The 125,196-nt window shown below is 37.1% G+C and overlaps 16 protein-coding genes and 1 non-coding gene across 32 annotated transcripts; 8 read left to right on the plus strand and 9 right to left on the minus strand.

Annotated features, from left to right (window-relative positions):
- Positions 1 to 6,066: 6,066 nt before the first annotated feature.
- On the minus strand, positions 6,067 to 10,402 carry LOC141901830 (serine/threonine-protein kinase pim-3-like). Its single transcript, XM_074789327.1, has 5 exons — positions 10,179 to 10,402; positions 9,911 to 10,017; positions 9,390 to 9,801; positions 8,466 to 8,642; positions 6,067 to 8,186 (listed from the first exon to the last, which is right to left on the minus strand). Exons 1-5 carry the CDS (start codon positions 10,258 to 10,260, stop codon positions 8,008 to 8,010), a joined length of 957 nt encoding a protein of 318 aa, XP_074645428.1. The 5' UTR covers positions 10,261 to 10,402; the 3' UTR covers positions 6,067 to 8,007.
- A 2,410-nt stretch (positions 10,403 to 12,812) lies between these two features.
- On the minus strand, positions 12,813 to 19,216 carry LOC141901406 (OTU domain-containing protein 5-like). Of its 2 annotated transcripts, XM_074788617.1 has the most exons (11): positions 18,648 to 19,216; positions 18,071 to 18,164; positions 17,914 to 17,978; positions 17,634 to 17,790; positions 17,399 to 17,547; positions 16,566 to 16,628; positions 16,238 to 16,369; positions 15,586 to 15,600; positions 15,408 to 15,531; positions 14,836 to 14,976; positions 12,813 to 14,536 (listed from the first exon to the last, which is right to left on the minus strand). In XM_074788617.1, the coding sequence occupies exons 1-11, from the start codon at positions 19,089 to 19,091 to the stop codon at positions 14,394 to 14,396; spliced, it is 1,527 nt and encodes a 508-aa protein (XP_074644718.1). In that variant the 5' UTR covers positions 19,092 to 19,216; the 3' UTR covers positions 12,813 to 14,393. The 2 variants fall into 2 exon arrangements, with proteins under 2 accessions (XP_074644718.1, XP_074644717.1); XM_074788616.1 differs by having other exon boundaries at positions 15,408 to 15,600.
- Positions 19,217 to 19,563: 347 nt separating this feature from the next.
- On the minus strand, positions 19,564 to 25,303 carry LOC141900962 (ras-related protein Rab-7a). Of its 3 annotated transcripts, XM_074787994.1 has the most exons (6): positions 25,286 to 25,303; positions 24,745 to 24,889; positions 23,686 to 23,762; positions 22,786 to 22,912; positions 22,474 to 22,692; positions 19,564 to 22,151 (listed from the first exon to the last, which is right to left on the minus strand). In XM_074787994.1, exons 3-6 carry the CDS (start codon positions 23,736 to 23,738, stop codon positions 21,933 to 21,935), a joined length of 618 nt encoding a protein of 205 aa, XP_074644095.1. In that variant the 5' UTR covers positions 23,739 to 23,762; positions 24,745 to 24,889; positions 25,286 to 25,303; the 3' UTR covers positions 19,564 to 21,932. The 3 variants fall into 3 exon arrangements, with proteins under 3 accessions (XP_074644095.1, XP_074644097.1, XP_074644098.1); XM_074787996.1 differs by lacking the exon at positions 25,286 to 25,303 and having other exon boundaries at positions 24,745 to 24,904; XM_074787997.1 differs by lacking the exons at positions 23,686 to 23,762; positions 24,745 to 24,889; positions 25,286 to 25,303 and adding an exon at positions 23,195 to 23,541.
- Positions 25,084 to 26,753, plus strand: LOC141901240 (EEF1A lysine methyltransferase 2-like). Its single transcript, XM_074788349.1, has 6 exons — positions 25,084 to 25,236; positions 25,783 to 25,848; positions 25,934 to 26,051; positions 26,142 to 26,246; positions 26,349 to 26,565; positions 26,644 to 26,753. Exons 1-6 carry the CDS (start codon positions 25,169 to 25,171, stop codon positions 26,751 to 26,753), a joined length of 684 nt encoding a protein of 227 aa, XP_074644450.1. The 5' UTR covers positions 25,084 to 25,168.
- An 829-nt stretch (positions 26,754 to 27,582) lies between these two features.
- LOC141901803 (uncharacterized) lies at positions 27,583 to 34,640 on the minus strand. 2 transcript variants are annotated; one of them, XM_074789287.1, is made up of 7 exons: positions 33,786 to 33,922; positions 33,477 to 33,626; positions 33,221 to 33,383; positions 31,048 to 31,372; positions 30,746 to 30,956; positions 30,456 to 30,540; positions 27,583 to 29,797 (listed from the first exon to the last, which is right to left on the minus strand). In XM_074789287.1, exons 4-7 carry the CDS (start codon positions 31,350 to 31,352, stop codon positions 29,061 to 29,063), a joined length of 1,338 nt encoding a protein of 445 aa, XP_074645388.1. In that variant the 5' UTR covers positions 31,353 to 31,372; positions 33,221 to 33,383; positions 33,477 to 33,626; positions 33,786 to 33,922; the 3' UTR covers positions 27,583 to 29,060. The 2 variants fall into 2 exon arrangements, with proteins under 2 accessions (XP_074645388.1, XP_074645387.1); XM_074789286.1 differs by lacking the exons at positions 33,477 to 33,626; positions 33,786 to 33,922 and adding an exon at positions 34,495 to 34,640.
- A 120-nt stretch (positions 34,641 to 34,760) lies between these two features.
- Positions 34,761 to 36,105, plus strand: LOC141902049 (small nuclear ribonucleoprotein-associated protein B'-like). The gene is made up of 4 exons (XM_074789689.1): positions 34,761 to 34,852; positions 35,242 to 35,502; positions 35,586 to 35,769; positions 35,868 to 36,105. Exons 1-4 carry the CDS (start codon positions 34,850 to 34,852, stop codon positions 36,005 to 36,007), a joined length of 588 nt encoding a protein of 195 aa, XP_074645790.1. The 5' UTR covers positions 34,761 to 34,849; the 3' UTR covers positions 36,008 to 36,105.
- Positions 36,106 to 37,053: 948 nt separating this feature from the next.
- Positions 37,054 to 45,305, minus strand: LOC141901156 (FACT complex subunit SPT16-like). The gene is made up of 25 exons (XM_074788260.1): positions 45,166 to 45,305; positions 44,909 to 45,007; positions 44,073 to 44,237; positions 43,838 to 43,990; positions 43,588 to 43,734; positions 43,347 to 43,498; positions 43,092 to 43,264; positions 42,775 to 42,939; positions 42,583 to 42,695; positions 42,425 to 42,490; positions 42,220 to 42,324; positions 42,017 to 42,132; positions 41,853 to 41,935; positions 41,700 to 41,770; positions 41,488 to 41,615; positions 41,160 to 41,295; positions 40,919 to 41,045; positions 40,707 to 40,825; positions 40,473 to 40,598; positions 40,191 to 40,379; positions 39,932 to 40,101; positions 39,720 to 39,849; positions 39,425 to 39,557; positions 39,215 to 39,283; positions 37,054 to 37,599 (listed from the first exon to the last, which is right to left on the minus strand). Exons 1-25 carry the CDS (start codon positions 45,232 to 45,234, stop codon positions 37,376 to 37,378), a joined length of 3,228 nt encoding a protein of 1,075 aa, XP_074644361.1. The 5' UTR covers positions 45,235 to 45,305; the 3' UTR covers positions 37,054 to 37,375.
- Positions 45,306 to 45,518: 213 nt separating this feature from the next.
- On the plus strand, positions 45,519 to 47,653 carry LOC141901583 (S-methyl-5'-thioadenosine phosphorylase-like). The gene is made up of 3 exons (XM_074788911.1): positions 45,519 to 45,558; positions 46,216 to 46,494; positions 46,612 to 47,653. The coding sequence occupies exons 1-3, from the start codon at positions 45,556 to 45,558 to the stop codon at positions 47,161 to 47,163; spliced, it is 834 nt and encodes a 277-aa protein (XP_074645012.1). The 5' UTR covers positions 45,519 to 45,555; the 3' UTR covers positions 47,164 to 47,653.
- Positions 47,654 to 50,180: 2,527 nt separating this feature from the next.
- Positions 50,181 to 53,925, plus strand: LOC141902746 (ATPase family gene 2 protein homolog A-like). The gene is made up of 12 exons (XM_074790613.1): positions 50,181 to 50,510; positions 50,604 to 51,485; positions 51,569 to 51,710; positions 51,789 to 51,845; positions 51,925 to 52,048; positions 52,143 to 52,392; positions 52,487 to 52,614; positions 52,689 to 52,898; positions 52,979 to 53,112; positions 53,191 to 53,317; positions 53,393 to 53,557; positions 53,722 to 53,925. Exons 1-12 carry the CDS (start codon positions 50,282 to 50,284, stop codon positions 53,896 to 53,898), a joined length of 2,625 nt encoding a protein of 874 aa, XP_074646714.1. The 5' UTR covers positions 50,181 to 50,281; the 3' UTR covers positions 53,899 to 53,925.
- A 1,215-nt stretch (positions 53,926 to 55,140) lies between these two features.
- LOC141902747 (protein NDRG3-like) lies at positions 55,141 to 76,484 on the minus strand. Of its 11 annotated transcripts, none has more exons than XM_074790614.1 (17): positions 76,420 to 76,484; positions 74,595 to 74,699; positions 74,159 to 74,185; positions 73,921 to 73,935; positions 73,166 to 73,265; positions 72,932 to 73,052; positions 70,208 to 70,267; positions 67,621 to 67,662; positions 64,011 to 64,073; positions 63,764 to 63,824; positions 59,677 to 59,763; positions 59,489 to 59,566; positions 59,057 to 59,157; positions 58,764 to 58,823; positions 58,007 to 58,106; positions 57,612 to 57,699; positions 55,141 to 55,577 (listed from the first exon to the last, which is right to left on the minus strand). In XM_074790614.1, exons 2-17 carry the CDS (start codon positions 74,688 to 74,690, stop codon positions 55,483 to 55,485), a joined length of 1,194 nt encoding a protein of 397 aa, XP_074646715.1. In that variant the 5' UTR covers positions 74,691 to 74,699; positions 76,420 to 76,484; the 3' UTR covers positions 55,141 to 55,482. The 11 variants fall into 11 exon arrangements, with proteins under 11 accessions (XP_074646715.1, XP_074646718.1, XP_074646720.1 ...); XM_074790617.1 differs by having other exon boundaries at positions 55,141 to 57,067; XM_074790619.1 differs by lacking the exon at positions 67,621 to 67,662 and adding an exon at positions 72,297 to 72,311.
- Positions 76,485 to 76,582: 98 nt separating this feature from the next.
- On the plus strand, positions 76,583 to 79,495 carry LOC141901949 (uncharacterized). Its single transcript, XM_074789553.1, has 4 exons — positions 76,583 to 76,745; positions 77,235 to 77,368; positions 77,473 to 77,657; positions 77,983 to 79,495. Exons 1-4 carry the CDS (start codon positions 76,681 to 76,683, stop codon positions 78,091 to 78,093), a joined length of 495 nt encoding a protein of 164 aa, XP_074645654.1. The 5' UTR covers positions 76,583 to 76,680; the 3' UTR covers positions 78,094 to 79,495.
- Positions 79,496 to 79,960: 465 nt separating this feature from the next.
- On the minus strand, positions 79,961 to 83,646 carry LOC141901823 (deaminated glutathione amidase-like). The gene is made up of 10 exons (XM_074789318.1): positions 83,160 to 83,646; positions 82,734 to 82,889; positions 82,447 to 82,653; positions 81,935 to 82,045; positions 81,758 to 81,859; positions 81,501 to 81,663; positions 81,295 to 81,414; positions 81,037 to 81,212; positions 80,869 to 80,937; positions 79,961 to 80,786 (listed from the first exon to the last, which is right to left on the minus strand). Exons 1-10 carry the CDS (start codon positions 83,340 to 83,342, stop codon positions 80,664 to 80,666), a joined length of 1,410 nt encoding a protein of 469 aa, XP_074645419.1. The 5' UTR covers positions 83,343 to 83,646; the 3' UTR covers positions 79,961 to 80,663.
- Positions 83,647 to 83,869: 223 nt separating this feature from the next.
- LOC141901825 (uncharacterized) lies at positions 83,870 to 84,587 on the plus strand. Its single transcript, XM_074789321.1, has 3 exons — positions 83,870 to 84,020; positions 84,191 to 84,285; positions 84,379 to 84,587. The coding sequence occupies exons 1-3, from the start codon at positions 83,880 to 83,882 to the stop codon at positions 84,479 to 84,481; spliced, it is 339 nt and encodes a 112-aa protein (XP_074645422.1). The 5' UTR covers positions 83,870 to 83,879; the 3' UTR covers positions 84,482 to 84,587.
- A 79-nt stretch (positions 84,588 to 84,666) lies between these two features.
- Positions 84,667 to 86,923, minus strand: LOC141901824 (putative RNA polymerase II nuclear localization protein SLC7A6OS). Of its 2 annotated transcripts, none has more exons than XM_074789320.1 (5): positions 86,756 to 86,923; positions 86,235 to 86,495; positions 85,726 to 86,050; positions 85,580 to 85,642; positions 84,667 to 85,334 (listed from the first exon to the last, which is right to left on the minus strand). In XM_074789320.1, exons 1-5 carry the CDS (start codon positions 86,921 to 86,923, stop codon positions 85,177 to 85,179), a joined length of 975 nt encoding a protein of 324 aa, XP_074645421.1. In that variant the 3' UTR covers positions 84,667 to 85,176. The 2 variants fall into 2 exon arrangements, with proteins under 2 accessions (XP_074645421.1, XP_074645420.1); XM_074789319.1 differs by having other exon boundaries at positions 85,580 to 85,645.
- Positions 86,924 to 87,376: 453 nt separating this feature from the next.
- Positions 87,377 to 89,038, plus strand: LOC141901975 (uncharacterized). The gene is made up of 4 exons (XM_074789585.1): positions 87,377 to 87,536; positions 87,878 to 88,048; positions 88,292 to 88,384; positions 88,538 to 89,038. Exons 1-4 carry the CDS (start codon positions 87,461 to 87,463, stop codon positions 88,858 to 88,860), a joined length of 663 nt encoding a protein of 220 aa, XP_074645686.1. The 5' UTR covers positions 87,377 to 87,460; the 3' UTR covers positions 88,861 to 89,038.
- A 21,928-nt stretch (positions 89,039 to 110,966) lies between these two features.
- Positions 110,967 to 112,595, minus strand: LOC141901241 (uncharacterized). Its single transcript, XM_074788351.1, has one exon. It carries the CDS (start codon positions 112,593 to 112,595, stop codon positions 110,967 to 110,969), a length of 1,629 nt encoding a protein of 542 aa, XP_074644452.1.
- A 4,965-nt stretch (positions 112,596 to 117,560) lies between these two features.
- Positions 117,561 to 117,634, plus strand: Trnaq-uug (transfer RNA glutamine (anticodon UUG)). The gene has a single exon. It is a non-coding gene; the product is annotated as a tRNA-Gln (tRNA).
- The last annotated feature ends 7,562 nt before the right edge of the window (positions 117,635 to 125,196 follow it).

Below are 125,196 nucleotides of genomic sequence, written 5' to 3' on the forward strand. Positions count from 1 at the left end.
CTGCTATTTTCATCCCATTATTTCCGTAAGTCATGCTTATGCTGCACAGGGGTGATTATACATGTGGTAGGTATAATTATCCCTGCAACACCGCGTTAAGATATGATTAATTAGGTGCTAGAACTGGGATACATACTTTTTCATTGGATTACATCACTCGATCGCATGGTTATCATAAACGATAAAAGTCAAAAACGGGAGTCCGAAAATCTCGCTCTTTTAAAATCTATCGAGTTAACTGCCCAAATATTTTCAATGTTTGAGCAAATATATGTATATTATATAACAGAGATTCGTGTTGATTGTGATAATGATATTCCCATAGTAACCTTTGTTCCGACAATAGCGGTTTATGCTAATCCCTGGGATAATAACGATAACAAAAAGACCAAATAATGCGTGTGGTTTTTACAATCTTTCAAATGGATTGCTTGAACTCGTTTTGAAGATAATATAAGATTATTTCAAGCTCACCTACTTATCGCCCTAGAATATTTGCTATTTTTTCCCAGGGCGTTTCTCTCATCCGAGGATATCGACCCGGATATATATATATATATATATATATATATATATATATATATATATATATATATATATATATATATATATATATATATATATATATATATATATATATATATATATATATATATATTGAGATATATATATATATATATATATATCTCAATTTAACCTTTAAATGACAGCAGGACGATACCCGTAATTTGGGAGAAAATACAATCAATATCCGTCCATTCTCATTGATGACCATAGCGACAGATTGGAGATTGTACACGATGACCACATGGCACCAGGTCAATACACTACAATTATGGGTCTACAATTATATGGCCAGACCACGCCCTGATTCTGTTTCGTGAATGACATCGTAGTAGTCCCCCAGAGTGTTCCATACAGCCGTATATACAATCACTGACCATATGACTCCACAGTAAAATGCCCAAGTCAAAATATCATAAATTGGTTGACCTATTATCGACCACCAACTATACGTCTAGTCAGTTTCGAGAACGCAATAGTTTATAGAACCCATTAGCTAATGGAAAAGTCTAGCCTAGCATGGACTGCGTGGGTACCCATGGCCCGCGTTTACGGCATCAATGAGTACAGCTAGTGCTAAAAATCCTCAACAATGCGCTGTTTTTGCGTGATGTTGCCATAAATGCGAATGGGCAAATTCTGCCTATTACAATTATTACACAAGATTTAATTCCCAGGAAGAGTGAATTTCTCGGTGAAGCAGAGTGGATGGTATAAAAAACCAGAAAGCTATGCCAGACAGAATGAACAGTAAGGAATTCGACTATGAATACGCTGTACGATTAAAAATCTCCCCCAGACTCTCTAGAACGAGGCACTTGAAATGGTGTATTGCTTGGAATAGCCATTTTGACATGCGATTTGGTTCAACCGTAGACAGACGATACAAAAGCCGCATGTACGTAAGCTGATGAAATCGTAATAATTCAGCAGGGGAAAAGCATTTCATCTCAAATGTGCGTAGATTTCTCTGTATGACCTATGGCTGGTTTAGTATGTCTATAGTATGTAGGTTGTCTGCAGCTTCTCGTTCAAATGATCACCACACAAACAATGATTCTCTATACCTGAACCAAAAAAGTACACAAAGGGCTCATTGACACATTTCTGACATAATGGTGGCATTTTCATTCACCAAAGGGTACCACAAACATCGTGATAATTGCAGTGGCACACTTTTCATGAAAAGCCAACACAGTTTCCCAAATGAAGGAGTGTTTGGTGTCTGGTTCTATGTATACTACAGACATAGGAATTTATTACTTGACTTTAAGTCCCAGACCATTTCCTAGAAAACTCTTAAATATTCGTCACAGACAAAATTACGTGGTCGTGGCCTTGAGAGGAAATATAATACGCATCATCTCGGCGAGTAGCATGGCGATAATTACATAGCTGGATTATTATCTCTCTCGTCACTTTTCTTGCTTTTGGTCATTTTCATTTTCTAGTCTCTTCATCTGAAATCAAAGATAGTCCACGAACCTGCGAAGTATTTGCAGCGTGAACCTGGTACTATACGTGTAAAAATGACGGTTTTAGCCTCGATTGGCTGATACGCTGCCGACTAGACTGTTATTAGCGTTATTGCGTATGCCAGAAACGTACTTTCCGTGGAGGCGGGAAAGTAAGTGAATCGATGAGGCAAGGTGAAGGCAACACTACAGACGGATGATTGTATGATTGTAGACACAGCAAAAATCTATTCACCGAAGAAATTGCTGATTTCGGGAAGTGAGCAAGCACCCTACTCACTGAACTTGAAGAGTCTCCTGGCACAGCCTTTTGGCGAGACGAAATATCAACTTGTTGCAATCGTTTTTTTTTTCTAAATTATTTTCGCACCTATCGCGCGATATGCTACGTACGTTGTTGCACTGTGTATTTAGATTACATCTATAACGCATCAATGAGCCCGTATCTAATTGTCAAAGATCATTCAAAATCATTGCAGACAAAACTTCCTAAATTTATGATGATAAATTTTCAATCCGGGTTATAGAGACACGAAAATATTACGTGGAAAATCGGCTCCATAATGTATAACCTTGTTGATATCTGTCTGGCGAACCACAATAGTGATGATAAACACAAGTATCAAACTTCATCGTTGCGAATCTAGATTTCAGACTGTATCATACACATGATTATTGTATACGTACGTGGTAATTGTGGTCTGATATCGGGTGTGAATAAAACTCTGATGATCTCAATTTATGTATGTTAATATATTTATGAATAATTTGAAAATGATTGCCTAACGTCATTTACACGATCGTTGTATAAGCTTAACCCCTATTGGAAATGTCAAATTAGCACCAAAAGCCGCCTCCTTTCGATAGCGATCTAACGTCAAATTGCCTGCCGAACCCAGACACGAACTCAAGGTCACAGCATTAAATGGGCCTTATGGTTCTCTAGACTCAGCGTCATGCATAATTCAACTGCGAAATATCTAACGCATCTCATCGGTCTGCTGTCAGCTGTCGTGGGACGCATATCAATTCTTGGTCATCGCTATCTAAGAGATACAACTTTCATGTCACTTGCAATTACTCTTAATTAAAAAAGCCAAGGACACACTTAGTGTATAACTATCGCCGCTTGATGCCATATCATCATCACGCACTCATTGGAGAAACGCTCTCTCTTTCTACTCAAATGTCTTGATATCAACTGATTCTGCTAATGTATTACAGTTATAACTCTGGCCTTATATGACTTATATGACTGACCTTCATTAAACTCCATTTAAATGGTCGAAAAGAAATTTTGCGTTAGAACAAAACATCATTGTTTGAAAGTCTAAAAGGGATCGTTGCGAGCATGGCGGAATCGGCATGATATATCAAAATTTACCATGTCGGGACTAAAACCACGGTCATTTATCGGTAAAGTCTCGAAACTAAATATAACATTCGAAATCCGAACCTAGACTGGTTCTGATGGCTGCTCTTGTGCAGGGCGATATAATTTTCATTATTGTATATTGATGTGGATAATGTTACGTCCGTTGACTCAGATTATGATGAAATGAATCATTTAGAAGAATCATTGTGTAGCGCAGGTGAGGGGGAGGCATTCTAATCAAATAGCGACCTTGAGATGACAGTAGACGAGGCCACCTTTGTGCGAAAAGTAATTGCTTGTTTTTTCACCTCGTCCGCTTCGATAACCAATCATCCAAAAATGTTGGTAATACGTGCCAAAAAGGTGCAACATTTCCAAACGTTTCACGGTTTTGTTGTGAGGATTCTTCATTTTCTTGCGACCAAGGGTTCCTCGTTTTACACTCAGTCCAGCGAGTTGTAACCACGTGTACGTACTCCGAGTAATAAATGTTAAATGGAATTTTTGCAATACAATCATTTTGTCCAAGTTCAGCGCCCGACTGGTCATTGCATTTCATGAAAAGGTACAATTTAGATTTAGCGGTAAAAGAATATATCTTCTTTGAATAATATGAAGCAACGCATTATCTCAATATTGGATTTTCGAAAAAAATGAGTTTTCGAAAAGCAGATGCACGATCACGATGATGATCTTGTTTGCCAATCCTCTCTGGAAAAGCCGAGTCGTTGCCTCTCTCATCGATTCTTTGTAATAATATAAATAGCTCTCGCTGCTCTCTCCGCAGATCCAGGGCCCAGTTTCTCATATGGGTCAAGGTCGTATTACCATGAGCAAAGCAGGTTTCTGAGTGCGCCTCCGTGGGGGAGGATAGAATGGACGAATTGTTTACGAGACGCGCCACTTTCCCAGGGGCCGACACACGTTTAGCGGAATCTTGATCTGATTTTTGCAAGATTAGAATGTTTTACTTTTTCAAATCAATTAAACTTCATGATAATTCGTATGTAAAAGGATTGAGAGAAGACACACACTGTTTCTGAGCGACATATTCGTAGGTAAAACTATTAATAGCATCTCAAAATCGATCGATGCAAATCTAAAATGACATGACAACAATGGGTAAAGCATTGCATTTCGTTCATATTTCATCTGTAGGCATATGTTATATCAGAAGAAAAACTCGCGATTCACTATTCGAGTTACTCATGTTCTATTAATGTAAATTTTATCTCGGTTATCTGATCGTTCACCCACTCATGAATAGTGACACAGAAAAAATTGCCGAGTATTATTGTTGTTTAGGATTGGTGAGTGGGAGTTTGAGCGGGAGTTTCCATGGATACCGATTTGATTTCAGCAGTAACCACGTGGGGCAGGGTTGTCTTGTGGTTCTGGAACGCGGGAAATGATTCAGGTTTATGTTGATGTCTATTCTGTAGATCGATAGCCAGGTGAATCACCAAACTGTCCACTTGTTGCGATGCATCACTTTTGACACAGCATTGGTCATCATCGTGTACAAGTTACTGAAACTATCATCTTAAACCGCCGAGCAGAATATTTCATGGTGGATTACGCTAAATGATCTCGACATAAGCAACTTTACCTCCATCATGCCAGTTAGGTTGGATGATTATGCTGCGACCTTTTTTCTGTCTGTCTGGTGCCTGGACAATATTGTTGTTGCCCGTCCACAATTTGAATGAAAACTACTTGTAGTTTGTAAAGCACAATAACCAACGGTCAATGTACCCTATGTTTGTCTATTGTCCATATCATCAACAGTTGTGGTATACATGTACATGTATATGATAAACACGTCGTACCACGTGTTTAAGCGAGCGAACACTTCTATGGTACGACACGAACGACTCCGTATATTTGAATAATACGTTTGTACATCTGCGGTCACTTTGTGCTATTTTGCCTAAATTTCAACTTTTAAAATTAATTAAAACTTCTACATATAAATTACATTTTGCCCAAGTTGGATAATAAAGAGAGAAACCCAGGATAATAACGAACAAATTAAGTCCGAAAATGTTTCCTCGAGCCTGTAGTAATTCAAACCAGGCAAGCTCTCCAATTAGTAGTTAATGCGATGTTTTTACTATAATAGTTATCTCCAGGAATACGAAAGAACAGAGACCGATCAAGTAATCGATACATATATAAACTAGGGGAAAAGATATGAAATTTAACTAACAAAAAAGAATACAAAAACCTGTGAATTCTAAGGGTTTTTGCTAGTAGATATAAATGTACACGAAGGAAAATCAGGTCTCTATTTCAAGATGAAGAAAGATTATCGAAACACTCCAGCGCTCGCAGATAGTAGCTAAGCCGCTAACGACATCTGGCGAGGAATTGCGTGCATTTAATTTTTGAATTAAATATTTGATGACGCGAAAGGCGTCTCTTACAACGCCTGGTGTCTCCATTCCTGGAATTCGGTCGCTTTGAAAAGCATGTTGAAAAGAATCACACAGGATAGGCTACGTCATGTTCGACAAGTCAATTGAGTGAATCTAAAATTCCTTGCGACCACTGAATAAATTCGTAATTCCTCGTGACCACTGCGCCAAAAGTAAAATAACCAACTCCCTCACCAAGGATAATCCACATTCAAAACTCGTGAAACTAAACGTATTAATTTACAAAAAAATCATTTTATTAGACAATCTTATAAAAATATGCTTTACCTTTTTAAGTTATATTTACAAAATATTCACACCACATCACACATCACATACATACACGTACAAGTCAATGGTGAAGCCATTCTCTTAATGAAGTGCCAGCTCTCAAGATGACCATGACTATTTTTTCATCGCTTTACAAAAAATGTCTACCGTTTTTAAATATAATTATTACTCTTAAACACAAATTATAGCGTCATATCTTGTTTGATCGTTTGATAGAAATTAAAATAATGATAAAAACATCAGTGACGGGGCGCGATTTTCTACACCTCTCAAACTTCAATGGCAGTGAACATGCTATATTTATAAATTGTACCAAATTTTTCAGTTTTAATCAATGGCACTTGAATGGTATCCTCACTCACCATTTGGCAGTTGGCTTCTGAGACCGACAGCGGCCGCGTCAAGCACTTATCTATCTATACAGCTATTTAATATCACAAAAATAAATTAATTCACACCCTATTTACATCAATTACATGCACGCGCGCGCACGGAGCCAACTGGAACTTTTTACATTCATTTCAAGTAGATCGAAATTTCATTAGTTCAATAAATTAGATCCTTTTTTAACGACTAGTAATGTAAAATTTTTCATCACGTGAGACAGACTAACACAAGTTTCAAGTGTCTAATCGATTTTGGATTGCATCCAAATCCTATTCAGAAATATTCTACTATTCACTCCGCGGTAGCTGAATTTTTCCAGTTGACTGCAGGCATTTAGCATTTAATGATACATCTAGGTCCGACTATCTAAAGACGACTGATCCCCAGCAAGATTCAAAATGGAATGCAAAGTTTGAAGATGGATGAAAGAAAATTACATTCATCCAAAGATTGGTCAAATGGTTTTGAATCGAACAAGCGATCGGCGCGCCTTATTGTCAAGACTCAATAAATTATACATAACTAACAGTCAAGATTATTCTGTACAACCTAATACTGTCCCAGTTGCCACTTAATTAAATTAAACTTGGGGAGGGGAAGTTTTGCACCAGAATATTCTCAAACTAAAACCCCATAGTTCCATCTATCGGCAAGTGCACCTTCGGTTTCATACGAAACCACAAGTGCGCACAACTGTCTCTTTTTCAAGTTATAAAACCCGTTCCCTAACTTCAACACAGAAATGTGGTGGCTACCAAAGCCAACACGAAAATTAAACTAGATTTGAACACGTTGCATTGTTGAACATTGCGTTCAGGCCTTCCAACTACTTGGTAAAACGCAAGTGTGGAAGGTCCTTAAGCTTTATAGCACCATACGATTGGGAGGATAACTACCCCGAGGAACTTGTGAGTGAGCCGTGTCATTCACTCATAAAATATCCAATCAAGAATAAAATTCAATAACACGAATTTAAACTTTCAAGTCAATTAAAACCCGTTCTGGTATTTCACACCGAATACCCGTTTTTCTTTTTAAGTCAAGAATTTCTTTCAAACCAGTCGACGATAAAAACTTTCCAAGAGTTCACGTTTTTGCAAGCAAAAAGCCACGAGCGCCGGATTATTCAATTCGAATATAATTTCTATAAGTCCAGCAACTGAAACCCAGCAGTAAAAGAAGACCGTCCAATAAACATCAAAGTTAGTTAATATCACTCAGCGCCGAGCGACACAACTATCAACAAATTTAACGTCCCGATTATTCCACTTTCACACTTGCTTAAATTCAGATTGGATAAGTCCAGAGTGCGTGACGAATGTTACAAGTCCCTTTTTTACACGGTAAAATCCTCTGAGGTCACGATTGTAGTTACGCGAGCTGACGACTCCAGTGGGACACGACGACGGCCCCGCCTGTCTGTCATCTTTATGCTCAAGTCTTTGGCATTTTTTAAGTTAAATAAGTCCAAGAAGAAATTATCCTAAGAATACCATCTTCATAAACTCTCCTGGCTGCTAGTACTGGATTGGTCTGATTTAGCATCAGATTGCCATAGATTTAATTTCTCCGATAGTATATTGTCTTGTTGAAGCCACGGATGAGCTAAGATTTCTTCTAATGATGGTCTATCACCTGGTCGAACTGACAAACATTTTCGAATGAGATCTTTCACTTCTGTAAAATATAAACACATGGATCCATGAGTTTAACATATAATCGTTAATAACAGAACTATGTATGATGATGTGGAACACAGTATAATTGCCGAGTCTGCATCTCTAAGCAGCTGCTAGTATATTTATAGCTACAGTCTCCACTGAAATTGAGCCAGATCAATAATTCTGCTGCAGCGGGAAAGCCGTGTTTGGCAAGCAGCCAGCACTCTGGAATCCCTACAGCGCCGAGTCGGGGAGATGAGGACATGAAGGTTACATGGAGAGGAGTAATACATACCTGCAGAAATAAGTCCTTTAAATGTAACACGGGCGCTGACGATTTGCTCATCTTGTTCAAACGGAATGTCTCCACACACCATATCATACAGTAATATACCGAGTGACCACACTGTAGCTGAGCGTCCGTGATATCTGTGATACTTGATCCATTCCGGTGGACTGTAAACCCGCGTACCTAAAATACACAAAGAACAAATTTCTAATGAAATTCAGACTATCATTCATTAACAAAAATCTTCGTTGGTTTAATTGAGTTCGACTAGAGGCTATCAGATTAAAATTTAATTAATTCTAACTCAACTAAAATTTTTTATTATTTATTAACCACCATCTAGATAAACATAGCCTAGTATCAAAATTTCTGGATGTTTGGATAGACATGGACATTAATTAATGTCGCTTAAAATCCTGTGTACTGAATGTGTGCCAGTTATTGATTGATAGGTGGGAGACTCTGGCAACTTGCCAGTACTGATATTGTATGTTGTTATCTACCAAGCTTTGCGCGAGCCCATAGAGATGTTAATGGAATATTTTCAAAACTATCACGTTACCATTCAATTTTAATTATATCAGTAGGTATTGAATTAATTTTGTTTCGTCCAAACAAACCAAGGTAGAGAATTTATTCCGGCCCACTCAAGTTATGAGTTTCATCTGTTGCCAAAATATACATTACATTTGCTTAAAGTTCCAGCAAACAAAAAAATTTTAATCTGACAGCTCTAGTCTACTTCACAAAGGACATCCAACCGAAACTATTCTAATACATGTAGGCAGGCCTAGGCTATATTATCCGGTAACATGTGTTACCATCATATTGAAACTAAAAGTAGGCTGAAAATTTGAATATTTTCAATCATTTCAGTTTTATTGCTGCTCATTGTATGTTTTATCCATGGTTGGTTTTTGAGACACTCACCATCAAAATCAACATAAACTGTATCTTTGAGGAAATCTCCAGAACCGAAGTCTATGATTTTGAGTTCATTCGTTTTTAAGTCCACTAGGATATTTTCATCTTTAATGTCTCTGTGAATAACTCCGGCACTGTGAATGTCAATAATCGCGTGTACGACTTGTCGGAAAAAGTCTTTGGCGGAATCTTCGTCGAGAACGCGATTTTCAGTGATGTAATCAAATAGATCCTTGCAGGATTCAGGTCGCTCCATAACAATGATAAAACAGTCCGGTCTGTCAAAATAATCCAACATCGTTATAACACCAGGAACGTGGTTGACTTCTTTCATCAAGCAAACCTCCAATGGAACTGACTGACCATTCATTTGGACCCACTCATTAACTCTGTTCTTTTTGATGTATTTGATGGCAACCTAAAAATAAAGTCAATTTCCTATTTACAATTGTCTCAAAATTTGGGAGTAACGTTTGTTCTTCAAGAAGTTACTCAATTTATGTTAAGGATTAAGTTAAGCTACTTACGGGTAGTCCATCTGTTCTCCTTCGACCAGCAATAACAGTACCAAAGCCTCCAGATCCAAGAGTTCGACCATGCTTGTACAATTTCTGTGGATCTTCTCGGTCTTTCACTGGAATTGGAAAATATAAACATTTAATCATTTGATAACTATCTCCAGTGAGAAACAATTTCTTTACTGAATATCTAAATCAAAAATTAAAAAACCAATCAGGCAATCTGTGAAGAGACGCTAACTCCGACTCTTAACTATCGAAACCGCCCAATATTTACCTGGTCTCTCTTTCTCTGCGTGGATATTCATGTTAAGTCCACCGTTAAGTACTCCTAATGTAGGAAATTTCTTAGCGAACATTATTTAAGAATCCCGATTAACTTATATATGAGTGTGATTAGAATCCTCACTGACTGACGAAGTAACGCACTCGGCTCAACACGTCTTTACGCTACGAGTCGAGCTAATGTTTTGATGCAAAATTTTGAATGCACTCGCTAGTAGTCTACTATAAACGTTCCGAATCGAAACACTATTAGTATCAATCCGCGTCTGGTGGAGAGCGCCTTGGAATCGTGCCAAGATTGAAGCGTTCTTTAAAGAAAATGTAAGAATATTTTCAAAAACTTGATAGGTTAAGCCTCAATCTTAAAATTGGTTCGGTAAATAATTTTGATACTAATTTTTTTAACTAATGATACAAGTTTTAATCAACAGACAGAGAACTATTTTCGCTACTAGTCACACAGTCTCGATCGACACGACTTACGCGGTTTGGCTGAGGGCCAGCGCGCTCACAATTGGGTCACACTGGAAAGTCTAGTAAAACGAACCAATCAACATCTACGTAGTGGCGCGAAAACCCCGTTCGCTCATTAGCATATGAATATTGGCTAGCCTCCGAGTAAACCAATAAGCAATAGTAGTTGGCGCGATCTGTGAATGATTATGGCGGGAACCCCGCCCATCACTACCAGATTCAAAGGAAAATAAACATTTAAACGTGGCTAGGGAATTTCCTAGTCAAAAAGAGACGGTTCTTGGTTTTTTCAATTCAGTTTTTGTATTTCTTTTCATCTAGAGAGAAACTAACGGGAAATTAATATGAACCCGAAATTCAAATGTGCCATGGGATTTCAAGTAGGGTATCAAAAGTCACACGCAGTACAGTGGGTCGATGATAAGCTTTTTGTTAAAAATGGTGGAAAATGGTTATTTCATTTAATCGCTGATTTTAGGGGCCCACATCGACTTCGAGGTGGTCTATTTTAAGCTGCACAGGTGTCGCCACTAACAACGGCAGAAATAGGAATGTAAACATAATCACATGCCTCGTGAACGTCATCATACTCGAGTCATGTGCTACGTCATGAAATATCAATGAGGTCGGCCAAGTTGTTTCCAGATAGAAATGACGCAGTTTAAATTCATTAATTAACCATTTTATGACTAAGAAAATCTTGTGACTCGTATTTACTATAGATGATTAATTATTAATTCTAAAAGTGTCTAACTTCTATAAGTATACTTTAGCCTTTAATCCCATGATTTTCATCGCTAAACTAGTCTCATTTTGAAGTTAGCAGATGGGATTCGCTAGGATTGACCGTCTATAGGATTCGAAGGGTAGAACTTTGAAGAAATAGAAACGTTGCTTTGAACGTAAAAAAACTATCCAACAAAACTTCCAACTTCCAACTTCCAATTTGTTGAAAACTATAGCGAAGCTTGAGTAATGATTTGACTACTCCAAGTTTTAAATACCGGGTATTAAGACATTGACTCAGTTTTGATAACGAATGACTACGAGTAAGTTCCATTTGTTTTGATTGTTCGGATAATGCATCCTCTTGGTTATCAACCTCGACATTTTCTTCCCGATTGTTAAAATATTATAGAATACGAAAACCCTATCGCCATCTACGGTATAATGATTAACTAAAAGACGGCGGACGCGGAGTAATTAACACATATCGTTCGCCATCTATCGTCAAATTTAAGAACTCGGCTTTAAAAATCGCGCGAATTTTATGGATTCGAACGCGTAGTGCAGGATTAAAGGCTTTAATGATTCCTCCTTTCTCCTTATCGGCCAGGTCATTTTTTAAACCGCAATGAAAACGTGTAATCAGTTTATTTTGATAGCTACCTGGTCTCATAAATAGCTATATGATGATTTGAAAAGAAAAATAATAGGCGGCTGACCGCCGGGTCAACGAAGCTAAACATAAAGGAGAAACAAGGGTATCCTTTTTTAGCCTTAAACAGTTCTTGTATTCGTGATTTCAAAGTTTAAAAACATGCATCATTTGCAAGACATATATTGTCTTATTCAGTGGACTTGTAGTGCGAAAATCACTAAAGGTCTTAATGACTTTGTATCCTAGAGATTTCTCGGACATAAAGCGTACTTCGACAAGGCTCTGAATTTCTAAATTAAACGACCGGTACTTACTCAAACAAGGCGAGGTCGCGAATTTCGACATGGTGGGCTAACAGCGATTTGTAGATACTGAGAAATGCTTTCTCGACGAACAGTTTCGCATGCGTTGATGTTGACTTCTGTCGCAGAACAGGTGTCACAGTGACCGTTAGGTGACAGATAATCTGAGAAGTTAGTCACAGTGTTTGTCTAGCGGTGAGTGAGTTTGTACTCGGTGGTCAAGGGCTCGACACGGATGGTTGTCACACCTTTCATTGAGAATAGTTCTGTCCGGGCCGACCGCAGGCGCGTACGTACCATTCACTCACCTGTGACACAGCTTTTATATGACTGAGCGGATTAAAATTCTCTCCGATCACGGCTGTTCTCTGAATCATAAAACGATCTTTAAAAAAAAAAACTGCTGAGTCGATCTAGAATCCACAGAACCAGAAATCAAATTAATCGACACCCTTGAGTTACACACTAGACAATTATTTATTGAAATTCATATTATTTATTGATATTTACATTTAGATGTATATGCTATTTGCTTTTTTAACAATTTATAAATACATAATCATCAGTCAACTCTTCCTATATTTAACCGATCTGTTATTTTCAATAGCTTTATACTAAATAGATTATTCTGTTTCATAAACTTGAACATGTATTTTGTCGCAGATATTGATAGTGAAAGTCAAGATAAAAAGAAGATCATTTTGTCAATCAAATGTTGAATAAGTGAAATCGCCGTGCTTAAAAAGTAATCATAGTAATTAAAGAATGGATCATTATTTAATCCATACATAAAAGGTTAAAATGTTCTTTTCTACATTGTATGTGTGTTTAACAGAAAGATTTTAGCACATTGGTTAAAATACACATTACTTAACTCATTATTTCTCATACAAATAAAAACTTTTAATTTCATGATAATATTCACCATCATTTCGATAGATTTATAATCAACATCCTTAACTTACTACGAGTGTAGTTTAATTGTAACACTTTTCATGATTCACAAACTCAAGAAAAAATTAAAGCACCACAACATTTCTCCGTTTAGGAGAAACTGTAGCCTATTCGCTCATTGATCATCAATAAAGAATTACACCAACTTGTGAATAAAAACTAAACTTGTAAGTGGGACGCCTGTCTGGACTTGAAACAATGAATTGCAGATGGAGAAGAAAAGAACTATGGTTGAACGTGCCATCCTAATTTATGGACATCCAATGAAAGCCATAAACAAGAATTAAATAGAAAAAAATATTTACAATTTTCAGGATGATCAGTTATATACAAACACCTACATATACAGTGTACTTCTATGCTTCATCTTGTTTATGACATTCACTACATCTCATGAGCACTGAACTTTCAATGCACAACTAAAATCCCCAATAATCAATTACTATGAATGTTCACAGCTAAACGAACCTTGACAAATAAGTTGTAAGATCGAAACAAATATTGTTTCTAAGTTGCTCACAATTAACCAAATATCAAAAAGAATATTGAATGATGACTAGAAGAGGTGATTATACATGTACTTACAATGAAGGGGGAGTGAGGAGAGAGAGGGTTATTTTATTTCATTCTGTGTAAAATACATTCATTGACACATATTACACTTAGAGATATAACACTTTTATATCTCAAGTGATGAAGGGAACATTTTAAGAAAATTGCTCATTCATAATCACTCCTCCCACAATGTGCTTTTCACACAGGGAGGTGGTGCTGAATGAAATACTCATGGATTACTCTTAAATTGGTTTTTGACGCCACCAATTACTGTGTCCACTTGTTACAATCCTATTATCTAGCTCCTTTGAAATCAAAGGTAACTATGGGACTCCAGCTAATTAAGATTAAACAATCCAACAACAGCTAGTGTTCTGTTCAAATAATCAAATAATAGGCGTATAAATATGAAGGGACCACAAAATATGGCACATCACGAATATATCAATAATATCACCTCATATTTCTCATTATTTACAAATTAACTTAATTTAATAGTTATTTATGCCATGTTTTCATTTTAACATAATAGTCATCGATGTTAGCTCAATGATTTTGTTTCATTGTCCTTATTATTTGTACCGCCAGAATTTGAGACATTTTTCTTCAATGTGTCCAAATACTCTTGCTGTGACTGAGCAATAACCTGCGCTATAATATCATCGTCATCCCATTCAGCCAAACCTGCAAAACAAGTAGATGAATGCCGCTGAAGATTTCTTCAATCTTATTTTCCTTCTTACACCATTCCTTCTTGTCTTAATCGACAAAATTGGTTCTAAGGTTGGTAGTAGAATGGTTTATTTGTTTACGATTATAACAGCAATCTGAGTGTATGAATTATTGTAAGAAAGCAGTCTACAAAACCTGGCACCGTCCACCCACAATTCAACATGTGTGCCGGTCACGAATGCGCTACTTTTTCTGGACGCAAGCCAATCATACGATTTTTTAAAAGAGATTTACTTAGAAAAAATACGTACCAAACATAGTGGGTGGTAATTGATTCATTAAAGAAGTTGTTTCACCGAAACCACTTCCTCCTATAGCTCCATCACTGGAGCAACATGCGCCTATGTCATGGTTCGACAAGCCAACTGCACTAGTGGAATGCATCGCTGACCCTACAAGTTGATCACAAGTTTTAGCTTTTAAAAGGCAAAATCAAATGAATGAGTCATCCGGGGCGAGATCATAGTGAAGTACGCTGATTATATTCACTAACCATCCACTTCACAGTAACCTTAAAATGGGCCAAGCATAATTCTATAAATTCTTCTTGGATACATAGGATTAGTATAGTGGGAGGATTAATCTGTCTGAATTTATTAGGACTCACATTCCTCCAAATTTAAGAGAATGGTAGATTGATCAGATCAATAGGACTATTAGGCCTATTGATCTGATCAAGGTTAAAGCTAGAGATGGTATTGGAAGAAAATATAGGGTACTTTTGAGAAATAATTGCACTTCATGTATCACAGTTTCCTAACATGGCTTGTATCTGCGCCTGGATTTAAGATGAATATATAAAGGGTGAAGGAATTAAGTTTACCTGGAGTAGAAGTAAGCAGTTCAGCTGGATTCGGGACTGGTAATGTGAAATCGTCAGTAGATGTCTGTAATTGATTGGGACTGTTCTGTTGACTGTTACGACTGCGCGGAGATCTTATAGTCATACGTGTATCTGGAGAACGAGTTGACGAGGAAGCAGTTGCCGTGCTACACGTCGCACTAGCTGTACGTGGCTGACAAATATAAACATAAAACACATTCTTATAAGTCAGAGAAAAAAGACGTGAAAATTGCTATCAGTAACAAAAATTTCTTTTCAGTGACATTTCGTTGAAATATGAAAGGAAATGTTCAAATCAATCAGTAATCAACGGTAAGACATTCCATAACATCTTTCATATTTCTAGATGCACCAAACAAATCAGTATTTCTTGTTATAGAATAATAACAAATACTGAAAGTCAGGAACAGTTGGCGGCTTTGATTATAACAAACAGAAACTCTGGGAATCAATCTTAGACTGAAACCAATTAGATACGGTACCTCATTTCTCATTTCTACCAAGCTAAAAAGTTGACCCGACCGGCTGCCAATATACCCAGTACATACCCGGTAATTTTCTTTTAAAAATATGATCGAGCTTAACATAACAAATGAACTGACTAAAAATCGTAGTGCAGTTTACAAAATGACCCAGTGGATAAAGAGAGACAAGGTTGCTTTTCTTTTTAGACCTATACTGCAGTTACGAACAGATTTTCTGGAAACTTCAGCATTTCATTGAAGGATACACTTCATACCAAGATGGCAATCAATCATAATTTTGCTCTAAGTATTGAGCAATGTTCAATCAACGTATCTATTACTTACAGATGAATGATGTTTTGCACGTTTTTCATTGTCTTTTAACCATTGCAGATAAGATTCACGTGCCACCTGCTCTTCAATGGTTTCCTGAGTCACCTCCCAATCAGTTTCTTTTAATTTGTCCGCTAACATTGTCTGAAAAAATTAACAAAACATTGAATAATACTGATATATTTCAAATTTTCAGTGATAAGCCCACAAAGAAGCAAGGATTACTATTTTTAAAGCCTGCTTTGTAGTGATTAATTCCAAGCCCCGAGCCAAGAGTTTAACTCAGTTCTTAATCAAATATTCAAATGAGTTCAGGTGAATAGTTTAACAGGAGCTTTACCTGTTCAATTTGTAATTCCTCAGATTGGCGTACTGCATCTCTCATTAAGTTTCTATCAGCGAGCTGAAAATAACAAATCACTAACATTATTGATTGTAGGATCAGCTGGATTTGTAGGAATGTAAACAGCAGAGGGTATCTAGGTGCTCGCATACAGTGCCATAGTTGAAATTTGAATAATTTTAATGAATGGAACTACTTTTAATAGATACAATCTTTAACAATGTTTACAGTTGATCAGGTCAACCAGTACAGTTTCATGCATCAGCCATAGCACAAAAGATACATTTTTACATGATTTGCCCTACATGTAGCCTGTCTTGAATATGGACCTATTTCAACTAGTGCGAGAAACTGCTCTGTATTTAACCTGTCATCAGGATCCGACTCCCTTTAAAATACTTAATTACCGATAAGCCAAGTGCCATAAGTTAAAGCACCTTTGAGCACGTCTTAGCCACCACCACACTGTTAAAGGTGGCTGTGAGGAAACTGTCATGTTATGATGTTCTGGTTGGTTTAGCCAGGATAAATCTGTTACTAAACAGTCTACCACCCAGACTCCTGTAGCAGCGCGTAGCTTCAATTGTATGTAACAATGCATAGGGAATCCCGTTAATGGGAATCTCCGTTGAAATGCCAAGTAGGTCATCGTAAAACTGAAGATTAGCAAAATGGACCATCAAAAATATTGTTTTTCGCAGTAATCTTGCACATGTCTGGTTGAACTGACGCACTCATAAAAATCAGCACCATTATTGGCATGAAATTCTTTGCCACAAAAAAGCGGAGACAGTCACTCAAAAGTGACGGCAGAGATAATTCATACATACCCCAGGTTGGAATCCTGGCAGGCCAAGTCCGACCCCAACACTTGGTTGATACGGATCGACAACTGAATTATAATGGGTATTTCTATGATAACTTATTCGAATTGGAACATCTTCCGTCTTATATGATCCATGGAACGTATTTATGGCCTCTGCAAATGGAAAACAATATTTTGATTTGTTAAGTCGAAATCAAATCAAGTCAATTTTTGTTGTTAAGATAAACTATAAAACTTACCAGAACCATACTGATAAACTTCAACAGGGCGATTGAAAAGCTCGGATATAGCCTGCATTTCAATGTGGTTGCCATGGCAATTATCCATTCTTTTACGATTTAGATATGTGTTGAAATCTTCTGTTATATATTGCGAAAAATGGTCCCGGTTTTTAGCCTGGAAATAAATTCAATAGTTAACTCTGTGTCCGTGTTGTAATGGCAGGGTGGCGCCACTTTGCGCCCATTTACAAATCTTTCAGGTTATCTGAAAGTGGACTCTAGGGTAATGAGAACTTACTATGTAATCTAAAGTGTGCTTTCGAACGATCCCATGCATTTCTTGGTCCCCATAAACTTGATCAGCTGAAAAGATAACAATATGATCATTCGATAGATTGAACAATTTCTGGTTCAATTGAAACACGCAGCGATGGGCCTTCGCGATAAGAACTTACCAACTGATCTAAACAGACAAGCTCCATCAGTGCCCATCTCCTTGATAATGAAACCTCGTTTTTCTTTTAAGACACGCGTAAACCATTGCTCAAGCTGGAGAAACAAATAAAAAACACTTTGAGTTCATACACAGACTTAAACCAGGGCAGAAATATCGAAATCTGGGACTGATAATGTTTTCCAAGGATACCCCAGGAAAAAACTTATCAGCAATAAATGTCCCAGCTGGGATCATTCTTGAAGTGGGAATACACAATTTGGGGCCTCTCATACACAGATTTCAAAATGTTGATGCACCTGGAGCAGCCACTAAAGGGATGCAGTGGAGCGCTGAATAAATTTGTTCCTATCAAATGCACAACATGAAATAGAGTGGTGATAATTTTGGAGAGCTCTGATGGCCCTCTCTCATGACGCCTATGTTTATTTATTCAACAAATGCTTTGTTTGGTATTCAAGTGTCGGTATCCCAGGATTATTATTTCTAAGCGCCCCAAAACATTTGACTAAATCAGGTTAGCGAAGGTAGGGGGTTGAGTGAGGCACTGTGTGATCATGAGGAGGCCCCCTACAAACCTCTGCATCATATTCTTGTGGTTCAGCAGGGACGACGACTGGCAGCGGTTTCTCAGTTTCATATTCATCTTCGCTGTTAACTGAATCCAAAACGACGGGTGAACTGTTTGGTCCTGCGGTGGAGGTCTGTTGCACTCGATCAGCTCGCGATGAACCATGGTTTCTGTGTTTTCGAGTATTCCGATGCGGAGACGTACGATGTCTACGCTTGTTGCCAGCACTTGTTTCGGGTGAGCCAACACCTCCTGGATCGTGTCCGGCAAATGTTTCATCTAGTTGACCTGTAGGCCACCGTGGCGGAGAATTTCTCGCTCTACTCACGTGAGACAGCGAATGACTGACCCGTGTATCAGATGGTATTGAGTTCAGATGGTGTTCACCGGAATGACTCGGTTCTTTCTCCGATTTCTCTTTGGAAACTTTCTTTTTCGGCAAAATGGTCATCCTGAACTACTTATCTGTCTATCGAACGTATGAAAAACGTTCCAGGAAGTCCACGGGCGTCTGTTATTGCGTCTATTTGTGGTGTTTTTCAACTAATTTACGAGCAAAAATCTTTCAACATGGCCGTCATTCACCAGTTACGTGCAGCGCCATCTGTAAACAAACCCACATGGCTTAACTGTCAAATTGGAGAGTAAGGCAACAGCTCATCACACATAGCCCACCTGGGCGGGAACAAATCCACAGGGACGATCCATCAAACCTGTATCCATTAAGGACATTTCTTGATCTATCTGTCAAACATAGGCTGGGGCCCGATACAACTTTGACTACCCCTGCCCCACAGCCACAGCAGTCCTGTAGTCGAACACTCGTGATTGACCTATCACTAGTTTTAGAAGAAAATTCCTATGCTGCTTTTTCTATAAAAATCCTGCAAAACGAAGAAATTAACAAGACGTATTTAAATTTCATCAGTTTTTATTGCATGAATTGAATCGATATTTGTACAGTATCAGACTGACAATTTGTACTTTGATATTCATGTATCATAAAAATACAATAAACCATGAAATCGTACATGTTCATGCTTAAAGTTATCAGATATATATATATGTATATATTACAGTGAAAGTTTCCTGTCTCAAAAGTTCATCATCATCATCAGCATCATCATCATTTCCACGAAGAGTGAGCAAAATACTTCACAATATATTGCCATATGGACTTGATTCGGATAAGGTGGGACAACGAAATAATTACTGGTACTTGAATATATTGAAATTCAAACTGCATTTGTTCTTATTTCATGGTAACCGAACTCTTTTAAATAAAGTGGCCAAGAAATTAAGCAATATATTTGTGCTGTTATTCATAGTGTTATTGTTCAAATGAAATACTTGGCTATGCCACTAGATTTAGAAGAGAATATCAGATGAAAAATCGAGCAGATAGCAAGCATCCTTCTGTACGTTTCATTAAAAACATTCAAATTTCTTTTGAGCAAACACATGAAATTTACATGGACAAATGAATAGGGCCCAATTTGACAGAAAGCATCGCCTTCGAACAGTTCAGTTTTAAAGTGAACATTCATATTTTGCGCGAAAACTGGCCCAGCCAACTAACTTGATAACCCAATACGTCCTTCAATTCTTTAGGTTACACATGCGTTTGCCTTTCCACATTTCAGGAAAGTCTAATCATGATATCTTTTTATATATATATATATAATACTATATATACTAATAAGTGGTTTATTCATACAATTTTACTAATATACAAAATTCGTTATCATGTAGGTATTTATTCAATCATTTTTGTAATGATACGGTTTGTAACTATTGCTTTCTTATCGTTCGATAGTTAGCAATCGTTAAACAGGGAGTTCTCATATATATACACAGCACATACGAATATATATATTTACAAAATATAATATTCATTCATCATCATTGTAATTACAAGTGGCATATTATCATATTCGAAACTTTTGTGTTACCCATTGCCGTTTATGTTCACTGAAGAAAGACAATCACGTTCCATAACAGAGTTAGTTAATTTAGCCCTCAATGGAAATTTTCAACACATTCTATAGTCCCAGTGAGTTGATGTAAATGTGTGATGAACTGTGAAATCTCAATAGTAACACGCTTTTCTTTAACAAGTTATTGAGAACTTTTTCCAGCATGGATGAAGCTGTAGGTTATCCGTAGCGCAGAAGATATTTTTTCAAAGAACACAGCAGGAGATTGACTTTCATTCGAGAAAAAGAAACTACATTTGGCATACTGTTAATAACATTTTCTTAGCATATTAAGTAAACAAAATCAAAGGCGAAAATTACACAATTACTAAGTTACCGATTTGTCAATCACGTCTTCGATTGACATTTCTCGCAACAATCAAATAAATATCACAATTCAATATCTCAGTATTCGAATAGAAGCAACATCAATTTGTCACTGTGAAACTTTATTGCAGAAAACAATACTCGTTTTTGGTTTAGTTACACCTTAGCCTTTCCAGTACCAGTTTACCAATATCCATGGGCCATTAGGGGAGTCTAATCTCATGAATTTTGCATACAAACAAAAGTAATGTCTGCTTGGTTATCGTTGCGGCAAAACCTCTAAAGAGTCATCAGAAATAATTAGTAGTTTAGAGGACCATGTAGCACCGGTAGGAGATTGGCTTTAGAACCAAGCATCATTTGATTTAAGTACGAACTAAATATAATAACATTTAAGAGCCAAGTAAAAGCGTAACTTCGTTGTATAATAAATATACCGTACTTCTCTCCCAACCTGTTACTCAAGCACATATACGTACGTTCATCAGCACCAATCAAAAATCGATATCGATAATAAGATTCTTTCGGACTAGATCTGATGTATCACTTACACTCATAGAATAATAATAGAATATTTATAATTCAGTTTAACAACAGCGAATACAATGCAAAGCTCATGAATTGAACATCGTGTCTCCTCTCTTTTAGTGCTATATGGCCCGTTATGAAAGAAAATATACTAAACTGGAAATAAGATCAACATCATCATCTTCATTTACGAATGACTCTTAATTTCAAGAAAAATGTGGCCCCATTTTTTTTCAAACAAAAAAAAATCAAAATTCGTTTCTACCGCAGCGTTTGATTTGACGCATCATTTCGTATTCATTACAACTAACGAATGACTGTCTGATAAAGTACAATGAAAATCGAGTTTTGAGTGTAACCGAATCACTTTAAGGTGAAGATCTTTTCTATCTCAGCGCACAACATTATTAGAAAACGATTGTTTTTTTTTCCATTAAATCATAATAGTCTGTGAATGTTTATTAACAACTGCAGCCTTCTTTTGCTTTATGTTGATCGTTTGACAGCTTTATCTGTTCGGGGAATTCATTATATAATTCGACTTCGGTTTCTTGCGCGAGCGCGTTCTTCGCGACGGTCTGGAAAGCCTGTTCGACATTGATAGCCTCCTTGGCGCTTGTTTCAAAGTAAGGGATATCACCTTTACTACTGCACCAACTTGTGGCGCGTTTCGTAGAAACCTGCAACGAAAAAAAGTTTGTTTCCATCATGTTTTTTCCACAAAATCGAGAAGGAACACAATATCCATGTAAAATGAATAGGAGAGAAATCCCATAATAATTCAACCAAAGATGCTAAGTTCTTGAGTAAAAGGTTTATACATGTAAGCAACTTTCAAGCTTAAGACTATTAGCTATCATCAGTAGTCTTTAGCCGAAACATAGCTCAAATATATAAACCTTTCACTCAAGAACTTAACATCTTTGGCTGAATTAATGTGGGATTTCTCATGTGTTTTCACGCATGAATCAGGAAGAAAAATGTTAGGTACCAAGTACATACCGCTCGATTTTCCAAGTCGATTTTGTTTCCTATGACAACGAAAGGGAAATTGTCAGGATCACGCGGACTCGCCTGGATGAGGAATTCGTCTCTCCAGCTGTCTAACGTTTTAAAGGAATTTGGCATGGTCACGTCAAATACTAATACACAACAGTCGGCACCTCTGTAAAACGCTACTCCCAAACTCTGAAAACGTTCTTGCCCGGCTGTATCCCAGATCTGAATGAGAATCGGTATTGATAAGTTAGTAAAACAAATACCATCAAAACAACCTTGGCATCTCGTTGGATAGATTCACGCGTGTATATATACCTGCATTGTGACTAGGCGATCATCGACCATCACTTCTTTGGTCAAGAAATCCGCGCCGATGGTCGCTTTGTACTGGTTACTGAACTTTTTATTTACATACTGATTCATCAGCGAAGTTTTACCAACACTGAAAAAGAATGACCAATTTATGAGCAGCGAAATGAGTAACCGAAATAAGGTGATTGTCAGGTTAAAAGCTTTTTATGCAGAAGTTTAGAAACAGCTTTTTAGTTTAGATGTTTTATAATTTTGCTATGAAATGAAAGCAATAGGACAAACACTGCTGTCTCAACCACTTGTCGCATAGTTAAAGACTTTGACACTTATTGGCAAGTTTTCAGTTATATCCTAATGCTAATCGAATTTTCCAATGACACAAAAACATAACTGATAGTGAAATCATGTGTACCGGTATGTCAATGAAATCAAACTGCGGCCAAACTATAACTTGTTACTTGTTCCAGGGCAGTAGACAATAGATAAAGAAAAGAAATCATTTTCGACGAAATGTACAGAAAAATTATCAAAATCTTTAGATGTGCATATAATCACGAACGGATAATATTTGTTTAGAACATTGTGAAAACCATGATGACCGAAATAAGATTAAATTCACAACCAACTAATGCGACGATAGCTGAAATTTTGCGAGCGTAACAATCTATCCTAATAGCGAAATCAACCCCACTAAGAAGAAACAAGGCGACTTCTGAGAAATACCCGACAGGCAACTATCCCCCGAAGCAGCTGTGCAAATACGAAAAAAAATTTTCTCCACCCCCCCCCCCCATTACTGACTTCACAGATTACGCCCAAAGGTAAGAGATGTCAGACATTCTACTAGGCTTATAACTACCATCTGTTAAACGTCTTATGTTACCATGGTAACCCCTGACTTACCCGCTATCACCGAGGATGATGACTTTCAATAGTACCTTCTTTCTTGAAGTCATGGCGATTTGTGTTAACTTAATTTACTGAAACGATTAATTACCGATTATTGCCAGCAACAGATAGGAGGACCACAGGGGAAACATCTTGTCTGGAGTAAGGAAGTTATGAGGAAACAAATTCTAATACGAGGATAAACAGCGATTTTAAGTAATTTCTACTGTAAATGTCACTAACAAGTAAGCCATGCCAATACTCAATGCATTAGGCCTATTTCACGTAATTGGCCATTGGCAGCCAGAGTCAAATAGGCTCTGCTTAATTCAAATATGAATCAGTCAGTGATGACACAAGAAAAACATAGTATACATTCAATTATTTGAAAGGTAAAATTTTGACCAGGTTTTAACTGATTCTAGAATAAAACAATCCATAAATAGAGAGCATTGTAATCGAGATTCCTATCGACTGTATTCCCGAATTACTTTTCTTACACACTAGAATGCTTTGGCTCAAAACCCGACCAAGAATGGAAGGGCAACATTTACGCAACTGCGTGTGAGCGTGCCCATTTCAAGAGTACAAGACTTGAGATCGTAAGACCAGAAGTTACGTATTCATTTTGACAAACTCCCTAAGACTATTGACACGTAATGATTGAAACGAGGCTAACATAATTCACTTATCAACTAAACTGGTTATATGATGAAGCCCTCCCCCATACTCTATTACAAAAAGTAAGTTTTACTACATTTACTATTAACCACACTCCCCCTCAGCATGTCTCAGCCTGCTCGTGTCCTGGATCCAGTTGCGTACCCTCAACTATGCTGAAAAAGAACATTTTCACAAATATGCTAAACAATATCCATGATTCTGGGATACGAGTTTGTGGGTGGAGATGGGTGTTTTTCCAAATGTAGTTTTTTAACATTTCTGGACGCACTCCACTCAGCTGTTTTTCACCTGAAGCTTTTATCATTCAAAGCATTACACGACCAACCTGTAAATCAATATCTGGATTAATAGATTCGGTAACCTTAGGTGTGTATAAATAATTAACCTTACCAGTCGTAATTAATTAGTTAATTAGTTAAATCGTAGTTTATTTCGACAGTCGAAGGAATCTTTAATCCACCTTCTCTCTCTCAATATGGCGTCTCGTGACCTGTGACGTCACACACTTCCGTGTTTCCTCGTTTTGAAAATACGCCTTCCAAAATTCAAATAATATATTACCAGCATTCTTTTAGAAATAATTTAATGATATCACGGAAATACTTAAATAAAAATATTTTATGCAGAAAAATGCGACAAATATTTAAATGGTTTGCTATTTAGGATAGTATTCATTCAGGTATTAAAGAAATAACGGGTGTATAATTTCGATGCGACAATTTGACCTAGATGTGTAGAATTACAGGAAAATTCAATTTACAGCTGATCAAAATCATCATTTCATCATCAAACAACGCGTGACAGTTACTAAACGATGTCTGATCCTGTGATCGAAACCTCGAATAATGAATTGCCACCATCTAAATTAGGAACAAAGGAATAGTATGGTTAATATTAACGGTCTAAGTCATTTAATCTTTGTCTGACCTACCCGTACCACTTGTTGACGTTGTGTGTGGCACTCTCCACTACGGTTATCACAGGACACCAGTCCAACAAACTGATTATAATCTACCAAGGCAGAAAATAGCCCCTTCTGCATTTTGGACTTGATTTTTTATGATAGGATATGTGTTGCTGGGGGATGAAATCCTTAAAATTTCATGACCAAGAAAATCCTAAAAACTATAATTTGCCAAAATATCTACAGAAATTCTGACAATTTAGAAATCCATAGAAAATTTTTTTGCCTGATATCTGCGAAATATGGACAAATTCATAGACCTGGCTATGCTACTCAAGTCCCGAATGAAGCCATATTTAGGTTTATTACACAATCACACATGGATTAAAAAGAATTATTCCTGATAGAACAAATAAAAGTCTGAATACCAGTCGTTGTTAACGGTTCCCTACAACGTTATTTGTAGAACAACGGCTAGGTACTAGACTAGAACAAATACTGATACTAAATATATTTCTTTGCAGTTGGGAAGATGCTTATGATAAAGAACTTGTCAATTACAATGACAGCGGAGATATTGGAGAAGTTTGGTATGTTCTCAGTAGTTATAGAAATAATGTGGTTTCTTGACAAAATATATGGCCTGTAACGCAGTTAGGGTGAATCATAATTCAGGTTTGGTTATGACAGCATGTCACGAGTTATACGTTGGATCGAGGAGAGTGAAGATATCAACACCGAAATGAGTGTTATCGATTTGGGTTGTGGCAATGGAGCGATGTTAGTCGAATTGGTGAGTCAATTTTTTTGCCAGCTGAAAGACATTTTGAGAAAAGCCAGTAATAAATCGTTGTAATGAATGTTTATCTGCTTCCATGTTTAGGCTGAATTAGGTTTCTCAAATTTAACTGGTGTGGATTATTCTGAAAATGCCGTGAAATTAGCAAAATCAGTTGCTGAGAAGGATAATTTAGACATTTCATATGAGGTAACCTTCTCTGACTATGATGATTATATGAAACATAAGGCGTTTTCAACTGGAGTAAGTTTTGAACACTCGAAAAATGTATCTTTTGTAATCCTTTTACAGGTCATGGATATATTAGAATGTTTGAATGAAGACATGAAGTATGATGTATGCATTGATAAAGGGACTTATGACGCAATCAGTTTAAATCCAGATGATGCTCATGGATGTAGATTGCGATATATAGAAAATGTTTTGAAAATGTTAAAAGATGACGGATACTTTATTATTACTTCATGTAACTGGACTTTGAATGAATTGTTATCTCAGTTTGATAAAGGTAAATTAAGTAGCCTTAGATCAGGTTTGGTGTTTGAAGTCAAGTGTCTTATTCTTCTATTATTTATGTTTTTTACAGATTTTCAACATATTCACACAGTTCCGACACCTAGTTTTCAATATGGTGGCAAACAAGGAAATTCTTTTACATCTGTTGTATTTAAGAGAGATGTTTTGAGTAGTCAATAAAATATTGTATACATTTTTCATAGAAATTGAGTTGTTCATTGATGAATGGTGAATATAGATGCAGTGTTATCCTAAGTCAAAATTTAACATGGGATATCTGGGAAAATCTGAAGGCATCCTGGTTTAACCAATATAATAATCCACATGAAAGAAAAACTTCTGATGGATTTAACAAAGTTGCCTGAATCCATGCTGCGCTTCTCTAAATTCAGTTCATTGAAGTTCAAGAATGACTACCAAGACATGGATCCTTTAACCCAAGAAGCAAATTCCTAAGTGCATGGAATGAAAAGAATGAATGCTAGTAATTTAGCCAAATATCTTGATTTATTTTACGATTTACCCAAGCACATAATTTCGGCAAATACTGATTTAACAATTAATTATATGTACCAAGTATGATGTATACTAGGGAAAAAGTGAAGAACATATCCATAATGCCTCGTTCCAGACAAAAAGTAACATTCACACATTTTTTTCTAAGTAAACACTTAAGTTCAGGGAATGATAGTTTATACATCCCCTCGGAACCCACTCTCTGATCTCGGAGATGATTATTCCTACATCCAACATAATCTTGAAGTTATTAAGATTTGTAGTTCAATAGAAGATACAAAACATTTACTCATGTAGAGAAATACAGTACACCTAATAGCTAGCTATTTAAGCAAACATAACTTTACCATCATTTTTCATTATTTCAACAATAAACGAACATCATGCAAATTTCTACGTAATTTAACAATTTGTTTTAGTAATAAATGGCATATAAAAATGGATTCATACTTGTTGACGATTGTCTCTGTTCTGTTTTCATATATATATATATATATATATATATATATTAATGATAATATAATGATAATAATACTATTAATCAATATTATAATTCTTTACATAACCTTTTAACATATATCTATGTACACAAGGGTGCAACTGTGGCAATTAAATCAAATCTTCGAGCACCAGGATAGACCGTCCTACTGCGACATTTGCAAAAGATAAAACAGCAAAGTTACAATAATTAGAACTACGTCGTAGGTCACATTGAAAGAGAAGTGGTGCTCAAAGAATTAATTTAACATCTACATAATGAATACCATGAATGATATACAAATATACGGTACGTGATAAAATGTGATAAGCAATTTGATCTGGACCATAGCCATCTTAGTTTATCATTTCAGTTCTTCAGAACTATGAAGAGTGTCGAATGCCTTTCCATCTCAATTGACTTAACAAAATCAGTTTGACCAAAGTATACAACTATCAAATCCATGTAGTATAATGTATATACATATTGCAAGTACAGTTATGATACAAATACTGGCTGTAGGTGTGACTATTAAATAATATATACATTCAAAGGCCTCTTCAAAGTTTATTCTTTACAAAAACAAAATAACGATCTACCGGCACTTGTATAATGAGGTGATCACGTACAAACCGAAACAAAACCGAAGGATTTTCATTCTTTTAAAAATGAAATCAGGTATCATTTGATGCTTGTATGTTGAAACATACTCGACAATCTGCTGGGTAAATATTTGATATTTCCATGACAACGTGTCCGCAAGTGCTGTATTAACCTAGCAACAAGACCTACATAGTGTTTAGTTGCTGCATGGTTTATTGGCCCCGACAATTAAATTAGCAATCTTGTATAATTTTACAGCCTTGTTTGATTACTAATTAATCTTATCTCAGTGACTAACTGCACTGAGACTAAGCGATTTGTACTATTACTCCAAGATTTATGGACAAAGTTTCTTTAAATAGCCATTTTGCAAGTACATAATCAATAAATTAATTCTATAATCTAAATCTTTCTGATATTTTCATGCATTATCATTTTATCATTTTGTATCATTTCTTACATCAAGCTCAAAATGGCAGTAAAAAAAAGTAACCTTAACTACCTAATTAATGCTTTCCACATCTTCATGTTTCATGGCACTTATAAAAATTCTAAGTTCCTTGAATTATTAAGAATAACCCATAAGACTATCATAGCAACTATATACTGTAACCAGGGGCGTCAGAATCAATACAAGTGGAACTATACACCATACATTGCACCATTGCCAACCCAAAGCAAACAAGCATTTCTGAATCCTTGATTGCTTGAATGTTCTTAGTCTTAATTCCTAAAAATCAAAGCAATTCAAATTCAAAGCAAAATATTAATGAAATTTTTTCGTAATTTGAGGAAAAACTAAAATAAAACATTTTGAACTAAAATGCGGAACTTATTAAAAATGGGAGTCGTCCGCGCCCCAGAAGCCCCTCTGGTGATGCGCATGGTAATTAAACATTATTAACACTGTTTCTCGCAGCAAGGAATGGGATGTTATTACCTTCTTGTTCAAAGGCTTTAAATGCATGAGTGAGCTTACGAAATTCATTAGACAAATTCGAAAATTCATCGTGAAGCTCTTTGAATTTTGCTTCGCGGTGTTTTACGTATGTGATAAGATTATTGATTATTTTCTGTGCTTCGAACATATCTTGAGGCACCGCAGACTGCATAGCTAGGTTCGCCAGTATCGGCGTACCCTGTTGGGCGATATTCGAAGACAGATTTTGCACCAAACCAGCCGGAGAGAGCTGAAACAACGCCGATGGCAAACAAGGAACAACTGAAAGTCCACCGGGAATGCTGGCCTGGGGTATGAGAGGGATATCTGTCGTTAAGTTGTTGGCATTAGGAGAGACTTGAACTAGTGGAGTTGTACGTGGTAAATATGAGGCTGAGGATAAGACCGTAGATGGCGGTCCAGCCATTAGAAGATGTGACTGTAATCCTTTTCTCGTATTTAACTGTTCATCTTCATCAGACAACGCATCCTCTGTAGCCTCGGAGTCAGTCTGTTGGTCTGTCTTCTCATAACTATCATCTACTGGTTCTGATTTAATGAGAAGTGATCCAGCTGGGTCGGTTTCAGAATTATGAGACTCATACCCTTGATCAACTGGCTCTTGTTTGATTTCAGATTCGTCCGAAGTCTGACTCAGCGGTTTATCGACTGCTGCGGATGACGTACCTGGAAATGAAAATTTTTATCATATAGCTATAAACGATGGGAAAAAGAGAAGAGCTCTTGACACAAATATTGGTGTTGGTTGAAAAGGCCCAACAGAATAATAGATTCAGATGAGTTAACTAGTGTTTTCCGTGTGCTGGAATTTTAAAGGGCTGCATTTATCGTTAAGTGTATGACATTGTGGCTGCTGAAGTAGCAAGGCTTTGATCCCCCAAAAATTACAGAAACTCAAGCTTTATTTTGGTGTCATCTAGTATTTCTGGTAGGGGCAGCAGCCTATCTGAACCTACTTTTGGCACTTCAACTTTTGGACAGTGAGCATTCTCCTGTCTAGCGCTTTGGAATAAATCAAATCTTTCTGATTTGTTTCATCTCAATCCGGATCAGTTTAACAGAAATCTCAAAACCACCTTGTTCTGTGACTATTATGATAAGATTTTCACAGAGGGCGCATTTGACTGCATCATAGGATCCTTGCCCCATTTAAGAACAATTTACTATTACTATTATCATTATTATCATACTTTAAAAGGGGTGGCTTATTTTCAGAGGGGTGGATGTAAAAAAGAAAGGGGTAGGCGCCTCTCTAAAACCAGTTGAGGAGAACTCTCCTTCAGAATGCATGAAGATCCTGGGATACAGAAACTAGTTACTGTACCTTCATTTGTAGAGTCTGAGACAGTTATATTAGCATCCAGTTTAATGGCATTATTCCAAAATCGTGTACGTCTGTATATAGCAGCCTGCAATGAAATTTCGAAAAAACTTTTGCATTGACAATATCACTTAATTAAAAGCCAATTCGTTATCTTTTGCTTTTTGTTTGAACAACAGAGTAATCTATCGAAAAAATTTGAATGATTGGTCTTCTAATTGATTTAGGTCATTATTCCCGTTCCAGACACATAGTGGATACGAATAATTTATCAATTTCCGCGACATGCTTACATCATTTGGTTTTTCCATGATACCCGTGAAGAAATGCCCGGCTCTCTCGCTGTCTGTGGTGATTTTTACGTATGGAAACGCTTGCTGTACGAGGAACACTAAAGCCTTCTGCGTCATCGGTCCAAACACACGACATGCCCGCATCAGTACAATGTGACTCGAAATTTTCAACGTTTTCGCTTTCGGGCAAAAAACATACGCCGATTGCAACCTTGGAAAACATCATTAAACAGCGATATTTATAATAAGGAATAAGTAAATACAGCAGTTACATACTACAGTTTTTGAGTAAACTCATTTACCATTTTTTGACTCTCTGTTGTTTTTCAGTCAGTCGGTTGCTTTTCCTGCTTTTAGAAACGGTCATCACACGGACACATTTTTTCTTCACCGGTGGACCACACTGCACGTTCCCAACGTAATCCGATTTTGACATACACATGCGGTATTGGGCACTGGTAGATTTTGGAGCCAAAACTGGCTTTATATTAGACGGCTTCGGTAGCAGTAACAACTGAGGAGACACTCCACCGTTCAGGTTGCTGTTGAGTACGTAGTTTGCCATGAAAGGTCCCAAATTAACTAAATCATCTTCATTGTTTGCCATCACGGCCACGGATAAAATATCTAGAAATAAAAAACAGCGTAGCATGGAAATATAGGTCTACTAGGAAATTATAAATGAAAATCTTTTCTCAAGACATCTCCTGTTAAATCGTCTTTTATAAAGAAAAATCACAGTTACATTTAAAGTTACATTTTGTTATATTTAAGGGGCCCTTAGCGTAAAACTTAAGAAGTCAGAACTTGTTTTCAGACACGGCCGCTTAGTCTGATATCCGGTTCTAATACCAATAGACGCCGCGGCATTAGTCTTATATCTCCGCGCCTAGTCGTCTTACCCTTAATTAATATCAGGTAATCCCTCCCTCTTTTGTCCAATCGATTAGTGGTAACAATCTTCATTGACAATATGAGATTTCTACACAAGTTTTTTGCATCACACAGGCAGTGATATATATATATATATATATATATACACATGGATTGTATTGTATGAAGAGGTGTGGTTAATACTCGTTGTTGCGAAGCTGCCATCAGTCCCTACGTAATAACGTAATCAATGTGGCTATTTCAAATTCTAGCTGGAACCATGGCAACCGAGCGCGGAATTACTAAATATCGCCAAAAAAGACGTAAAAACATACCGACGGACGCCGAAATGACGACAAGTTACGTCTGCTGCGTTAGATTAAACGCGCGCGCGATTTATGTCTCGAAATTGTTGCCATAGAAACGTTTTCCCATCTCTATTAATTCTGGCGTTCGAATTAAACATTTTTGTCATGATTTGATCATTATTGAGTCGCGTCGGTAGATGCAACATTGTGTCGTGGGGGAAACATTTTCATAACGAAAAAGAAATCCTCATAGTTACGCGAGTCCTGATTTATGGAATTTGTTGCCTAAATATAAATAGCGAGTCCATATGAAGAGACTAAAAACTGACTGCTTCAACGAAACTTATAATAATTGAAATTGCTCGGCATAGTTTTACATTTATATAAGTATATTGCTTATCCTGTTTTAAAGCATTTTTCTCAAATTAAAGGAGTTTCAAGCACCTTTAAGAGCATTTTCTATTTAGAAGGAGTTTTTAAGGGATTGAAGGAGTCGTAAGGACCCTGCTGTAAAGAGAATCTGGAGCTATATTATAAGAATGAAGATTATTATCATTATTATCATAAATACCGCGTCACGGGTATTTTTTAACAGTTTTACTCAACGACACTGATTGATACTCATTATTGAGATCAACGCGTTTAAATTATCATCAAATATAAGAGACAAGAGAATCAATATTTGAAGTGTGTTGCTGAATGGTTTCAGCGCTATGCATAGAATACTGAACGTTTTCCCATATTATTGAAATGATTACTTTTTTCTATCTTTCGCATATTTCTCATTGAATCATGAAAAAATAACAAATCAATCATTATATATGATATGTGAATGAATAATTCTCCCCTTTCTAAATTTCAAAAGTAGAATTTCCTATAGACCCATCTTTATAATGGGTCGATCATGACAGGAATAACATTTTTTGAAACTGAAATTAATGTAGCCTGAAATTCAACCACAGGTTATGATTTTCAATAATTCAATTCAACAATTGAATACCCAGTAAACACAAATCGTTCCATCTCCGATCCAGTTCCACAGGTGCTGATTTGAATTTTAGAATTAAAATAATGTTTTCCCAAATTAAGCAATACTTTATAGTAGATAACTCGTAAGACTGCGCAGAAATATTGAAAAGCAAAAATTGAAGAAATATCGTTACACGTTTAAATATTCATGAGGAGAAATGATACGTTAAAATCTCAAATCTATATGATATAGTGCCCTCAAGTGTCTTCAAACGTAAAAAAATTTAATAATCAGTTTTGCATTTGTTCCATTACTAATACATACCGCTGATGCCTGTGTATGAAGTTTAAGCTGTCAACTGACACCGGTTTACTTCAAGTAGGCCTAGACAAAATCATCAATTTGCAGACAACCCGTCTTTACACCATTCGCATTTCTTAATACTTCAGATCTAGGCAGCTCCCGTCGTCCGTAGTAAAGAATAAAACTGCAAAAATGAGGAATATAACTGGTCGGTTACCATGGCGATATGTCGTGGAAGATCAGTACGGCATATTAGCCACGAGATGTAACTGCCTACGTTGCGAGTATTTCAGAAACTGTGTTGCATAGCAACAGTCGGATGAAGTGCTCCTATTGGTATCCATGGAGTCGCAAGTTATATTCAGATAATACATTACATGCATACATATACCGGCGGTACAATCAAAACGTTCATCTCTGACCGAGACTAATCCAATCATGGAATAAATTCAAATAATCCTAGATTTTAACTGTTCAAATCAAAGCGAATGCAATTTTGAAATTGATTTTGATATTCATCTCCTACGGATTAGTTTAGCGAAAATTATTTTAACTAGAATAAATCAATTCAATGGTACATGCTTACTCTCTGCATTTGAAAATTTCTAAAACTGTCTTTGAACCCGATTTTGTTAATAGGTCTAAGCGATAATTGCCTCACCCCGAGAGTATGGAATTAGATTTTATAAGTCATGACTCATAGTTACCAAAAATAATCATGAATTGTTTAGGGTAATGAATGAGAAAGCGGCAGTTTCCAATCGACACTACCAATTACGTAGCCTAATCAAGGTATGACTGATTGGAAAAATTGACACTTTCATTTTAGAAATCAAAATTTCATGCTTGTTAAAAATTAGATTTTATTGAACTCTACATATAGATAGGCTATATAAACATGAAAAAGAAAAAAATTTTATTCAGAACATGTAGCCACTTCAGCGCAAAGCCTGACAACAGATTTTGCTGTTCCCACAATATTACACGGACGTCACAATGTCAATGACAAGCACTGAATGAAGCAGAAACGAAAATTGAATTCTTATAATTTCATCTAAATTAATGATCAGTGATCCCCAGCTTTAAATGTTAACACTTATTGCACAATGCACATGCATCTGCACACATCTATAAAAAAAAGCAGAACTTAAAGTAGACCTTACTCAAACTAACTACAAATAAAAACTTTAGACTGTTGTTACTGTATCATCAAACCCCTGGCGCCCCTCTTCTGGGTCGAATGGGCTGCATTTCAAATGCTTTCTGCTAGCTATTAAATGTTGATATTTACTTACCATGAGGTAAAAGTGAAGGCAAATCATAAAGTATCGAACCCAGACGAGCCACTCATTTCAGATTAATTGGCTCCAACGTCTCTATTTTGTTTTAAACACGGTGCGTTGTTTAGTAAATAGAGCTTCATTAGTTCCATTCAATTAGTTCAGCGTATGACCGCATAGCAATTGTGGCAGCACAATACGGTAACAAGTTAATTGTAAGCGCGCGGGTGGCCGGTAAAATACGACCGTATGGTGGCGCCATCAATGCGTCAAATCATTACACTAACCCGGAAATAGGATTTAGAGGGAACGAAGCCGGTTCGTTTTCCTATTAATATTTTTAAAATCCGTCGTCATCCTACTTGTGAAAATGGTAAGCAATGATTTTATTAAGTGCAAATTTACTTCACATAACGTTTAGACCTTTTACAATGCTTGGAAAGGTTCGCGAACTTAGATTTTATAATTTTTTCTCTACCGACGCCATATCTTTGTCTTCTTTTGAAGCTAAGAAAACAAACTGTTAACAAATCAATGGCAATGATCAAAGTTTCCATGCAGCGATTAAGATAAATTGCCAAATACTTCCACAAATTATATATCAATCCAGTGTACTTTTAGTCAGTAGTAGTTCATTGCTAATAAAAATATTCTGAATTCGATGACATATTCTTACATCTTCTTTTGTCAATCGGATAGCGAGGATAGAGTCGTTTTTATGTGTCAAGATTTCTACTCAAGTTCTGTGTCTAATAATTTCAGGCGGGTAAGAGTTCAAAGATGCTTCAGCATATAAACTATCGTATGCGTTGCACGTTACAAGATGGAAGAGTGTTCATCGGAACATTCAAAGCGTTCGATAAACACATGAATCTTATTCTCGGAGATTGTGACGAATTCAGAAAGATAAAACCGAAAAACACGAAACAGCCGGAACGTGAAGAGAAACGAGTTTTAGGTCTCGTATTGTTACGAGGAGAGAATCTTGTGTCGATGACAGTCGAAGGACCTCCTTCAGCTGAGGTACGTGACAATTAGCATCTATAAATGATTTAAACTGTCAGTAACTCTTTCATATTAATTGAACAATTATTTTGAAATTTCAGGAGGGAATTCCTCGAGTTCCACTGCCAGGCTCCGGTCCAGGACCTGGTATGGGACGAGCTGCCGGACGCGGTGTGGGGCAGGGACCACCGGGTGGTGCTGCTCCAGGTTTACAGGGTCCAGTTCGTGGCGTAGGTGGCCCTTCAGCTTCAGTAATGGCTCCTCAAGGGCGTGGAGCTGGATCAGGTAATTGTCTGAATTTTAGAAATTATTCCACTAATATAGAATCCCTGTTTACTTGGTAATCAAATCAGGCTGTAACTATTGATTTCCTTTGTTTGTAGCTGCTCCGCCGAGACCAACTGGACGTGGAATGCCACCGATGATGGGACCACCACCTGGAATGAGGGGACCGCCACCTCAGATGGGTCGAGGAGGACCTCCCGGTGTTATGAGAGGTGGAATGATGGGAGGACGTTATTAACGAACTATTAATTTAAACGCGAATCATGTGTCATTCATTCATTCTGTTCGAGCATTTGTAACATTTGTAAATAGAAAAACCGCATTCTGGTATTTTACATGTAATAAATTTTTTATATGAAAATTAGATGCATGTGTTGTTGTATGTGGTGGATTTTGCTGAGGGGAATTAAGCTAGCATGACAAAGTAGTTGAGTCTGTTACTTGTTGCCACTTATGGAAAAGGTTTCTCGGGCACAGACCACCATTTCTCTGTGAAATTCTTTTTGCGGCTGCTGTGACAAATTCTTGTCCAGTTTTTTATTGCCACATAAAAAAGTTCAGTTTTCTTTCAATTAATCCTGTGACATGTAAGTCATCCTTAGGAATTTAAAAGATAATAGTTTTTCAAAGCAGATAAAGTATTTTCGTCGATACAATTATTCAAATGAACTAGCTCGAAATGATGAATGAAATTTGACATCCTCGCATACCACAGTAAGATAATGAGACTGTTAGATCTCAGCCGTTCAGTGCTGCCCCTGTTGTTAACGATAGCGGATTTTCTGTAAACTAGCAAATATTTACCGCCAGAATACAAATTTCCTTATTACGTACAATATACGGACCTATGTGGCGCCCAATTCTAACAAACTATGAATCTGAATGATATTTCCATACTTTTTGAGGTATTCTATTCTTGGTAAAACTCTTATTACTTATCAATCAATTATCATTTATGTACATGTTTTCACTAACATCGTAGATTCATTTATCAAAAAATATGTAGAATACTCGCACAAAAAAATAGAAATACTCCGAAACATATTCACTCTTTCATACCTTTTTCTTTTACAAACTGCCATTCGAGTAGTTTCAACAATTAATAAACCTACTAAATCAAGTAGGTCATGATCATGGTCCATGAAGTCAGTTCTGGACGTCATTAACAACCAACCTTGTAGATTTAGACTGATCAATTTAAATCCAAAATGCATAGAATGGACAGTCGAATTAAAGTGAAAATGTATTGTAAATTATCAAATATTTTATTTACATCAAACTACTCATTTCATCTTCATTGTGCGACAATTATGCCATGAGCCTCACATTTCCATACACCGAATCTTTCATATTTCCATGTACACGAACAGCAATAGTCAAAATTAACAAAACAAAGAAGTATCTATTAATACAAGTTGTTTATATTGAACACATTTGAGTAGACAGACAAATGACAAAAGCATCATACGAATCTATCAGACTGACCAAAATATGACTTCCATTAATCTTATATTCAGTTTTAGAAAAATAATGCCATCGATCGGCATGACTGAAAATCATATTCACAGCGTATTAAGAAGGATAACAAAAAAATACGTAGTTAGATTTAGCGCTTTTTCTTTTTCGGTGATCTATGACTACTGCTGCCGCTATCCTGACGTGGTCGTTTCTTATTACTACTACCGCTGCTGTGTTTACTGCGATCGCCATGTTTACTACGATCGCCGTGTTTACTGCTGCTGTGTTTACTACTGTGATGTTTACTGCTGCTGCTGCTGCTGTGTTTGTGTTTTGATGATGAAACTCCCTCGCGTTCATCTTCAGCATCGGCTGCAAGAATATTTCATATTTATGATGATGTGCTATGGCAAGGTCCAGCATCAAGCAGACCGGACATATTGCAATCTTAGTCCCAAAGTTAATCAAATCCTTTTTAATCTCTTGATTACAGTACACCTAACTACCAACTACTCATTCCAACAAACTAGGCAAGGCTTACTAGTGCACTAACTTTAGCTAATTAGTGCAGCTCATTACTCTAGGACTGATTTAACATTTGATTTCAGACATTTGGATTACTCTGGTAAAAAATGTACACAACTAGGGGTCCAGGGACACCATGCCCACTTGGGAAGTGGTTCCAAATGCTCAACAATCTAACAATTTCAATATTCAACGCCCCCTGGTGACCATATACAGAATCCAATGACCTTGAAACTCACCACAATCATAGAACATGTCAGCAGCTACGATTTTGAAATTGATTGTGATAACAAAATATGCCTCGTTACCACTTAAATATGGAAATACTAAGTTATTCTACTATTCAACGCCCCCTGGTGACCATATTCAAAACCAAATGACCTTGAAACTCACCATAATCATAGAACATGTCACGAACTATAACTTTGTAATTGATCATGGTAACAAAATATGCCTAGGTACCAATATAATAAGGAAATACTAAGTTATTCTACTATTCAACGCCCCCTGGTGACCATATAGAATAACTAATGGCCTTAAAACTTGCCACAATCATAGATGATGTCATGAGCTACAACTTTGCAATTGATTGTGGTTACAAAATATGCATTGATACGAATATAATATAGAAATACTAAGATATTGCATTATTCAACGCCCCCTGGTGGCCATATACAAAAACCAATGACCTCGAAACTCACCACAATCATAGAACACGTTATGAGCTGCAACTTTCTAAATGATTGTGGTAACAAAATACGCTTAGGTATCAATATAATGTGGAAAAACTTTTTCCCACTTACGAATGAGTACTGCTGACACCAAGATGGCCGCCAATTGCGTCATAATTGGCTGATGAAAAATACCTGTCTCAGGTATAAAACATCCCTTTCCAAAGAATACCTATCACAAATTGCAATGAGAAATGATAAACCAGTAGGAAGCTACAGGACTCAGAATTTGGGCCAAAATTAACGTTTTTGGGCACTAAAAAGGTCATAGGACGGCCATCTTAAATCCGATCGACCCAATTTTTGTTATGCTGATGGGCCCTGGGGGGATTCACATATATCCGAAAGATCTAGGTAATTGATCAAAGCGTCTTCAAAATTTCCCTCAAAAAGTTCAAAAATGTGTAAAAAGTGCTGATTTTGGCGAACAACAATGGCTGCCAGTCGGCCATCTTGAATCTGACAGGGCCAGTTTTTGGGCTGAAGATGTGTCTAGGGTAGATACATGTGTAACCCAAATATCAAGACATTACCTTGAAGCGTCTTCAAAACTTCCCAAAATAACTGGATTCCGTCTACGGACGGACGGACGAAAAGTGAACGCAATAGCCCGCTGGGACTAAAGTCCCAAGTGGGCTAAAAACTAATTCCAATAAAAAAGGAAAGTTAACGAATAACAAACTTTTAAGTAAAGTTAAGTCGCATGAATCTGTTATCCTTAATATATCTACCTCTTCTAGCTTCTTCCTCCAATTCATCCCAATCTTTGCCGCTCTCCTCACTTGAACCAAGTTCTTCATCTGTTAATCAATGAGAAACATTAAAAATTCCATTATCAATATGAGCTAAAATATCTTAGGTTCTAAAAAATAAAATCAGGAAGCTTACACAATTAGTTCCACTTATCGTAAAAATTATACAAAATACAAATGGTTATTTACTTGGCGAAGACTCTTCCTCTTCTTCCCAGTTACTTTCCTCATCACTCTCATCTGATTCGTCGAATTCGCTACCGGATTCTGATGCTTCGTATGCTTCATCTTCACTGTCCTCGTCGTCATCTGCCTCTTCTACCTGAAATTGTAAAAATTAGAAAATTTTTCAATATATAGGCCTAACAAAAGCTTACCGATCAAACTTACAATGATATCATTGAGCAAGCAGTCTACAGTCTTGATCTTTGAGGGATCTCCTGTACTTAATGAATAGTTCCCTATTGATACATTATATACTTACATCAGATTCAGGTCTGAGGAAAGTCCATCCACCGCTGTCGAAAAATCCTTCCGGATCGTCGACAATTGTTTTCATAATCTTTGACCAATTCAAACTTTGCGTCCCTTCCGTGTACAATATATCACACGAGCTACAAATAAACGGCACCCAGAGATTGAAGAACAAGAACTCAAGACCCAGTTGAAAAGTTAAATGAATAAAACATTACTCACTTTAACCATTCTTTAACGTGGTCCAGCATTGTCATCGGAATAGAATTGATCATTGATACTTTCTTGTTATAGTCTTTAAATATGAGCACCATGTCAAAGTTTTTCAAATGGAATTGAACTCGCTCAAAATGCACCAATTCCAACTCGTCGAGTGTAATGATAAACGGTGGCTAAAGAGATAACATCATCAAGTTTAAATATTGATATTCCTATTCTGTGGAACCAAAAGGAGAACAGCCGAGAAATATTGAACACTTACCCATTCAGTCAGGTTGACCATACATGCACTTGTTGGCTGCAGTAAAACAGTACTACGGAATGGCACACCATGGAATGACAGATCTCTGAACGGCAAATCAAATTCAACCTCTTGTTTCGTAATTGTCTCCACTTTGTCGCAGAAACTTTTAAATGCAGATTTCAATTTCTGACGCAGTAATCTCTCAGCCTATGTTGATATAATTTCATATGAATATAACTTGCCAAGGGTATCAAATGAATCAAGCTGTACAAATACAGTGGTTAATTCCCCTAAATGTACCTGCTCAGCTCTCAGATCATCGTGATCATGCATGTGATGACTTTTGCCCAAATCAGTGGTGATCTCACCAACTTCTGTGTAAAACTGTACATCATTGTGTTTCTTCTTACCGAATAATATCGCGTGCTGGAAAGTCACAAAACCATAAACCATGACGTATAATATATGGCAGGTTCATTAGATTATTTCCATACCCTATACCAGACATAAAACATCAAGTGCGAAGAGACAAACCTTTAAATGGAAATGCAATGAGATGATCATTTCACCGTCACATGGCTGGAATATCGCGTGTTTGATATTGTTGTACAATATATCTACTTTATCACCTCGAACTGACGTAAATCGGAAACCTAAAATTCATAGAACAATTTATGAATCATAAAGTAAACTATATAATCTAACACATTAAAGCAAGCAAGCAAGCAAGCACAGATGGAGCATACCGTTTGTGTGAGCCTCCAGAGTCCCTGATATACGCTTAGAAACAATATTCGGACGAATGTACAAATCTTTCAACTTTGGGTTACCTCGATTAGCATTCACAACCAGTGAGTCTTGAACAACTATACCCTAAAATCACGAAGCAGGCTCAATTCAAAGTCCAGTTTTTGGTGAAAATCAGATATTGGTCTAATAGGGCTATTATTCTAGGTCAACATTCCAACAGATCATGCAAACTCTTACCTCTTTTTCCTTTTCTTCAGCTTCTCTGGTTTTGAACTTTTTCTGAACCTCTTTGATCAAACGAAATGCGGTGTTTAGATTTGATGAAGGCGCGGATATTTCCCCGGGTTCTTTAGTGTTTGAACTTCGATATGAACTGAAAATATCAATTTCAAAAATTTCACGATTTCATTTACTAACATTATACGAACCTAAAATCAATTTTTTAATAACCATAAATAACAGTAGCAATAATTCTGAGGTTATATTTATAATATCTATACTGAGATCAATTTTGAATAATTCTAAATATTCTTACTGATGAACTCAACGGTACACTAAAACTTACATTTCCTTTAAGAATGTGGCCTCTGGCTGCGGAAAGAGACCGCCTTCATTCCGTCCGAGGGAGGCACCAGGGTGGAAGAAATTAATCCTGAGATATGTGTAATCTCCTTCAACTGATTGACTTATATTCTATAATGGAATTAAATACAATGTAAAGCAGCAGGTTATGAATCTGTGTGATTTTGATGTTTTCAATTTTTATGAAATCAGTACCTTAATCGTTGAAATATGAAACGGAGTCGTGTTTCCAAATATTGGCAAAATCACTGTTTCGTATCGTTTATCTGAAATAATCAAATTCTGAAATCTATTCTTACTCTTTGCACAAGAATTCAAATGCCTGAAAACATTGAGCAAGAAACTTACCAACGAATAACTTCAATTCTTTTAATTCTGCTTCTTTGGGTAATTGAGCAATACTTTTGTATGATACATTTGACTTGCGTACTCTACAAAACATGAACTTAAGTATCATCATATAAACAACAATACATTTTTGATTAAAGCTATTACTGAGAAATGAACCTCACTTTTTCTCTTCAACATTGAGATTCATTCCCTGAAGTCTTTCTTTCGCGAGCTGATTAATTCGTTCGCCTAATTCTTTCTGGTGCTGTTGTCTTTTGTCTTCACTCGATAATTCAGTCTACAAAATCAGAAATGAAATGGCTGTGTAAGCAACAGTTTTTGGAGGGAAAAATTGAAAATAGTTTGAATGCTCATCAATTGTTACCCTTGTTCTCGATTCTAAAACTGTGTTTCTTCGCCCTCGACCGAGCATTTCCTCATCTTTTGGTTTTTCCTCCTCTTCTTCTTCTTCTTCCTCTTCATCTTCATCCTAAATATAATTAAATAATCAAAGTCAGTCTAGACAAACTCCTGAAAAACTTTTACAAATATCAGGTGTTCACTCTTATCCTGCTGTAGTCAATACTTACCTTTAGGAATATTCCAATGTGTTTCACTCTTTTCTTTAATGGTGTCAAAATTGTGGCAGGATTTCCCTAGAAATAAGATGAAAAATAAACTAATAGATCCCTTTGAAAAAACGTAGACAAATAATGCTGAGACAGAAGGTATCCAAAATAATTCTCACCTCATTGACTATAACTGTGTCCCCAATAAACAAAGCATACTTTTTACTGGCTTCATCCGAAGCATCTTTGTTCATCAACCCTGAAAATCCTACCGATATGTTAAACACCATACCTGAAAAACAAAATATCTGAGCATTAGAAAAACATAAACCAGGTAACGATGATCTAAGAAATGAACGGTAGAATTATACCTTTTTTAGCAGGTGCTTGTGTCTTTGGACCAATAAGAAGCGAGCCCTCTCTGAATTCAATGCCCATTGCGAATCCGAAGGACTTGATCATTTTATCGAGCAATGCAGCTTTTTGTGACTTAACTTTCTCAGTGACTGCCTTATAAACTTCAGAAAGTTTTTTGCCTGGAACGAATTTGGAACCACATTCATAAAAGCAAAAGTGGATCCAGTGTTTGTGAAATCAATACGTGATGAAAAATTATCAAATATCAAAATATAAAGTTACATAAAGGAAGCAAACATTGAACAACATAGAAACGAATGTAAAATCATACCATGTTGAAGAGTGTTGATCAGTTCTTCTTCAGCTGCTATTAGAATATTGTAATTACTTTGAACATCTTCAGAAGGGTCGACTAACATTGTACGAACAATATTAGAACAGTACGATTTATACCGGGCACCAAAGGCTATTGTAATTGCACCAAAATGTAAGTTGTTCTTGTCACTGAAAATAGATCAATAGTCAATAATCAATAGTCCAATAACTTATCCGCACACTGGTCAAACTGGTTCCTATAGCTATTTACCTTGTGACGCTGAATTTCAGATTGTAATTTCCTCCACTCTGGAGAATAGCCGGATAACAGATATCGAGCTGTGAAGTATCCACATTAGAAACATACTTCTTATTGGTCAGGGCTTCTTCTACGCCTTCCGACAATCTAGCATGCTTTACTTTCTGAAATTAATTTTCGAAGAAAATTTCCAGACTCCTGAAAACTTAACACATGGTCAAATAAACCCGATGAATAATGTCAGTTTCAATACCTTATCAGCATCGATTATTTCCATGATCTGTTCCTTCAAGTATTTATTGTAGACGTCCATCGTTACCTGACAGGCACGTTTTATTGTGCTGATTTCAGATTCTTCCTTCGGAGCCATAATGTAAGCGGCAGGAACACTAATATCCACCTACAAACGAATATCATTTACACCGTACAGATCAGAAGATGGCAATGCATTCATTGACTACTAAGAGCTTTTGGCAACCATGAATAAACTAAAACTTAAATACCTTGTCCAACTGAGCTTCTGAAACTGCTGCATACCATCCCTCAACAAATTCACCAGGAAACTTGTCTTTTGAGAATTCACCGATAGTTTTTCCCTTCTTACTAGCTTGAATTGCATCAACTAACTTGCCATAATTAGCTTTATCCTTGTCAGACTAAATATAAATTTCATACACAATTCATGAATCATTTATACGCAAGTGTGAAATGTGTTTGTTCTCGCAATTTTCAATCTACCTTATCACGAATAAGTAATTTTATTGGCGGAACACCGGTGTCATTGTCTTTTCCTGCATCTGCCTGTTTCAGAAATTCTACTTTCTTTTTACTTGCCAAGAAGAAAATTGCTTCTTCAGTCAGGACAGTGATCATATCAGTCAACTCGTATCCAAATAACCAGGTCTGAATAAAAAGAATAGTCCGTGATGCTGGCTGAATATTATTTTCTATCCAGTTTACTATAAACGCTTATCATCATAAACGCTGTGGCTACTAGTACGGACCCGTACGGATTACTATGGAGGCAATTCGGACGGAACTAGGATCTGTACGCTAATAACTGTCGCTGATTGGCTGATTAATGTCGCGCATGCGTACAGAGGTGTGCGACTTCAAGGAAAGTATGGAGAATAGAGTTAGAGAAAAATAGAGCGGATCGAGCGAGACTCGAACCCGGGCCAGTAAATTACTAGCGCAGCATCATACCACTAGACCACCGAGCTCGCTGATAGTCAGCCGAATGTTTTAACTACATATAGCGTCACCTTACCCTAACCCTATCCCTTCCCATACGAACAGAGTAATCCGTACAGGTGCGTACGAATAGCCTACGGAATTATTCGCACGGGTCCGCAAGAGTAGCCACTTCGTATCATAAAAGATATAACTTAAGGGTATATAATTAAACATATTGTGAGAAATATTTCATTGTGACAGTGATTAGTAAGCGACAAATGAAAAAGGCCTATCTCAGTCAGAGACTCTCTCCTCTGAAACAGTGAAACTAAAACAAAGTTGATGCTGACAGGATACGGATTCGGAAGAATTTCAATTTGATAACAACGTCAACAAACCTGAAGAGCAGTAGATTTGGCATAGACAATGTCTTCATCAACACCAACTGCTGTAACAATTGCATCAGCTTTTCCAAGGGCATCTTCGGCACTAGCTTTCTATAATGAACAAACAATCAACTACTGAAAAGAATGCCATTCATTCTAAACCCAGGCCCGGGCACTGGGAGTTGTTTACACAGACTAGACTGCGGAACTCGAACAAAAAGCTTCAAATCAAATCTAAGACGATGGCAGAATTCAATAACAAGTCAAACCTTCCAAACAGAGTACAGCCGTTTTATTCGCCTGTAAAATGCATCTTTATCCATAGATAAATTGGCCATTATGGTGCTTTAATGCAAAAAATAATACGCCAATTCACCGGATCCGGAACAGGTTACCAATATGGCGGGATGGCTTGGTGTACAATTGGGTTCGAATCCCACTTAGATGAACTTCTTTTGCGCGGATGTAATCCTTATAGTTAGTCACTTTTGTTCTAAATTCATAAGCCCGAATAGCGAAATGAATATATCACGATCTTTTTCAAAGAGGATAATTTCAAAAGATTGATCGCTTTGACATTTACGCTTTTGTAATTTTGCCGATTCACGATACGTGGCGCTCTTTTCACTTTCAATCGATCTCGTGAGAGAACACGACGTATGGTAAGGCTCTTGTTATGATGCTACTGAAACACTTCAATCTATTTGGGAAGCAATCACCGATTGTGAATTTTCTCACCACAGCCTCTAAAATGATATTGCTTTAGTGAAAAAGTTTCTGTAAAAACAATTTAGAACAACCACTTGGAAGGAAGTTACGCCTATACCGCTCGACGCCCACCAGACCGGTTTTTAAGAAACTAATTGTATCATCGGCGCGAATTTCAAACTGTTTTTACCATACGGTATATATCTATCACTCGAGTAACAAATCATAATTTTTTAAACTTTTACTATAAAATCGTTGAATATTTTTCTAACAAAAACTATTCTGGTCAGCAATTCAAAAGTCAAAAAAACAAATTAAGACTTTTTTTGATAGAGTGATAATTTTCAAAAAAGAGAAAAGTTCGTCTGTTTAAATCATAATATGTCACCGAAAGACGTCTGCTTCTGGAACAACGCTAGTTTAGTTACCTAATTGTTGGTGGTAAGAAGGGATACCCCGGTACTCCTGGTTTGTGAAAATTCCGATCTGAACTAAACCACATAATATGTTAACGACTAAGAACAACGGCTAGGTAGACTACGCCGGCCGTGGTAAGTTTGGTTTTGATAATCGTTTTACAAGTGAACCGAACGTTCTCTTTTCGTTTTCAGATGACTGGCGTTAAAATTGGAATCATCGGTGGAACGGGTTTAGACGACCCGTCGGTTCTTGAAAGCCGCCAAGAGTTAACCGTTTCAACGCCGTTCGGGAACCCGTCGGACGTGCTAATAACCGGTACAATTAGCGGTGTACAATGCGTTTTATTGGCAAGGCACGGTAGGAAACATAGTGTATTGCCCACCGATGTCAACTACCGGGCTAATATTTGGGCGCTGAAACAACAAGGATGTACACACCTGCTCGTCACAACAGCATGCGGTTCCCTGCAGGTTAAACCACTGCTATGTTTTAAAAATCTATATATCGCGATTACAATCGTTCACGAATCAGATTTGAAAAATATATATAAGCAATGCAATTTCATTGTAGAATTTAATCATTTGCAGAAAGAAATGGTCCCTAAAGATATAGTTGTTTTGGATCAGTTCATCGATCGTACGACCAAACGACAGCAAACGTTCTACGACGGAAAACCCGGTAGCCCAGCCGGGATTCTTCATATACCGATGGCGGAACCTTTCTGCCCTCAAACGAGAGCTATTTTGAGTAAATCTGCCGATGAGCTCGGTGTTAAAACGCACCCTTCCGGTACTATGGTGACCATTGAAGGGCCTCGTTTTTCATCGAAAGCCGAGAGCAAATTGTTTCATAGTTGGGGTGCCGATTGTATCAATATGACCACGGTACCAGAAGTTGTTTTAGCGCAGGAGGCTGGTATTCGTTACGGCGCTTTAGGACTGGTAACCGACTACGACTCGTGGATGGATGATATTCCACACGTCGATGTTCAGAGCGTCCTGACTGTGGTTAAAACTAACGCAAAACACGGTCTCGATATTATCAAAAATGCAATTCCAAAAATAGCTGCTGAAGATTGGTCAGAAACTATTCAACAACATTCCGATATGGTAAAATGTAGCACAATGTTACCCCATTAGTTATTGCGCGTAGATAGATATTTTTGAGGATTGAGAATCCTTTCAATGTGAGTATTCGATCCGATTTCGCCAGTCATTGTCTATAAAATACATATATTACCCACCACACAGCTGCGATGTTCTGATCCGATATTCTGTAGCAGATGGCTCTTTGAATTGTCAAAGGGTTAATCTTGAATATAAATCACGAGAAATTTGTACAAATACACAGCTGATTTAAATGATAAATAAATTATTTTTGCAGTTTTAATTGTGTAAGCTACTCGCCGGAGTGTTTTAGAAATTAATAATAATAATGATAATAGTAAAATAGATAATATCAATATTAATATTATTAATTGATATTGTAAATATTGTAGTCAATTTTAATTTTGCTGCCTTTGGATAACGTTCTTTTTAAATCATCATTAAACGTACCGTACATTGTATTTCTGATTGCCAGATCATTCGTATCTTATGCATGTAGACTGTTACTGATAGATGTAGCTGAAATAAAATATTTCGAGTTGAATGAAAACTTGTTAATAACTTGTTGTATCGATCATTGAGTGGAAATCGCGATGACTAGGAGAGTCACATGGAGGATGAATTACACATGGTACATATAAGACAGCGGCAAGGATTTCCTACAACCGTAATCGAGGTAATTAAATTTATCGGCGCATGAGCCAAATATTCCAACAACGCCCTTTTTCACCAAAGAGAAAATCAAGGAAACCTTTTTGCGTTTATCATTTCCTCTTTTATGTAAGCACGTCATAAAATGACTGTTATAGGCTGCTTAACTGGAATAAATCTATATGGCACATTCATGGCCCTATGAATAAGTTATTTGGCTTTAATTGAAAATGGAGAGTGGTTTGCCGTATGTAAATATTTTCATGGATTTATGAAGATGAAGCTGCACGATGTCTGTTTCGTTGTTGCAGCGTCGTCGTGCCATTTCGAATGATATTTACCCGCGGTTTGTTCAGTGCAGGCATTTTATCATATTCAAGTAAGTTAATGGAATTAAACCTCTCGTTAGAAAATACGTCACCTGGAATATCGGAATAAAATCGGTGGCCGGTGTTTCATTGACGTTAGTCATGTATTTTACACGGTCAGTTGTCTTGATAGTTCTATCACACATCGTGGTAGTTAATGGTTTGGAGATACGGATGGCCGTTTTCACGAAACAAAATGTAGATCAACCAAAAACCTCGGGACCAGCCACACGCCACGCGAATTCCACGATAGAATGCGCGGTATTTTGTCAAATGGTGGTGAATTGTTCCGGATTTTCTTTTTCACCATACGACGGACTGTGCGTACCAGTAATCGGAGTTGGTCCTGACTCTCCGAACTACGTCAAGGTATGATCTTTAAGTTGGCACGATGATACACTACTCGTAATTAAGAGTATCTTTCAGTCCATTTTAAAGCATTCTATTCGCGATCATCATCGAAAAAAAACAGAAATGTCTTAAGTTTAATTTTCACTAATGGTGTTTGCGTGTAACTAAAACAGACCACATCATTGTATATATGTACATCCAAACATGGCTCGTTCCTTGTCATTTTTTTTAAGATTTGTGAAAATGATTGAATATCGTTTAATTACAGGACTCGCCCCCGTTGTATTATCCGATTGCAAATGAACTCAGCAGACCAGAAGCCGCAGAATTCTGCCGCGTAAATCACATGAACGGATATTTAGCATCGGCTCTAACAACTGAAGAGTGGAAAAAACTAATCATTTCAATAACCAATAATGGATTTGCCACAGGTAATTTTACCATCGCTTCACGCTCTCGGGAAAGATCCATTTCTGCGATAAAACGTTTATATATACCATTTTGAATCTTACAATATCTGGGGTTGGTTCGGCCAAAGAAAACAGAACCTAAAGAATTCATTCATAAAATCAACATCAAAATATCAACGCCCATATTGCGTTTTGTAATTTGCTGATAATATGATGAAAATGTTGCAGGGCGTTTCTGGTTGGGATCATACGCAGTGCCGATCGGAGGACATGACAACCAGCGTTGGTTGAACGGAACGGGCCCATTTATTGACAGTAGTTTGTGGAATCCGAAAGATAGTTCAGGAACTGACTCTTTCTGTGCTGCAGTCGATATGGCGAAAAAATTACTGTACGACCGAAAATGTAACGGGAAATATATGTTCGTTTGCGAGATTAGAGACACTTAAAGACGCCGGAGTTCCGATGAATTTGACAATGCTCGCGAACGCTTTAATTTGTGATAGCTCAGTGAATTTTGACATCTTGCATGCAATCGGTGAATTAAGGAAAGTGTTTTCTGTCTCTATCTTATACACTCAGCGTAATGCAAACCGCGCCCTATGTAAAATAACAACAAAATCTAAATAAAAGTTCGAAGAGTTAATGAAATATTTCAGCTTAATGAATTGCTTTCACGCATCTCCAATACTTTCACGCATCTCCAGGACGCATCTCCGAATCTTGGACGATCAGACGCCCGGCAAAAGCGGAGTATGCCGCCCTGGACTAAGCCGTGTCGAGTACAGTCCTTGGGGCCTGGGAGCGACCAGTTAAAACCGAAGATAGTTGCTCGTTCCACAGCCCGAGAGTTACCCTGGGCCAAATTCGGTTTTCGTCAGTCGACTAACCGAATGCGCTTGATTCTCGGAATATAGTTCCGGCTAACGGACATTCGGTTTCGTTTAGTTCGACTGTCGACTAACTCAGAAAACCGAAGGTTGCCCTGGAAGTTACCACATATACCCACTAGGGTTCGGGCAGTTTTTTAAATAAAACCATAATAAACAAAAAAAATAAAATAATTTTTTCATGCACCTCTCGATGGCAAAATCATCAACTGGTTGATGGTGGCCATAAATTGGTACGTAGAAGCGCCCACCGAAACCAAGTCGGAGCACTCCTATTGTAGACGTAGAGCTGGCTATCGTTTAGTCGCGTCCTCTACATAGCCGCCATCTTGAATCGGTTTTGCGAATACCAAGCAATTACACCGGCTTATAACCTTCTACATGTGCATGTGTACGACTGTACATGTACTGTTGACTGATTCAAATTCTGCCCACATGGCTCGTTGATCGTAGTGTTTTATCACTGTTGAATGAAGAAATCATGCCCCCTAAATCAAAATCGAGCTCGAAAACCGAACTGGTCGAATGCAATTCATGCGGTGCAGTGATCAGTTACAAAAGTGGTCCTAATCACAAAGTGATTTGTGAAAAACAGGGATTTTCACGTGAGACCGATGTGCAAAATCTGCTTGACAGTCTTGATCACGGATTCATTGATAAAGATGGTGTATTTTACGGCTTGGTAGATTTTATTTCACTTACTGAAAATGGTAAATTTAGAAATCAATTTCCATGTTGGTGAACCTCTCCTCCCGAAAAAATGTGTTATAAATGATCATTTTCGGATTATCTTTCACTTGCAGCTTACAAGCCACCTAAATCCGCCTTGAAAGTCGTTTGTTTACAGCCTGTTACGATGAAAATGTGTGGTCTGTCAATCGGTCAGCCGGTCATCATCGACAAAACGGAGGTCTTCTTTGCCTGGCCGAATACTGCGATCGGGTTTACAACTTTAGGAATTCTTTCTACCAATGGTAATAATAATGACATTGGCCTCAATGCAGGACAGAAAGTGCCTGTAATTCCGATCAATTATCCGCACATCGAAATCCATCATCTTCAATTGGTGTCAAAGAAACCGTTGGAATTTGCGAGTAATCCAGAATTTGTCGCTTTTATGAAACATTCATTGATGGGAAATTTCTTGTGTAAGAAAAGTAAAATAAGACGCACGTATTACGGACAACCCTGTTCATTTAGCATTTCACAACTTGTCGCTTCGATTGAGGTACCCCGCGTGTCACTGGATAAAACTGATTTGGATGACAGCATTCATGAAATGGATAGTGTATCAGAAGACCTGCGTTCGTTAACGCTTCAATCTACGCCGAAATCACATACGTCAAATCGGACTACTGAATCGTTAGTTAATAATAGCAGTTCGTCACCGTGTACCCCGATGAAAGATACCAGTTTCCATTCATCTATGTTCAAAACTCCGCCCAACAGAATGTCAACTGTGAGCAACAAACCTGCGGCAGAGAGTTCACAGAAATTTTACGTAATCGGACAACGCACTCAAATAGACATAGTTTCAAGAAGTGACATTCAAAAGAATCATGGCAGTAAACCTCATTCAGAAACGAACCAGTGGGATAAGCTGGGTGGATTGAATAAACAGAAAGATGTCATTCGTGATGTCCTGGATAGTGCTTTCATCAAAACAGATTTGTACAAACAATTTGGTAAATCCTTTTCTTCTTTGTGACTCGTTTCATTTCGGACTAGGTCCAGAAATAATCAAATTTTTTGTTGAACATCTAACTAGGGTTGGCGTTGCCTAAAGGTATTCTACTGTATGGTCCTTCGGGAACTGGAAAAACACTTATAACCCGCGCTATAGCTCAGTATGTACAACAGACTGCTGGTGTTCATGTTATAAGGTTAAATGGTCCAGAGATATTCAGTAGGTAAGAAGTGCTGTACAATGTTTGCTACTTCCTAAAATAGATTTGGATGATAAATCTTTTTCTGATTTCTTTTTAAAGGTTTTATGGTGAAACCGAGTCCCGCCTTCGAGGAATATTTGAAGAAGCTCATAAAAGGTTTAATTTTAGTCTTTTCTTTTCGAAACTGTCTGGATGTGTATAGTCATCATAATTTATGTGCATTCTTTAATTTCAGGGGACCATCGTTGTTGATAATAGATGAAATAGACGCAATGTGTCCCAAACGTGACAGCGGACAAAATGAAATTGAAAAGAGAGTAGTTTCTACTTTACTGTCGTTGATGGATGGTTTAGCCACTGTAAGACTGAAATCATCATAATCAAATGAGCCTACCTACTGGTATCATCTTTAGATAGGTAAAATCTATATTAAATCTGTCATTCATATTTCAGGACAAATTAAATACAGTATTGGTCATTGCTGCGACGAATAAACCTGATATTCTGGATCCTGCTCTACGTCGACCCGGTCGATTGGATAAAGAGATTGAAATAACAGTTCCTGATGGCAAACAAAGGGCTGAAATACTTCTACAGTTGTTGAACGATATGAGACACGATCTCAGTATTGATGATATACACACAGTTTCTGATGGCTGTCATGGCTATGTTGGAGCAGATCTGGCATCATTGTGCAAAGAAGGTAAGAATTATCTCATATTTGGGCTTTTTGACATGTCACATGTTTACGCTGTATTTAGTGTAAAGTTTTTGAGCTTTTAATCCACCTTTTACAGCTGGATTACATGCCATTAAAAAGAGTCTGAATAATGATGGTATCATGATAACTATGAATGATATCGAATACGCATTACAAATGGTTCAACCTAGTGCTATGAGAGAAGTAGCAGTTGAAGTTCCAAAGGTAAACATTATTTGAATATAGATTTGGTGTCTGGAGTCTATTCTGTTCTGTTTATACAGTGTTTTCGTTTATAGGTTTTGTGGTCAGATATTGGCGGACAAGAGACTTTGAAAATGAAGTTGAAACAAGCTGTTGAATGGCCTTTAAAACATCCGGAAGCATTCGAGAGAATGGGTATCCAACCTCCGAAAGGTCTTCTTATGTATGGCCCACCTGGCTGTTCGAAGACTATGACTGCTAAAGCATTAGCAACTGAAAGCGGTTTGAATTTCCTAGCTATCAAGGTATTTACTATTCAGCAGTTGAAAGCGGAAAAATCTGGTTTGAAACCTTTCATTATTTTCACATTGTACTTTCGATACAGGGACCTGAATTGTTCAGCAAATGGGTTGGAGAATCAGAGCGAGCTGTACGGGAAGTGTTCAGACGAGCAAGGGCAGTAGCGCCATCTGTTGTATTTTTCGATGAAATAGATGCATTGGCTGTTGAACGAGGAAGGTTTGTATTGATTACCTGATCCCATGATATTTCTTTAAGACTTCTTCGTGAGTTTCTTTCCCTGTATTTTGAATTTAGTTCGTCTGGTGGAAGTAATGTTGGTGACCGAGTACTGGCACAACTATTGACAGAGATGGATGGAGTAGAAAGCCTTGTGGATGTTACTGTTATTGCTGCAACAAATAGACCCGACATGGTCGATAAGGTATTTTGCACATACTCATCATTTGGCCTGTAATTGAGTAATTCAGACATCTAGTTTTAGTATACTCTCTTCTAGGCATTGATGAGACCGGGAAGAATAGACCGAGTGGTTTATGTACCGTTGCCCGATAAACAGACAAGGCGTGCTATATTTGAGATAAAATTTCGCAAAATGCCGGTTGATGATGATGTAATAGCAGATGAACTTGTTGAACGGACAGAAAACTATTCCGGAGCAGAGGTATACAAACTATTCATTAATGATCACGAGACTTCCATTTTAATTGATTAACAGATTTTGTGGATTTTATCATCACTTCTAAGTACAAGTCCAACAACATCTCGGCTGTGCTTCTGATTCGGTACTGCAAATATTCGGTATTTAACACATTTTATTATTTCTAGGTGACAGCAGTGTGTAATGAAGCTGCTCTATTTGCACTGCAGGAGGATATAAATGCCCAGTCGATTCAGATGAAAGATTTCAAACATGCATTAGACGTTGTTAAACCCAGAACGACTAAAAGTATGATTAACTTTTACACTGAATTCCAACAAAAGTTTGGATTGAAGTCTGTATGATACAAATTGTACATAGTGAAATAAATTTGGTGCTAAAATGAAGCTCATGTGTCGTTCCTCATTGTAAGGATCTTCAGTTTCTCAGGACATGCGTCTATGAACATAATTTTCCAAGTGAATTTCAATAGGATTTTCCTCTCCGATGTCTTCATCTGCAAGAACAATTTTCCACAGCCAAGTGTGTGGGGCTAGAACACGATGGCAGAGTCTCCGTCTATCAGACCTAGGTTGTATAGGTTGCAGCCGCTACAAGTGAACAATGCACTTCAAGCTGTATTGTTCTAATTTTTTTTATTTTGCTATAACAATGAAACACATACAGTCATATAAAAGGAACCATTTTATAGTTGTATGTACATTCTGGCAGCCTAATGAACGGAATATAATCCAAACATTGCAATTTACAAAATAATTTTAGTAGAACCGCTTAGCTTTGTATTAAGCTTTGATTCCAATTTCGATGATTTTTCACAAGATTCAGAATGAATTTCTTACTAACTACACAAATTTTACTGTCCATCTTGCAGATAAATTCACATGAATGTACATAAAAATGACAATAATTTTGATTCAACCATAATATAATTTATAACACTGTCTATCATAACATTATGAGGTCATTGACATTCATTTCATTAACAATTTCAATATTTAACTAATTTTCATTGTTTTCATAGTCTACACCATTGAAAAATATATATATCAGTTATCTATATACAAGATTTTAATTTATACATATATTAGTTTCATTTATATTTCTAATAAAGCATTGAGCCTATGATTTGATAAACATTGCTTAACTCAGATTCACTGCATTTGAAACATCGTTGAATGTGAACTTGATGACAAGATTTTTTGCTCCCACCTGAATTAAGCAATGTTTACCCAATTAAGATAATTTCATTTCCACATATTTCATATTCATTTGTCCTGAAATACAACTGACATGCTGCTGCTACTGCTGCAAATACTTCATCTACAGGTAAACAGTACACAGTAATATGTATAAGACTATTTGAATATGGGCTGAAACATATGAAACAGAAAAACATTCATCATATTTGATCGGGTTCTTACTTCAAAATTATCAAGAAAAATAATTTCGACCATTCTAAGTGAAGAGATTGGAATGACGACATTTTAATCACAATTTACCCAGAAAAATTTATAACTCCATATAATGTTAACAATCCATCAAAGGTCCATAACATGTATTTTTTGAAGTTCATTCATTTCCGTTGCAATATTTTCAATTGAATTTTTTTATCCCTTCATGCACTTTTTGAAGCATTATATACAAAGAAGGCCTCAAAGACCTTTTGATTTCTCGTAAACCCTCCAACTAATGCAATGATCCTTTCAGCATTACGAGTTCAAGTCATTGGTAACGTTGATAGCATGTGATATGTATATAGAATAGGAACTTTTATCGGCCAATGGCTCCATAGATTAAATGCGGAACTAATGCACATAAAATCGTGCAACGTTTTGAAGGATCTCTTGTAAACCGGTGGTTAGTACTCAGTAAGAACCCTTGCATACATACATACATACATCGGACAACATCTATGAAAGGAGGTATAGCTAACAGGAAGCAGTACGAATTGGGTCATCCAGCAATGGTTCCTGATGTGCGGCAGTGCGTGCCGCGACGTACTTGCTCTGACTCAATGCTGGAACTGGAAAAAATTGAAAAACAAAAGACTGATAAGATTAGAAACTTAAAAACATGTATATAAATAGGTAGTACCTTAACAGACAGAAAACATGTGTGGGGAAATGAATAGAATGACTGTGGTCAGATGTATTTCCATATGAGTGGCAACTTAATCTAGCTTTCAGGCTGGTTTAAGTTTAACATACATATGTGGTCATCGGTAAATCCACAACCTGAGACACATTTCCAGGGCAACCAAATAAGATAGTTTGCTATAATATATCAATAGAACACTTTATACTACAGCCATGCACGAGAGTCATTTACTGGGACAGGGTGCATTTCAGCACATTCCGAGACGCATAACGAGCCTTTTTAGATAGAATATCAGTTTCACAACACCATATTTTACAATCCTCTGAGTTAAAATATCTAGAAACCAGATATTCATTGCTATAGATCTGAATTATACACAAATCAAACACAATTCAGAAATCTGTCCCGTTTTTAACAGTTATAAGATTACATCACAAAATGTATTTACAACTTTGCATTCTCATACTCTATTCAATAATATAAATAATGTTAACGATAAATAATTCCCTTTTTTCATATTTACAAAATCAAAAGTACAAATAATACACATTTCATCTACGTATGAATATAAAATTCTAATGACCCAAAACCTTCATTTCACTATATTCATTAAACGCAAAAATGTTTGCTTGTTATCTAGTAATGGCTGCTACATGTACTAAAATAATTGCAACAAGAATGATGATATCTGATATTTAGTACATGACACACGTTTAGCAGCATTGAATTCTATGTTTCTTACCATATTTAACATATACTGTTACAGAAAGCCAGACTATTAGTCCCAGCAGTCTGATTATAACAACAATAGCATGAAGCAAACAACATTGATTCATGTTATAATATATATCCTTTTTTCATAAGCATATCATTTATTGATATGGATATTCATCAATCCTTCAAAGGGTTGAAGGATTATGCAAATATTGAGGTTATATCTGTAAAGTCAGTGTTACCTGATGAGGCCTTTAACAATTTTTCAAGCATTTAATAACATCTAGATTAATTCACGAGGATTTAAATGCAGTAAATATTGCTTTTACCAACTTGATTAATATGGTACCTTGTTGGTAGGAGTTTACTGAAGCACACATGACCTTATTCTTATAGTGTGGCTTTAGATTGGAAATAGCAGGACTAGACTGCCTGTGCCCATTATGGTAACAATACTTTGAAGCATGTGTGGAACGTAACTACGCAATAATTTCTCATTGCAGAGTAACGTAAGAATCATAACTACAGTGATAACATTCTTGAGTTATGTGTGTACACGAATTGATGACAATTGTTTTTAGTTATGTACACAATTTTATGTACAAACAGTGAAATTATGTGAAGTTTTTTAAGCTGAACCAACGTCTTGGCTGACAGCTCGACCAAGAGATGGCCGCTGCTTCGGTCCTTTCAAAGCAGGCACTGCAAATGAACAAACACATTACAAATAAGAGACATGTGTTAAAGCAAGGCGAATTTCCATAACCGTGATCAAATCTGAAATTACTCATATGAAAAGGAGAAATGTTAATGCTGGCAAATATAAAAAGATTATGATAGTGAAGGATACAAGCAAAATTCATATGCATGTTCAATTGTATAGACTAAACAAACTTGAAACTTGAAGTAGCAATCTCTCCTTTCCATATTAAACATCGATAACAAGGAAAAATTTGATGAAAATATATAGTGCTCGGAAATCTAAACCAGGTGCTGAAAGGCATTTAAATGAGCTATAAGACAATTGAACTGTGCATGATGTAATTCATTCTCGTCATTGATGTGTATTATTGAAGAATCAGTGGGAAGGGTTCCTACATCCAAGAATAGGTGTGTCACTTCCAAAGAAATATCATCACATGAAATCGTTGATGAAGAATGTTGTTAGCATGTTAGGAAGGATAGAAAAGACCCTGTATACCGTATACATAGAGGGTCGTATTAAAAATATTTTAATATAACGTACCATGTCCCATTCCTTGGAGGAATAATCGGAATGCCTCACACACTTTAGTTGGTTGTTCTTCAAGGGCCATACCACCGCAATCAGATATCTAAAATGTGTTGAAAATACAAAAACATTATCAATTCTAGCCCATTATACGCTGGGTAAGAATATTAGATTATGCGTGGATAACTCTGTGAAAGCTATAAACTAGCATTTTTTGTAGTGCGATGATTTTATCTAGCTAGATGTCAGTATTTGCTCGCAATAAAATGTTCCCATTAGCATTTTGTAATCAAAGGGAGTACGGTAGCTGATAGATTCATGGACGCAATACAATATTGGTAGCCACGGCTCATCAGGAAAGTGCTGCTCACACTACGAAATATTAACAGGTTTTCTCCGCCAATGTTTACCTTCATCCAATTCGAGTTTACAGGATCTAATCTGCCATACATATTTACAGAGTCGTCTAAATGAGGAGATCCAGTACCAGCGACTAACATTATGTTACATCTGAATACAGAAATGAGTTATTCATAGATTCAATCACAAATCCGGGAGAATTCAGAAAAATGTGACATAGCTAAACCTGAGAACAGACAGACTCAAGTCTATCTATCTATTCCCGGTAAGGAATGATCAAGTAGAATTATAGGATGAATACAGAAGATTTTCCATGCGTTTACTGTACGTGAGCATGCATATTGATTGAGAACTCATTCACCGGTCTCAGAAGAAATACTGTATACCCACCACTGGAGTAAAATGATTATTATGTAAAAAAAAATACCTCAAGTGCAGAGTATGCTAAAACTAATATATGTATCCATATATAATGTGTGATGAAATGAAATTCCATGCATAAATTTAATCTACGCATGCACATCATCTAAAATTATGAAACAAAATGTTGAACACAAACACATTTTTCTTTCTGAAAGTAAAGGCTATGTTGGCTATAGACATTTAGGTTACCTGAGGGCATTTGTAAAGCTAGGAAAATAATTCATACATCATGATTTGACCGGGAAACATACAGGAATAAAGGCTTCATATCCGACTCAATCATTACTGATAGCATTCGTTCATCGTACTGATTATAAATTCTATATATCAAGATTTTCTTGCAGGTTACCAAAAAGTTTTACACAGCTGTGAACAAGAACTTACTTAAGAGATTTCACTTTTCTGAGAGGATCTGTGTTTCGAATGATGCCTAAGTCAGTTCGACTTGAAAGAAAAGAAACAATGATATCATCAAAACAGACATTTGTTTATTGGAGCATGGCATCATGTTAGTTGCTGCCTTGGATAAGACAGATGACTATAAGCGAATATTCCGGAATCAACTTTTTGTGTTTGACATGTGATCAGCAAATAAGATTGCTTAGTGGGTTTTCAAATTACGGTAAGACAATGATCCATAATGAACACTTTGTGTTGCATGCGTTGACAGTTCTTACTTGATGTATGAATCAATGAACATGGCCAGATTGTGAGGATTAATAGCTTTGATGTTCTCCTTGTACACTTGCACTAAATCATGATTTCTATCCTTCGTATCCTGCAAAACAACCTATCAAATTTACTATCATGATTGATATCGTCGGTTTCCGACAGGATTTTATGATTAAATGAAACATTTCTAACGCTTCAGTTAGCAGGTGTGTTCTAATGGCTTCGGCTCAAAGAGCATCATCTTTCAAATTTCATTAGAAATATTTCGCAGCAAATAAACACATCATGTTTGTCACAGCACGCGTCTTGCAATGTAAGGCTAATTCAATAAACTCTACATCAACGCATTTTCTTGGAAATTTCAAAGCTATTCACTCATAAAATAGATGCTAATCCGATGTAAATTGAACTGCAGACAGTACATGTAAAGAATATACCTTTCCAAACCAGTGCCAAAGTAAATATCCCTCTGTGAAAGCTGTGATGTTTCCTCCCTTTAAATACCACGTGTTCAGCTAAAATATGAAAAAAATATTATCATATACACTTTGTCTGTGACTGCTTCTACTGGTCATCTGCGATCTCATCAGGAATATAAATGAGAAGAACGATCTGGGTTATTCACCTTCTGATATGCCCATTCTGACCACCCTGTTACACCAGCAGTTGGATTAATGAGAAACAATGCATCAACTCTATCTGGATGAGCTAACTATAAAGAAACAACAGAATACATTTTGAGCAACAAGCTTTTTCATAAAATTGATACCGGAATAGGCCTATCTAACAAAGTAAAACTATGACTCCAGATAAATAGTCTTCCAGGTATTGATGTCTGTAGCACACTGTACACTGCATAGATTATTAGACTTAAACTGGAAATCACAAATTAATGCCTCGAGGAGATTTAACTGAAGAAGCTGTCCTACAAGAACCAGTAAATTGCTATCAGTTAATGGAGACTTTATAGAAGCAATATAGTCATTATCTTAAGTAGTTGGCATTAATAGAAAAACGCTATTAGCCTAGTTGTCTAATGGTATGAAGTCTTTGAAGGATTGGACGTGATTTTGGTCGTTCACAGACAAACTGGCTGGCATACATCGTGGGTGGACATACAGAAAATCAATGGCAAAATCAATACCCAGCGAAAGGTTACCTCATTAATGAATGTCTGCTTCTACGATTACGGGATGTCACATGGAGCAATAAAATGCGGGCGGGTCTATCAACAAGCCAGACACAAAATGCATGTTTTATGACCTGATCTTTTTAAGATAGTTGTTTGGTCTACAACATGGAAATGAAGGAGATGAAGAAAACCTGAATAACTAACTGACGATCACGACTACAAACACAAACAGTGACGCTTGATTTTTAAGGATCGATGCAACTTTATCATTTGTCATATATGTCTTAATCTCAGCGAATCTGCAGCCAGTTTTTAGTCATAACAATAGAATGAATGAGCACGGTGGTTCATTTGACAAATAGATAAATGATAGACACAACTCGAAATGACAAGTTTAAGTATCTAACCACAGGACAGATTAAGGATGTATTAGATAAAGATTATAGATTTATGAATGCAGTAATCAGTTATTAGCTCTATCCAAGGTCTATTTCTCAGTGCAATACACAATTTCCGCAATGATATCATCTTATAATTTACTTGCGATTAATGTAATAAATCGAAGCAATTGATTATACACAGTACCAGGGTGGTGTGTGGGTGATACCAGACAAACCGAGACATGGCTTTGATCTGCACATACTGCATACTGCTACAAAGGAACCTTGTTACAACAACTTCAGGGAACCAGAAAATATGTTCGTTATAACCGATAGTTCATTATATCCAGTATGAAATCGTTAAAATTGTCACTCTTGGGATGAAATATTAGGTTTGTAATAACCGATGAATCATTATATCTGAAGTCATTAGAATGAGGCTTCACTGGACGTGTTACCTGCGCTATCAAATTTGTCAGGAAGCATATCAAAATGAAGCATGAAAATCAACTGCAGGTTTGCAGCATAAGAAGTTTTTTCCAATATGATTTATGTATTTCTTTGCGTTATGAAAGGAATACTTGAAATATTCCCAAAAGATAAACCCGAGGTGTCATGTGAATACAGTACCCAAAGGGGAAATAAAATCCTCCAATAAGTAGACTAGAATCAGATTCCTCATTGCGTAGGTGGGTGTAGCTGCAATACAAATCGATGTTAACAACCACAAATCATCAAAGCAGGCAGAAAAATCTCTCACAATAACAAGAGCTTCAAAGCGAATGAAATCAATGGATTAGATTAGGTTTTGTCCAGATTCATTTATACAGATGCACGTCTGTGACCTTCATTCAACAATAACCTTGCTCCGACAGTTCATCCATTAGGTTTAGTTGCCAAGATACAGACGACATGGAGAGGCAAACGATTTTCCGTTATGGCTGTGCAATTCCGGCAATGGCTGTTTATTCGTTTATTGCTGGGTTGATTACACCCAGTTGGGTTTACTTTCATCCCTGGCTCGTATATTCTGTAGAGTGCTGAGAATCTAGTCGCGTTCATCCAATTATTACTGATGCATCATGCAGCGAGAGTCTTTCTATTTCCATCAAATTGATTCAAAAGGTCATCAAACATACTTCGAATAAGGGCAACAAAATTATCAAACTACAATATGCATACAATATACCGGGTAAAATCGATTATGATCCAAGGAAGGCTTCCTTTAAGAATATATGGTGGACAGATTGATGAAAAATTGGTCTGTTGTTTTCTGAACTTTTGGAAGAATTATCGAAATATCTTCTTTGACCCATAATTGAACTCTGATTACACGACATGCAATTGACTAATAAAGGCGACATATAAATTCTTTGATCTGAGCACGCGTGGAGCGTGGAGAGATGTTCGTCGCTACTGGTTGCAGTGGCACGCAGAGAGATGACATTTTAAGCCCGTGACTTTATTGCACGTATCAATCAATTTTGTCTCGAACAAACTTTATAACTGACACAAATCACATTATTTCATGTCGTAAAAACATGAGACACTCAGCTCGCATATGCCCTGTGAACTGACGAGATTATTCACAAAACGTCAAGAAATTTGTGAAGTTCAATAAAATCTTATTTTCGATAGGAAAGCCCCTCGTAATGGAAACTCATTTAACGAGAGGGAATTCTTGAAGGATCTTAAACAATAAAATGTGCCACGAATAGCAGCCATTTCAGTGCCATTCCACTGGCTGATCCTGCCCGTTATGTCTTATCTATAGCCTGCCAATGAAATGCAGCATAGCATTATTCATGGAATGTACTGACAAGAATTTGTGACTGTCAAGTCTGACGTTATATTAGAAAAACAATTCAGTGACTGCCTTCTTCCGTATCATGTATATTAGAGGGACGGTTGAATACAATATTCCTCTATTTCCCGAGAGAAATGAACATCTACAGAATCTTACACAACAACATGGCAACAGTTTCAATACAAAAGATTTAATGAGCTGTCAATTTCGAGAAGATTGGCTTTAAATGAGAACCAAGATGTCCGTTATATAAATGACTCTGTGTCCATACGGCTGTAGTGAGCCTGTCACTAGGAGAATCTGGATTTTGTTGCCATTATGACCAACTATTTGAATGATTGGAAATGTCTTTAGAATGATGACGATATACACGTAGGTATCCGGTAATAAAACTCTGATGCACTGGAGAAAACACTTCAAAAACTATTAGTAGCAATTGCATTAGGCCACACAGCTAATGGAAACTAGGAAGACAACTTATCTATGAGTTGCAAGTGTCGGGCTTAGGTCGCTTAATATTCTACGAAAGCCATGAGCAGTTTCATTCAAAAACGCAGACGAAACCTTAGACACTTAAGACATGAAGATCATCTCTTCGGGAATCTCACAATGATAATGATTATCGCAAAATCGAGACAACGATAAAAGTGCATATGAATAATCCATATAAAAACCATACATTCTGCCAGGGACGGAGATACAGTGTACATATTCAGACCTGGATCTATACATTCGCAGCGATTCCGAGCACGGAGCAATTTCTCATCGGAGTGTCTGTCGTTGTAAATGATAGTCCATCGATGAATAAATCGGCAAAACGTTCGTGTATTGACAATACTGATATTACATTACTAGCTTGTCACTAGCACGATGCAAAAAAACATATACCGCGCAATAATCTAATCGCTCTCATATACAGAATATCATTAAAAAGATACATAGGCATACGGGTAACACGAGAATATTCTTTCTTAAAGAGGATGACATACAAGTACATATACAATCATTCCCGCTTACTCTTTATCCGACAATAAAGTTGTTTTCTGCTAGATATCAAGCTATGATTACGATTAGAAACTATGAAATAAACTGGATATCAGTTGTGTAATTACGTATAGAATCAAAGTTAGTACACGTATATTTATATATATATATATATATATATATATATATATATATATGTATATGTATATGTATATGTATATGTATATGTATATGTATATGTATATGTATATGTATATGTATATGTGTATATATATATATTGTATGGATGTACTACAGTCAAGTATTAGGGAATAAGGTAAAAGATATCAATATCAGGCTCCTGGTTTTTTACCAGCTCATTTATGATTGACAGCAGATCAATTAAAAGACGGATAGATTATATACTTACAGCTAGTCTGCTGAGAATATTAGCACCAGCTCCGACGCCAAAACCAATGATAGCACGGATACTGAAATACAAATCGCCAATCAATCGAATCAATAAAATGTGACTCTTATCGATCTATCATCGATTATTTCACAGTTCCGTAAAACTGAATTCTGAATCATGTCTTCACAGTTGTCATCTTTACACATATCATACTCGGATTAGACTAACGAAACCAATAATTTTGTACTAGAGCATGTAAACTTACTTGTAAAACTGTAGTACTGGCACCAACATTTCAGCGAGTTGATCCATAGTAGGATATCCAGACCTATAGATTAAAATATGTTCAAAAATAGAGTTAAGTTTAAGCTGAATTAAATTGTCTCTCTGTTATCTCATTGAATTTTGGTCTATATATTTCAATTGTAATTTAATCATATTAAACCTATAGTTAACTTCAACTTATGAATATGATAAAATCTAATGAATTTATCTATCATGAATCAAGTAGTCAACAAATGTCAACAAATGATTGAGAAGCACAGTTTCGTAATTGATCAAAGAGAGAAAAAAGTGAGGGATGTTTATCAGAACAATGGGATCAGTGTGTATTCAGTGTAGTTTTGAAACCCTGTTATACGTGGATATCGAATTTCCAACTGAGCGAATTGAAATCTGAATATACAATCCTTCTATGGTTGAAAGTCGGAATTTCTCAGAAAAAATTACCATCGATCACATAACAAGGTTTCAAGTTTGTGTTCGAATTCAGAAGCTTATACATATTTCTAACTAATACAGGTGTCCACTACTCGGTCCTAACATAGAGATATAATAACCTATACGTAAATAAATGTTATATCTCCACGGAAAAACGACGAGGCCTTTTAGACTATATAAGCAGTGTCGAGTAGGTCTCGTTGCTAGATGCTGGATGGAAGAACAGCTCAGAAAAATGCAATAATCCATATTTCATCATAAAACATCGATTCAATTAATGTTTGAACGGCAAAACTTCAGTCACTGAAACAGTCATCTCTACAGGGACAATAGAGCAGAGAGAGAGAGAGCGAGCCTCTTGATGATTAATAGCATTAAAATTATCTGAAAACTCGTTTATCAGTCAGATGAAAGAACTATGCGTAGCGACACTTTCAAATCAGGAAACTACAGCGTCGAATAGACGGTTTGGAAAAAACTCAGCACCTTGGCACATATCAGGAGCGGGTTCCATAGCCGTGGCTTAGACTTCAATCTAAGTTCTGTAGCCGATCTAACAACTTGAGACACGTCCTAAAATTCAAGACAACTTTTGGACTGTAATTGACAACAGCGGCCTACGATCGGTGATGTTTACGTATTACGACTGTTTCCGTTCTACCGAAGCGGTATTCACGGATTAGCTGGCGATGTATCTGAATGTGTGACAATTCGGATCCCGCTGATAACAAGTTGATCAATAGAAAGCAGATGAACTTCAACGTCTCAGCGTAAATAACCCGGCTACGTTCGCTGAATAATACCAAACATCATTCACTGATCGATCGACATCAAACGAAAGCAAATTCAGATGATTCACACAAACTTATGCTACAAGAATATAATTGTCATCTCAATGCAGCAGCTCGTTAACATATTTTGGTCAATTTCTATATAGGGTAGATTGAAAATCAAAATCGATCTTAATATATTCTAATGCCTTTTTGTCCATGCATGGAAACGTCTGTTAATGCACTAGGCAATTCATGCAGAAAATGCAGGTATATTGACCAATACTAATTATAGATGCTGGAACAACTAATTAATGACGCATAGGAAGGAACAAATACTGAATCTGCAAACTAATCACATAACCAAATAGAGAAAGCTTCACTCTCCTTTCTATTGGTTTGTATTAACGCCAATCCAACCATGCTCATCCCAAATGAAGACTTATCGAGACTACTAGACACGCGTGCAATCGGATGTTACCGGCACTCGCGGGTAAGATAAGATTTCTTACGAAACGAATCATCTAAAATTTCTGTACAAACAAATTTCCAGCGCGAAATCCTCGAGGAATTTCTCTCGCAAAAAGAAATAAGTCAATTACGGTTCATACGCCGAGCATTACAGCCGGCGTCAACGGGGTTGATATAAAATCATCACCATGGTCTATAGCTCTCTAGAGAAATAGGGAGAACCATTTGGGCTAATCATGGCCGTCCACGTACATTAATCTCAGATATCAATCACACACCGAACACATCGTAAAGAGCACCAACCATTTTGGCCATTTACGTTACCATGGTTACAATATCGGCGTCGATGCGTAAGAAAATTCAATCTTTAATTCGATCTCAAAACAATGTGAGTAGATAAAACCTGGTAGCCCGGCGCAAGGCGAACAACATGACATCCACAGGGAAATCGTGGTTATCATATACGAAGTTGGAGCCGAATATGATATCATTCATACAACACAGACCAAACTACCCAGGTGTCTTCCTTTGCAGTAGTTTTCAGCGCAACTGATAGTAATTATTCATTGAAAATAGTAATTCAATTGGATTAGAATTCATTCCGTCCGATTTTCAGAGTCATTTGATAAGTTTGATAGTTATCGAGCTCGCAAAAGAGTAATAACTACTCGTAATGCAAGTCAGGTCTGTGTAACACCTCATGTTACCATCATTTTCACCTTGGATACGCAATAAATGAATGTAAAAAGAAACTGGATCACAGCTACGTCCATCTTGTTCTAATGCATATAATCAATGTAGATTTCTTTCGGCATTTGACATGTTTTAGCCCTTAGATTAACAACCTCTCGGCAGTAATTCTCGTATAACGTTCAATGTTTGATGGATGTGCCTGTGCGCCTCCGTTAGACAGGTTTTAATGCAAATATCTAACTTGATCGCTGCCATTATAGAAATGATATCCGGGCGGCGGTGGCGTGATGGTGACACTAATGAATACATAGAAGAATTTTGAAAAAAATACGAATGTGATGGGAGCAAGAAAAAATAAATTCCATAATGTATCAGTCAGGATCTATGACATAGTCTCTTAACGAGATCCTAGAAGGTTCTCGACCATCTTCTTCTACAGTAGAATTCACTTCATACTAATGACTAGGCAGGGTCTGCCAGATTTCTCCAAATTAAGTAATCTGACTTATGAATAATAGTTTACATGGCTCCAGGATAAATGAACCAAATATTTCATCCCAATCAAGTGAAAATCCGGATTTAAAAAATGTAAAAAAAGTGAGTTCTACTGAATAATGTTTACAGATAAAATAGAGCTAAGCATGTAGTTAACAGATAATGTCAAAGCTCTATTGTGAAAGTGAAGCCATTTCTTATTGTACATTCAAGGGCGAATCTAGGATTCTCTTTAGGACCTTGAAATTTGCTCTTAATTCAAAAAGGGCAGATTTGGCAATGCGAGGGCTGCAAACAAAACATTGGTGGGGTTCTGGTCTCCTTTCCATAGAAAATTTAGGACAAACTTGCTTTTCTTTCCCTCATCAGACCCCATTTGGATTCAGAGAACTCAAGACTATTTCGTCCACCACAACCAAGAAACCGAAAACCAAATGTGTACAATAAAAAAGGCCGAATGTAGACTTTACAAATTTGCAAGGCATCCACTACAAGCATGGTGTACATGCAATCTGAGATACAACAATTTTCTCTGACTGACACAGGCTTCGGTCATCTTACCTAGAACTCATCCAGAATACATCGACAAAGCCATCGGAAATCATTCAGATATACATGATATATATAAATATGTATCTTAAAATGCTTTGTGGATACATTTTGGATGAAACCAAAACCAGCAGCACTGGCAGTCAGTGAAGAGACATTTAAAATGTTACTACAAACCAATGATGGGATGATGGATCTCCTTTGTCGACACTTTCACTCCTGTTTTTATGCCAAGAATGCACAGCAAGCAGAAATAAGACAAAAAGCGGTTAGTTTGACACATCGATGACAATAATAACAATAATATTCAGTTACAATATCATAAACTTACAACACCTGGGATAAAAAACAATTATTTGATACTGAAAGTTGATGATGATTTAGAGAATGATACAAGTCATTTATTTACACTATACTTTGGAGCTAATCTACACGAACATTTATATTACGAATCCCATGGTAGATAAGCCCGGAATTGCGTGAAAGTCTGTATTGAGAGAAAGGTTAAACTCCGGAAACCGAGGACATAAATAACAGTTGATATTCAGAATAAGCGGCATTGGCCGAAGAATGACTTTTATGTAGATTAACGTAAACTTGTTGACAATGTTGTCGAGAGACAATCAGAATCGTAAAAACCGAGCCAAGTCTCTTCGCAATAAATTCTGTATATCACTGTCTGAAAACTACGTACCACCCAATTCCCCATATCTCATTAAACATGCTAAATCGATGATCTTATCTATTTTATTTATAGGAATTCACACATTTTTTGGTATTCCAGAGAAATAAACATCGACGCAGCGTTCTTTCTATGTCTGATTAAGAGTATAACTTCGCCCCCTCTATTTATTCTAGCTAGCTATTCAATTTGATCATTAATCACTACTGTGGCGGTACACCATTGCTGTTTTAGCTGATTGATTGCATAACAAACGCCTGATTGCTTCATATTGATTCGCATGATGTATTGATGAATACATGAATTTTACAACATAACATTCGACATTTTCCCAGTTTCCAAACAACGAAGTGAAGGGTATTTACATTTTTGTCACCAGCCTGACCTGATGATTAATGATTACTTAAGCTGAAAACCAACTTGATGTTGATATACATATCCGGTAATACTGAATTTACCAATTTAACTGCCACTAACAGAATCAATGGCTTTCCAAGGTATGCAAATTCCCTTCTGTAGCCATTCAATGTCTAGGCATTTGTAGAACACGCTCTAACAACATTTTTTTTTAGATATGCTTTGGCTCATTCGTTCCTCAATATCTAATGTCCAGCAATAAGACCGAACAGATTTCATCAGAAAATGGAACCGAGAGAATACGGTAGTCAAAAAGTTAAGACCAGCTCTCGAAGTTCTACTATCGACGAATCAAATGGCAGCTGGTCAAAACCTATATTTTCAGTTGGACCACCTTTTGGTAGCCGGCACACATATTTTTTTCATCAGATGATCACAATTGAGGAATTGACAAGCCGTGTACATCTACATTTAATTTACAACAGCTAATGTTACCTGATCGAGAAAAGTTTCTTGTCTGTATTAGTTTTGTTTGGGGTTCCAGTTGTACTGTAATTTACAGTATGATGTTAATGTTAGACCCTGACTAAACTACTGAATTTTTCTCTACCATTAGAATGACTATTCTTTTATATATATAATATCATAAGTTGCACAGTTTAATAAATACACATTAGTTCATTGATTCGAGTATGAACCTCTGAAAATGAAATAAATATCCACCGATAAAATCATTCAAAGAAGTTGATACAGCATTCTCCCTGCATTCGGAAAAAATATTCTTCCATATTTTTGCTTATGATTTAAGAATAGTACGTTAAAGAAGAAAGAATAGATGAGAGAAGATAGTGATAGAATTCTAACGAATCGAAACTAGGTACAAAAAAGGAAATAAGCACGGTAATAAAATGTATGAGTAAATTATACACCAAGTCATAAGGTTAGAGCTTTAGAGGTATTAGAAAGACTAGCTCCATAGTCTGTTAAAATAATAAAGAGGTGACCACGGAAAAACTGACCACAGCACAGCTCATTTGTACACCTAATTTGATCTATGAATCTGCAACATCAGATACTGCCTCAAAATACAGCCAGCTACTGATTAGCTTCCTCTATGCAATACAGCAGCCCCTTCCTACGGAGTTTTATGGCTCATAAAGCATAGATTGAAGAATGGTGGAAGCTACTGATGCCGATCTATACCAGGAATGCATAGTTTCAAAACTGGACGCCATAAGATATTCAAACAGTTCGTTAAGTCTGAGAGAACCACGAATTTCATAGCATTGCACATTTATGAACTACGCTGTGGTCGGAAACAGAAAATAATGACAGACCTAAACATTACCAGCGTTTACCAGGTTTTATACAATAGTCTTTTCATCCATCAATAAAAGCCATATCATTCAGAGCTGCTCAACCAAAGCACAATAAGAAGGTTTTCTTATACACCGTATACACAAGACTTGAGATAAGACCAGGCTTTTACTAACACCAACCTAAGCATCAAGCCCATTACAAGGACTTAAGTGATTCTTGTGCTCTGCACCATGTTGCTTTGGATCTATCCATCTGAACTTCTTGCAAAGCTATAGGGCTGGCTCAGTTATGATATACGTAGGTGATAAATTTGAAAAGACCCGATAAACCACGAAGAAATAATGAACAGTGATGGTATAGAAATTACACTATTCACAGCAAGTTAGCTCAATCAGTGCTCTTTACCTGGTCGTTTTAGAAGCGTCGGTCAACAGACTTGCTTTTTCATCTCTTTTCGCACCATCACTGGGAAAACATGCACAAGATTAGAACAGAAATATTCTCAAGACTCAATTGATAAACGTTTACGCAAAGAAAAATAGCGTGACAAAAAGGAAGGTTGAATAAGCATCAAATACGTAGGCGGGAGGCTATCCTATTCGGTCGTTCATCTACATGGCTAACAACAAAAATCTACACTATGATCATTTTTATTTTAGGAGGATTTTCCATTTGACCACTGCATGTCGAAACCATTCACCCATAGAAGACAAAATTGTAATGTATTTATTGTATACCTCCCTCATGCTATGTCAGCAGTAGCGATGGAAGGAAAAGTACCTAGATTTGTTACAGCATTCTGCGTTTGCTTTCATTAAAGATGAAATCTTAAGTAACATTGGGTAAATTCTGTGTCCAATAAAAACAAGACAGAATCTAAAATCAATAATTCATAGCTAGACTCGCGAATCGAGGAAGTCAGGGGTCCCGGGAGAGAATGTTCTGGTAATCTGGAGAGTTTCACGCATCGGGGAAACATTTCTAATAGAAAATGATACAACAAAAAAAAACAACAACAGTATAAAACAAAAATGTCTATGAAGAAGCCATATCTTGTTAAATGCAAAGTAGATTGAGTGATGAAGTGCTGAAGAATTTCTTAAGTTCACATACAATGCACTAATCCTTAGAATGCGGAAAATTTTCAAATATCGATAATTCATAACAGAACACCGAGTTCTCTTGAATCAACTGACAAATATTTCCTCTCATGCCGGGAATACAAGCAAAACATTCGTGACAAAGAGCGGCTTGCGCGGAGTTCCGATCGGAGAATATTAGCAATATCTTACTTGATAGATGCCAAAGCAATCATCGGCTCCGTACCCAGTTTACCAGGCACACGCAAATCAAACTGGTATTTCTTGTAGAAATGACGAACAAATCAATGACTTGAATAATGAATTACATTAAGTCTGATGAAATTATGCTACAGATTAATACCGGTAACCAACTGTTCATTTCAGAAACAGCACCGAATGAACTTACAGCCACAGACAAACATTAAATCAGTTATTTCAATTCCTTGCAACTCAAGAGTTTTCACACAAGATAATAAATTTACTCTCTTGAAAACATGGCCGATTCTGGGACTTCACAAGACACACGAGAAAACAGAAATCAACACCTTCATCTTATCAAAATCAACCTTTTTAAATCCCAAGTCGTTTAAAGGAAACCCCTGAATTGTGTTTTAAAACTGGTAGAATTGAGCGTACCTTGCGTTAATTAATGAGCTATCATCATCACACATTACACAAGCATCCGCCTGTCGAATTTAAATTTGCAACGATCCATTTTCAGTTCAATGCCGTAAAGATTACTCTTAATAGCTCCATTCAATATTCCTGAATTATTAGTCCGAGAGCTCGTTTATTCTAATCGTTTAGAAACATTAATGACCGTCGACATATATCATTTTCTGAGGTGTTGGAAAGTCGAGATCGTTGATTAAGTTAGTTTAATTATTGATTAATGATCAGGGCATCAGATACAATAGAAATCTCATTAAAATCACGCGGTTTAAATTTGAAAATCTGATTAAAAAGAAAATTGATTACACACATTTGAAATGCGTACGTGTGATTGATTACAATGAGTGCTGACAGGATTTCATATCATACGCTAATCAGACAGAAAATCTATACCTACAACTATGATTCGATTAAATTATGCCGTATATCATTTCCTGATGATTGCGGAAAAAAAAGGTGTGATCATTTCATCAGTCGAGTAGAAGTTTAAAAAGGTTAAAATGGGGCAAACCATGCACGAAAATCATACTGTTTTCATAATACCAGTACATCAATACTAATCATAAAAAGTGATCAAGCATCTTATTAAAATAGAAGGAAAACCGACCTAACTAATCATATAGTAATAATAGTATATATATAATGTAATCAAAAAGTACATGTAGTATGAAGACAGCTTAGATTTGTACTAAAGGTAATAAGTTTGGACAGAAGACCCTGACCTTTTTCAATGAACTTACCCATATATATCAATGCTAATGATGATAGAAGTACATAGATTAGTATTCAATATAACTATCTTTGATGATAGGAAGATTACTAAATCATCGAACAGAATATTGAACATATCATAAATTTGTTAATAAAATTTAAAAAAAAAAAAACTTGACATAATTCAATTGAGAACTGAAGCCATGAATCAATTAAAGCAATTAACTAGAACAAAAATTTCCAAAGCCGCGAGACAGCTCACTACACTGTCGCATAATCGCTTCGAGAGGAGTAAACACAAGAGCTGCCAGTCACAGATGAGCAATCCACACCTGGCATAGTCGCAGCTAATTTGTTTACTACGTATCTCTCAACGTATCTCTCAACAAAAGCCGCAATAACAGAAACTACTTATCAAAATCAAACCTTGGTAATAGTGTAGTTAAAGATGCGGATTCAACTACATATTTACGTGAAGATACGCTCTTAGCTTTAACAGCCGATTCACTAAACACATCAAACAATATTAACAAATGATGCTTTTGAAACATTAAAAAACCTACTCGGGAAAAACACAGTACGTAAACCAAACTAAATATTCCATGTATCTTCAAATCAATACGAACTTATCAATCTATCAGGGTAAAACTGTGAAACGTCTCACCTTTGAGTTAGAGGTACAGCACCTTCCTGCTGCCCAGGCGCATTCACATGGTATACACAGAAGTGACGTAAAATCGGTTGCATTTCGGAATAGTTAAAAAATCCCTGGAAACATGTAACATCTGAAAAAAAAAATTTAGTTAGAATCTGAATGTTTGGTCCATGATAAATCCAGTTAAATAGGACTCACAACCAAGAATATCAGGTTCTCTTAGAAAGTTATACATATACTTACGATTCATTCCGATGTCATGGTAAGTGAGTATAGCTGGTTTGGATCTATCCCCTTGAACTGCAACATGTATGAGACCATATGGTGTTTCAATATCATCTTCCTAAAATGAAATGATATAAATTATAAATCGAGAAGCATTTTTTGATGATTCTAACGAAGTCTACAACTACGGTCAATAATTAGAAGAATGTATTGTAAATGAATTGGTTCAGAGGCAAATATTTTGTCCTAAAAAGATTCATTACGCGTATCTTTAAATAACAAGGAATGGAAGTATTTAGATGATCATTACATCAAGCAATCATACAGTTAAAATTTCAGTGGTTATTGGGTGAGGTTTTTTCCGGTGTAAGTTACGGAGGTGCAGTAAGCCTAGTGAAATCCAAGAAGTATGCGCATAAAAAGACTGATAAAGACTCTCATAAAGGCCTGTCCGTAGTTCAAGAAGCTTCTTGGAACAATTCCTGATTTTAAATAGAAATTTTCTGCGCAATGAATAAACCCACTCAATTTGACACACAAGCCTTGTTCCTCTGTTGACAGCCAAATACCTTATGTCAAACTAAACCCTAAAGCTGAAAAGCTACCGTATGGTAATTATGAGTGGATTATATATTAATGTTCTATGTCAGTAACCATGATTTTAGATGTTCATATCGTTAGCTGGTAAATGGTTAATAACAATAGAATCATGTAAATGAAAACTCCAATAGATAATCCATAATGTTGTAGAGTATATTTATCCTGCTACTCACCTTACTCGACCGTTCCTGGATAAAAAGAACAGGATCTCCGTAACATATAGAAATTATATCGAAAAGGAATTCGTGCATTGATCATTCTATCAAGGACTGGTGGTAAATATATATATATATATATGCATAATTATTCAAAATCTAGATTATGGTATTTCAATAATTCTAATTTCATCAATCAGAATATTTCGTGCTTCCTCGAGGAACAAATTACTAAAATTTCTCTAATTGAACTCACCAACAAGTCACCTAAGTACGTATTTGCCTATAAATACACAGTTTCATATCATCTTTCTTTCATATTTAGGATTTTCAGTAGCATCGATATCAATATTTTGCAATGCTTTTTTGATAACAAGAAAAAAAAAGTAAATCAAGAATTTCCCAGGTTAGCCAGGCCATTTTTAAAACATTCTAAGGATGATCGATCACGTAAAAAGCTTTAGAGCGAGGTATTCATCTTCTCTCGCCAGAGTAAAGCCGTGAAAATTTCTCTATACACACAACATATTGATTGAAATAACAATCCAAAACCCACAAATTCCCGAAGGACGTTCAGTCATTAGATTTTGAAAACATAGGCTACATAGATTTTCGATAAACTAAAACTCTAAATGTTACCAGAACCCAAGTTACCAGATAAGAGAATATTAGTGATATTTTTGAAAATGTACCTGTAATATGTTATACGATGGATCTTTAAGTACTCGTGGTTGAGTATCATGTAATTGTATTCCTGATAATTCAATCTCTGTCAGTTTTTCTGCCATTTTGTTCGTCTGCAAATAAATAAGGGCTATCATTACAGGCTGACGATGAAATGAAATTAATATTTGAAAAGAGAAATTGCATCATAAAACTCACAAGCTAATGGTGCAAAACCTTATCATTTAGGCTAAATAAGCATATATTCTATTTCAGCTAGTACCTGAACTATTCGCTAATCAAATGGACTTAAAATTTCAAAATAAATCCTTTGTAATGAAGCCCACTGGGCGTGTCAAACTCAAAACTTACATCTTGAATATCCATATTAGAATTAATTCTTATGTAACATTCACTATACAAATATCATTCCTTTGGGACGCAGTAAATCCAAAGAACCTCACAGTGCGCCCAAGTAAATAACCTTTTTTTTAGAATTAACAACAAACTCAGTTTGTTCCGCTGCTAGATACTGATGTAACTAGCTGCAGCCTTTTATTCTTTGTCTATCTGATTTATCTATTTGATAGATGGTAGTGACACATATTGAGTGGCTGGGAAGATACTCTTCAAGCATTCCCACACAGACCAATACAAATTGTAGTGACTGATTTCGACAAGAAAACATGGTAAGAAAACATCAATGACTGGGTGAAATATACAATTGTTTTTCAAAATACCCTTGCCAAAATGGAACCAGGTCCCATACAGATGAAAAAGCTATAACTGGTGGGTACTGGCTGGGCAAGGGCCAGGATTAGTTCCAGGACAAGTTTGTTGATTGCCACAATGGGCATGTGCGAATCCACTGAATCTGAACTAATTATAGACTGTAGGGCCTGTAACAGAGGTAAGTTCGAAATCTTTCCGAAGAGTGGTTGTTCCTAAAAATCGGTTAAGAATGACTGACTGAATGCCACCATGGAAAACCAGTTTTACTTCCAGGCTTGTGCAGTACAGGCAGATTTTGCCAATTTTCTTAGATTGATAGAACAATTTAATGACATTATAGATAATCAAACCTCCAATAAACTATTCAAACTGTCGTGGCAGAAATTCCTTGGTCCTAAGAAAAACCTTTCTTGAAATGGATCAGCCCGAAGTTACAAACTCTTTAAATGACACTTTCATCGGACTATATGGTGGGGAGTTGGCTCCACTGTTTATATGGTACCTAGGATACTGTGAGGGGGTCAAAAAAGTTTACAAACCTTTTTGACCCCCCTCAAGTGTCAGGGGCCAGTGGCAGTGTGGGAGTTGAGCGAGAAGGGGTGACTTATATCGATATACTCATTTTTATAATCCTTAATACTAGCCTATAACATCTATACTACGTTATTCACTGTAAACAATATAGGCCTAAAGCAATAAACGTATTATTTTTCAAGGTGTCAATAAACTGCCAAGTTAGTTTCCTCACTTGTATTTAACATTAACTTGTTGGTCAACGACAACTAATTTGTGAATGGAATTTTATCCAGTTTTTCAGCCGCAACCATTAGGCAGATATACAGAAAATATTTTGGATTGAATTGTAATATAGAATGACGACAGCTTCCTTTTAATCATAAGAGACGTATAATATTGTAAGGTCATTGACGGCAGATTTTGGTAATTAGGATGACTACCTAACCTACGCGTGTGTAAGAAGATTTGCGCAGTTAGACCACTTGAGAGAGGAAAATCTGAAGTTTTTTCAATGGAGATTCTTTAAACCATATGTATCGTAATTTACTATGATGAGAATACCGAATAATAGATTTACCAGAGACTTGACCACGTTTATTTAGTTACCTTTAGAGTTTATAAATTCACGTCTTCACTTCTAGGATTTTTACTTCCGCATTCGCTACCCAACCTTGACATTGGCTCACGAAATGTAAAACCGAATGTGATTGGTCGATTTTGACCTAGTTTGAAAATATTATCCAATTAGACACCTTTTAAGAAATTGTGACATAAACCCGGAAGTCCGGTAAACTGGAAGTAATTTTCCCATTCTGAACACCGTCGACAAAACCATGATAAATACTATGAGAATTGGTTCTTACACGTATGGATTTCCAGTGGTCCATTCTTAGAAACGCTGATTCGAACGTTGAAAAAAATGTAGATATTTTGTAAGTCCTGATTCTGAACTGAACTCGTGAAAATAAACGATATTCGATCCGATCAGTGAATTTGTTCAATAAATCTATCACTAACCAGCTAACAGTATCATGTTGTTGCAGACTTCAGCAACCAAGGACTTCCTTGGCTACTACCTCACAGTAAAGTTTTGATTAATTCTGAACAATTGTTGATTTATTAAGATAAGATTTGGGTAGGGTTAAGAGCTTGGTAGGATAGGGTAAGCAAAAGGGTGCCGAGTGAGATAATTGGTAGTTTGAAGTTGATTGAAGAACATTTTATCAACACACTACCCTGTTGTTAACCGTGTTGGCCTATATCTGATAACTGCCTGATTGAGATTATCAGTGTGAAAGTCATCTGATTCAAGCACGTAGGTGCATTGTAATGTAATACTATCAAAGACTACTTAAAACAGGAGTAATAGGAGACATGTAGTTGAATCCGATTGTTCTGAATGTTCTAATTGATATTTTCAGTATGATGGATTTGAATTCGAGTGGTCCACATTTCTTAGAAGAGCTGATTATCATCGTGGTGCTGTGTATCATAGGAGCTTTGCTGATATTTATCATCATTTATTGTATTAAAAAACGGTGGAGTGAAAGAAATAGTAAGTAGGGGTGGGAATCCCTGATTGCTATAAATAGATCGATAGCTGATATTCGGAGTATTGATCCAGAATTTGAAGAAACGAATGAATTTGATATATTACAGCATTGTCACAGACGGATGATACAACATCACCTGATCGTGTTGGTCACCATGTTGCATTTGAACCACCTCCGTCTTATGTCGAAGTTATGACAACAGATCGCTATCCAACACCCGAATTTGTTCGCACTCACTTGCCAAATTACCTTTCATCCACGTCCATTCATAGTTCATTTTATAGTTCATGTGTAAGTATTCATTCAGTTGGAGCTGTTACTGAAAATATTTTCAGATACAGGGGCCAGTTGCGCAGTCGTGACTTACGTCCAAAAGTGGTCTTAAATCTTAAGAATGGTCTTAAGTTGTTAAATTGGCTATAGAACTAAGTTGGTCTTAGACTGGTCTTAAGTCTAAGCCATGACTATGCAACCGGCCCCAGCTCTAGTTAAATACTCTTCTTGGTTTCTACACCCAGCAGTGTGGCATTGATATTACTGATTCAGGCACTTTCAAGAAGACTTAAATGAAATGTTCTTTGCCAAAAATGGATAAAAGAATATGTTTGTATTTCAGCATTCCATGCACATGATATCGCCATTGGCTGAAGGAGTAGAGCAAACTCCACCGCCTAGTTATGAAGATGCGACTAAAACTATTGACGAACATAGTGTTATTCCGACGTAGTCGGAAACTTTCATGACACGCGCGAATTCCTCACTGTCTGTGATATTAATGATTAGTGTTCAGATCATAACTGTGGATGTCGACTCCCTGGAGATGACTTAGGAGTTTGATGAGACACTTCCATGGCGGAAATCCATCCCATCTCATTTCCGCTTTGAGATGAAGTGAAATAAACAACATCGTATCATCGACTAAAACTCAGGTTATAACCAGTTGCCTGCAAGATGCATAAATCAGTATTTTTGTGAGATCACTTTGTTAGTACAAGAGTTTCGCTAGTGAATATTTCAAATGCAACTATGATGAATACATCACTGGAAACTCTAGATAAATCAATGATCATTGAATGAATTGAATTCGTTTCATGAAAAAAATCAAATTTGTATATGTTTTGTTCATGAATGCACTACAACAGATTATGGAGAGAAAGGCTAGTCATAACTTTGAAAATGTTTTAAAAGCTATGGTCTTTGTACCTTTGAAATGTACCGGTAATTGCTGGAGTTTTGAGTGTTGTCATTTTATTAGTCGTATAACTTAGAATGCAAAGTTCCTTACCTTGGTAAATGTATCCCTAGAGAACCTATCTAATGAAAATTAACTCAGTGAAGGGCCTCTTGGTTTTCGTATATAACCATTTCATTTGTTTTAACAAATTCTAATGATTTATGCATACATGTATAATGGTCAGTTACCTGGTATCTCTTTCGAATAAGTTACATTAGTTATAATTTTCCATGGTACCCACATTGAAAAGCTAAATCAACGAAAAGATATCTGAATACTTAACAGAGTTTGTCGCATGGCAAATAACCACAAGGGTTTTTAATGCTTTGGGTTGCTTATGAGAAGTACATTTTGTATATCATGGATGTAAAGAAGATGATTCATCTGCCTGCCTGTTGCAGTGGTTTTAGTTAGTTTTAAACAATCAGTATTTGCTTTTTCCAGTTCATGTAGCGTGTACCGGCTTAAATACATGTGTGGTATCGTCATTCTATCATGAGCTTGAATCTCGCCAGTTATTTTATTCATACGCTCCTTCCTCATTATTTAAACATTTCTAACTTGAGTACTTTACATACAGTGCAGCATGTGGTGTATTTTGCTGTTTTTTTATACACTCTCGCCACGCCATTTTCATTTCTGTTTTGTATCCAATTTTATGCAATGCTTGTATATTCATCATGGAAATTCTTTATTTGGTCATATTGCTGTCGGCTCTAAATTGAAATTGGTTTTGTAGAATGTAAGTCCTAATGAAAATGCTTATCTATACAAGCGAGGGTGAATTTATATGTTTGTATATATTCAATGTATTGTTATACTACACTTAAGTGCTGATAATATATATATAAATGAGGTATATGAAATATACCATTCTTTCTATTTTTATCATGAATAGGAACAAATAAAATATTTTACCTTTTCTCACTAATAGTTCTTTTTCGCTGATGTACTTTTCCATTTATTTTGTCTGTCAGGTGATTTCATAAGAATCGATATGAAAAATGGGCAGAATTAGCTTTCAGTTGATATTTTTGACTGCTGTGGGTCTTGCTATTTGGCCCGCACCATTTACGCTAAAGAATCTTAGGTTTGACATAACATGGATGTATAGATTAGATTCTATTTAGTTTATTTGTATCTAGTCTATGCGTCCATTGTTAGAATTAAGCGAACTAGCGGTTCGTTCCAGGATTTCCATTAAAAAAAATGTCCCATGATCAAGCAACCGATTTTCTGAGACGACAAGTGTTTGCTTCAGTTCTAGAGCTTCAATGCCCGCTTATTGGCTATAGCCATTAAAACCAGGAACTATGAAATGAACTAAGCTTAGTTAATTTTTAAATCATTTATAGTCTTTATTGCCGCCAGTAATACACAGATCTACACAAATCTACACAATCTATGAACACAACTTTAAAATTGAATGTTATCTTAATGATTACATTAGCCTGTCATCAATTGAAGTAAATAAATCTCTGCCAACTAGCAATACCTCATTCAAAACGTCACAATATTCAATAACAACATTAACAATCTATATTTAGCTCAAATATAAACGTATCTAGTCTAAAAGATTTCACATAAAATAAGCGAATATTTTATTCACTGAATGAATCATACATAAATAACACATGGGTATGTAGTAAATTATCACAGTAATGAATTACCGGTAGAAGTTTTTCAAATGTTGTCCAACAGAAATTGGATTCTTTTACTATCGAACAAAGTAGACCAGATTCTCTCGATTACATCACTTGAGTGGCGAGAAAAAGAACATGCTATATTTCAACCAGTAGTCGAGGCAAGTTTAGAAAAAAAGAGCGAGCAACTTTTTCGTTCACAAAAGGCTTGTGCTCGTTGTCGACTCCTCAACGGAAAATTTTGTGTGAGTGTGTGTGTGAACCTAGCATTTAGTAATCACAAATGTATTCATGTCTTGCAAAATGGGGAAGGCATAAAAAATGCAATTGAGTTTCACTAGAATTATAACTCAGAATATTTCATATGGCACCTACCATTTTCAATTAAAACTAAACCCTAATGAAGCAAACAACATTCAATCATGATAACATTGATTTTGATTGTGAAATCTTGGCAAAATATGGCCTAAGGGAATGTGATTCAGCAGCCATTTCTTCCTCAGTTCTAGTGCCACTCTTCATATCCTTATCGTGACTTTCCAACTGAAATGATATGAGCAGAAAAAAATTCTCTCTCTGCAAACCTGAGAAATAAAGAAAAATGAAGTCTTTGCAGCCTACTTACTGTTGTATAGAGATCATCATTGTTTTCAAAGTCACCGGGTTTACGTGGAAGAATATGAATATGAAGATGCTGAAAATGACATTACCATGAAAAGTAAAGAAGAAATTTCAAATATCTACTGTGGAATTAGCAATTATTACAGAACCAGTACATTGAAAAAATGCTTACGTTTACACTTTGTCCAGCATCTGGTCCGTCTTGAATAACAAGCGAACATGAAGATGTGTTATATATTTGTTCTATAACACGCTGAACTTTCTGTGCAACAGTGAACAAATCTGATATCTCATTAGCAATGAGCTCAGTAAACTTTGTAGCACGTCTTAAAGGCGCTATTAGCACATCTTTTCACTAAGTTAAGAATCTTTTCACTAATAAGTTTTCACTAATAACAACATACACCATTAGTTAACAAGTAAAGGATACGCCCTGGTACAACTGGTTTTATATTCACAAATGCCATAGTCATGGACGTTCGAAAAAACAGTTGTGAAGATTTGATTTCATGATCACCAAATCTGTAGGTTTCCTTGCAATCTATTTCTCCTAAAAATGTAAACGACCAAGTAACAGCTACTGACTTGTTATGTAAGTAATGATAAGCTCAGACATCGATAGCGCAGCATACGTACCAAATAATTCAACGTACATATGACCATACAGATCGTGTCGGTGGTGAGTGTACAGTGGCATTTCTTGTCGAATACGATGTAGAAATGGTATATCAATCTCGGCCATACAAACTCCAACTCCAGTTGGCAGTTCAGCTATCACTTTGCCCCATGGATCAACTACCTAAAACATTTAATAGAATGTTTCATTACCCAGTATATACCATAATTGCCGATACATGTACGGAGTAATAGAAACAAATCCATGAAATAGTTACCATGGAGTGCCCATAAGAAGACCTTTTACTATTATGCTTCCCAACCTGCGCTGCTGCAATCACGTAGCACTGATTTTCTATTGCACGATTTCGTAATAAAACCTGAAAATACAAAATATCATTGATGAATGATGAATGGACAGCGTGATAAATGATTTCATCTGAAACAATGCTTACCTCCCAGTGAGCATTTCCAGTAGGTACTGTAAATGCGGATGGATAAGTCAATATTTCTGCACCTTGTTGTCTTAAAGCTAAACTTAGTTCAGGGAATCGCACATCATAACACTGAATTAGTTTTTAGTCAAGGATATTTCATAAAACAAGTTAATTAGTCTATAATAGTCTAAACAGGAATTCAGAATAGAACATAAAGACAGTTAACTAAGCACATATTGACACTCATTTAGGATATCTACAGGTACCCGCTACTCATTTTGCTACTGGTATTAGTCAAACAAAGTCATCATATTTATATACAATGAAAACTTCAGTGAGTTGGACTGTATTTGCTTTCATCCAACCAATGTAAAAACGTATTTCAAATAGGCCTATCTGAATTCATCGGATTTTATTTGAGCAGAGTCGACTATTCTGGTGCAAATAAGTTTTCTAGAATTCACCTCTGCGCAATTTCTCCAACCCAGGTCCTCTCATTCATAGTTAGTTGGATCATGTATAAAGGATACAATTGCCATACCTATTCGACCGCATACTGTATCAATTATTGGGCCAATTTGTGAACCAGGAATGACTAGTTCACGTTCAGAATATTTCACTTTTCCCGGTATATCGACGTGAAACAAATGCGTTTTACAATAACGACCTTGAAGGTGTCCATGTTTGTCAATTATCAGGTGAGCATTCCACACGCGATTTTTGTGTGACTCAGGACCCTGAATAATAAAGGAATGAATTCCAACAAACGTTTTAGACCGATGTATAATGAGGAATGCCGTAAGAAATGAATACTGACAGTTTCATGAAATCCACCGAGAGACAACCAGATCCCAAGACCGCTCGCTAGATTCTTGTACTTAGTAATCAAAGGCCCGTTCAATGGCTCGCTGAGCGTCAATGATTGGGCTTTACTTTCACCGATGTAGTCGAAACATTCCGGCAGAAATACCATCTGAAAAATGATCAACATGCATCAGATATATCTTCTAAAGCTTTTACTACATTACCTATATTCACGTGAAATGTTAAACCGGCTACAAGAGGCTGTTCAAATCAGATCTTTTTGGATAAGGATTAATTTTCCGAAATTAAAAGCGATATCTGTATAAGAACGACTCAGATATACGCAGGGTTAAAATATCTTTCAAATATCTGAATTGATTGGATTAAATTTGAGTGTGGAGTGTACTGTTAAGGTTAAAGCAAGTTTTCTAGAAATCACCTCTGCTCCTTTTCTGTGAGCCTCTTTGATCAATTTCTCGCATTGCTCAAAGTTTTCCTCTTTTTTGGACGTACACGTCATTTGAACTAAACCGATTCTTTTCGTAGACATACTTCTGAATGTATTGGATCTCAGCAAACAATTATTAACCCGTGATAGAATTGTTTTCATCAGAAAGACCATAACGCTTAAAAGATAATCTTAATTTCTACTTATATATACATCAGAAGAACAGAAAAGAAAACATGGACATGTCAATACCGAGTGTTAGGTTTGAGTGTCTGACATGAGTGAGTGGCTAGTCTACTAGGGTAGGCCTAATATAAAACTGGTCGACAATTTCATATGAGCTTGGTCGGGAACAAAACACACAGTTCACCATGAAGGCAAAAAGTCAAAACAGTCACGGTCTACCATCTTACTTGGAAGTGAGAGAGGGAATTGAAAGGCCAAAAGAGTAAGAGAATAATTTGACAACAATCGTACTCAACGACCTTGAGAATTAAGTTGTTGAGAACTTGAGTCCTGGCAATCAGGTTCGAATCCTGGGAAATCAAATGTTGAATTGCTTGTCCAAGTAAGTTTTCATTAAGATATTTTTGCAATTCTAATACCAAAATTATAAAAAGAGTTTATGATACCTGTGTCCAACATACTCACTCTTGCTGATATTGGATCCGGAAAGTAATCCGCGTCCGTGTTTTCACCGTTGCATATACGATGAATTTCTCCACAATTTGTGCTAAATCACATTTTTCTTTTGTTACTGCCTCACGATTCCTGTCGCTGACGAGAATAATGGGGGTCTCCAAACAACAGATAGTCGATAAGCTCACACAAGAACTGGAACCGGTACATTTAGTAAGTTTTGGGGTATCAGAATCCAACAATGAACTTCTCTTCAATTCAAATTCAATTCAACAATTTGTTGGAGGGATTATACAATACTCCTGTTTTTAGCACAGGTTTTGATGCCGTAATAAAAGTGTAGTGCTTAGATGAAGAAATTTCACTATAACCATCTCTTTCAGGAAGTGGAAGATATCAGCGATGGCTGTGGTGCTAGTTTCTCAGTGCTGGTGGTTTCCGAAAAATTCAAAGATCAGAAACTACTTCTACGACAAAGGTAGGATACGATTAAAATCTGGGCTAAACTGATCCAGAGATTAAGCGGGTTAACTTGATATCCGTTGAACAGTTGAGGTTTTTTATTTTTTAGGATGGTGAATAAAATTCTTGCTGAAGAAATGAAGGAATTACACGCTTTACCTCAAAGGACTCTTACCCCTGAACAATGGACACAAATGTCCAAAACTCAGTGAAAAAATAATAGCTTTTAGTAGATAATTCAAAAGCAATTAGATTTGACAAAAACCACTTGTGATAAAGTTTACAAATGTAGAATGTGTAAATAAATTAAATTTCAAATTAGTCAAACTGTTTTATTGTGAACTTGCAAGTCATCCTATCAATCAACAAAATATCTTTTAAACAACACCATGAAGGCTTAAGATTTAAAAATGCATTTTATTTACCAAAAGGAAAGCATAATACATACCATAAAATTGATCAACATGCAGTTTAGTCAGTGTGGGGTTGGCTGACAAAATTGAAAGACCATTGGTAATTAACAGAAAATTTGTTAATGAGAGCAAATCAATGTCACGTTCAAAGCAAAGCAGTTCAATTTAGTAATAAATGGAAGAAATATACAGCACACTTTCTGCATGTATTTATAGTATAGTATAGTGTCAGTGGAACTTCGTTTTAACAAACTTGCATACAACGATTCTTCGGATGTTACAAATATAAAATTGTGTTCTAAGTAAGGGGTTATTTTCATACTGGATATAAAAAACAGATTTTCTGGTCCTGTGAAGTTTGTTGTAACAAGGTTCACTGTTTAAGTAGTTCACGAGTGCATGAGAAAATGGCCCATTCGAATTCCCCAGTGCTTAAAGATAATCTGATCTGATCATTGGTGGAATTGTTTGAAAATCTAGAATCCTCCGATCGATCATGATCCAGCTTCATGCGAATACAAATAGTCCTCATCATCTGAACTTTCTACTCCTTCACCATAAAGTTCTTTTATAACATCCTTTTTATATTCGTCATAATTCCGTTGTGGAGTCCAAATATCATTCTCTTCATCACTAGATAAATTCTCTTCCACTGAAAAATTTTTGTACAAAAGAATCTCATTAAAATGAACTAGAAAGTTCAGGGACACCATGTCAAATGCTCGACAATCTGACTTCGCCTCCTGGTGAATGTAAACTAACCCTAGTTATCAATGACCTTGATAACTGGATTCCGTCTCATGGACTGACACGGATGAAAAGTGAACGTTTTAGGCTGGTTTAAAAATGAAATCATAATAGACTTTCAATACTAAAAAATCGCGGCATTCATCTCACCTGCTAATGAACATTTCTTCATTCGAGATCGCAAGTTTTCTTCATCGAAACCAGAATAATCACCTGCTGCAAAAAGTGATGAAAAATGTGCTGATATTTATGAAATTTCAAAGGCGAAATAAGATGCATTTTTCGATATAATTTACCATATTCATCACAATCTTCGTTCTCATAAAATCGCGGGTCCTCGTCGGGATAATCATTCCTCCAGTTATCTTCATCATTGCTATCATCTTCATCGTCGTAGACGTTTAAATCACCGTCGTCGCGGTAACCGTTAAACATATAGTCCTCGTTGTAAGCCTCGATGGTCATCACGTCCTCGAGGAGTCGGAAATCAAACTGACGTTGATTCAAATAATACACGTCGTAAACGTAATCAGTTTGATTTTCTGCCGTTTCGATCGTCGCAGTTGATTCCCGCACCATCGGAACCGAGTTACACGTAACTGTTTCATTACCACTAATAGCCTTAAATGATATTATTGTCAATCTGTTACTTCTTCTGAGGAGTGGGTCCAAACCCATACCTGCCACAAACTAGATCGCTTTTATCTGTTGTTACAGGCAGATCATCAACTTATTAACTTTCAGATTATCGAGTTTGATAACTTTATTTACATCAACGAGGAAAAGTGAAAGTATTATTCCATACCTCAGTTTCTAAATCATAAAGAGAATATGTCGCATCCTGGTAAACGTCGCCTTTCACCGCCGAATTATCACTGCTTTCTTTGTCCAAACTTTCCAAGTTCAACGCCCGATTGCGGAGGGACACTTTTAATCTGTTGGCTTTTGAGCTTTGTCGCTTAGTATCGCGTACATTGCTAGTAATGTCAGTGCCATGACCTTTGTATTCCTTTTCAAGTTTTGCTTTACGAATTGCATCACGTACGGTTTTTGAGACTGACTGAGACTGTAAAGACAAAGTAAAGGAAAAGTACACATTACATGCCATTCCTAACTTTATCACAACTACAGGGACTTGACACAATTGGTAATGTATTGGGCCCAGTGGTACCATACATGTTAAGTACGGTGAGGGCTGAGTGAGTCAGTGACAGGAGAGTGATTTAGTCTAATACTTAGCCGTTGTAGGGAACCCGTAACTTAACAACGACACTGTATGGTAAGTATTCAGGACTAGTGATTGAACATTTCAATCGATTTACTCACCTTATCTACAAGAGTACCAGCAAATTTCAACGCAGTTGTTACTTCTACGCTCTCTGTGTTACTTTCTACTTCATCAGAATCATTTTTTCTCTGCCTTTTACAACACAAAACGAGTTTTTCCGCAGGTTCTTCGTTAATTTTTCGTTTAATTCTTACCACAGCCGCCATTATAGTGTATGGTGTAATACAATACCGACTGTTGGGATATGAAAAAGGAATGCTCCATTGAAGGTGCGCCACCGCCGGTGCCCGTTCTTCTCAGCGGCCCATGTCACCATAAATGTGTATTTTCAATTAACCCCCCCCCCCAAAAAAAAAGCGAAGAATACATTCTTAATTCAGTAATTCAGAGTTTTTTTTTTCATTTGCTGCATTCCGGTCTTAGTGATAGCATTCTATCTTAATAGTTAGTCTTGAATATATTAATTCGTCAATAAATGTTAGAAATAAGGTGAACTCGTGTCTCATTCGGGGGATATTGATACGATTTCGGGAATTCGATAAGCAAGATGCTTTATCTATTTTTTTCAAATGTTCGATAACGCAAAATCTCGGTCAAAATGTATGACTAATTTCATCGTGATTGATAAGAGGTCTGATTTTGTTTATATAGGCCTCTAGTTTCAAAGTTCGAAGTATTGACTAGTTGTACTGAAAATTGGAAATTCATTACAAACAATTTCTTAGCACTGACAGATCGTCGCAATGACCGGGAATATTATTTTGCTGTTTTTTTGCAGTACCATCGCTGGATCTTTGGCTACCGCATATCCTGATAAAGGTGTAGTAGATACTTGCCACGTTACCATCCGATTCACAAACCCCACGCTGTGTACTGTACAGATCTAATAAATACGAAATTGCGCATCGTTTTTTATTTCGGAATATGGTTATGCTTTTGTTTAACTACAAGGAATCTATAGGATTTCCATGTTTCGAACTCGGGTCATAAGTACCGCTTCATAAGTACCGCTAACCGAAAAAAAAATAGTCTAAAAAGCGATCTTATTTTATGTGTACAATTCTGCAGCCGGTTAAGTTTGTTAATGCGCATGACGATTTATGTCTAGATATTGTATTTTCCTTCAAATTTTTAAAACTTTTTAAAACTTTTCTTTGTAGTACATTTGGAGAACTTTTCAATCGATTTGGCAGAATTTATAAATGCAGTCCACAATGTCGAAGCATTGAGTCGAAAGGATATACAAAATACAGGCTGCTCTTGCCCAACGGATACGAAGTGTGGATGTTGTGCAGATATCGTGTCAAAACTTCTCAGAATCAACAGCACAGGTAAATTTGATAAACCTTAAGACGTGTGAAACATATGAGTTTGATTGATGAAATTTATAACACTATCTGTCTGAAAAAAGAGGTCCGAAAACAAGACCATAAAATGTAGCATGTAGACCACAAAAAAAGATATTGTTTTCGAATAGCAGTTTTACGATATTTGATGCAAGCGAAAAGCAGTAATTCTTATATGCATCTGATAAATATAAACATCTTATTCTCTTTATTCTTATTTATTTCAAGGTTGTGTAAACATGACATACGATAAAGTAACAACTGATATAAATGTAGTCATGACTTTGGATGGCAAAGTTTACGTAAATGAAACAATCAATCGTGAGTATATATCAATTAATCTTCGTCGGATTCGAAAGTTGAAATCAATTCATGGACATTTTTCTTATGAATCTGTCGATTTGGAGTATATAGAAAAATCCAGTGTATGTAGTATGGATGTATTTCATATTTCATTGTGTCATATATTTTCAGTTCATAACCCACCTGCTTTGTGTCAGGGTTTGCCATATGTTGCTACATGGTGCACTGTTTTCTACAACACATCCTGGGTTGGCAAAGTCGGGGCCTGCCTGCGGTTCGAGTTGCGCTTACTTGGTCAAACGGTACTGAAAATTCCAGTTGGTTGTTTCCAATTTCCGACGAGATCGGTGAGGGCCAAACACACGCAACACAGTCGCCATCGCATGGCACTTGATTCGAGGAACTTCTTCGAACAACGTTGGAAGGCTTATGAAAATATGATTCAAAATCGTCAGCAGGAAGTAAAACGGCGAAAGAATTACATCAGTCTTTAAACAGAGAAAATAGTTGAAACTAGAAATACGGAAATCAACGTTATTACTAGCAATGTATATATACGTCTATATGCAATGACTGTCCGATTGACTTAATTGATCGATCAAGTGATCTTCGATGTGTTCAAAATACAACTTGAATTGATTCAATCAAAATAAATGCAACTATCGTATTCTATATTGAATTTATGGTGTTTCTTAAGTACCATGGTACACCTCGTGGTATGCTAAGATAGTTTTCTTTCGAACTTCAATTCAATACCGACTGAAATTGTTCGGTAGTTTTACTATCAAAATTATGACATTATGGACCAGCTTGCTCGTTGATATTTTGTTTTGGAATGGCATGCACGAGTTACATGCCTGGCCGGTGTGTAGGTTTGATAATGAATTATGCTCATTAGAGCTGATATTGGTTAGGTATAAATGCAGTCAATGTTCAATTAAGAAATTGAATGATAATTTGTTTAATCCAAATGAAATTTCCTAATCCTATGAGATTGGGAACATTTCGATTTGCAAAAGTGGAAACTTGAAAATCGCTGCTTTTTCGCGGTTGCCGGGTGGCAACCCTCGCAACGAAATGAAACGCTGATTTTGAGCCGGCCAGTGACGTAAGTGTTTCACTTGCTACGTAAACATCGCTATAGGACGCGACGGATTAAAGGAAAACATTCGTCGCCTTCGGTAAACACTAAATCATCGAATTAACGCATCACCGCGAACTTTCACCGAAAATACGCGGCACGAGACATTTAAATCCTAAAGCCGTATAGTTATTTCGCGTTTAATGACGCGCTGCGGGCAATCGATGAGGCCAATATTTCAAACAAATTAATCGAATGTTTGTGTTGGTTAACAGGTATCATCGGTGCTGACTAGATATCCTCGGGGACGTAATAAATGTTTCAATACGTTACTAGGGATTAGGATTCACGAGTTATGTACTCAATTTATGTTCATAAATAACATTAAAACGGATAATTGCCCGTGGCTTCTCAGTGATTGAGTGTGGGGCAAACGAGCAAATGCATTTCAATTCGAAATAATTGAATATGAAATTGAAATCAAAGAAAATTGACGCGAATACATCATTGCACAATGTTCTTATATCGAGTCTCCAGCTGCGACTGATTTTTCAGCTGGTTTGCTCATCACGAAGAATACAATATTTTCTAGCATGCATTTGATAGGTGAAAAATCTAAATCATGCGACAGCAGCAGTTAGAAGACTTCTCGCGACACTTCCAAAATTTGAAAGTAAACTTTGCCGACAAATCACCAGTCGGCGCCATTGTTCTGCGACTGGCATTCCGTCAACATTAACCACTTAATTAACCTCGCAAGAGCGACCATAACGCTTTCGGTAAATTTGTTTTCGGGCACCGAAACGGCTCATAAAAGCCAACCCAGCTGGATATGGCGAAAAACCGTTCATTGTTGACAAGCATTCCTGAATCGTTTTCAATGGTTTGACACTCGAACCGGCAATAATGGCATATCACTTTAATTAGAGATTCATTGAGGTGGCTTCGGCTTTGAATTGAAGTGGTCCACTTTGCCGCAGGGAGCCTCGGTTAACCGGTAGATGGTATTGGCCTATAATAATTGGGGTAATCTAGTGAAGAACACTTCCCCGTACCCGAGGCCATCAGCGTTGGGATTAAAGCCGTATGCAAAAATAAAAGCATATGCCTACAATCATGAATTCAGCAAACTCCAGTCGGCTGCGGCCGCTTTTAATTGCAATATGGAAAAAATATTTTCGAATTATAATGAGATCACCGACACCAAGGTGGTCGATATAAAGCACAATTATTAACCAAGGAAAAGGCGTCCTTTTCATAAATCAAGGCAAGGACATACCGAATCTCGGTTCTTAGGTCCAGGATCAATGCAGTTAACGAACGTTAACGACATTGATATATTGAATTCATATCAACTCTACTCATATTCTAAGCTCAAAGTACAAAAAGAAAAACGAATCTTTTTCTAAGAGTTGAAGCACTTAAAGCCGAAAGAATTATGAATCATCAAGAGGCGGGTTCCAGTTTTCTGAAAATCCGACCCGCTGGAAAGTTTTTCATTATTATCTAAATTTGCAGGGGACTCGGCGTGTATTAAGCGATTCGCAAGCAGATTAATAATCAAATATAAAAAGCTGCATTAGGAATGGAATCAGGCAAACGCGCGACACGTCGCCAGATGGGGTATGTTTTTCTTTAATAAAAAGCTAAGAAATTGGTGTAAAAAGATTTGCCGCTCAGTGAATATGGTTAGATTAGGAAATAATGATATACGCAAAGTTCGAATTAGCTATTGTATTAAGGACACACCGCGAGAATTACCTCTACGCGAGACCCAGCAAGGAGGCAAACATTATAATTGATCATGAAATATGATCTCAAAAAGGAAAATTCAGCATTATTTTTGCGTTTATCCAGACAATTCTCATTTCTTTTATGCATGTCAGCATTGTTGTTCACTTCTTCATCGATCTTCAGTTGATTTTCACCCTTTTAGTCTTTTCAAGTTATAAGCGATCGTTTGATTTACAAGATCTGGCTTAAGAATTATATATGTGCATCCATGATGAATAGAGCGAACATCTTAGTAGGTTAAAACGCCAGCTTTGCACAACTACATTTCTTGATGATAAAAAATGAAAATGATCTTTTGTGTAGATGCCAGTTTTTCCTGAAGTGATTATTAGTTGGGACTGGATATTTTGACAGCTTGAAGTCCATGGTATTGTATCGGTGCCAAATGATTAAGTTGGGCCGAGTTTTGGACAGTCTATTCGCTGACTCCCCACTCGTTTGTTCCTTTAATGAGGTCTCCACCCATCGCGACAATCCTTCCCGCGTACACAACGCGCTATTGTAGCAACCTTGTTTATCTAGCTCAATTACATGGAAAACCTAATTTTCAAGGCTTTTTCTTCCCCGTACTTTCACGTTCTCCAAGCGATCATTTGATTTCTTTCTCTATAGGCATTTCTTCACTCGTTCTTCACTCGGCGCCATTCATTAGGCCCCATAGACATCCTAGCGAGAATATGTTAACCCCGAGGAATGTGAATTTCAAAAGATTGAAAGATCGTAATGATATATTATTTTCAATTAAAAGATATCGGTACTTTCGAAAAACTGAATACATACGTAGGTTATATACGAACTTTTGCTATCTAAATGAATATCAATTTCTCTTTCATCCGTGTAATGTAAAATATCGATGATCAAGTCCCAAATATTTTTCCAGGGGAAACTAACCTTTTTCCTTGGAAATATAACTTTTCCGTCAGAATATTTGGGCTAGATGGATGATGAACTATCTGTCGGGTCTTCGTATGAAGTGCAGAAAAAGTAAGATTTTCAGAAGAATAATCAAATAGTGCTCAAGGGTATGTACATTTACTTATTCCATGCTATTTGATCTGTTGTGTTACGATAAATGTCGGCCTTTTTGACGATGAAATCAAGTTTTAAGCTCTAAATCGAGTCTTTGCCGGTTGCAAAATTCGTATAGATCGGGTATTGAAAGCACACCTGTGCCGTTGGAATTGGCCCGATCTTCTCGATGCCGCATTGTATCAAGTGAGCAAACAATAACCTACAAAGAGCTTGCGAACAGAATACTTTTGCCGGACCCATCTCAAAAGCTCTTGACTCAGCTTGAAAAGGCTAACATGTTTTTCAACAGATAATGCGACCGGCTACTGAACTGACTATTCGAGGAGAATTGCGTCTTATATTTGACTGCGCAGAACCGGTTTAAAATAATGAAGACACGAATCAAGCAGCTGCTGTAGACATAAGTCTTATTATTTCATATTCAAAATTGATTGTAGGTTTTGGTAACAATTGTTCGCAAAATACCCGAAGCTCTCAGTGAGCGTGCCATCCGGACTATCTTACGTTTTAGCTACAGTTTATTTTATTGGTTACATTGTTTCGATTCCGAAAAGGCATTTGACCAGCAAAGGCCTTGCAGTGGTCGTCGCGGGATAGGTAAACACGATCTTGCTTTAACCGGTGTTGCTTTAACCGGCGTCTGCTAAACCGATGTACAATGGTTCTTGTTTTTAATCAAAACTACGGCTTTTGTACGAACTGCGAAAGGTCCCGCTTCCGAAAATGTAAAAACACAGCGTTGAAGCATGGTTTTGAAAAAGCTTTCTTCACAATCAAAATACTACCGATGTCGTAACGTGTTTAGAACTTGATCTTTCGAACTGTAGCAATTCTACAAATATAGGTATATATACATACACGTGGTTTAATTTTGAAGCTCTGGGATTCAACTAGACATAACCCTTAGGATTTTTTTCAATTCCCCGACCGAGTCCTTCTTTATTCATTGTCTGAATTTAATCTTCCTTTGTAAAAATTTGTAACTTGCAAGACTGTCGAAAAGAAATGAAAGCCAAGTTATAGCATTCATTGAACAATTCGTTAACGAGGCCGATATTTGATGTTTCTCTATCACCGTTTAATGTTATACCAGTAAATAATTCCATTGCGTCATACGGGGTGACACTATTTCCTGGTACCTATTTACCCCATCAGTGATACGGGAGCGTGCGTGACTTATGCTGTGTTTTTCAAACCGGTGGATCGATTGCAATCTATAATAATCTGTCACGGAACAACACCTTTTTTGATCTGAGAAACGATTCTGATTTTTTAAGCGTAGAGCTGATGGAAAAGTCGCTCATAGTTTATATAGATCAATAGGGGTTGATTTAGTATATAAAGGAAGCGAAATTATTTTTATGCAACGCTTCAAGAAATGTATAAATCTCAACCAAAACTTCTTTTCGTCTTCTGACAGAGGTTAACTGACTCACTTCACATTTTACCTACTAATCAGATTTTTTCCCGAATAAATGGGCTAAATCGAGGAAGTATCTGTCAGTTAAATCGGTCGGGGGTCAATAAGAGCTGGTCATTCGGTGGATATACCTGGGGTAATCAACCACCGAAGGTGATAGCGGATTATATGTAATTAGTGTAATCGCCGGACTTCTACTGAGCCACATCCAGCGCGTTCAAAGTCTGTTATTAGAGCACCGAATTAAACTTTGTTGGAAACCAGAATATTCTGACTGCAGTGAATGCGAATCAGGCTTTCTTGTCATATTTCACCGGAGTAAGTTGGATAACCATAACCACCTGGTAATTACATTAATTCTGAGACGTTAACACATCGAATGTCGAAGCGTCTGCTTCATTGATTACCCTTTGAATCTAACATGGCCGCTCGCGAAAGGTGTCTTCTGTCAGGTCATGTGACTGCCGTTTGGGTTTTGACAGCTGCCTTGGCGCCGTGGCCCGAGGTCGCAAATTCGAGAGACGCAAAGTGCTCGTACATTCGCTCAGATCGATTTCATGCGAGAATGCAGTTAGTCGTCCATCTAAACGCGAGTTTTATCCCAGTCACCTGGTTATAAATGACACCGAACCAATCTTCAGCTCACGCCAATTAGAGAAGAAGATAGCTAATCTGTAGATACTTGCATCTTTGAACGAATATCCTGTAGAATATGAATGAAATATTTAACGTAAAAGTTATGTTTAGTATTAGCTTGGTTTAGTTTCGTCAGTGTCAAAACCTGCAGTCTTTTTTACACATACAGTGATACATGTATATCACTTATTGGAACTAACTAAATAGTTTTAAAGAAAGCGTGAATGCGAGTGCGTTTGTACTTTGCTCATAATTCTGTTGACATAATAAATTATTTCTGTGCGATATCTATGATTCAAGAGGCATATATCTATATGTAGAAACTTTTTCTCTTTTTAATTTCCCCATAACATATGCGGCGGTATACCATATCGCTGTGTCTCAGTTGGAATCTAATTTTTTTTTTTATTGGAAACGAATCTACCTTGCCACCTGAAGTTAACCGACTATCCGATTACCGATACAAGAATGTCTTGGAAAGAAGTAGGAATTTCGACGCACAGTTCGCGTTCGACATTTTAATCGTTAAATCTCCGCGAGCAGCCGAGAAGCGGCGCTCAGTTGGTCGCGCTACGGGTGGGTAGAGTGGGCTGTTGAAGCTACCGCGAAGTTTCGTTGTGAGTAAAGCGACTATTGCTCAAAATCCATGATAAGCGAACTGTTGGCGGTCGAAATTAATTTCATCCCACCGTAGCTGCAGTAGATATTTTCATAACAAGAGGCAATGATTTTATGTGAACAACGATATACAATACGTACTTACAAGCTAAACTAAAATTCACGTGTATAAGTACGTAAAGGCTCCATTTCTTGAATTTTTGAAATCAAAAGAAATCAGTTTTCAACATTGTCAAATAGTAAATATCCAAGAATCAAATATCCATATGAACTATTTTTGCTTGGCTTAGATGCATTCATATATTTCGATTATGATTTATCAACAGCAATGGAAGGCGTTTATCCAGTTAAATTTCTATTTTTCTGTATATGTGGTATCAGCTATAATTGTTTAATATCTCTTTCTGTTAGAGGTATAGCTTCGTAAACTTGTTAGTGTATTCTAAGTCAATATATCAATAGAATAAGACTTTGTAACCGCTTTACTGAGTTCTAGCCTGGAGCCCAGGGAGGCAATACTCACAAAACAAACGCTATGTACAATAACAAGTTAACGCAGCATCTCACCACTTTGCCATAGTGCGAATGGCGTCGTCTTAACGACATATACGAATCGGTTTACTAGAAAAACTAACTTAATGTTTGTTCAGAATACAAAACTTTTTCTCGGTGGATAACCAATTTTCTACACCTGATCGTGCGCTGAGTTCTACACTAACAAATAAACTGACTATTAGTATTGTTTATTAGCCGGCAGGTGAGAACCAGAAGGAATGACGTCACTTCCTCTTGATCTTTTCTCTAGAGCGGGGTGCGTGAAGATGGTGCGAAATTTTATCCGGCAATGTAACTTTTCTCATATCTACGATCTTGGGAAAATATTTGGCTGCCGCGACATACAAGAAGTTCGCTGTCGACTTATCTCTTTCGAATTTCATCAAGTGAATAGTTAAAGCAAAGAATAACAGATACAAACTAACGCTGCATTCAGTCTGGTTCGCTTGCGCTGTATTGCAGCGACGAAAAAACAACAAACCAAAGAATAAATTGAGCTGTCAATCAATATGATTGGCATATATCTCAATAAAAGCGGGATTACTCGGTGATCGGTGATTAACTCGCTTGGCCATGATTAATCGGGTTGTCCGACAGAAAAACAAATCGACCGAGCCAATGTATCCGAATACGATAAACCGTGTCCAATCGTGTCCACAGATATGCGTAAAAACTATAAAGGGGTTCAAAATACCCCCTGAATCTGGGAGTAATGGATGACTCCGCAGGATGAAGAAATATTTCTTCATTTTCTACTTGCCTCCCAAGTTTATTTACCGGTAGCGGACGTGCACACCGTTCTTCATATCCGGTCAAAAATGTGCGAATCCTGGAGCGCTCTATCTGAACATCAGAGCGAAAGATAATATATGAAATATCTTCGAAATCAAGGCGAGGAAGCTGAATTATGAAATATAATACACCACCTCACGACTCATCGTGAAATCATTTCTATAACGTTCGAATAGAAAACTTGAACTTCGTGTGTGGTGCGCCGAAAAACCGCGTGATACAATTTGGGAACTAATTTGATAATTCGTGAAAAATGATTTCCAAATATTGCGCGTTGCGGTTATTTTCGTTATTCCCATGAAATCTAATCCTTCCAAACGACCCACTCTGACACGTAAAACCTATTGTATATTATATCCTCAAATTTGTCAGGATGTTTTCATCGAAGTAAAAGATATATAAACAGATACATTGGAATTCAGAATTAGTTTATAATAAAGTAGGCTATAGATGATTCGGGAACCATACGACGACAACAATTGAAGATTTCATAAATAATTAAGTGCATACACGGTTTGTGCTGTCGTAAGTGACACTATATGAAGATTATTGAAGCCGTTATGGGGCCCGTGATTCTGTGAATAGGATACAAAATTGTTACAAGGAAATCCATTATTAACTGATCGACATAGTTAATGAAAAGAATTTCATTGGTTTCGGCTGGCTATATTTCGATTTGCCACCGTTTCCCTTTCTCCTTGTCACGTTCAGCAATTTGCGTTCGTTGTGGAAAAACGGCTACCCGCCACCGGCGCTTTCCAATATCATATGAATTGAGATATTTCAATTCAGTCGTATTATTGAACATGGAAAATGAGCAATTGTGATGTACTTCACGCGTGTCTTACGTAAGATATATGGGCGCACCGTGAATTTTCGGTGCGGGTGGTCCAAACCGAACATTTTTGACCACACGCCCAGGATTGATTCAATGCGGCATTGTTACGACCGAAATATGAATGTCAGAAAACCTTTCAAACATTTTTGCAAAATTCAATTTATCTGATTTCATACTTTTTTGGAGGATGTTAAGATCGGCATCGGATAAGTTCATTCTATTTCAGAATAGATGTCAAACAGATTATCGAATTCAAACGTTATTAATTTTCAAAATGGCAAATGTGTCTTCGATTCGAGATATAATGTCACACCGAGTAAGTTTGAAGTCAATTAAAATTGACACTTCGCTTTTGTGATTTCGAAACTCGATCCGTCGCAGAACTCCGATTTAGTTGCTTGTAAAGAGAATTTTTAGTTTTAATCCTTTATGAAAACATAACCAAGGGAAGTCTCGGCGCTGTTTAATGCATACGTAATATTTCTATTTGTGGAAACGATCTGAGCCTGACGAGCGAGCGCGAATACACTATCTACCTCACCCCTCGCGCAAATTCAGAAAATTAGCTCCGAATAGAAATTTGAAAATTATTATTATTCGGTCGGCTGATTTTGAAATCTATGCAGCCTCGCGCGCACGTCCTCTTTTCACTCATCGAATCTCAAATTGATGACTAAATCTTTTTGCAACGCCTGACCACAAATGACTAAACTCGAATGCGACGAAACCGAATCATCAGTCTTCAGAGACTTTCAGCGTAACGAATTCATTTCCTCGGCTCCGGGTCTGTTGACAGCCTTCTGTCTTGGCGGATGGTCTCTGTCATGGTGATTTTTTGCTTCGCTAACCGGCATTGTCGTCATCTTTTTGTCCGAGAAGTCACGATATCGCTGCTGATGCTTGGTTATTTTTTACGCCGTATCGATGTTTATTTTAACCGAAGAAATGGCAAACTCGCCGAGCGAAACGGTCCTCGTTCGATGAAAATCTTTTTTTCCATTATTCGTGAGCACTGATTTATGAATATAAAAACAATCCAGTCGAATGCTTCCCGATTCAGAACGATGACCCAATCTACGATTCATGTCTTAATCTTCTTCCTCAGAAGAAAGCTTATCATTTTTCGATCTCTCTGGTGAAAAAGGCGAATTCAAATTTGCTTGTCGATTATAGGCGATTCGACATGACATTTACATTGATTTTTTTTTTCACGGAATTAACCGACCTAAATTTGTTGTTTTAACATCAAATCCTAATCCATTTATCTATTTCAAATAATGAATTCGATTCAGCTTTTCAGTGACCCGATCAAACGACTGGATTTATCGATAAGATGCTTTTTGTATTCTGAATTCAAAACCCTTCATTATCAATATGAACACAGACTTTACTGTAGAGTATGGCCCAACAAGTATGTATATATGTATCCATAAAATCGATACTAAAACCAGAAGCATAAATTTACAAAATGTAACTACTTTGGTCAGTTGGAAACAGCAGCTGAAAATGTACATAGTCAGATATTAACAGTCAAGGTATTTGAATATGATAATATTTTCAATTATTCGAATGGGATATTTACATTTTGGATGGGCTATAAATTACGAGTATCTAAACAGCTAGGACGGAACTGATCGCGAGAGTGTGTCCTGCGGGTTGTTCGGACTTTTATTAGACCACCACACTTCAGCTACTTCCTGTTTGCCGGGCAATAAACTTATTCATCACAACATTCATTTTACGACCGGTATTAATATGTATATAAGTCAATTTAGTACTAAACCTTTAAAGACCGATATCATCTGTGGATACAAATTCCACGTGTTTCGGATGGTAGTTAGATATCTAAAATAACTTTTAGTTAGTTTCATCAAATTATGAAGATAATTATCTTTTCCTCTATGTAAATTATCGATTCTAATTTAAGTATATGTTCTCTATACTTATTGAATAGCTGTAAACAGTGCCTTTCATATATTCAGATTTTATTGCAGTCAGAAATCATTTTCTTTCATGCATAGAATTCTATCTAAAATGACATACAACTGGGGCTTGATTGTTCGCAGCGTGCGTCTGAAATTTGATGACTGTTGTAAATTAAAGAGTAGCCGAAGGGTGGCCGAAAAAGTCGGAACTTGTGTCGGAACTGGAAATCTACCGGCCAAATGCTGGGTTCGCTGTAATGGCTGCTATATTAATTAATCTTTGGAAGTTTTAATGAACACCATAAAACAATGTTAAAGCCATTAACGTCCAGGTCGAATAGGCACAATGGCAAGGCAGAACGTTAAATTCTGTTGCAATCGATGATGGATAATGTCATGATTAATAAACTTCCTGGGCACGGAAGAGCCTCCGAGCTGGCAGTCGTGTTTCGCCTTGCTGGCACGCAGTCGGCTCCGTACGTCGAGTCGTGCCCGCGCATAATACACCTTACGGTTAACAATCAAACCGTGGGAAGTTCAAAATGAACCGTGTAGACAATAAAACTTCCAAACATGCGGCCGTCAGACAATAGACGGAAAAAATAAACACGAATTAACACGGAATTTCATCTTGACAGCAGCGCGAAATCCATTTCAGACGTCACACACCGTATTTTTCACTTTTCGTTTTATCCGAAAAGTATTTTCCTTCGGATATTCTGTCGGATATTTTGACACATTTTCTCGCCACTTGATGTATTTATGTACATGTATATATGCGTACTTTAACGAAAGTTGATCCAGCGTCACACCTCGGGTCGCAAAGATCTCGATCGTTGTTTTCTTGCGGCATATGACACCGGTTTAGATGAGATAACCCAGACGTGAAATATCGTCCATCGCTTGATGGAGATAACCGACATTTCTCACATCCGGGTTATCTACGGTCAGAGAACGCGCGTCATGCTGGGAAATTCGGTCAAGAAAAGGTATATATGGAAGTGCCTCCAATGTTTTTCGACATATTTGCAAAACACACGATTCACACTGACGGAAAAACGTCATATTCTCCTGACTACTAATATGTATTCACCTGATGTTGAGATGACTGCTCGTAGCTTATTCCGACAAGTTTTGACAAATTCCGTTAAAAATGAGAACTTTCTTAGTTAATTCATCTAAACCAGAATCAGATCTGGACGGAAATCGTATTCAAAAAATGTTGCTTTTTGTTAATCCCATTAATCCCAGAATGAAATATATATCCATTTTCAGTTGCCCTACCGAAACGTAGTCACATAGAATGATGACCAAGACCGTCTCGGACGGCGAACTGGAATATTCTAGTAAGTCTAATCTAACTACCCACGGTTAAATAGCTCAGTGCCTGAGATAATAACTATATGCCTATTACTGAAGTCGGTGGTTATTATTTGAGAAAACTGCCATCGTCATCTTGACAAAACGACTTTAAATTATGATGTTTACAGTCATAATACTTATCTAGCCGGAGTGCCTTATTTCTGCACGAATGTCGAATTGCGTTTCTAGTAGTCTTAGTAAGCAAAATTAACACACACGCGCGTCAATACATTAACTTTCTATTACGGTCTTTATAAGACACCGTGGCTAAACAAAAATTCAGATTTGAATAATATTTTGGTTGACACCGTGAAAGTTGTGATTCACAACATGAACGACGTCGGCGTGCTAGACACGGCCATTATAACAGTATAAATTAAGTGAAATCGACAATGTCAATCAAACTGTCGAGATGTCGTATAGCGGTGGAAGAGTATTGATACCGATTCGATTCAGCTCACTGAGAATCAGCCGTTCTCTTTAAATATTCATTACGTGCCATATTTGAATATCGCGCACATCATGCGCCGAACCGATTTTGAGATATACTCGCGTCTATGATTTACTTCGGCCTTTCAATTTTATCCGGTTCTGAAAAAAGGCCTTTTTAAAAATGTCCCGAAGAACAATTCTTTTATGGTCGTAAATAGTGGAATCGTCGACTGCCTTAAGCGTTGTTATTATAGCTCAATAGACTGCGCATAAGGTTCGTCATCACGAAACGGGAAACCATTTTAAAAGATAATGCAATTAAAATTTTGCCGGGTAAAAATGTCCCGAAGCTGAGTTTTTTTTTCGCGCGTGACAAGGATTTTTTGCAGACATAGGTTTCTGCACAATACATAAATTCAAATATTGATATTTACCAGAAAACATTAAATGTGCCTTGAATATTCTCCTAATGAAATATCACCAAAAAACTTCAAAAGAGGAAATATTCAAAAATATTCCTTAAGTGAAAATCGAAACGTAAAATGATTAAAAAAAGAAAACAGGATTTTTGAACGTTCAAAATGTTTCTGTTGAATGTCATAGCCTAATGTTGCATAAACAATCGACTGTTAATATGAATTCTATTAGTTTTGCTTTGTTCAGAAAAATATGTTTGTTTGCTGGTTCTTATTGTTCCCTTGTCAGTTATGGATGACGTTTTCTCGAAGCGAACATGGCGCGATCGTCATCGCTTTCAATCAGCACAACCACCGAAACGATAATCAAATCTAAATTGCTCGGGAAACTGGTCTGACAAGAAGAGACGGATTGTACACGGTCCGTACTTTGGTCTCCAAATTGAGCCTAATTGCGGCCATGACAGCCGGCGCACGCAAACGCCTTCCTGTGTCTATTGTCCGGCTTATGGAGCGTTACAGTCCGTCGGCTGAATGAAATTCCTGTAAATTCTGAAATCAGAAACCGAGGATTGAAAACCGCGATTGAATTCGGCGACGTAACATGCAGTACGGCAGCGGTAGTGAATTGCTGCAAGAATCAATTAAAAGCCTCCGAAACATCGTAAAAATTCGATTTAGCGCGTCGGTTAATACAAGGCTATGCGATTCAGTTTCAATGTGTTTATTCACGATGATTGTGCGTAACCGGAATTTTATTTTTCAAATATTCGTCTAATCTATAAACCAACATGCACAATACGCCATATTCGTCATTCATTCGGTGCGCGCCATCATCCCGGCCCGTGTTTTTGTGTCCACGTATAAAAGCGTCCAGATTTTTAATTTCACAAATATGGATGTCGTCCAATTTACAATCGCTATCGTGTTGTTTAAAATTTAATGGAATTCGTGCTGTTAGCCATCGTCGCCTCTTTATGCGCCGTTTCCTCTATTGGAATGGTACATTGTCAAAGATGAAAGATCCGTTAAGTACGAGTCGATTTTTGTGCATTCGCTCTTCACACGCTTTCAACATAAACGGAAGAAGTTCTGAATTTTTACGCCCTTTATATTGAAAAATCCGAATCAATCATCTTTTTACTTATGACACGGTCATTGTTTCCGATAGTTGATTAAATTATTCTTTTGGATTTCTACTCACGAAAACATCGATTTATATTTTAACGATTACGTATTTTCAGCAGGTAAAAGTACCAAATGAATCGGCCTAATCAAGACTTGATAGCAGATGAATAGATATCCTAGATTATGTATGCCAATTATCAAGGTTGCATTATACATTCGCGCTCGTCTCTCTATAAGTAATTCTTGCTTTTTTCATCGAAAGAAAATTAGCAACATTTTCCATGATTAACATTTGACTTTTCCCCGGAGGACGTGGGTTTTGTTACAAGATGAAGTGCTCGGGAAAACACGTTCAAATAACACCACAGTGGAAGTGAATCCAACTTCGAAAAAAATTCTTAAGCGCTGCTAAAACTATTTTTGCCGGTTTCTACAGCGAAAAATTTCGCATAGCTGCACACAGTGACTCTGCGAATGTCGGTCAATGCGCAACTTCCTGGCCACGGTACGGTTCGGAATTCGGTCCACGTCCAATGAAAACACGACCGACCTGCCGAACGTTGGACTAAAATAACATCAGATAGGAAACCAAACGCGAAAAACGTTATGTTACCAGTTCAGAGTATTATATTTCAAAAAATGTTCTACAGATTTTGGCAGAAGCGTCGCCCCATTATGAAGAAGAAGACTCGGCAAAAAACCACAATCTCAAAATCATGTTTTTTGCTATGGAAGTAGCGAAAGAAAGATATCTAACGCTTAATTTTCAAGCCAATTTCACCATTAAAAAGGATGCGAAACCAGGCTAGCATTTCATTGAATTCGATTCATCTGATTGATATAGCAACTAAAAAAGTAAAGTATATCTCCTGAAAAAGGCAAAAACATGAGATTTTCACGACGGAGATGTTCTGGTTTTTTTTTTCAATAATCTGCCTTGAATAAATAATTCCGCCTATCCCATCATTTATGAACCCTCCTTCCTTTGGGACCAGCCCTGCGTCAAGTGATGAATCAACCGATTTCTTTAAATTAATCCCAAGCAGTTCGCAATTTATTCTCGGAAACTCGTCAACCGATTTGATGAAACGCAAATCCGAAACTTATCGGACGACAAAACTATAATTTTCTATCTCGCGTTGTAGAACCTAAAAATCAATCTTAGCTTTGTGGAATCGACGACAGGGCTACAGCCCCCGAGTTATGATACGGTAAGAGAAGTAATCCTCGTATTCACACTCGAACTACGAGAAGTAATCCCTACGTTCACAGACAGAGTAAGCCTCGGATTTGCCTTTCTCACTATTATTATCAATATAATAACCCTATATATACCGCCATCTCTGACATAGTCATAGAGAATGTACTTGCCATTCCTCTAATTCCATTTTATTGCAAAAACATGGCTTTTCAACTCCACCTTCGACTTGTTGATGCTGCGCTAATGGATATTGTACATACTATCTCTAACTTCTGAAGTCGGTTATCTATTTTAGCTGAAATCTCATATTTTCAATCATTATCGTTCGTTCATCGTAAATTTTTTACTATTCATTGGCAGTGCGTCATATTTCATTTGAACGTGCTACGTTCAATGCGCGGGAAATTAGGAAAATTTCTCGAAAATTATTCATTTCCAGCGTGTGACAATGTAATTTCCTGCTTGTTTATTTTGATTAGGCGTTCTTCGTCGGTAGCTTTTGTTCGATTAACATCTTTGGCTCTTTGTCTTACGTTAGAGGCCAAAGATATATCATTTTATAGTCTTTCGCCACTGTGGTCCAGTTCTAAGGTTCTATTTCTAGATAATTCCAGTTCGGCTATCTATTTGTACGGATGATTCGTTTCTGTTTGTCTGTTTATATGTGATATAAAATGAAATGGTTCATAACCACACAATATTAGAAAACGGCATGTTGATAATGATATTTTCTTTCAGAGACTTGTTCATTTAAACTGATGCGTCACTATTTTGAGACATAAAGCCTCGTGTGCATGGAATGTGGAAGGTGTGCGAATAATAGCATCATTTGACAACTATACAATCGTACTTGGGATCAATGAAAACCGAATAATAAGAGTGGATTTGCTGAGATTACCAGGTTATTCGAATATGATATATGAATGTTATTATACTTGATTATGATGACCGTGAACGGACGGTGGACTTCCCTCAGAAACGAAAGTATTAGTCGTATCTGATCACACGGAGATTAAGGCAAAGTTCAGATTATATTTTAGCTTTTCGAATATTCGTAGTTTTGTTCTTAGTTTCACTTTATAGTTAGTCCGCGTTATTGTCATTCGATTCTGATGGAATAAGTGCATGAAAATCCTCAGACGAACACGATTTATTGAAGTCATATTCGTGTTTAGGCTTGAAGTTTCAAATGTAAATTGATAAAATGACTGCACGATGTGGGAAGTGTCACCGATACTAATTACTACAAACTCAGAGATCGTTTCATGTTGAGAACGGGTGCGTTCGTGTATTAATTGCAACGCAACATGCGTAACGGACAAATTCATCATTATATAAACATCAGTCAAAAAATTGAAATAAATAAAAAACCAATTATGAATGTCATTAATGCAGGGACAATTACTAAGATTAATATGGCGGAAGTGTAGCATTGCAGCGGAACGTTGGGCAAGCGATATAGAGAATACGGTGACGCTTTTAAAATGCAACTTTGCGTGCTTGTTTGACGATTTTGTCGAGGCCATAAAACATACGGTGATAGAGTCATTAGAGAGAGAGGTAGAACGAGAGGGAGAGAGATTGGGCCGTTAGGCTGGACAGGTTGAGGTGCATTATCGGGTAGAGGAAATGAAGCGAATTCAAGCACCGTGACCGACCATTATGAGCGCAAGCACACAAATTAAATCAGTTTGCATGTGACAAGTTGACTGTTGACTTATCATAACTCCATCGAACGATAAACCAAATTAATCAGCTGCTGGTCGTTCTTTGATGGGATCACGATTTGAATGGCCAAAAAAGCTTCCATAACGAAAATAAGAATATGTTTCAAAACAAGTGGCTTCACGTATATACAAGACACCTTTCGAAGTAAGTTGAAATTTGAATAATGCACAAAACAATAATCCAGTTCTAGTCATTGCACGCAGATTTAAACTCATTTTATGAAGACTTCTTTAGTTTTTAGTTTTTGAACGACATACTGCAGTACTTGGAAATAGGTCACAAGGTTAGGTGTAAGATGCAGTGGTCCCCACGCGCTGGCTCCATCTGTAGATAGATACTCATCCATCTGTAGCCTGAATACAGTTAATAGAATTTTGCGAAGAGAATTCACACTTTTGTGAAGTTAAATCACGGATACTAAAAATATGATCATTTATGTTTATACATCTGCATTTTCATCCTATGGACATGTGTCGAACAGCTTCTATACCCACGGGTTCGAAATTCCTCTGTCTCGTGATTTCTTGAAGAGAGAGGGTCAAAATGTCAACGTCTTATTACCGTGTATTTTCTTGATTCTCTTATAGATCGAATTCTCGATAAGTCATACTCGTTAAATAATCATCCTACAAAGTCTCAGCTCACATGAACAAAGAGAAAATACTCGAAACACTGTGATATCATTGATACAAAATATATTTTTATTTTTCATCATATTGCATTTTTAAATAAAACCGTTACATATTTTACAGCTGGTTACGAGTTGCAATATAGAAGCGAATCCTTTTTTTAACAATCAAATCATCATTGAACCTTTTCCTTTATCGAATATTTACAAAGAATGCTACAAATCAATATTTTGTATCTGAGATAACCATGAAATTACCCTCAGCAAACAACTTGACAGGGATTTTGAAAAAAGCTATTAGATAATAATATTCAAAGGTTTTCACATAAATTATCCGTTTCTCGTAGAGAAGAATGTGAATACTACCCCAGACGTGAATCATTTTTACGCACAATGAAGTAACCATTTTTTCAATCACAAATCGACAAAATAATCGATCAGTGAACGGCAAATATCACTGGTCGAATTTTAATCAGGTTTCTGGATGCAAAAACCGCATCAATTCGAAATACCAAAATCGATGCCAACACAGAACGTAACTGTCGTTACGGGGGCTACATGGAAATCGGCCATGCGCATAACTCGATGGATTACGAATAATCTAGAAGGCATTAGCCCAGAAACAGCCAGTAATATTAGATGATATCATATCTCTCGGAATTGCGCTAACGCATATCTGTACATTAAGAGCACCAGTGTTTCTATATCTTATGGTAATTTGTATTATAATAAGATTTTTAACGATGTGAATATCTGTTCTTTTTCTTACAATATGATCATACCAAAACCCATATATTTACTTTTTCAAATTTTCAATGCAGTATATGAGTAATGACACCAGATCATCAAGAACACTCTGAATATTATTATACGTCTTACTGGTTTAAAGATCACAATGGATGTTATTTTGATACAATATAAAAAAAGTAATTACCATGCAATCAAATAATTAGCATAATGGTATTCGTAATTATCGTGGTTTTTCTATGGTTATTAACTTATTTTCAACAGTATGTACGTCTTGCTTATGGATAAGATCCAATTGAATTAAAACCACGAGTCAGGACGTCTTGATTAAACTGTTTCGTGCACCGAAGAATCCAAGGTTTGAGATAATTCTGTGACCGCCGTTTGTCTGAGGTTGTCAATCTTTCGTCATCGATCTATAATATGTCTGAGTCAAATGTTCCGAAAAATGATGAAAATGATCAAAAACACAAATCTATTGATTCGCAATAGCCCGCAGTCACTAGTCTGAGATGAAATCACTATTAACACCAAAATCGATCTTTCGCAACACAATTACCAGACACAAAATCAAGAAGATCGAATCTTATATAAGCGGCGTAAAAAGATAGCCAGTTCTTTTATCATTCGTTACAAACTAAAATTCTTTTTCAAAAAACAGCTTCCCATCCATTCATCGCAATCATTGAGGTTAATTACCAAACTTCAAATGTCAAGTTCCGGTGACCGGAAATACCCATTGTTTATTCGCGCGAATGGAACGTGTCATTGTAGGTGTGACGTTAAGCGGTAGGTAAACTGTTAAACAATTGATTTGGCTAATTTCTGATGTTTAAACAGGCGGACCGAGCACCTGCCATGCGAGCGTTAGATGGCTGATGCCACCTTTTGGCCGCCATTAAGTAATTACGACATCAATTATCCACTTGTAATATGTTGCGGCAATGAGACTGCAAACATGGGAACAATCACTACTAGAATCCGCGTCTCTCATAGTCAGAGATTAGTGGTCTCGTTAAAAACCGATTGCATACCATCTACAAGAATCAAGATCCTCTCACCATGGACGTATTACTAGAGTTTATACGTCAATGTTCTCATGTAGGCGTACGGTTTTAACAAAACATTTCCCCCCACCCGAGAGTACATGAGAGTCCCACACATTGTGAGAAAATTCGAATAATCTTTCATAACAATATAGAGAAACTATCTAAGAATTGTTTTCGAAGTTTTGCATTCGAGAACGTACGTGATAAGCTCATTTGTAAACTATAATTATTAGAATTGCATGTAATTGGGATCTATTCAAATTGAAAACTTGTTGACTAAGAAAAACGGCGGTGTAAAATGCAGAATGGATCACACGGAGTTCGTTTCAAATTATGAATATGTACCTGGTTGTATGAAAATAAAATAACACGTGCTAAAAACTTGTTCTTTCACATTTGATACGCGATCAGCTGAAATCCGATTTATTGCACTGACTGGCAAATATTTAGAACGAGCTCATTATAAAGTTACGCGAATCATAATCTCACTTCACAAGATACCGAAATGAACTGGATGGAAACCTATATCAAACTCGTACAAAGTGCGACCGGTCGTAACCTCGGGTGCCGGTAGCTTTCTATGACAAGAAGAAGGCACATTTGTGATCAAAGAAAACCCCTTTCAATCGAGAAATAATGCGGATAATTTGCCGAGAAATATCTTATTAATATTACGATTAACGACGAGGCGATATTTGCACATATATAAGCGATCAATGCAAGTGACGATTGTGTTAGCAATAATCGGTGTAAATAGACCGACTCGGGTTGCGGTTTGGCCGGCTGGAAAAGGCCCCCGAAGGCAGAAAGAATGATTGCTCTCGCCGGCTTCACCTGCGTAGAGTGAATCACCTATTAACCGAAGATGAAGACTTCCATCTGTAGCAGCGATACTTCTGCATTGATAGGTTTCAGTCGAATGGTTTCAAGCTGCACCGGCTTTCTTCTATAAGTCTATAGGCATCGATTGCTGAGAGTAAATTGAGCAGAAATTTCGCGCGTTAAAATATAACCAACCGACTGAACACGGTTTCTTGGACTGTAGCAACGAATCGCTCAATTTACTCAATCAAAATATCGAATCAGAACAGTCTTTTCTAATCATCGAGAAAATTTTGGCTTCGATAATAGGATGTTTTCGAAATATTTTCAACCGTTATGCAATACCATTTAGAAATCACGATTGATAGAACACTATATCCGTGTTGACGCGATGTAGAGAGAATCCCAATTGTGGATAATAACAATTATAACGAAAAAGTCCGAAAATGAAACTTCGAGATAGTAGTTTATTTCAACGTTTCGACTATATCCTAATAGTCCATTATTCCTAAAGATGACTATTAGGATATAGTCGAAACGTTGAAATGAACTACTATCTCGAAGTTTCATTTTCGGACTTTTTCGTTATAATTGGGGGATTCTCTCTACACCATTTAGAAATAGTGGAATATTTTTTTAAATTTTTTGACCCCACTTTTTGCCGGTTTTATGTAGTTCCCTTTTACGAAGAAAAAAATAGCTGATATAAATATAACAACGTGTGGTTAATTCGGATAAAATGTCACTCAAGCTCTCAACAGGAAAACAGGAGGCATCTATAGATAGAAATGTATACCATTTTCATGTACTGTTCAATTTAATTAATTTATACAACCACTAGATAAGGAAATAGCAGCCGTGGCGCGTTTCTACCGCAGTGAGAAGGATGCGTCACTTAACCGAATTATTATATCGTGAGACACCCCGGTACGTTCGCGGTTTTCAGCGTGTCGTATTTTAGAAACACCCTTGTTCGACTGCGATAGTTCCTGGAAATGAAGCTTCTACTGAAAATTACTCCCCTGCGAGGTGAACTTCTAGTGAAATCAGGAGCAAAAAATCTGAATTTAGCTGATATTTTAAGTGGCTCATATCGATAACGACACTTTCAATGCTTAAGTATCTACAGTTCAGTTTGAATGATTGAATTGTAACAAAGACAAGCTATGATCGGACACTGCGTGACATTTTCAGGACGTCAGACGTCTATGCTGCAGTACAGTATTTATAGCCACCAAATCTTCAAATCTAATTAGGTGTATATGATACAAAACACAGACCGACGACCTATCCAAATATAAAGCAATAAAACTCAAGACCGATCGCATATCATAGCAATAAATCGCTATAGGATAGATTAATTAACGGTTGTTTGTCTGGCTAAGGGTTAACCTGTCTGAATGAATTGATATTTAGACTGAAAACAATGTACGCGTCACGCCATAATATACTAGATTGGGAACGGTTGTAATATATAATTTTATCGCCTACTAAGCGCCGAATTTACTAGAGATGAATTCAACTCGACGCGTAATTGTTCATATCCCCAATTAGAGTTTAAATACGATCATGGTCACCAATTCATTTATACAAACATAATTTGCGAATTAAAATTTAGATGATGACCGACGGACAGAATTCAGCGTATAGCGGAACTTAGAATAATGAATGAATTTTTTGGTTAAGCACTGGTATATTTTTCTTTGAGTGGTTACGAGACTCTATAATGAAAAGAACAAATTTTCCTACTTTTAAATGTTTTAGCAACACGCGGGCACACATAGGCCACATATAGACCACCAGCTTTGCCTATAGCGCGCTACAGAGGAAAGTACAGACCTGTCAAAACTAGCTGTTAGGTATATAGGATTCCTGGCGTTTGTTTATAGGAAATTCAGTAAATTGGAGCGCGAAAGAGGTTCGATTTCATGTCAGACTAATGATGTTCTGAAGGCAGAAGTTGGCGGAAGGTTGAACGATGACAAATTAGCCGCTGAAATTTACTACGTATTTCTCAACAACCCGAGAATATACCTCATGCACGAAATGTGTACAAAAAACCGACACAACGCTTGAAAAACATTTCACAATTTAAAGTCTACACCTGCAGTTTGATTACGCTAAAACGACAAATTAAAACGCTCTATTTCACCTTACAAGTAGGATAGCGATAAGTTGAATATCTGATAAGATTAACGCGAGTTGTTGATAAGTAAGGCTGATAAGAATCGCGTAGAAATAAATAAGCTCTTCCTTTTTTTAAAGAAAAAATTCTTATAGACGGGAAAATTATAAACAGAACATGCAAATAACTATGCGAATATAATGAAACGAATTTTGAACACATGAATATGCTTTCATTCAAGTAAAAGTAATTTTCGAATGTCCTTGCTCACCTAATATTTACTGCATTCGTACGCATAAGGCGGTGATGGTTTATACGAAGGTCTAAAAGACGCTGCTAGTTGACAACTCGAGGATGAACTTGAGTGCGGTACCTGTCCTGGCTGAGGTATAAGTCTTTGACACTGTTCGTATGAAGGAGTATCAACTCGGTTCGTAGCGGTGAAACCAGGCGAAGAGTCATTAGCGTGCGGGCTCATATCAGCTGATGAAGGGGTCGGTACGTACCAGGACCCAGTCGCTCGTCCGTACTGAGTTGCCGACGGTGACATAGAGCACTGTTGAGAAAGTCCAGTAGAGTGATTGAGCTGACTAACTAGATCATCGTGAACGGGTGCTATCGACATATGCTGACCGGTCATACCGGGCGTACGTTCAGGGAAAACCGTTGACGGATTGTTCTGCATCGGCCCTGTACCGTTACACGGTGAAAACGGCGAAGTATTCGACTGTCCCGAACAGTTGTTGACATTGCGGTAAAAGTCAGACGCCCTCGTATACGACAAGGGCTGCGGAGAGACGAGGGTCGATCGAGAAGCGAGACTCAATGCCCCGGCGGATAGGTCACAGGCGTTCGTCACCGAATTCATCGAGGTCATTATATTTTCGACTGAGAAATTATTGACGGTCGTTTCGACGGTAAGCGGATCCGTGGGTATCGGTAAAATAGTGTGACTACTCGGCGACTGTTGATGATGTAAATGTGGATGTTCACGGTGAAGAAGATGGTGATGATGATGGTGTAGACCATTAACAAGAGGGTGACTTAGACAGTTTTCTGGCGCGGCTAACGGCGGTGACGATTCTAGTGGTTCCAATTTAGTCATAATCGGCGTAGAACTGTTACCATTTTCGGATTTAGAATCTTCCGAGTCTAAATTATGATGGCGGATGTCCGATTTCGGTTTCAAGTCGTCACTTTTACCGGAATCTGACGAACAGTCCTCGGGTTCGTCTTTTATCGTATCATCTGGAGACAGAGGTTTATCGTCTGTACCGGATTTCTGTTCGTGTTTATCTGCCGTCGAACCCTTATCAGCGCGTATCGTGTCCTTCTTTTTGAATCGTCTCCGACGTCGGAGATAGCTTCCATTGTCGAACATGTTATAACTGTCCGGGTCTAGAGTCCAGTAACTGCCTTTGCCTGGTTTTTTGTCGTCGCGCGGAATCTTGACAAAACACTCATTCAATGAGAGATTATGGCGAATAGAATTTTGCCAGCCTTGTTTATTTTCCCTATAGAAAGGGAATCTGTCCATGATAAATTGATATATTCCGTTGAGAGTAACTTTCTTGTCCGGTGACGCTTGAATGGCCATAGCGATCAGAGCTATGTACGAGTAAGGCGGTTTGACCATGTCTTTGACCTGCGAGTGCTGCTGGGCGTAAGGATGATAGTGCGACGTGCGAGCCATCGCTCCATATTGCTCTGGACTGTACATAGGCATCCCTCCGACAGACATCCCTGACATACCCGGATAAGTACTGCGACAGTAACTCGGATCCCACGACAAACTGGGCACCATACCCAAGCCTGTGTGGTTTGATGGCATCATCGAAGACATCGTATGTTGAGGATATCTCGCTTGGAGACCAGCGCTGGGCTGCATCATCATACTCATTCGGAGCTTATATTCATCCAGAATGCCGACTAAATTGTTAATGGTGGTAAACTTTATGTGCGTACGAACTTTTCACTGAGAAGCTTATTTTACATGCTATTGCTTCACCGACGCAGCCACGCCTCGCTCGGAGTGGCGGCCAATCAGGGGATGTCGATCACTCGAACATAAGCACTCGGCACACATGCGCGTGAATAAGCAATTATGACGACCGCCGCTTCATGAAATAGACATTTACTCAATTCAAGTTTTGTGTATATTTATGTTGACAGTTTTAACGAGTTTTTAACAAGCCGACAATTATGTTACATAGCATCGAAGATCGTTCGATAGTTTTTCTTGATAAAAATGTTTTCGAGATAAACAGGTGCGATTTATAATCGGGGCATCTCTCTCTCTCAACGAGTTGATATTCTACGCCTTCAAGACCACAGAAACATGAAGTTCTCATAGAAAATATAACTTTCTATGTCTATGATAAGACTTATATACTTCCAAAAAGAAAAAGGTGAAATAGATACCTATCATCGACTCCTTCGTCTCTCTCTATATATGAATCTCCCATTTCACAGTGTATAAATTCAAAGAACATTTGACAAATGCGCGCATCTTTTTTGTCGAAAGTGTAAAGAGATAAAAAGACGGAACTGTAGCAGTTGGCGCAATTTCAACAACCACATGTGTGTTAGATTATGCCGGGACGACAGAGAGACCATAGAGCTGTACCGAAACCGGGTCTTACAGCTAGAATTAGTAGGCTACTTGACCTACAATCTAGACAACCTATGTGGGAAACGATGGTAGTGATTTATTTTGGTCCAGTCTATGAGAATCGGTTTTATCGGTTGTCTCGTTCTCAAAGTTCAGTACATCTTGTCAGATAAATCGTCCGCGTATATCATCGCTACTGAAAACGGTATCAGTAACCGGGACAAATGGCAACGTGTATTTCAGAACTTACATTGGAATCGCACATCATTTTTACGTTGCTACAAATCAATATGAACCCGCAATACTTGAATACAATGATCTACGGGAGAATATCAGTTTCTTGGTCGTAATTTGCGTGTACATCGTGTCAAAATGAACAATCATTAACTCGTTTTTGTGTGAATGAACTCGTTCTATCAATAGGCCATTTTCCGACATGATTTTTCCACTCCCAAATATCTTCTATAGTAAGACGCGAGTACAAAGACCCCGATTTACGTTTGACAGCTCAGCTCCGACCAGATAATAAAACCGAATCATTTCATAAGAAACGAAAACCTTGTTTTTCTATATCTACGCGGTCGGTAATTTTTGCCAAGGAATTATCATCGAGTGAATAACATCGAGCTTTTGTTATTAGGAACTATTCTTGATGAAATGATGGGCGGCGAAACCTTTCCAGTAATTTGAACACGCACCAGTTTTCATTCATCGGCCTGAAAAGGTATCAATGGTGTAGGTTTTAAAGTAACTTTTAAGATATTCATTCAGTTTTGTATTCGCTGAAATGAATTTTGAAATGGGACCTTCTTCTAAAATGTTAAAAAATCATTTCTAACAAATCGTAAATTATGAATTAGTGACATTATGAATTAGAGGTACAAAGTTTAATCACCATCAAATCGTTGCAGTTCATGTAACACCTTTAGCGATATATTTTTTCCACATTTTTTCTCATTGTGTCATTCTAAATGACTAAGTGGAGTTTAGTGTGCATGTCCATCGGTCCCACGGTGGGCGAAATGTGATCTACAGAACTTTCCACGTCAAACCAATTCTTGAAATGTAAAAAATATCTCTCGCTACAGGAGATTGATCGGTAATGTTGAGTGACGTTCGAACGGAAGAACCCTCGCGATTCGTATGCGTGGGCATGCTTCCGTTGAAAGCACGAATTTCGAGGCTCATATCTGATGTTGATGTTGAAATCTGGTTCTAACTGGAATAGGTGATTTAGAAACTGAATATATACCAATTTGATCTATATATTTCATTAAGTGTTGATCTCTATTTTTACTAAATAAAGTTTATTCTATGTTCATAATTCGCGTATTTGACCCCATATCGCTATATAGCTTCTATGTAGATGATACAACGGAAAGGAATTGTCTTCAAAATGAGAATTTGGGCGATGTGGATTATTTTTGCATTTGCATAGATGGGATCCTTTGTTAAAGATGCGATACACATTCTATGTAAATACATGAAATGCATGTAAGAAATCCACTCAAAAAACCGCCGTACCAAATAAAGAGAACATTTCTTAGATATTGAAACATCATTCGCTTCAGTAGTTCAAGGGAACACAAGTCGCTACAATCAAAACAACACTTGCTTCAAAAGAAACATTTTATATAACCAGCGCAACAACATTTTATTTATTTTTCGACAACCAGGGATTCTAATAAGAACATAAGTGGCTGTTAGGTTCGGCTTTTATGCTACTGTGGTCGCGATATCTTGCAATAACGCGAATTTGTTGAAAGAAATAACATTCAGACATAATGGATTCCCTTGCATATATGGAACGCTTGATCGACTCACGACACGCCGGAAGTCTGTTCATATGGCAGTCGACACGACAGGAGGCGCTTAATTAAATCGGTCAAATATTTATCAATAACTTCCATCAAATTTTTCGTGATTGTTAACCATATACAATACGATATAATTCGATTATTGTCGCCATTGAAATTGAAGATACGTACATACATGAAATGCACGTGCTTCCGCAATGTGCCTTTAATTTTCATTATTGACAATGAATTATACTAATTGACTCAAGTGGAGAAAACGATTGATTGTGAGTTCCATCACTGGGTTGAATTCATTCTTTGGGTAAAGTTTAACCGCTACTGGTTTGAAATTCACGATTCTCAGATTTCCTGAAGCTGTGTTAAAACACACACCGAAATGGACATTTTTTCCAGAGGGGCGTTAATCTCAAAACGTAGTTGTTTTTGCAAATCGAAACCACATATCGCTCACATTTTGTGCCCATACTTCCACCGGCTTAGAATCCATCGTATGATATCCTTCTCTTTATTTTTTTCGTAGAAATAAACGTTTTCGTTATTCGAAGGGGAAGGATACGCGTATATGATAAGATCTCATCTCATCAAATCGGTGATGAACATCATCTTCTACAGATAGGAATCTTAAGTCACTATCCCTGTTTACAAGTCCATTAGATACTGTAGCATTTTTGGCGAGCCAACTGCGTCTTAGCTTGTTTTCGGTAACCGCTAATCGAATACTGTGCGCAACATTTTATGCATTTTTACCTGTCAAAATACGCAGTTTTAATTACTGGAGATAATGCGCCAGCTATGCGCAATCATTTGCATGTTGTTTTAAAGCGACCCGTTCAGCATTTTGCTTTAGTTTGGCGAAAGGCTTAAGCATGCCGTGGCGTTCTTACCCACGTTATACAGGAATTCAAAATTTGCCCTCTAATTCTTCGCAGACAAGAACGATGCGATATTGAATCGTCGATTACAAAAAGTCATACATACTTCAATAAAGTACCTCGATGAACGGATCTTAATTTCCCTCGTTAGAACTATTTGATTTTTATATAGGCCTATACATTCTAGCCCACTATCGCTAAATTGAAATCAATCGGATGGCGTAATTTCCGTTGTAGGAGTCTGTTCGGGAGTCTTTTGTGAGCCGTCATTCATAAGATAGTGCAGCAGTTAACCTGTCGAATTCAAAACAGTTGCGCCTTAATAAACAGGTGTGAAGAAATCGGAAGTGTCAAAGTTTACAACGTTTCATGCTGTGACGTAATGAGCGTATGTGAAAAATGACAGGTGCATTGGTTTTACCAAAAATACGCTTTTCAACTTATATTTCTTTCAATTGCAAAGACAGTATTTACATGAAGTAAAAATATCGCCCGCGATAATTCTTATTCAAGAACCCACTAAGTTTACTGGGGTTAAATGGGACGAAAATCTAAAAATATTTCAAAGATATCTCTTGATCTTAAAATCCACAAGTCTCCATGTGTTCATGATTTCACTTTCGATGAAATGCATGGGCAAGGCCAAAACACTGTTAAGAAGTGGGTGCCCCAGGAATAGCATCAAAGGTGCTAACTTGTGCGGTTCCGTTGGCACAGTAGTACAGTCCAACGGTTTGTTCCTATGGATGAAAACATGATACGCTCAGTATGTACGTAATTAAGATACCACGTACCTAGTTGCATGTTAACCTACGAGTGTTAATTAACACTTTAACGCCGATATAATCTTATCTGACGTAATTAACATCCTAGTCACTCAATCTTCCCTTGCCTACGCGCAGACCACCGGGCGATTTAGATTTCTTCTGAGAAATAAGAAGCCGATATTCGGGAATAGTATTTTTTTCAATTTGGATCTATAATGTACTTTCCGTGAACGACTCGATGGTATAATTGATAAGCACTTGAATGCTTCCTGTATTTAAGAACGCCACCCTGCTGAATTCGAGCGACGCGCCGGTATAAGCATCAACAGATTCCCGGAACACGACCAGCAGCTCTTAGAACCGGTCCATAAATCAGATCACTTCTTTTATCAACTATATATCAATTTCAAGGCTCCTTGGGGTACCCGTAAGCAATCCTGATTATCCAGACTATTTTTCCTACAGATTCTACCAAATCCTTCTCTTGAATTTGCAAATATTCCCATGCATGCGGTGTCCTGCAGCACCTGCCAAGAACTGGGTAACAACTGCCCAGTAACAAACTAGAGAATCGTGTGGATCAGAGGAACGAAAACTGATGCCTTTAATTTGTACTGTACATAATGAGATCTATTTATTCATTTACACAAGTGCTGTTTGTGTATTTGTTCAACTCAGAGATGGATTGCTTATGAGTTACTTATACATTTGCTTATCTTTATACATTTGTTTATCTGTTATCGTTTGTCATCAGCATCGCTGCACGACGATTTTTCGTCAAACGCATAAGAATTCTATGCCCGGTTAGCTCAGCCGGTAGAGCATCAGGCTTTGAAACTTAAGGGTCCTGGGTTCGAGTCCCATACCGGGCGCTAGTGTTTTTCTGTTTCTGTATTAGTGGATGGCAATGAATTATTTTTTGTTTCGCCTAAGTACTCGATATGGTCTGCAATATGACAAATTAATAAAAGATAGACTTTTGGGTGCTGCAAAGGAAACGCTTTACGCAAAGGTGTGTGCAAATTCATCCTACCTACAGCTGTTTGGAGATGAGAGTTGCTGCAATTTATCCGGTTTCATGCCCGCTATCGAATGGCTTTCATTTTGCGCTAATTCGTTATGAACAGTTGTGTTAAATCTAATGGAGGTAATCCGTGGCTAATCTGTCTAGCTTTACACCACGCGTCGGGATCAAAACCTTCACCGAATAAAATCATCCGGTGCGATATAACCGTCTTTTCATCCTTTTTATTTCTTTCAAAAGATTAAAAGTAGCAGTTTTCCTGAGGGTAGGGTTCATGGAGATTTTTGAATCATTCTGACAATGAGCTTGCAGATCTACGTCACTGAGTTGCCAAAAGTAAAAATCTTCAATCTTACAACGTAAAGTTTTCAAGTAGAGGCCAAATCATTATCGAGTCCACCGTTGACACGACCATTCAATTTTCATGGTATATATGAACTCCTTGAAATTTATGAACATTGAGGGAAAACAAAGATATAAAGACCCAGTGCGGGATGTTCCAGTCACACGTTTTCGTATGTTTTGTAATGAAAATCGTTAAAAATCGCAGCATCTGATCCAAATCACCTGGAAACGTGTGAGATGTAAGTAATGCGAGCGAGCCGCAAAACATGACAATTCCATATAGGAGGATATAAGGATTATAATCCCGCAGTCACAGCCTTTACTCTGACACCGTCAGCACCTGGCCGGATTAACAGCAGCACGGTGACTGTGGTTTTCTGCTTCGTTGCCCATTGGGAATTCGCGCGTCGAGATTCGTAGGCAGCTGCGTGCTCCAGTCATCACTGTGCCTACCCAACCTGCCACGCCATATCGCGTGTCTCTAAACCAGTTTTGATTTAATCCATTTTATTCGTTGCATCTCATTCGTCTAAAACGATGCTTATAGATTCGTTTAGATAGTCGATGGGCCGAATTATAACAGCCTTACCAAATAGATTATTATCAAGACATCGTGGAAGTTCATAAAATACATACATGTATATATACCTTATTGCAGCGTTCCCTCATCCTGCATTCTTTCTGATGTCAGCTCCTATGGCGGCTTGACCTTTGTGTCGACCTTAGACGTAGTTTTCTTGCAGCTGGAGATCATTGCGTGTAGTTTTTACATGTTTTTATTCGGTTAAATCGACACGCCGATCAGCTCTGACATATGTCCGAATTGTTTTCTTAATGTTTGTCACATTTCCCCCTAGAAGCCTCAAACCTCAAATTGCAACTCATTGAAAATAATTGACCGAGATTTTTTTTAAAAAATGCTCGTTAACTTTGGCAGGTCAAGATGCGGTATAACGGAGTAACATCAATTGGTAACCACGTAATTAGTGGCAGATGCATACTGCATCTTCTACGTAAAAATATCATGCATTAGGCAGTCGTTGGAGACCTAGTTTTTCGGGATCATGAATTGGAATACATCTTCGGTCCTGTTGTCCTTTGTATAGTGTGGATAATTTTTGCTCATACCTCCAATAAATAAGTAAATGCTTCGACTAACAAAAGCTTTGCACATTCCATCTTTATCAGATTAATAATGTCAATATCAGATTTATATGGCAAATACCACGAGACGTGACGTCATGGCCATCAACAAGATACATTTGTCTATAAACGATTTTTTCTCCGTTTTTTTTGTTTATTACTTGACAATCCCCTGACCCAATAAATGAATGAGCCACATGGCTATCTCATTACTAGATATTATAGATTTTGTGTTAATTTTGTCTGAACGTTAACTCTTAAACGTTTTCGAGGACATGGTATATGAATCACGCAGGTGATTTGTGTCATAGTATCATATAGAATACAGACATTGGTGAAGCAAACCAACGGCGCCGAGAATTTTTTCAAACTTATGGTGATAGTTTTTACGCTCAGAACATTTCTACCGTCTCCTTTTGCCCGGTCCTTTCGAATTTATCGCTGATAATGTTTCAATTTAAACGGTATTTCCTGACAATGTTCGCGGTTTCAGAGTGCCGATATATTGAGTGTAGGCTGAGATTAGCCATTTATTTACTACAGTAAGAAAAAGCCGAATAAATAGGAAAACAAACTTAAACACTGGGTAAACAAACTGATATTATTGTACAGGCTAACCCTGTCAGTTCAATGTTTACAGAATCATTTGTAATAGTCGAAGCGCTGGATCGGTACACTCCCGCCATCTGGTGGGCTTTATTCTAACTAGTAGGATAATTATCCTTTCCTTTTTTAAACATCATTCAAAGAAATCAGATTTGAAAACTTTCGTATGAATATTTCTAGCACACGCATATCATCTGTGCTCAGCAGGAACGTGATTCAGAATCTTTGAAATCTCGGATAATTCTCCAACAACAGCGACAGAATAAGCGTGAAATTCAGGGAATCCCAAGATTCTCCACAGCCAGACAGTTAGGCGCCAATTGACTTTTCATGACCAAATGATCGTATTAATTAACGTGTTTTGTACAGCAAATATTACGCACAAGTGAAATGGTGTAGATATTATTTGTTGAGAAAACTATCAACATTTATTCAACATCATTGCTCAGTTACTAGACAGTAGCATGTTGCTGAAAAATATCAATATGTTTAACTAACAAACTAATCTATTTCGATATCTATGGTGGTCTATGGTGCCTATGATTCAGATACATACAAAATCGAGATGAAAAATCTGATTGGTGTGCGAAAGGAAATCCATCTCAATTGAATAAAAAGATTTTGAAAAAGATTTTCATTGGCTTATTGTTCACCGAATTTTCAGCGAAAGCTGAAAAGCTTTTTCTTCGCGAAAACCATCTGGCTAAGAACATTTATCATCACTTACCTACTATTATTCCACTTAGATTATTCTGGCTGATCACCACATTCTGCATGCATTAATTAGTGTAAATGATATGAATGGGTTTACTATATATCGTATCTGTTATGCATATAATCTGGATATTAGGTAAATATTGACATTTCAAAAACGATATGCTTCTCGGGGCCTTTTTCTGTTTGGTTTTTTGATCTGAAGAACGGTATAGTTTACGAAGCATCTGTGTGTCGAGGGCTTGTCCAACACCTGGATTGATGATCTTCTCAATATAATAGGAAAATTAGAATGCACCGGCAGATTTTGACTGTGCAAAATCAGAAAGATTGGTTGGATGTGTATCTAGATGCGAAGGTGCACGTGAAACCTTACCCTTTTACCGATGGAATGATTTTTATTGCAACATCTATTGTGTTTTCTACAGAAATAAAGAGTTTTGGAGACACGATGGAGTCGAGAAAGGCGTACCGCTGCCGAGCCAGACCTGATGCTATCACCGAAATCACAGACCGAAGTTGTGAAAGCGCAGCCTTTACTTCTATATCCGAAGAGAATCTTTGTTCTTTCGTTAAAACAACACCTCCGATGTTTTCATGCACCAACAGTTCTCTGAGCGAACGTGCAAGATGTCTTTCATGCACCGAATGACACCGGCTGCCTTTCGGACACCTAAAAGTGCAGATTATATAAATCGCAGAACGTTTTCTATGAATTATCCCAAGTCGGTAGGGATGTATAGACGTAGCACTGCAGTGTACGTACCATGGGGTCTTATATTTGAAATATCAACTTTTATATTCGAGGTAGCCATGAAGGGCCCATAAAAAGTTGAGTATCCTCCATGGAAGAAATCGTATCCGATCTCAGTGACGTCACATGCACCCGAATGACGTGTAACACTGAAGTATAACACCGACCGTGGGTCTCTGGTGAACATGCAACTGACGAAGAGTAAGATGTATACGGCTTGTACGAGAAGGAACATGAACAGAAGAAGTTCATATTAACGCAAGTTCTTACACATCCAGTCCAGCTGTTTGGCATGTGAACATCATTAGCCCTGTTAGCTACCTTACAAATTGTGCGCCGACTGGAACATCTGGCTGGTTAAAGAACTATCGAATACGTTTCGGCTTTTTACAGCCCATAGAGCCAATGGTTATCTGTAACCATCTGAGATGTAAAATTACTAGTTGAATATTATACCGTTTTATTATCTTGTAAGCATCGTGCGAAGTAATTTCTAGTCATAAACCTTACAGCGAACTAATCAATTACTTCATTTTGATTGATTTGGAAGAATCGGAGTGGGGAATGTTGGAGTATGGGTCTGGCTGGTTCCGTGGTGTTTTGTTAATCGTTTGGCAGATTCCCGTGATAAGTGGCGCTGAAGTTGTTTCTTCTATCAAATCTAATTGCTTCTTAAAACCAGACGATTGAAATTCGTTTTAGAGTGCATGTTAATACCAGAAACAAAGACGAAGTAAAAGTACTTCGGAAATTATATGTTGCAATGAATAAAGCGCACAATCTCTCTCAAGAAAGTATTATCATGTATCTATCAAATTATTTCTTATGTGATTATAAATCATTTTATGGACTGAAATTTTCAATTGAATTCATTATTTGAAGGGGTGATTGAACACTTTTTAGTGCATAATTAGTTAACTTATATATATATATATATATATATATATATATGTAAAAATATGTAAAAATACCTTTTAGTTTGGTGGTCGTGACGGTGTAAAACTTGTAGCAGAAACGGAAAGGCTGTAACCCTGTACCAAGTGGCCCGTATCAGTGGCTTCGAGCAGGATTGGAGGTGAAATAATATTGAAGACACCATTACTTTCGATAATAGGCTTCGTCTCAAATAAACCTTCTGTTTGTGTTTGAGCATGATATTGAGATCCGAACCGCCTGGGTGGGGGTAGAGTAAGTACAATGTACCGAATCAACCGAGTCAGTTTATCGCAGTGCCACTTTTTGATACTCGATCAACGAAAAATCGCTTTCATTAATCCATCAACATCATTCACAGCAATTCCACTGTTTCCATCAGAATTAAAACTTTCGCTACTAAAAAATTAACGCTTTAATCTAGATTGCCGATTGCGGATTGCAGATTGTTGCAGCGTCACCTAGTGTGTGTTATTGGATCCCTATTACGGGGAGGCGATGGTGCAGGCCCGTGCCGAGGGGTGTTCGGGGTAGCGAACGAACTAATCAATATGCGGAAGCAAAGTGTCCTTCAAAAAGTCAGTGGCAAAAAATTTGGATCAAGATTTTTCGAAATTTGGAAATTTTGGGAAAAGGGTAGATCGTAAAGATTCAAAATGTATTGTTAGATAATTCCGTAGTAGTGTTCAATGTTATTGTGAAGATGAATGTTATGAATTCAACATCATAGAAATCATAAAGAGACGTTGTTTTTAAGTTGAAAATCCTCTTAAAGTTGATCTGTCCTTTTTCAACCAAAGGAAAGTGCCCCTTTTCACGGGAAAAAATGCGCTTTTTCTTGAAATAAAACTACACCTAAAAAATTTATGAAGATGGATTAGTATTTTGGGGTCTATTTTGAATTGTGCATGTTTTTAGTCGTTCATGTTATATAGCTCACATTAATATTGCTGTATCTCAACTGTATCAGTAATATGTCGCACAAACTTTCTTAGAAAGCTTAATTAATCTCATACTAAGTTCTGCGCTGTGAACTTCGTTAAGAGCCTTCGGGAAATTCGTATTTCGTATCGCGGCCCTAAATAGGCCAGATCGTATTCCGCGCGCCGGCTTTTCGTCATACCACGAACACCTAAAGCGCCTCTCGGAGACGCTGACGCAGACTGAGAGGCGCCAACACTCGCTAGCTGTCTCTGGAAGCTGGCTAATTACACTGGTTACGCTATACCCCTTATAAAAATGAGCATAAACACACCGATCCAAAATACGCAACAGCTTGTTATTAATGAAAACATCTCGCGTTTATCTCTTTTCTTCCTTTCACTAAGAAGCCGTTAGAAAACGGAAATTCAGGTCAGATACATATCTTGATCGTTATCAGTGCGTTTCCCGGTTTATGGCAAAATTATTTTACCGAATTTTTTGAGAACACCGCCAAAGATTAATCGTGTGAGATTATAACTCGGTTTTTGATGGCATTAAGAGATAAGGACAAAGTAAACATATTCTACGAAGATAGATGAATTTCTTCACGTTCCTGGCAAATCAGGTTTCATAATCTTGAGACGTAACTTGCGTATCAAAAATACACACATGTTTCTATGGGAAAAAACCGTAAAATCTTCAGATTCTTGGGTTTCATCTTCATTTTCCTATACTTTACTTTACCTTACTTTACTTTATTCGACAAACTCTTGGTTTTAATTCGAGTGTTACAGTTCATAAAAAGAAAGACTTACGTATACAACGTACAGTACATAGATGTTGATATACAAGTGAGCGCAGAGTTATCATTGGGAATCAAGTGAAAAATCCAATTTTACCAACAAAAATACACAGTTTAGGAAGTTCGACTCGATCATTAGTTTGCATCAATAATTCGTATTTAAAAAAGATGAAACGGGTTCGTATAAAATCTCCTGTCCAGATATAATTCCCCTATCATTTAAAAATGTACAGTGGAAAAGATAATGAAATTCGCTCCCAATCCCATTCTTTCAGCACGCTCTACATTATCAAATCTACCAGTTTCTACTGGGAACTTGTGATATGTATTACGGAATTTAATTGCAATCGATAATAAGGTTATCTTGAAAGGTTAGAGATTTCAGTGTTTTGGTATGTGAACAGCCAAAAACTAAGTACATTTGATTTGATAAAAACTGGTGTAATCACGGGCGTCCTAGGATTTTCAGAGGTCTTTTTAAAAGGGCCGAATCCACTAGATTTAATATTCAAGTTCTCAACCTAAAACAACCTAGACCTTAGAACCGATTTCTGTTATAGAGATTTTAGAGAGTAACTGTGGTCCCGGTCTAAACATATATATACATTATATAATATTTCAAATCTAAATTGTGTCATAGTGTAAAATTTGCGTAAAAAGATATTTTTCTTTATTTGAAAAGGGGCACTAAGGCCGAAGGAGGTTGTTCGCACCCCCGTCTTCTCGTTGGCAATAAATGTTCGTTTGTCAATACGCTTCCTAGAATGACGGATGTCTCATGTCCGTTTCTATTCCTCGCAAGTCGCAAGGTGTAGGCAATTCATACGATAGAGGTAGCGACTGAACATCGGTCGTTTCCGTTTCCGATGAAACATTTATGGAGATACCAAGACAGTGGAGTAAGCCCACCAGGTCCCTGGGCCCGAGTTCAAAACGAAGCATGTCCTTCATTAGACCTACGTACATAGACTTGAATTCCTAGTGGTTTTTTAGTTTAGTACATATCGCTACCGCATAGTGTCGTGAGCGTAGCAGGAATGGTTTTCCCAACGAACCTTCTTCACGCATTCAATCGATTGAATTTGTCTAAAATCTAATCTAAAATTTTTCTAAGCGGCAAAGGTCTCCTTGAGATTGCGTATATTGATTAATTCTGGAATGAACTAAATTATGACAAGCTTCTGGTGGC

This window comes from Tubulanus polymorphus, chromosome 3 (assembly GCF_964204645.1).
Source record: "Tubulanus polymorphus chromosome 3, tnTubPoly1.2, whole genome shotgun sequence".
NCBI lineage: Eukaryota > Metazoa > Nemertea > Palaeonemertea > Tubulaniformes > Tubulanidae > Tubulanus > Tubulanus polymorphus.

Coding starts and splice junctions, on each gene's coding strand:
- LOC141901830 (XM_074789327.1), bottom strand. CDS start 10,260: ATGTTCGCTAAGAAATTTCCTACATTAGGAGTACTTAACGGTGGACTT. Junction 9,802..9,910: donor GGAGAACAGATGGACTACCC/GTAAGTAGCTTA, acceptor CTTTATTTTTAG/GTTGCCATCAAATACATCAA. Junction 8,187..8,465: donor TAAAGGACTTATTTCTGCAG/GTATGTATTACT, acceptor TATATTTTACAG/AAGTGAAAGATCTCATTCGA.
- LOC141901406 (XM_074788616.1), bottom strand. CDS start 19,091: ATGACCATTTTGCCGAAAAAGAAAGTTTCCAAAGAGAAATCGGAGAAA. Junction 16,629..17,398: donor TGCCAGGATTCCAACCTGGG/GTATGTATGAAT, acceptor TGTTATTTTCAG/CTCGCTGATAGAAACTTAAT. Junction 15,601..16,237: donor GTGCAAAACATCATTCATCT/GTAAGTAATAGA, acceptor TATATTTGTCAG/CCACGTACAGCTAGTGCGAC.
- LOC141900962 (XM_074787994.1), bottom strand. CDS start 23,738: ATGACTTCAAGAAAGAAGGTACTATTGAAAGTCATCATCCTCGGTGAT. Junction 22,913..23,685: donor ATCATCCTCGGTGATAGCGG/GTAAGTCAGGGG, acceptor ATTCTTTTTCAG/TGTTGGTAAAACTTCGCTGA. Junction 22,152..22,473: donor TCGACTTGGAAAATCGAGCG/GTATGTACTTGG, acceptor TTTTCGTTGCAG/GTTTCTACGAAACGCGCCAC.
- LOC141901240 (XM_074788349.1), top strand. CDS start 25,169: ATGTCTGATCCTGTGATCGAAACCTCGAATAATGAATTGCCACCATCT. Junction 25,237..25,782: donor AAATTAGGAACAAAGGAATA/GTATGGTTAATA, acceptor ATTTCTTTGCAG/TTGGGAAGATGCTTATGATA. Junction 25,849..25,933: donor GGAGATATTGGAGAAGTTTG/GTATGTTCTCAG, acceptor ATCATAATTCAG/GTTTGGTTATGACAGCATGT.
- LOC141901803 (XM_074789286.1), bottom strand. CDS start 31,352: ATGGCAAACAATGAAGATGATTTAGTTAATTTGGGACCTTTCATGGCA. Junction 30,957..31,047: donor CAACAGAGAGTCAAAAAATG/GTAAATGAGTTT, acceptor ATGTTTTCCAAG/GTTGCAATCGGCGTATGTTT. Junction 29,798..30,455: donor CTCAGACTCTACAAATGAAG/GTACAGTAACTA, acceptor TTTCATTTCCAG/GTACGTCATCCGCAGCAGTC.
- LOC141902049 (XM_074789689.1), top strand. Junction 35,503..35,585: donor AAGGACCTCCTTCAGCTGAG/GTACGTGACAAT, acceptor TTGAAATTTCAG/GAGGGAATTCCTCGAGTTCC. Junction 35,770..35,867: donor AGGGCGTGGAGCTGGATCAG/GTAATTGTCTGA, acceptor CTTTGTTTGTAG/CTGCTCCGCCGAGACCAACT.
- LOC141901156 (XM_074788260.1), bottom strand. CDS start 45,234: ATGGCCAATTTATCTATGGATAAAGATGCATTTTACAGGCGAATAAAA. Junction 42,133..42,219: donor TTTTAGAATCGAGAACAAGG/GTAACAATTGAT, acceptor CTGATTTTGTAG/ACTGAATTATCGAGTGAAGA. Junction 41,046..41,159: donor CTGAAGAAAAGGAAAAAGAG/GTAAGAGTTTGC, acceptor TCGTGATTTTAG/GGTATAGTTGTTCAAGACTC.
- LOC141901583 (XM_074788911.1), top strand. Junction 46,495..46,611: donor CAGCATGCGGTTCCCTGCAG/GTTAAACCACTG, acceptor AATCATTTGCAG/AAAGAAATGGTCCCTAAAGA.
- LOC141902746 (XM_074790613.1), top strand. CDS start 50,282: ATGCCCCCTAAATCAAAATCGAGCTCGAAAACCGAACTGGTCGAATGC. Junction 51,486..51,568: donor AGATTTGTACAAACAATTTG/GTAAATCCTTTT, acceptor ACATCTAACTAG/GGTTGGCGTTGCCTAAAGGT. Junction 52,899..52,978: donor TGAATTTCCTAGCTATCAAG/GTATTTACTATT, acceptor CTTTCGATACAG/GGACCTGAATTGTTCAGCAA.
- LOC141902747 (XM_074790614.1), bottom strand. CDS start 74,690: ATGGCAGAAAAACTGACAGAGATTGAATTATCAGGAATACAATTACAT. Junction 73,053..73,165: donor CCATGACATCGGAATGAATC/GTAAGTATATGT, acceptor TTTTTTTTTCAG/ATGTTACATGTTTCCAGGGA. Junction 59,764..63,763: donor ATATTCTCAGCAGACTAGCT/GTAAGTATATAA, acceptor GTTTCTTTATAG/TTAGCTCATCCAGATAGAGT.
- LOC141901949 (XM_074789553.1), top strand. CDS start 76,681: ATGGATTTCCAGTGGTCCATTCTTAGAAACGCTGATTCGAACGTTGAA. Junction 76,746..77,234: donor GAAAAAAATGTAGATATTTT/GTAAGTCCTGAT, acceptor TGATATTTTCAG/TATGATGGATTTGAATTCGA. Junction 77,658..77,982: donor GTTCATTTTATAGTTCATGT/GTAAGTATTCAT, acceptor TTTGTATTTCAG/CATTCCATGCACATGATATC.
- LOC141901823 (XM_074789318.1), bottom strand. CDS start 83,342: ATGGTCTTTCTGATGAAAACAATTCTATCACGGGTTAATAATTGTTTG. Junction 81,415..81,500: donor TATGTACGTTGAATTATTTG/GTACGTATGCTG, acceptor TTACATTTTTAG/GAGAAATAGATTGCAAGGAA. Junction 81,213..81,294: donor AAAACCAGTTGTACCAGGGC/GTATCCTTTACT, acceptor CTTAGTGAAAAG/ATGTGCTAATAGCGCCTTTA.
- LOC141901825 (XM_074789321.1), top strand. CDS start 83,880: ATGAATTTCTCCACAATTTGTGCTAAATCACATTTTTCTTTTGTTACT. Junction 84,021..84,190: donor AACTGGAACCGGTACATTTA/GTAAGTTTTGGG, acceptor CATCTCTTTCAG/GAAGTGGAAGATATCAGCGA. Junction 84,286..84,378: donor AAACTACTTCTACGACAAAG/GTAGGATACGAT, acceptor TTTATTTTTTAG/GATGGTGAATAAAATTCTTG.
- LOC141901824 (XM_074789319.1), bottom strand. CDS start 86,923: ATGGCGGCTGTGGTAAGAATTAAACGAAAAATTAACGAAGAACCTGCG. Junction 86,496..86,755: donor CTGGTACTCTTGTAGATAAG/GTGAGTAAATCG, acceptor TTGTCTTTACAG/TCTCAGTCAGTCTCAAAAAC. Junction 85,335..85,579: donor GAAGAAATGTTCATTAGCAG/GTGAGATGAATG, acceptor AAAATTTTTCAG/TGGAAGAGAATTTATCTAGT.
- LOC141901975 (XM_074789585.1), top strand. CDS start 87,461: ATGACCGGGAATATTATTTTGCTGTTTTTTTGCAGTACCATCGCTGGA. Junction 88,049..88,291: donor TCTCAGAATCAACAGCACAG/GTAAATTTGATA, acceptor ATTTATTTCAAG/GTTGTGTAAACATGACATAC. Junction 88,385..88,537: donor CGTAAATGAAACAATCAATC/GTGAGTATATAT, acceptor ATATATTTTCAG/TTCATAACCCACCTGCTTTG.
- LOC141901241 (XM_074788351.1), bottom strand. CDS start 112,595: ATGAGTATGATGATGCAGCCCAGCGCTGGTCTCCAAGCGAGATATCCT.